This window comes from Sorghum bicolor, chromosome 10 (genome assembly GCF_000003195.3).
Source record: "Sorghum bicolor cultivar BTx623 chromosome 10, Sorghum_bicolor_NCBIv3, whole genome shotgun sequence".
NCBI classification, from domain to species: Eukaryota; Viridiplantae; Streptophyta; class Magnoliopsida; order Poales; family Poaceae; genus Sorghum; species Sorghum bicolor.
In genome coordinates this window covers 55,268,064-55,399,652 of record NC_012879.2, presented here as the reverse complement: position 1 = coordinate 55,399,652, position 131,589 = coordinate 55,268,064, and the positions used below count along the sequence as shown (strand labels likewise).

At 42.6% G+C, this 131,589-nt stretch overlaps 11 protein-coding genes and 1 long non-coding RNA gene across 34 annotated transcripts; 4 read left to right on the top strand and 8 right to left on the bottom strand.

Moving 5' to 3' along the window:
* On the bottom strand, positions 1,132–4,448 carry LOC8058427 (transmembrane 9 superfamily member 8). Its single transcript, XM_002437324.2, has 7 exons — positions 4,196–4,448; positions 3,910–4,074; positions 3,685–3,794; positions 3,493–3,601; positions 3,280–3,392; positions 2,913–3,066; positions 1,132–2,752 (listed from the first exon to the last, which is right to left on the bottom strand). The coding sequence occupies exons 1-7, from the start codon at positions 4,298–4,300 to the stop codon at positions 1,601–1,603; spliced, it is 1,908 nt and encodes a 635-aa protein (XP_002437369.1). The 5' UTR covers positions 4,301–4,448; the 3' UTR covers positions 1,132–1,600.
* On the top strand, positions 26,840–29,127 carry LOC8058426 (probable N-acetyltransferase HLS1). Its single transcript, XM_002438715.2, has 3 exons — positions 26,840–27,236; positions 27,520–27,710; positions 28,002–29,127. The coding sequence occupies exons 1-3, from the start codon at positions 26,940–26,942 to the stop codon at positions 28,840–28,842; spliced, it is 1,329 nt and encodes a 442-aa protein (XP_002438760.1). The 5' UTR covers positions 26,840–26,939; the 3' UTR covers positions 28,843–29,127.
* LOC8069343 (ubiquitin-NEDD8-like protein RUB2) lies at positions 32,541–34,794 on the bottom strand. Its single transcript, XM_002437322.2, has 3 exons — positions 34,492–34,794; positions 32,997–33,256; positions 32,541–32,880 (listed from the first exon to the last, which is right to left on the bottom strand). The coding sequence occupies exons 1-3, from the start codon at positions 34,582–34,584 to the stop codon at positions 32,772–32,774; spliced, it is 462 nt and encodes a 153-aa protein (XP_002437367.1). The 5' UTR covers positions 34,585–34,794; the 3' UTR covers positions 32,541–32,771.
* LOC8069342 (phospholipase D Z) lies at positions 36,027–39,789 on the top strand. Its single transcript, XM_002438714.2, has 7 exons — positions 36,027–36,370; positions 37,250–37,454; positions 37,637–37,838; positions 37,937–38,130; positions 38,429–38,582; positions 38,840–39,004; positions 39,127–39,789. Exons 1-7 carry the CDS (start codon positions 36,190–36,192, stop codon positions 39,574–39,576), a joined length of 1,551 nt encoding a protein of 516 aa, XP_002438759.1. The 5' UTR covers positions 36,027–36,189; the 3' UTR covers positions 39,577–39,789.
* On the top strand, positions 46,292–49,821 carry LOC8058425 (probable GMP synthase [glutamine-hydrolyzing]). The gene is made up of 5 exons (XM_002438713.2): positions 46,292–47,440; positions 48,520–48,577; positions 48,676–48,759; positions 48,948–49,089; positions 49,182–49,821. The coding sequence occupies exons 1-5, from the start codon at positions 46,882–46,884 to the stop codon at positions 49,575–49,577; spliced, it is 1,239 nt and encodes a 412-aa protein (XP_002438758.1). The 5' UTR covers positions 46,292–46,881; the 3' UTR covers positions 49,578–49,821.
* Positions 51,799–56,706, bottom strand: LOC8058424. 2 transcript variants are annotated; one of them, XR_002448031.1, is made up of 6 exons: positions 56,459–56,706; positions 56,038–56,370; positions 53,516–53,565; positions 53,341–53,393; positions 52,041–52,474; positions 51,799–51,984 (listed from the first exon to the last, which is right to left on the bottom strand). XR_002448031.1 is itself a non-coding variant. In XM_002437321.2 (5 exons), the coding sequence occupies exons 2-5, from the start codon at positions 56,310–56,312 to the stop codon at positions 52,103–52,105; spliced, it is 750 nt and encodes a 249-aa protein (XP_002437366.1). In that variant the 5' UTR covers positions 56,313–56,370; positions 56,459–56,706; the 3' UTR covers positions 51,820–52,102. The 2 variants fall into 2 exon arrangements, 1 of the variants encoding a protein (XP_002437366.1); XM_002437321.2 differs by having other exon boundaries at positions 51,820–52,474.
* Positions 65,353–68,615, bottom strand: LOC8058422 (cytochrome b561, DM13 and DOMON domain-containing protein At5g54830). The gene has a single exon (XM_002437319.2). The coding sequence runs from the start codon at positions 68,427–68,429 to the stop codon at positions 65,739–65,741; it is 2,691 nt and encodes an 896-aa protein (XP_002437364.1). The 5' UTR covers positions 68,430–68,615; the 3' UTR covers positions 65,353–65,738.
* Positions 71,120–73,180, bottom strand: LOC110430735. The gene is made up of 2 exons (XR_002448103.1): positions 73,140–73,180; positions 71,120–71,282 (listed from the first exon to the last, which is right to left on the bottom strand). It is a non-coding gene; the product is annotated as an uncharacterized LOC110430735 (long non-coding RNA).
* LOC110430960 lies at positions 74,766–86,234 on the bottom strand. 20 transcript variants are annotated; one of them, XR_002448393.1, is made up of 9 exons: positions 85,159–86,202; positions 84,989–85,074; positions 84,675–84,830; positions 84,430–84,504; positions 84,270–84,325; positions 83,419–83,487; positions 77,785–77,913; positions 76,382–76,477; positions 75,938–76,182 (listed from the first exon to the last, which is right to left on the bottom strand). XR_002448393.1 is itself a non-coding variant. In XM_021449251.1 (6 exons), the coding sequence occupies exons 2-6, from the start codon at positions 84,452–84,454 to the stop codon at positions 76,083–76,085; spliced, it is 342 nt and encodes a 113-aa protein (XP_021304926.1). In that variant the 5' UTR covers positions 84,455–84,504; positions 84,675–86,216; the 3' UTR covers positions 75,938–76,082. The 20 variants fall into 20 exon arrangements, 2 of the variants coding, with proteins under 2 accessions (XP_021304926.1, XP_021304927.1); XR_002448395.1 differs by having other exon boundaries at positions 83,419–83,442; positions 85,159–86,199; XR_002448391.1 differs by having other exon boundaries at positions 83,419–83,442; positions 84,989–86,194.
* Positions 94,748–106,438, bottom strand: LOC110431215 (transcription initiation factor TFIID subunit 5). Of its 3 annotated transcripts, none has more exons than XR_002448595.1 (19): positions 106,034–106,438; positions 104,670–104,751; positions 104,216–104,294; positions 104,016–104,113; positions 103,843–103,899; positions 100,530–100,617; positions 100,308–100,417; positions 100,054–100,152; positions 99,621–99,772; positions 98,956–99,066; positions 98,803–98,872; positions 98,680–98,719; positions 97,679–97,843; positions 97,503–97,579; positions 97,281–97,397; positions 96,825–96,977; positions 95,401–95,496; positions 95,232–95,307; positions 94,748–95,139 (listed from the first exon to the last, which is right to left on the bottom strand). XR_002448595.1 is itself a non-coding variant. In XM_021449971.1 (19 exons), the coding sequence occupies exons 1-19, from the start codon at positions 106,165–106,167 to the stop codon at positions 95,083–95,085; spliced, it is 1,974 nt and encodes a 657-aa protein (XP_021305646.1). In that variant the 5' UTR covers positions 106,168–106,435; the 3' UTR covers positions 94,752–95,082. The 3 variants fall into 3 exon arrangements, 1 of the variants encoding a protein (XP_021305646.1); XM_021449971.1 differs by having other exon boundaries at positions 94,752–95,139; positions 96,825–97,090; positions 106,034–106,435; XR_002448594.1 differs by having other exon boundaries at positions 94,996–95,139; positions 95,232–95,302; positions 96,825–97,090; positions 106,034–106,436.
* LOC8069341 (glutathione S-transferase T2) lies at positions 107,115–110,187 on the bottom strand. The gene is made up of 5 exons (XM_021449972.1): positions 109,958–110,187; positions 109,187–109,388; positions 108,351–109,113; positions 107,636–107,684; positions 107,115–107,424 (listed from the first exon to the last, which is right to left on the bottom strand). The coding sequence occupies exons 1-3, from the start codon at positions 110,095–110,097 to the stop codon at positions 108,352–108,354; spliced, it is 1,104 nt and encodes a 367-aa protein (XP_021305647.1). The 5' UTR covers positions 110,098–110,187; the 3' UTR covers positions 107,115–107,424; positions 107,636–107,684; position 108,351.
* On the top strand, positions 128,868–130,740 carry LOC8058421 (WRKY transcription factor WRKY28). The gene is made up of 3 exons (XM_002438712.2): positions 128,868–129,165; positions 129,296–129,709; positions 129,823–130,740. Exons 1-3 carry the CDS (start codon positions 129,022–129,024, stop codon positions 130,291–130,293), a joined length of 1,029 nt encoding a protein of 342 aa, XP_002438757.1. The 5' UTR covers positions 128,868–129,021; the 3' UTR covers positions 130,294–130,740.

The following is a 131,589-nucleotide window of genomic DNA, read 5'->3' as shown; positions in this document are numbered from 1 at the left end:
GAGAACTGGAGATGGAGCACTACAATTTTTGTCTCTTTTCGTTTCGAGTGAGAGTGACCCACCGTCACTCCATCATGTGCTCTTTTTTTCCGTTTTATATGTTCGGAACGTGTTAGCGGTGCTGTGGAGCCTCGTGGTTCAGGGAAATCTTCGAATTTGTAACGCGATTGTCCTTGTCATGGAGTGGTTTTTTTTTACAAGGATCAAGTTGCTAGTAGTGTCAAAACTCATATTCACTTAGCTGAAAAGTCATAGCTGAAAATATTGTTCGCTAATTTGTTGTGGGAGAAAAACAAAGCTCAAGCGAACAGGTTCCGGGTCACAGTTCCTGCAGTTTCAATTTTTCAAGAGGTTTTGAAAAGTGCGCCTAGCTCACTGGTTGAGTGGGATGTGTGATCATGCATCCAATCGTCCATATTTAAGTTTCGAACAAAAACTTGTCCATGCACGCCAGATCCATCTGATCCAAAATAGAAGCTGTTTTAAGATTTCACCATCAACATCCACGTCTCCTAAACTTCACCTGAGCTCTCAGGCAACGAGTTCAGAGCACAGTCTTTTGCTTTGGTGCTGAGCTGACGAAACGAAGTAGAAAGTGGATGACCACTGGCCAGCAAATGTTGCCTGATTTTTTGTTTTTTTAAGAAAACGCCTGTGCAATAGCAATTCCCTTAGTTACTCGATACATAGAATACATAGGAAGAGGGCATTAGCTTGGAGGGGTACTCAACAAAGAAAAGTTATAATTGTTTTCCTATAGGGGGTGTGCCCTCTCCACCTGTATATAAACTTTTATTTCCTCTCTGGCATAGAAAACATAGAGGCCTTGTTTATTTTCCAGAAAATTTTGCAAAATTTTTCACATTCTCCGTCACATCGAATCTTTAGACGCATGCATGGAGTATTAAATATAGACGAAAATAAAAACTAATTGCACAGTTTGGTCGGAATTGATGAGACGAATCTTTTGAGCCTAGTTAGTTTATAATTGGATAATATTTTTCAAATACAAACAAAAGTGCTATAGTGTCGATTTCTCAAAAATTTTCGGAACTAAACAAGGCCAGAATGGCTGAGTATTACTGTACTGTACATAATGCATAGAATGGCTGAGTATTACTGTACTGTACATGCACCATAAATCATTTTTACTAGATTTATGACAAAGAAAGATTACAATAGCAGTCTTTTAATTGAAATATTATTTTCTCATACAAAACATAGTCAAAAGTATTATCTTTTACACTGAGGCAATGGCTGACTGCTCTATATTTTGTATCAAAGAGAGGGAGTACAACACTAGATGCTCGTTACTCAGCATGGATACTGAGACTTCAGCATTTCAGCTAAAGAAACATATGTTCAGTTCTTCGAGCTGAAGTACCATCTCAATTCTGTAAGCTGTGTGATAATACAAGCACATACCTCAAGTCACTGACATCCAATGCTTTTAATGTAACTGAATTATCAGATCATAATAGATATATCCTATAGACAACTTACTTCTGTGTATAAGCCATGCTAAGTTTTCATGTATCTTTTCACAACTTTGACCTCTGATTTCTCATGAAACCATATGAAGTGATGCCATTCTAGCTTCCTAGTCAATCTTCACCGAAGAGTATATAAGCCTGGTGAACCAGAAGCAGGCATAAAAGCCAATGGTGCCGGTGAGCACAAAGAAGGCGTAGGAGGCAATGAGCATGTAGCCGAAGTAGAGCACACCGGAGACTGCCTTCGTGATCTGCAGCTTCGTGAAGAAATAGAATGTTGCATACAGGAAGAGGTACAGAGCTGATGAGCCAGGCGTCAGGTAGGATCTCCACCACCACTTGTAGTCCTCGTTACACAGTTGGAAATAGCAAAGCACAATGGTGATCTCAGCGCAGGTCACTATTAGGATCACGAAGACGAGGAACAGAAACCCAAAGATGTAGTAGAACTGGTGCAGCCAGATTGTTGTCAGGATGAAGAAGAGCTCCATGAACACTGCACCAAAGGGTAGGATACCTCCGATCAACATCGAGACGGCTGGGTTCATATACCATGGCTGCTGCGGTATCAGCCGTGGTATCTTGTTTGTCCTTACTGGGTCCTCTATGGCAGGCTTCTTAAACCCAAGGTAGCTGCCGATGAAGATCAGTGGCATAGAGATTCCGAGCCACAGAAAAACCAGTGCGAACATGGTGGTGAATGGTACAGCACCCGATGATTTCACGCCCCAGAGAAGCATGTTCAGGGCAAAGAATATTACGAAGACAACTCCAGGGAATACCAAGACCGTCTTGATGGCAACCTTCTTCCATTCCAGGCCCCCAAACATCTTGTAAAGACGTGCAGTGGAGTACCCTGCAAACAGGCCCATGAAGACCCAGAGCAGGAGCATGGCCGTCATAAACCCTCCACGATTTGAAGGTGATAGGAGCCCCAGAATGGCGATCAGCAAGGTGACAAGAAACATTCCAAAGAACTGTACACCTGTACCCACATACACGCACAGCAGGTCAGCATTGACAGGAGGCCTGAACACATCACCGTGGAGAAGCTTCCACCCAGACTCCTCTTGGGCTTCCTCCTGGCTCTCTAGCTGGTTGTACTTGGAAATATCACGGTACAGAGTCCGGAGCATGATCATGGCAACCATCACAGAGAGGAAGAGGACCGTGGTCAGAGAATTCACAATGATAAACCAATGATCATCACGTGTTCGAAGGTAGGTGTCCCAGCGTGATGCCCACTTGATATCACTTTCCTGCATGAATGTAATAAAAAAAGGAAAAGGTCAGGAAATTTGAAGCTTTGCAATGTAAAACTAGACCATTTATCTGAAGTTTGCATATGAGTGCTACATGACTACATCTCAATAACAAGGTTGGTTGTATAGAAACAACTCGCAGAACAATCGAAATTACCTCAAAGTTAACATCATAGGTGAAAATTATCTCTTTGTTTGCCTCTATTTGTTGAGGCCCATCAGAGTTCCGTACTAGATGCCCCGAGTGTGGATTACAAGTTTTAAGGCGAGTTGCATTACCCTTCCAATCACCATCAGGTTCATGTTTAACACTACAACAGCCAACAGATACAATAAATGATTAAATGTACACGCTGTGAGCATAAAAAAATTGTAAAATGACATGGCATATATATCATGAATCATGTGAGAACTCCACAAAGAAACTCCACCCACGCTGAGAGCATAAAAAATCATAAAATGACATCGTATATCATGTGAGAACACCACAAAGTAACTCCACTCTGTGAGATGAAATGGTTAACCTGTATGGTTTAACCTCAAAGGCCACAATCCTAGCAAGATCTGTTTGTGCTTCCTTGTTATACTTCACCAGAAATGAGTAGTGGTTGTAGATGAAATACATGACATCTTTACTCTGCATCAGTACATTTAGATCAGAACACATTTGTCACTGGCTGAAAAATTAAGTTACATGTATTCCCAGGTAGCTAGTATAATTAAGCAGATGAACCCACCCCAGCATACATGCCCTTGACACCGACATGCACACCTTGCTGATAGTATGGAGGCGCATTTCTATCAAGCATCGTAATTGGGACGACCATAGGAAGGTTATCAAGGATCCTGCAAGGCAAGCAAACAGGGCTCATCCTCCCATTCCAATTATCTGAATTTCTTTGCAGCTAGCAAGCAGCATCTCATCTCACATGTTTACACGGTACTCGTCCTCGATTTTCTCCTTGATGTCATTTGCTTCCTGTTCGGTCAGAACAATCTTGCATGTGATCTGACACAGCTTAGGCTCCATCATCTCGAACTGCATCGCGAACACAAATGAAACTCGATCCAAACACATTTTGCAGCAAAAGCAGCTCGCAGGAGGCGAATAGAAAATATAATGGTACAAACTGCCGCAGTCCCACAAGAATTACCAAGTAGGGTGAGTTCCAGATTCGGTCGCCACGGAGGACCTGGCCGAGGTTCTCGGCGCTGCTGCTGATGGTGTCCGGCCTGCAGAAGGGGAGGGAGTAATAGGAGTAGGGCAGCTGTGTCTTGACGGAGCTCAGCTGGTTCACCTTCACGGCGAGCAAGTCGTTCTGCAACCATCCACCACGACACACACACACACAGCACAGAGACCCAGCGCGTTATGACTAATAAGGACCAAGAAATGAGTGAGACTGTGTGAAAGAAGAGTGGCGGAAATAAAGCCAAGACCTTGCGGAAGTCGGCGGGGGCGACGCCGGGGAGATAGAACCCGCTGGCGGCGCCGGTGCATGCTAGGACGAGGAGGAAGAGGAGCGCCGGGTGGGTCGTCGCCATGGTTGTGACTTGTGAGAGGAGATGGGAGCGCGCCGAGAAGGAGAAAGGGGAAGTGCCGAATAGCCGAAGTGGAAGACGGGGGGAAGGGAGAAGTCATCGGCGACGGCGGCGACAGAGGCGGCGGATTACGCGGAAGGTCAAAGTTCGGTCCACGGTTAGCTGGCAAACAAATGAAAAATGAGGTATTTGGCTTCTGTCAGTGTCACTTCCTAGCAGAAAACTTGTACTCCTCCGCTCATTTTTGCAAGACGTATTTGAGCTTGGAAAATACTGTAATTTTTCATTAATTTTGACTGACAACTAATTCGATTATATGTAAATTAAATGTACTCTCTCTGTTCTGAAAGCTACAACTTCTAGAGTTGTCCTAAGTCAAATTTTTAAAACTTTAACCAAATTTATAGAGAAAAACATTAAGATTTATAGTATCAAATTAATACCATTAGATTTATCATTGAATATATTTTCATAAGATACTCATTTTATGTCATACATATTGATGCTCTTTTCTATAAGGTTGGTCAAAGTTAAACAAGTTTGACTGACACGGATTCTAGGAGTTGAAGCTTTCAGGGACAGAGGGAGTACAAAAAGTTACACACAGATGACCAGTAATATGATGTAACCTCTTGTCCATAAGAAGATAACACTTTGGTGGCTTTGGAATTTAAGAAACGGTCCTTGCTTTCAGGGACCTCTTTGAAAAGATATCAAGTCTCTTGTTCTAACAAGGCGATCAGACCCCTAAGGCTACATCTACATGGTTAAATCAAGTAGAGGAGAAATTTCTTTACCAGAGTGCGTTTGATTGGAAGCTGACAGAAGTTCCGGCTGAAGCTAAACGTCAACTGGTGGACTTCTTGCCTTTGTGGGATGTGTTTTAAGAGGGGAAATGGGTTATTAATTTTCTGAAGTTGGGTTCTGAGTGGGGGCATGTAATTGGTTTTTGAGTTCACTGTGGTGTTTCCTCACACAGTGGTCACAACCTCAAATGTTTACTCACACAGTGGTCACAACCTCAAATGTTTACTCACAAATACCACTTTACAATCTCACAATCCCATCTAACCACTTTGCTATGAACTGCCAACAGTCAACTCCGCTATTTACGCAAGACACACTCTGAACATTTGAACAGCCTGGAACACACTCTGAATATTTCAACAGCCTGACGAGTAGAACCGCAGAGTCAAGACTGCCCTTCCCTTGGAATCAGAAGCACCTGGAAGAGGATGGTGAGGCATGCGAGCGAGGCACCCAGCAACCACAGATGCTTACGATTCCAAGCCTCAGATGACTTGCTTCGCCCATCATTCGAGCATCAGCTGGTTGGTCGTAGCCGAAGCATGGCATGAACCAATGGGATCACTTAGGGGCGAAGCACGGCGCGGCACACGGCGACGCGACACTAGATATGGTTGCACCAAATAACTTATATGTTCATTGGATTAAAAAAGTGCAAACTAGTTTTTTTCTTTACTACAAACATCATAAATTAGTGTACACCATAACTTTCTATGATTTTGGGAACATATATAGGGGAGTAGGTGAACCTTGGGAAATCTAAATCATAAATTTTGTAACTAAATAAGAGAACAGTTTTTTGACATTGGAATGTAGGATAGGAGAGAAAGGAAGTGAATGGATCATAACTTATGTACATATCATTGAAATGCAGGGTATTGTGGCCACAAGCTAGTCTTGCCTGGTCCCTTAAGATTTGGTGCATAAACAAGGGAGGCCCGCTCTTCGTTGCCACTGCAGACTTTCATGGTAGTCATTTTGGCAGCAATTTTCCTTGATAATCAACTCTATACTGGAGGGTAAAGAATTTTGCACTCGGAACTTCAAATTGGATTGCTGAGCAATTGAATCTATTATTGGTAATTAACAGTAATCGTTTTCGTAATCTCAGTGTTCTAGGCGCGGCGATCATAGTGATTGGCGTGTATTGTGTGCTCGTAACTTTTTGCTACAGTATTTTATGCCTGGCTGCTGCTGCTGCAGCCACAGCTGGTAAAATAGCAGCCTATGGCGATTGATTTGAAGTTCAATATCAGATGAATAGGGCATGAATGAAGGCCCTACGGATGTAATTGTGTTTATTGCAAGAACATATATGTAAACTCAAAAAATTGGCAAAGCAACAAGTCAACAATCATAGAAAGTACTTGTAATTTGTGTTGGAAACAATCAGCTCAATTAACCTTTTTTTTAAGCAACGCTCAACTAGCCGTATTTGTGTACAGAAGAAAGCTTCAGGTAGCATCACTCAGATCCAGCCCACCTATGAGGCCCATATGTCATTTAGGCCCAAGACGTCATCTATTTGTGCTGGATAGGTATGTATGTCATATTAATGGGCTTTTTGTTGGGCCACTCTTCACAAGTTCGAGTTAGCTCAAAACCGAAAACAAAAACATAGTAAAATTTTCAATATTTTACATGCGGGCTTGTGCGTTAAGCAGTATGCGCCGGGCTGCTCATGTGAAAATGAACTAAGGGCACTACTATTTACGTAACGGTTATGCCGATGATATGAGACATTTGTAAAGGTAGTTTGTAACTGCCTCTAAAAAAAATCTAAGAATCAGATTTCAGGTACAGTTCAAAAATTAATTTTAGGGATGATTAAATTATTTAATTATCCCTAAAAATACTTTTGAAATCACAAAAAAAAAATTAAACTTGGTCAAAAAGTTAAATGATAATATTTTTGCTTCCTCGAGGGGCTTTCATATGGTTGTAGGGACACAAACTTCAACCTTTCATTTTTTTTCTTCTCTTGAGCCCTACAACTTTCATATATGGTGCGTCTCTAATTACTTAACATGTAATTTTGGGCCCATAAACAATCACAACTAAAACAATCAAGTTTTAGATCTCATCAAACTCTAGTATTTTCGACAAATTTTGTCTTATCTATTTTTTTGAGAAAAGTTATTTATTCGACAACTATTTTCAGTGGTAGTTGACCTTAAAAAATATTTTTAAGAGCAGTTGACTTGTGCCCCTTAAAATACACCCATTTTTAGGAGTTGTTGCATTTTTAGGGGTGGTTGCTTTATGTCCCTAAAAACATGCAAGTTTTTGGGATGGTTTTATTGAGACAACCTCTCTTGAAATTGATTTCTAGGGCCATTCATTTGGTGAGACAACTTATTATATTAAGTGTCTCTAAAAAATGAAAGGCGATTGTAAAATTCATCTATATATGTGTATACGTTGAATTCTGTTCTTAGAAAAAAAATTAAGTGCCATGTTTGTTGATTTGAATGTAAAATTGAATTACGTAAGCAAGCTAAAGCAGAGCAAGAATAGTGTGTGCCATCATCTCTACCTCAATATCTTCTAGAAAAAAGGGTATTTTTATGTTTTATCGTTTATTCCCTCCATTCCAAATTATCATGAGTCAGTTTTGATTTTTTAGATACATAATGTATATCTTATTACATATATAGAAAAAACTACTTATCTAAAAAAGTCAAAATGTCTTTTAGGTTAGAATGAAAAGAGTATATATATTGTTACCTACCAGGTGCATATACAAAAATTTCTCCCAAGAAAAACAAAACGATGTTCCAATGAGCATAACAGCACTCATCCACTCCGTATAGTATCGACTAACTGCCAATAGCATTTTTTCATGTACGGATGCTATATATCAACCGTTGGCAACATGGCAAAGCAAGCATGAGACTTATCCAGTAGTAGCTAGGATCCCTTTTCTTCTGTGCCATGTGTACAAAGACTGGCGCCGCAGGTGCCTTCAGAGGAAAAGAATGTGACTGGCATGCATCAATCCTTCCTCCTATATTATTTTAACGCATCATGCGCTAAGCATGTCATCAGAGTAATAATCACAAGAAGATCAGCTAATCATTGCTTGTCTCTGTGGCTAACAAACCCTTGCTAGCGAGTCCTTATCCAGCTGCTTCCATGCATGTGGGTTCATCATTCAATTGAGCATCAGAAATCACGCATGCTAGCAAAGGAGAGCTAGCTAGGTATGTAGCCAGTGCCTACTCATCAACATTTAGTCACCTTTTTATACACGCACACAAGGTTCTCTTATGTACGTATATATACTCTCTCCATCTAGGAACAATGCAATTCTAGAATAATGCTAGATCAAACAATATAAATATTGACTGAATGTATATAAAAAATATAAATATTTATTATACTAAATAAGTATCATGTGATTTGCCATGAAATTAATTTTAAGGGTGTATCTATTTGAAGTCGATATTACTTTCTATAAATTTAGTCAAATATAAGATAGTATGACCTTTACAAATATGGAATTGCATCTTCTAGACTCCCGTGAACATATTCTATCCGAAAAAGAGTGCCATTTTGTAGCTTTCAAAATTTGTCCCATAAGAGCATATTCAATGGCTAGCTCTAAGCTAGTATTGGATGCCATGTGGAAGAGAAGGACGGTAAAAAATCCAATAAGCTAGCTGGAAGAGAAGAGCTAAGCTCTTTGTGCGTCCCAATGCAAAAGAGATATAAATTATCTATTTCTCTCTTGATATGAGAGAGAATATATTTGAACAACGAACAACTTACATGCACGACATACAAATGAGATGACATCTAAGAGTACATATCTAACTTTTATTATTGGAGAGGTGCTCTAAAATTTATCATTTTTGCTAGGTGGCCCTATCTAAATTAAAGCCATCCATGACATTGGTGGTGATTTCCTTAATTTACTCCATGCAACAACTAATGCAGGCGAAGATGAGTCAATAGGATCTCAATCATTGTTGGTCCTAGGCTTATGACCCGAGAGTGAAGCCGGGTCATTGTCGGTTCCAACACATCCGATAGTAATGTTTTGTGGTATATCAAAGAGTTGGTGCCTGCTTATTATTGATGAAGGTGCTCTAAGAGCTATCAGTTTAGCTAGGTGGCCATGTCTAAATTAAAACCATCTTTTGTGGTGCTTTTCTTTTATTTACTGCATCTAGCAACTAATAATGCGAGTGCATGTCTAATTAGTTAGAGCACAACGGTAGGTCTAGAAATTTATAGAAGAAAGGGGTTTGAGTCATTATTAACCTCTAAAGCCTTTTCTTTCTTTCTTTCTTCTATGTCTACTGAAATTAGGAGGGGCTCCATTATCATAGAAGAGGTAGGGGGATTTGAGCCCCGTCTGTCGCACCGCTAGATCCACCCCCTAGTTATAGGTGAGTATCATAAATTGAAATTATATTACCTAATAAAAATGGGACACCTAGGTCATTTCGCCAAACACTAAACAACACTTTATAATTATGTTTTTTTGGAGGGGGGAGGTATAGTATTTAAGAAAGGAGGGAGAGTAAAACATTTATGGTCCTGTTTGGCAGAATTCCTAGGAGATTTGTAAATTTTCTAGAGTTGATCATCTATAGCCCTAGAAAATTTTGGATCTAGAGTTGCAAACATATTAAATGTAGTTACATGACTAATTTTTTTATATTTTAGATTAAATAAAAATATTTAAACCACTTTAATTAGTCTACAAACTACATACCCAACATATAGATCTCGGAGCTAGAGGGCCCTATATACCAAGTGGTAAGCAAATCCGATCCGGCTAGCATCCGATTAACTTTTCACCAAATTCTTTGCAAGCTAAGCTAGGCATGCAACCGTAGCCTTTCGATATGATTTCATCTTTCTTATTCTTCCATGCATATATGCATCATCTCTAAATCACATTTTGTCAATGCTTTTTTTGGCATCAATATCTTTGACTAATTAAACCCGAGGCAATTAAGCCGCTATTCCAACTAGACAATGCATGCATGTGAATGATTCCCCTCTCCTTAGCCGTTAAACGTACCCCACCACTAGCTAATCTTAAGGCCACCAAAGAAGATACTCCAAACTCCAAAGTGAGGAGATACCCCTAGCACGCCCAATGGCCCTGGGTACGTGATTCCTTTTTGGCCCTTTTGAGAGAGGTGCCCGTACGTTCTTACGTGCTCCCATATCCATCTTTATCTCTGCTAGTCATCCAAGCGGCGCTAATTAAGCTTGCTTGCTCTAGCTCGCGTTACTCGGTGATGTGAGAGCTCTCTCCGTGCATGCATGATAGTGATGCGGATATATATATATATATATAATACTATATGTATGTGCATTCATATGCAAATCAGCTAAAGATGCACTTCAGTGTTGGACACGTTTCTAAACACAAGAGGCTGAGAGGTAATGGCGAGCTAAAGATTTGGTAGACAGTACATGGCTGACATGAGACTGTGGTGTTGTTTTTGTACTAGTTAGCATTGTTTGACAAATCTAAAGGTGGGCGCCTTTTTTGAGCGTCAGTAAAATATATATTAACACACCAAGATCTGTACTAGTTGGCATTGTTTTTAATTTTGACAATTGTAAAGGCAGGCATGCGTGGAGGGGCATTTCAGTACCTTTCGAGATATTATCCCTTAGCAAAGCCAAAGCATGTAGATCAAGCTGATCAGGGGAAAGGGAGATTAGCTACAGTGCTGATTACGACAAGGCACTAAAAAAATTAGGGCTTTGATTGTTGGACAGCGAAGGACCATGCATGGAAGCCTTTGGTTAAATTAAAGAGTAATGCGGACATTAGTGTTTTGATCTTTAAAAAATGCATGGAAACACAAGGAATGAACGTCGTGCGCCCTTACTTGTGCACCCCCTCCAGCCTATACTATACCCGATCTTCAGGCGATCGATGTTTCATGATGTGATAGGCTGCAAAGCATATGAGTCCACTCAGTCCACCATGACCAGCTCATAGTTACCAGATTCTTGTCCAATTGTTGCTAATTAATTCATCAGCTCCACTGATGCGGATGTGTGTGTGTGTATGTATTCGCAGATTCTTCCACTAATGTTTCATGAGCAATGATTTGGTGGGCATGCCCGAATCCGCCCACTGTATTAGAACACGCAATGGTTGTCCAGGAGCCTGCAGTGATCACTCCCTGATTGTAAGCCTAAGATCCAAAGAATTGGCGGGAAACTATTTACCCGATAATAATGGTATCTATATATCATTATTACAAAAAAAATCTTTTGCGAGACGTTTTAGAAATGACCTTGCAGGCGGGCAGACTTCTAAACCGCCTCGGTTAATGCCAGTCATTAACCGAGGCGGTCGCTTTTTATTAACCGAGGCGGTTATAGAAAACCGCCTCGTAAAATCCATTAACAGAGGCGATCATTATAAATGAGCCAGCCTCCAAAGATAGCCCTATTAACCGAGGCGGGCCACTTATAAGGTTCACCTCGGTTAATATTGCCAAGGCCCAGGAAGCCCAAACGAGGCCCGATAACTACTCACGGTATATAAATGCAAAACCCTAGCTCACTCCCTCTCATTCCCATCAGACAGCCTCACTCTCCTTTCCTTCTCTCCTCTGAAGCACCGCGCCCTCCCTCTGAAGTGCCGCACCCCCACCCGACAGCTCCCTCCCCGCTCCCCCACATAGCGAGGAGGAGCCCTAGCGGCGAGTAGGAGCAGCGCCCCGACGTGTTCCTTTCCCCCGCGTGACGGCCTCTCCCTCTTGGTGGCGGAGCTGCCCGACGGCAGCGCGGGCCCCAACTGTGACGCCCCCTTCCTCTTCCTCAAGCTTCTCCGGTGGATTTGGGTGAGGAGGTCCTCCCTTTCCCTCAAACACCTCCGATGATGTGGATCTAGGCAAGTAGCTCCTCCTTCTCCCTCTAGCTCCTCTGGCGACGTCGATCCGGACATGGAGCTCCTCCTTCTCCCTTCGGCTCCTTCGGTGGCGTGGATCTGGGGGCAAGAAGCATGCAGGTCCCAATTCGACAGTCGGAGGTCGCATCCCGACTGCCTCATGAGGCAGTGGGGCTCCCGATAGCTGCGGCGTGCAGGGGTGGCGATGCGAGGCCCATATCCAGGCCTGGTTGGGTCTAGTTTATGGTCTTTCTTTTTTTATTAACCGAGGCGGGCATTCAAAACGCCTCGTTTAAGGATCCGATTTATCGTGACCTTTGGTCCGAGGCGTTTTGGATGCCCGCCTCGGTTAATCCAAAACACCCGTCTTGGTTGAGATTATTGTAGTAGTGTATTAAACCAACATCCGACAGTGACATATCAATGCCGGTTTAAGCTAGAAGCCGACAATAATAATTAACTACAATATCACTGTCAGCTCACGCTATATATACCCCCATCGGGTCAAAACACTATCAAACAGTGACATTTTGCGTATCAACGCTTGTTTTTTTATTGACTTGTCTGTATACTTTTCGACTGTTGGATCCACCTAACTATCACATCATTGATTCTTCACCATTGATCCCAACTACTATCATTGCATCTAGTTATAACAGTGGCATCAGTATGCCTCCACGGCCTCCATCGACCAAAGTATCCACATCTATGGACTCTTTTGTGGGAGAAAGTCCTCCACATACACAATTCATTATAAAGGTAATGCACATGAGATCGAGGTACTATCCGGTGTAAGTTTTGGTTGTTTGGATCATGTCTAGCTAGACAATTAGTCGTCAATGCTGGCTCTAGCGATGCATGGTATAAATGTCGTCGTCGAGCCTTCACGCACCGCGGGAATTGAACAAGTGGAGTTCATTTCTTGCGCGAGCCTGGCCATGGCCAGCGCGCACAAGGATTATTTTGTACGTGAGCCGCGCGCGCGAGGGAGAGACGTACGCCGGCCCTCTGTCCATGTGGGGCACATGAAGGCGTGGACGTGCGTGGTGTGCAGTGCAGTCCCTACTCACCTCTGTACGTAGCCATGCAATATGCCGCCATTGTCGGTCCCACACATGAAGCAGCTTAAGCAATCCTGACATGCATGACCCACCAGCACAGTGCTTGAGCTGGACATGTACGTACGTACGTGCTCCGCGTTGTTTAGTCCAAAAACTTCGTAACGCTCTAGCACTTTCGTTTATTTATGGTAATTATTGTATAACTATAGACTAACTAGACTCAAAAGATTCGTCTCGTCAATTTTGATCAAACTGTGTGATTAGTTTTTATTTTCGTTTATATTTAATACTCTATGTATGTGTCTAAAAACTCGATGTGACTGAGAAACTTGAAAAATTTTAGGTTTTTAGGTGCAAAAGTAAACAAGGCCGTGCATGTGTGCCTGTGTGGTGACAAAGTGGTCAAACACGGAAGCCTTTGCGTCCAGCTCGGCGTCTTCCCTGTGCATGCATGCACTGGTACACACCCACCTGGGCGTCTGAGCTTTGCCGCTGTCTATCACGTCGGCCGGTCACTGTTTGCCCCTGGAAGGACGCGGTGAGTAGGGACAGTACGTACCACAAAAGGTGTGTGTTCAAGACAAGATAGTACCACCAGCGCAGTGTTCATCGGTCACACTGGAGGCTTGGATCCTGTACATCCACGTACTGTGACTGTGAGATTATGCATGCATGCATGCATGGGTCAAGTGTTGTACGGCCCGCATGCAGATGGATTCCAGGCAAACGTTTTGATCGATCCCCATAAACGTTTTAGTTAGCTCCAATCCAACACGTAAAAAACGATCGAGATCCCCACAGGCCACACAAATGTGCTCCTGATTGATCACTACTCCATCGGAGCACTGTTCATCCCTGCATATATATATATAGCAGCATAGGAGTCGATCGTACAAGCAAGAGTAATGCATGGCATGGGAACACAAAAAAGGGAGAGTACTCGTGTGTGTGTGCGCGCATGGGGCAAACGAATCTGGCTTTTCCACGGCACCAAAGATCTCTTGTCGGGCCCAAATGGCCAAAACAAAAACATTCGTGGATGCCGCAGCCGCCACACGATGGATTGGAGTTGGATTGGATGCTGATGCTCGTCGTATAAATAGGACGAATCTCTGTCGGTCTAATCTTCGTGATAACCTCATACTATAATAACTGATAGTAGTAGTAACATTTTGGTGGCACGGGTGCAAATAAAGGATGCGATCCCCTATCGCGGCTGGATGGATGGATATGTTGTACGTGTACCATTCTCAACGCCTATTGCTTCTTCTTCTTCTTCTTGTTATGGCTCATGAAAGTACCTCCTAAAAAAATAGAATTCTAACTTTTTTAAGTGAATCAAGTTTGATAAAAAAATACTAATGTTTATATATATTAATTAGATTAGTCTCATGGTAATATACTTTTATAGTAAACTTATTTGGAGACATATATAAATGTTGACATTATTGTTTTCTATAAATATAATCAAACTTTTAAAAAACATCTTACTTCATAATTAGAATTACATTTTTTTTTGAACAACAGAAGTATATTCTTAGTCGTAAAGTCATGTAATAAGGCCCGTTTGGTTTCCTCTGTAAAGTTTAACTTATGTTATATCGAATGTTTCGACACATGTATAAAGTATTAAATATAGATTATTTATATTTATGAAACAAAAACACAGCTAAAGAGTAATTTACAGGACGGATCTTTTTTTAAGCCGAGTTAGTCTATGATTAAACACTTATTGGTAAATAAAATAAAAAATCTAACACCCCGTGAGCAACTAAGCATAGCACTTAGCAAGTATATTGCGTGTTGTGGAACCTTTGCATCTGGATTAAAGTGCTCGGCATGTTTTCATGGATTTAACGAAGTTATTCTTTTATTGGTAGGCATCGTGCCCAATCAACAACTACACGTTTATGGTAACTTTGTCAACTTCAAGATCTAGTGGGTTTGTAGTTTTTCAAAGGTGCTCAAAGAGGTGATAATCTTTGTATGTGTACGCGCGTATGTTTATGGGCGACTGCATCTGCCCTGTGTAATTCACAAAAAAAAAGAAAATGTAATACCTAAGTAAAAATATATATAACTCTACAATATTAATCAATTTTCTTAAAAAAACTTCTTAAATCTGACTACTAATATTTAACATGCTGAATATGTGTCACAAAACTATTATAGAATCTATATATTTATAGTACACTCATTCAAAATCATGAATGTTATTAATACCATTTTTTATAAAACTAACTAAAATTAAATCTTAATACTTTTTAGCAAAGAAACAATATTTTTCTTAGATAACAAATCAACATGAGCCCACCCGAATTTCAGCGAGCCGAGAACGACTCGGCTGACCGTGATTGATTAGTGCTGGTCTATCTTCTCTCTCGCCGCAGGGAGAGCGAAGGATACACGCGCACGGGCGCATCGATCAGGAGCAGACGGCAAGAGCACGTGAAGATGAATTCGTACTACGTGCAGCTAGTGTCCGGCCGGCGAGCGACGACGCGCGCGGCGGTGGCGGTCGGCCCCGCGCTCAGGCTCAGGCAAGTGGTGGGTCTGCCGCTGCGGCGCGCGGGTGTCAGCAGCAGGGATCCGGCCGGCCGGGCCACGAGAAAAGTTGCCGCGCGCGGGCCGGGGTCGACGGCGACGACGGCGACGGCCGACGGGGATGGATCGATGCATGCATGGCAGAGCCGGGAGCTGACCGGTGAGCTAGCCGCCAAGCGCCATGGACGACGCCATGACATCGACCATCACCGTGCATGCCGCCATGCGGCCGGTACAGTCACTTTCCTTAAAACAACGCCATTTTTCTACTCGTCGTCGTCTACTATCGATCTCTGCACCCGTCGGCCGGTCTATCAATCCATCCATCCGCCACAGTGATCTTTGTCTTCCGTCCGTGAGCTGCATGCACTGCACTGCACAGACCACATGCATCCATCCATGGTCGTCGTCGTGTGTGCGTGGTTCTCGAGGCAGTGGTAGAGAGAGATACATGTGTGTACAGTAAAAAGAGTAGAAGATCGACGGAGGAGGATGTACTGTACTGTACATGTGGCCGAGCACTGTAATTGGTTGGGAACAAGGAGAGTGTCAGCACGGGTTCACACAACAGTGAGCATGCATCTCCTTGTCCGTTCTTGTGCTGCTGCCTGGCTGGTCTCGCTACAGAGTTCTTTGCTTTGATGCTTTCTCTTTTAGGCACCTCTAGGCTGATGATGCCATTTTGCGTAGGCCATGGTTTTGACCGTGATTACCCTCATTAGCAACACTGATATTGTGGCACAGTGTCTACTGACAGACATGCCTCTGCCATGTTTGCAATTTTGATTACTAGTCCATCAACTCGTACAAATATTCTTACGGGACATGTGTATTACAGTATTAGAAGTTTTTGTAGCAGCTACAACTAATCAATATTTGCCTATCTTTGGGTCATTTATTCTATGACACAATAACCATGTATTTATACTCCCTCAATATTTTTTTACAAGACATGCATACGTATCAAGATTTAAACTTTATAAATCTATATTTCCTATCTTTGGGGTCCCTCCATTTTGTGTCTATAAACTTTTCGTAATTGGATGATAAAGTGTGTAGACATAAACAATATAAAAGAAATGGTAGAGTGTAATTTAAGAGATTGCGTCTTAAAGTGCGCCTTATAAAATAAAATGGAGATAGTGGACAATATGTTAATTATCTCTCTCTATATATAGTTGTGATAGATTTACGATTACTCTATATGTATATGTCTTTTATTCTATATTTACAGTTTCCCCTTTGTACCACACCTCTCTATGTCGTTAATACATGTTTAAGTGAAACTTAGCTTATGTTATATGTGTCGTAAGATCATGAATCTAGATTCCGCTTTAAAATTTTGAACCTATTAACTGCTACAATTATTTCAAATCCATATTTTACTTTTTTTTTATGAAACTGGAGGGGCCACAGCCCCTACAGTGATTTTAATTACTAAAGGATAAACAATCTTGTGCTTATTATACATTGTTTTCCAAGACTCTTCGTTCCTTAAAGAGAGGATTCTAGGTCATAGTTACTACACTGTGTTGTGGTGCTTTAAATGGTGATTTTTCCTCCATTCATGTATTATGTTTTTATGAGTAATTTTCTAAAAGAAAAATGTTGTGATAATGTATAAATTTATCTAAACTAACAACTTACATAATTTACTGTCATCGACTATTAACAAAATCCAAAATATATTGCTGATGCTATTGGTACGCAATTGCTTAAGAGAGAACACTTAATTTTCATAATGCTGAAGCGCTATAAGCTTCCTCCTAAATCCTTAAAGAGGACCAGAGCGTTAGGAGGACGCGAGTCCTTCACACATAGATGCAAGGGTACAAAGGATGGCAAAGATGAGATGGAAAAATAATGTTAGCATCACTTGCCACTCAACAGTTATAGATTGTGTAAACAACCATCTTCAAGATTACAAATTGCCCTGGATCGATCTACCTAGCATATTTGGGGGCAAATGATATATTTTTTTTCAAACCCGTCGGCTCTATGGTCCTTACTCACATGTTCCCCGCGTTAGAGCATTGACGGTACCTGAAGGTTACCCTTCAACAACCTTAAAGAGTGTGTTTGGTTTAAAGAATGAGGTGATCCATCATCTCTCTTCTCACTCCTCACCTTTTTATTCGGTTTGTAGAATAGAGTGAGATAATCCATGACCACCTCATTCCCCATAATAAGTTAATACTTAGTATATATATATATGCATGAAGAATGAGTTCATTTCATTAAAATTCATAGGATATATAAACTCATGATGCACTATCTCGTAACTCCGCAAACCGAACACACCAGAAGGGATATTCTCCAACTTCTCCCTTCTGGAGCCATCCTTTATTTGCTTTGCTCACCTATATATATCCTCTCTGTCTCCAGACTGGTGTTTACTAAGGGCAGTCCCAATGGGGGGTTTCTAGTTGTAGTTTCCAAGAGAAAAAATGAACAATTAATATCCAGTAGAAACTATATCTCCCAACCCATGGTTTCTACAGTAGAGTTAATACACAGGATAAATTAAATGCAACACAAAAGAAGAGTTGATCAACTGCGGCAACCAGCCATGTAGCCTCCAGAACACATTTTCAATCGAATCAGGTTGTGTAGCACTACAGAACAAAATAACATGATCTCTATTCTCCACAAGTCATCAGGTCGCACAATGCTAGAAGCAAAAAAGCACAAATTCTAGTCTTCAGAAACCACTAGGTCTAAAAAGGAGACACCAGGTGCACTCCAGAAGACATATAGTTGATAACAAAAGAAGTCTTGTCTCTGAAGCCATCAGGTTCACTCCTGAAGCCAGTTCACACAGGTACTCGCAACCTGTTTGCAAAAAAAAAGCCTGACAAAGAAATTTGCTGCATTCCAACACCATTTCCAGAACCATATCTAATCAAATAGCAACCAAATCGCAACCTGTTTGCATACATCTTTTCTGCCATTTCCATCAATTGGTCATCACTATTACCACTTCTGTAGACCTTGGTGGTACTCACCCAGCAACCATGGAATTCCATTGTAGGTTTCTTAAGACGGTCCCAACGGATCTTCAGTTGGTTCCGGTTTCTCCTGCGGTTAACCTCAGTGCCTTTGTTGTATTCTTCAGTGACATCAGCCCAAAATTGATCTCCACTCCTGTCAGTTCCATCTACTGGGTCCTTTGACTTCCGTAGCCAAGCAGAAGCCTACATTCACACAAAAAAAGAGCAAAGTTTATAAACCAAACCGATTTATGCACATATAGTCCAAGCTCAAACTTCACAAAAATAAGAAAATGTGCTTACCAATCTAATGTCCTCATCTTTCGTATAGTTCAATCGCCTCTCAGTTCTCTCATCTTCATTTGTTTCATCTGCTTCAACAACAACTGGAGCATTTGGTCGGGTCCTTTTCAAACTTGGAGCATTTGGAGAAATTGTATTACTGCCTCTTGTATTGCCAACTAAGTGAAAATTTTCTTCAGTAATATTTGAGTTCAGAATATCAGTAAACCCTCGTGGTGGGTATATCCTAAAAAATAGAGAGATGTTCAATGCATAAGACACAGCCTAAAGATAGTAACAGAGAGATGTTCACTACTATCAAGTTTTGTTGCTGTCGGTTACAATCAAACTTACTGACTTCACTACTACAAACAATGACTTCACTCCTCAAAGCAATACAGTGACTACACTCCTATCAAGTTATCAAGTTTATAGCACATTAGACTTTGATGTGGACAAAACTCTAACAAGATGACCTGATAGGTACCCAAAATATCCTCCCAGTTGAGTATTTCAACACTTCAAACCTGTATTATTGTGACTTTAACAACAATAAAGAGCCACTTTGCCACTGAACTTTCATTTACATTGTTCATAATCATGCACTCATGAAAAGACCACAGGAAAGTGTCTTAGATAGTGAGAAACAGCTCTATGTTAACACAGTTCACTAGTGGCCGAGTTCAGTCCTCAGTTTACCATTTGTTTGATTAAGGGGAATAAATACATGTCATGAAAACAGAGAACTCAATATTATAGAAGGTTAAACATTTGTAAGACAGATAAATGGGATTTTCGACCTGAAAACAGAGAACTCAATAATCATATACTCTTTTTTTAGATTCTCATATGTTCTTTTTTCTATTGTCTTGCCTATAGTGCGCCAGCTATATCAAGATCACACAAATCGTGAAATAATCGAAGAATATTAACAGCTACGAAATGCAGTGATTGAAATTGAACACTATAACTGTTAATTTAACATACCCTTCACTTGAGCCCATAGGAGAGGAACTTGTCCACCATGCAGGAAAATTGGAAGCTTGAAGACTAGGAAGAGTTGGAGATGTTGCTGCTGCCACAACGGCGGGTTCACCGGCAGCCTGAGATCCAACATCACCACCGGCGGCCTGAGATCCATCATCACTACGAGCTGCAGCAGCGCCTGTGACCGAACCAAATCGGCCAGCGAGGGCGGCGGCGGGAGCACCCCGGCCTTGCCATGTCGTTCCCATCACAGACTTGCCTTGTCCTGCCGTAACTTGCCTAGACTTTGTGGATGGCGGCCGAAGTGGGTTCATGGTCGTGAGATTGGGGATGGATTGGGGCAGCACAAAGCATCGATTTAGAATTTAGGTTTGGACTTCACGTATTTCAGGCGAGCACCGCGGGAGCGCGCGGGAAGATGGCGGGCGCAGGCGCGAGAGTGGGAAGGGGCGATGGCGGGCGCGCGCGCGAGGGAAGGAGGGAAGGTGGGCGCGCTCGGTACCAGCTGCGTCGCGGCGGCGGGGAGGGAGGCCGCGCGAGGGAGATGAGCGGGAAGAGGCAGAGCGCGGGCGCGGGAAGAGCGAGGGCGCGGGCGCGGGAAGAGGCCGAGCATGCGCGCGGGCGCGGGATGAGCGGGCCGCCGCCGCCGGCGCACGGGATCGCCATCAATCACCATAGACACGGGTGATTTCTCCCCAATGGCGTTTTTGCCGTTTCCACCCGCCTCGTTGCGAGCGTGGACGTGGTTTCGCAGAGAAGAAACGATTTCTCCAGTTTGCACTCTCTCTCTCTCTTCATTAACTCTACTGCCACATCAGCAAATTGGTGAGGTGACAATATAATTAATAGAGATAGAAACTGCTCATTAATTGTCATTGGGACTGCCCTAAGTTTGAACACAGTGGTGGTGCCGCAGTTTAATTACCGGGTTAGTTAGGCCCAAATAAAGACGCATGCATGTGCAAATCCAAAGGCGTCGTGTGTGGAAAGCGCCAAAAAGCTCCCGCGCTTTCTGCTGCACTAGCTCTCCTCGGCGTCTCCCCGGCCGGCCTCGCTCGCCTCTCTCGGTCCCGGTAAACAACGCAAAAAAGGACGTCGGCGGCCGAACGAGGCGACTGACGGACGGGCAAGCTATAGCGACGGGACCGACGGACGGACGACCCGTGGGAATCCTGGTGCCCCCGGGCGTGCGTGTGTGTGTGTGTGTGGCCAACAAAGCTAGCCGCGCGCGACGGATTAGACGGGCGTACGTCCCATCGGCCGGCCGGGGCCGTCCGCGCGTGCACCGCTGGCCTGGTGAGAAAATTAAGCACGGGGACGGGGCGTCCGGCCGGCCGGTACGTTGTAGTACGTGCGGCCGGGCTCCATGGATCAGTCCATCAGTTCATGGGGCTAGCTCCATTACCATGAAAAGGAGGAGCCAAATTAGCTAGCTAGTAGGTAAAGTATAAAGCCGTCCGGCCGGCGGGGGGTGCGTGCGCGCGCGCGTGGATCACACTGTGCTGTGCATGCATATGCCCTGATCGATGCCTGCTCTACCCGTGCGTCGTCGTCACGCAGGGCGAGGAGGAACTGAACGAAGAGACACGGCAAGGAGGCCAAGGCGTCCGTCCGGTGGTTATATATTAGCTTACCTAAAGCTCCGTGTGTGTGACCGCGTGCACGCATGCGCTAAGAAGCTAAGGCCTTGTTTAACATTTTCGTCTTTATTTGACAAACATTGTCTATATTCGTCTCGTGATTTACGGGTAAACTGTGTAATTAGTTATTTCTTTTTAACTATATTTAATACTTCATACATGTGCCGCAAGATTCGATGTGACGGAGAATCTTATAAAATTTTGGGTTTTTTTATATATCTAAACAAGGCCTAATAGTCGTCGTCGTCGATCGACGGCGTCCCCGCGTCCATATACGAATCTCGCTCGCTGTGCCCGGCCACACGTACGGAGCGTGCGCCGCGTAGTACGTAACTACTCCACTCTAGTACATAGCTAGTTAGCTGCCTAACAAAAAAGTGTTAGGGAGTAGAGTACGACACAGTGGCCGGCCTGTAGCTAATATATACTAATCACTAGCTAGGCTAGGAGTAGCTAGTTACACTAGGCATGCAGTATCATATGCCTGTTTTACATACTAAATGCTGTAGTCACATGGATGACGGCGATTAATTGGTGTACAGTCGCAGGTCAGGCATGGACGACTGCAACAAGTACGTACGCTCGACGCCATCTGCATGCATGCCCTGCCACGGCAGCCCTGCGGCCAGAGAGTCTCTCTCTTGGCGTCGTCGTCGTCGGCGGCGGCTTTCCTCTGTCAATTCCACGAATGCATTGCATTGCATTTACGGCCGGCCAGGGGGGCGGGGGTACGGTGAAGGCCAGTCATGAAGTATGGTCAATCCAGAATGGACAGGGACGTACGCCACGTCATGCACAGCCGACATGTGGCAGGGCCCGAGTGGCCAGGTGCGGCTACCTTGCTGCTGCAGCTGTACTGGTTGGTCTGGCGGTACTGACTCGACTGTTTGGATCGGTGCTGCTTGGCGTCTCTCTCACTGCACATGCTGGAGTGCATGCTGGTCAAGTTCATGCACGCACGCACTGTACGTACTACGTAACCACACAGCCATGCCCATGCATGTGCATGTGGTGTGTCCATGTCCGTCACGTACTCGATCAATTCTCAAGTCATGTCGGCCAAAACACCTGGCGTTGATGGGATGCTTGCTTGCATTGAGAGGGCACGTGAAGCTCAGCTTTGGGCGGGCGCCGCTAGCTAGGGCCGCCTGCATACAAAAAAAGCCTCGTCGCTCAGCTGGTTTCATGAACATGCATGATGGAACGACACCGAACCCTTGAGTCAAACTAGCTTAAAGGGACAAGCTAGCTCGAGTCAAAACATAGACATGTGTGTGCTTGGATATATATGAAGCATTGATGGTTATACGGTCGCATCGCATGCATGTGCCACTGTATACTCCCTCCCTCTCCCTCTCTCTCACACACTAAATATAGATTTTAATCAAATTTATAAAGGAATAGTATTAACCATTTATATTGGTAGGGTTAAAAAAAAACTGCTTCTTCCCCCCTGCGGCTTCGTCTCTTGCAGAGCGTTTCATGAGCTACTGTCTGGGAACAAGGTTGCACATGAAAAGATAGAAGAAGTCCAAAACACCTCGCCAAAGAGGACCTAATATCTTCAGATAGATTTACTATTAAAATATGTTCTATAAATACTTATTTTGTATCACTGTATCACATATGTTAGTATAATTTTTTTATGGTTAAAATTTAAAATGTTTGACCCCTCAGAAATTGTATTCTTTTGTGCACCAGGGTTGTACATAAATGTAACCTCCATTCTAAAAATAATAATGGACAAAATCATGCTTCTTGAGGAGTCTAACAATTTCAAGTTTGATCTAATATATAAGAAAGGGTAAAATACATTTTTGAACATTCAATTTAGACGTTGGTCATTCTATTGTCAACGAAGAACGAACTACAAAATCAGATAACGAACACCCTCCAACTATTGAAACCCCACACAAAAAAAAGTTCGGAAAAGTTATTTATTAGGGCGTATGATCCAAAGTTTCAAACTGTTCGAACATCGACGATGGAGTACCTAGCTAGCTATGTTTGCATGCCAATACTTATAATGTTAAGTATGCAACGAACTAGCTAGTATAATTAGAGACACAAGACCGACTCCTAGCTACCCCTAGCTTGTTCATACATACCTTGTCTGAGTCTCCTATGTTTGACGAGTGCAACTACATTGACTTTGCTCATGCATCTGCACGGAATATTCTCGCGTCAAGACTAGCACTTGCACAGAAAAACACTTCACTCATATTTTACGCTTACGCGGACTGGTCCAGCATGTGTGTATATATATATATATATATATATATATATATATATATATATATATATATATATATATATATATATAGTCGTGCATGACTCGCGATAGACGCTAGTAAACCACAACTTGGACTCCAAGTAAAAGAGGTTTGGACAACGAAACATGCACCACACTAGCTAGAAGAAGCCATCCCAACTGTAAACTATCCAAGCTAAGTTTGGCATACCTTCACAATCTCACAGACAGTGATCGAGCAAAGATTTGACTATTCAGTCTCTTGAGGGCATGCAACGGCGGTGGCTTCATTAAACAAATCAAACACCAATAATCAACGCGTATATTTCTGCCAATCAAGCAACTGCTTTTGACCCCCTCCTCTCCCAGTCCTCCGTCCCTAACCCCTCTTCCTCCTCTCGCTCCTTTCCACATGTCTTTGCATGCTTCCATTAATCTATGCCCCCATGAGGCCATGAACACAATCTTTTTTTTGCAAAAGCTAGCTAGGGTTAGGGAAAGGCACAAGCAACCAAGGGCCAAGGGGCCACCTGTCACCAGTTGGAAAGGGAGCCAGAGCCTGCTGCAAGGAAATTGAGCCAACGCGCGCCCGTGATGAGGTCAAAAAGGGATGGTGATGCATGCAAATTGGCATGCAAACTGCCAAGAAGCTCTGTGCTCTTGACGCGCCAATTAGGCCAAATGCAAGTTAATTCCGCTGCAGTACCGTACTACAGACACATGTCCTGTCGTTAAACCCCTAGTCACTTGACAAAACATGGCCTATACTCCACACTTTGCTACAGCTTTTGTGCTCATCTCCCCCTCTGATCTGCTTGGATTGCTGCCTAGATGCCATCACTTTGTTAAACAATCTGTGCTGCTCTCGTGCTCTCTGGTCTGGTGGCTGTTCAAAGCTCTTGTTGACCGTTGAATGGGCTATTAGCTAGCTATAGGCGACGCATAACATAATGCAGTGTTAGCTTAGCTAGCTCGGCTTTATATCCCAACCAGACGACGACGACGACGACGACGCAAAGCACACGCAGCAGGCAAGCAAATTCCACGTAGAAGGCATATATATAAACAAAGCGGGCATGGTATAGACACCATTTGTCCAAGAAACATCCTGTGTCGATATATGGACGAGACATGGGTGTTTATACAAATCCAAGCCTGTTTCTCCTCTCTGTACGCTGTTCTGTTCAGGTGGCCAATTTTATTTGTATATGAGAGAGCGACGACATGGACGTAGACAAAAGAACAGCTCCCACTGGACGACATGGAGGTGCCAGTGACAGACAAAACCATGAAGCATTTAACAACTCTCAGGTCTTGCTTTAGTCAGTATGAGAAACTATAAACTTTTGTGTCCCTCTCATTTGGAATGGAGAAACTACTTCAGGGTTGTTGTGCTTGTGATGTGTGCATGTTGCTTCTTCTGCAGAAATTTCTGTGGAATTCATGCGAAACTATATATGCGTGTCGATCTCTTGTGCGCCCCTAAACATTTAACAACTCTATGGACTCGCGAAAAAGAAGGAAGGTACAGTTCCAAATATACAGTACTAATCAGTCGCACGGCTCCATTTCCAGGACCCCTTAATTCGGAAAGGTGCCTACTTATTTTTGCCATGCTGCCAGAATGCATTATTCTAGAGCTTTCATTCACATGCTTACTACCCGAAGGAATCTCCTCGAGAATGGTCTGGAACGAAGCCGAAGATCCACTTCTCGATCGGCACACAGTGTAATGACAGTGTTCGAGCTGTAAGCATTGTGTGGATTATTACTTGGAAGAACACACTTAATTACTGTGAGTTTTTGGTAATTTCCAAGTGCTTGAAACGGCGGCTATTGCAGCCACCTGCTGCTGAGGGGACTTGCAGCAGCTGCAGGCACATGCCAATGCTGCTGTAGTGCCTACTGAGGTTCTACTTTATAGTTGCAGTGGATAGAGCCAAAATTTCACTTGAATAACAGCAAAATATGATAATATATACTCCCTCTATATCTCAAATTATAAGGTATTCAAAGAATCTTGGAGAGTCAAAATATTTTAAGTTTAATTAAATTTATATGATAAGATAATAATATTTATGATATTAACTAAGTATCATTAGGTTCTTATTAACTATATTTTTATAGTATATCTATTTGATGTCATAATTTTTTATAATATTTTCTATAACTTTAATCAAATTTAAAGTGCTTTGACTCTCCAAGATTCTTATAATGCATTATAATTTGAGACGGAGGGAGTATAAACCTATGGGCAATATGTGCACATGTTTTGACATCTGCATGAGTAGTAGTGTTAATGCAAATGAACTAACTATATATCTGCCACAGTATTTTTCGATTTTTTCCTTTCAAGGCCAGAATGTCCTTTATTCATTTGGATCGTAGCTGCAAAATGTATTTTTTTTTATTTTCGTCTAGAAACTTTAAATAAAAAAAGTCCATCAAAATCCACTTTTATATATATGCGCGTGCCAACAAGAATGATCCTCTAGCTATGAATCATATCTCTAGAACTGGCTCTCTTGGAATATATGTTTGGATGCCCTACAATCGGTAGGTTCCGGCCTACAAATCCTAATTCCTACCGCCATATATACTATAACCTTTGTTGAACTGGGAAGAATCTCACTTGTTTAAAGGGTGGTGTGCTTTAGAGTAATAGGATTACATATATATAGCATAGCTAGGTTGATTTGGCGCCTTTAATCAACTGTGTGCAACCTCCATGCCATGCCCCTCTTGCATTATTTTTTTCTGGTGTGAATGAATGAACAGCTACTGAACTATAGCCACCAATAAATTAATTGTGCCACATTTGAGTTCAGTTGGATTAGGCTTTATCTGAAAAAATTAAGCCAGGCAGTTAAATCAGCTCTATTTTTGCTATTAGTCAAATATCCAAGAGGGATGGTTGCTACGATGCCGTTGTTCTTTGTTCTCCGTCACTCGTCAGTCCTTGCGTTGGGCTTCTCTTTGCATCACTGGTAGTGGTAGTGGTTTAGATTACTATTTTGCCCTCACTCTCCCTCGTCTCTCCCTGTCAACCTACTAGCTACCTGTATAAATTTGCCGCCCCTGCACGCCCTCCTCGTCGTAGAGGAGCAGCAGCAAGCTAAGCTCTCGTTGGTAAGCTAAGCTAGTTGCGACAGCGACGAACAAGCTAAGCTAGATACTGTCGTTTGAGTTTGAGGTCCGTCAGCGTCATGGATGGAGAGAAGAAGGTGTCGTTTAGGGTGAGGGAGTTCGACATGGAGAGGGACCTGGCGGCTGTCGAGGAGCTCGAGCGCCGGTGCCAGGTCGGCCTGGGCGGCGACGACGACCCCGACGACGACGACGACGACGACGACGACAGTGGCCGTGGCGGCGGCAGCAAGCGGAGGAAGACGACGAAGAGAAAGAAGAAGAAGAAGAAGAAGAAGAAGAAGGGCATGTCGCTCTCCGTCGAGCTGGTCGGCGACCCGCTGGCGAGGGTCCGCCACGCGCCGGAGCACGTCATGCTGGTAAGTGGCGGCGGCCTAACTAATCTACGCGCAGCAGCAAGCTACCAAATTAACAAAACACAAAACTAATGATAAACAAAACAAGAGCAGTTTGTTTTGTTTGTTTGGCACACCAATCCGATCGTTGTGTTGTGGTATAGTGTTTGGAGTCCAAACACTGAGGGAGAGGGACTGATCAATTTGTTACTGATACTTGATGTGCACGAATGAAAGATGCGCGCGTTTGACAGTGACAATTTATCAGATTATTCTGTACTTTCGCTGATGCATTTGCAATGCTCAGGTTGCCGAGTATGGCGAGGAGGCGGAGATGGTCGGGCTCATTAAAGCCTGCGTTAGGGTGGTGAGCAGAGGCAGCGGCGGCAAGACACAGAAACCATCGTCGTCCTCCCCGAAGCAGCAGCAGCCGCCGTCGCCGCCGGCGTACGTGAAGGTGGCCTGCCTCCTCGGCCTCAGGGTCTCTCCGTCTCACAGGTACGGTGACACTCCATCCACTACTTCCTTTTGTTTCTTCAATTTTCACCACATGCGGGTTGGATGCATGCACACAACACATTGCGTCCATTTCTTTGCTCCACACCAACGTACTTTCTCTGCTTGCCTAATCGCGCGCCGCCGAGTGGGCCCACCGGTCCGGCCGGTTGGCCGGAGTCCACTGCGCACGGTTCTCGAGGCTCAGCCGCCGCCGCCGCCGCCGCCGTCGTCACATGGTTTGAAGAACGACTGTGTGTGTGTGCTCACGTTAATTGCGCTTTTCCTTTGCAGGCGGCTGGGGATCGCGACGGCGCTGGTGGAGCGCGCGGAGGAGTGGTGCCGCGAGCGCGGGGCGTCGCACGCGACGATGGCGACGACGACGTCCAACGCGGCGTCGCTGGCGCTGTTCACGGGCCGGTTCGGGTACGCGCCGTTCCGGCGGCCGGAGTTCCTGGGCCGGCCGGTGCACGCGCACCGCCTGCCCATCCCGAGCACGCACCGCGTGTACCAGCTGCCGCCGCCGCTGGCGGCGGCCGCCTACGCGCGCCTGTCCCCACCGCACGCCACGGAGTTCCTCCCCGCCGACATGCCGGCGCTGCTCGCCCACAAGCTCACGCTGGGCACGTTCGTGGCCATCGAGAGCGGGCCGGAGCGGGACCCGTCCGCGCCGCCGTCCTTCGCCGTGCTCAGCGTCTGGGACTCCACCCGCTCCATGCGCCTCCGCGTGCGCGGCGCGCCCGCGCTGCTCCGCGCGTCGCTCGCCGCGCTCCGGGCGCTCGACCGCGGCGCGCCGTGGATGCGCGTCCCGTCCATCCCGGACATCTTCCGCCCCTTCGGCGCCTACCTCCTCTACGGCCTCCGCATGTCCGGCCCCGCGGGCCCTGACCTGCTCCGCTCCCTCTGCCACCACGCCCACAACGTGGCACGCAAGAACCCGGACTGCGCCGTCGTCGCCGCCGACGTCGCGCCCGACGACCCGGCCGCCGCCGCCGTCCCGAGGTGGCGCCGCTTCTCCTGCGACGAGGACGTCTGGTGCATCAAGAACCTCAGCAAGAATGCCGACGACGACGACGGCTGGGCGGCGCCGGCGCCGTCCGGGACGGTCCTGTTCGTCGATCCCCGCGAGTTTTGACGTAGCCATGGCCACCGATCGAGCCATGCATGGCAGGTGTAGGCAGAGGGCTAACCACCTCGCCTCTGCCAAGTTTTGACAACTACTGCACACGTGTACATACGCTTGGTACCGCAATGGCAATCACCTGCCTTGCCATTTGTGGTATCAAACCACCCAAGCTAAAGTGATGATGTCTGTAACGGTAGCATTTGCTTCTGGATTTAGGATAGCGACGAGGTTTGTCTTAGTTTCTTTCTAATCAATGTCCAAGGAAGAAGAACCGGTTGACGTGTGTTTCCTCAACTGTGCATGGCAAATTGGTGCAAGGCTGAAAGCGCTCCAAACGCTGGGCAATTGCATCTGCAAGTATCCACAGACGAAAACGACGTGCACTGACAGTGAGACAACGACGGCGACATCTTCAGTAAATGAAGTAAACTTTGGGGTCTTGTTTTTACAGTTTAACTAATGTCATCATAAGCAACAACTAATAAGAAGAATTCAACTGAGGTTAGTTTTAAAATCTAGCAGTCCTAATCAAATTGACCGTTGGCAGAAATATTCAGTGTGGGCAAAAAAGAAAAGGAGATGAAAAGGGCATTTCTGTCAGCTGCTCATCCTTCCAATCACGCAGAAACCAGAATTCACCGTGCTACTAATATCCATCCGATCTATTGACTGACGAAACCAATCAATCCGAAAAGATATCGATAGGTACTTTGGTTACTGAACCCCAGCAGTTCAGCTTCAACGGCCTGATCTATATTCCAGCACAAGAAGTAAGCAACCAAATCTTCTTTATTCATCATCAAAATTCCATGCACAAAATCAGCCAAATATTATTCCGAGATCACCTAAACCCCTGTGCCCCACCAAGAACAAGGAGCTTTCAGTTGGTGCAGATCTGATACTTCCATGATGTTGGTCTGATGCATGGTCCATGTCACCAACGCCGCATGACAGGTCTACAACACAAGGAGGAAGTACAATCACAACCCTGCTTCAGAGTTTAGAGCCAGATCTTCACATAGTACCAGGCAAACATGGCATGTCAAGGAACTGATCATCACGAGCGCTAGACGGCGATGGTCCAGGCTCCTATCCTATATATATACTCTGAACAAAGAAAGCCATGGATGGAGATGGACCTCTGCAAAAGAGCCGCTTCATCAGAAATGGCTCAGGAAACTGCAGAAGCAGCTAGGTTAGCGTGGTCCCTGAAAACCTGCCCGGCCGGCCAATCGATGAACCACTGCGAAACTAAAGCTCGAGAAGTGACAGCACTGGCTTATATAGATTAGCCAAAGCATTTCGCAAGTTGTGGCCTTTCATGCAGGGTTGTCATTGGCCATTAGGGTTCTTTTTTGCTTTTTTGAATGAAATTAGGGTTCTTTGGTCCCCTACACAATCCTAGGAGGGGGTGTACATGGCCATGGCTGCAGTCACGCTCACTGCTCACTTTGTTCGGCGTCGGCGCCGCGCGCAGAAAGGTGCAACAAGAGGAAACCAGAGGGAAAGAGACGGCTGAGAGGAATTTGCAGCGACAGATTCAGCACCAGCATAACAGCACAACAAAAGGCATGAAACAATGGACAGAAGATTGTGTAAGGGAGCAAAGCGAATTTTAAATCCTTATTATTTTGCTCTGGTGCAGAACATAGGTATACATCCGAAATCTGATTATGCTACGCATATGAATTATGAAATGATTATTGAGCCTATGATTACATTAAATGCCTGGACAAAAACCTAACAAACAATTTCTCATCTCAAAAAACCTAACGAACAGCATAACCAGATACAGGCAAATAAAACAGAAAGATGGCCTTATCAGAAAGGAACAATAGAAGAACAGTCTTTTTCAAAGGAAAAAGGAACTCAAGCGATGAGATACATGACAGAAATTGCCTTTGAAATCAGCGCAACAGATGCCCGCAGAGAATATACCAATAGAAAAAGAAGGGCAGTGCCAAGTGCCAACTAAAAAATCCAAGATATGCTGGAGAGGAATATGGAAAGGCGAAACAAAAGGAATATTTGAAACCTTTTATGCTGGTGAATAAGTATGTCACAGCAAGTTTATTTTATTTCAAGAAAAAGAAGGAGCTCCTTTTGTGACCCGACAGGGACGTTAAGCTCCATTTGTTTAGTTTCAGAAGATACCCTCATTGCATCAGAAATGCACTAACGAGATAAGCTGGAACATCCGTATCTGAACAAAGACAAGATAACAGATCGATGTCTGCATTCTAATGGGTTATTTCTTCAGTAGCGTTGAACAAGAATCTACAGGTGTTGATGTCTCCTCATCATTTTCAGGAGCATTGAACTAGAATCTAAAGCATTCAGGATCACTGACCAATGTCTCAATCATCCTGATGCATCAGTGTGTGTTTTGGCAACGTGCTTTCTGGTCTTCAGAAAGAAACTTCCCTGGACGAGTCTAGTCTGCACAGTAGCGACTTGGCTTCTTTATCCAGCTTTTACGGGATGCTAAGTGGAAGATAGCTGCCCCACACGACAAATATTATATACATCCAACAAGGAATTAGATTTCATTTCAAAGAACTGTTTAAACTTTATAAAGTTTTTCTTTCCACTCACTTCTTTATAGCTCCTCCTTACGTTGTAAACTCCCACCATGAGATAAGATTTAGGGTGCATTTGGCAGGAATCTAAATTCTCATAGAAATATTTGGAATCTAAATTCTCTCAAGAGATGTTCAGCTAATGAATTAGACTCACTCCATGAGATCATTTGGTTGCTAGGCTGGATTCTGGTTAAAAGATTGTTTTTTAAAAAGAAGTCCAAAAATATATCCTTTAAAATATCAGAACCATTTGTTGTCGAAGAACATTTTAAATAAATTCATTTTTAACTTGTTTCACTTAAAATGCTGGTACCGATTGGTGGGGGATCAAAATCAAGTGAAACCAGATAACTGTTGTTTCTCTTTGCAAGCAAGGCACAAAAACGAAAAACTGTTTTAGTGATTCTCAAGTGAAACATTTCTCGCCTGACCAAAACAGTTCTAGTGATTCTCAAGTGAAAAATTTCTCGCCTGACCTGTTTGGCAACGATTCTACTAACTGTCCAAGAATAAAAAATCTTCATGGTTGCCCAAAAAATAAAAGTTATGTTCTAATCTTGTAGACTTTGATTCGCCAAATTGTGTGAATCGCAACCTGTGTGAAGAAGACAATTCATGTACTGAACATGTCTTCAATCCATAGTGCAAACTGCCGAAACCAGCATGTAAATGCCAACTTGACTTAGAAGTTTCACTCTCAATCTCACCTTAACACTGTTTTACCCGGACACCCTAGTTCTGAACTTTGTTGCCAATTTGTTCCAGTTCAACGTGATAATTGGTGTGTTTAAAAAGTTTTTGTGTAGCTAAATTAAAAATAGCTTCAGATTAGTTTGTTTAACAGATGTAAAGCTCCGGCTCTGTAAATCAGGTGGTAAACCGTGGAAGAACCATAACGCAAGTTCTTGCCTAGGTTAACCATAACAGCAAAAGGTAACATCCCTTTTCAACCAACATGACCCAAATCAAAGAGCATGCAAGACAAAAATATGAGCAAATCTTACTCTGCGAGTGATGAGGATTCAAGAAAAACAAGATATTAGATGACAACCCGATTGATTTAGCCAACAATCTTACTCTGCAAGTGACGAGGAAACCAGAAAACAGACGACAACACGATTGATATAGCCATTTAGGTGAAAGGACAGATCAGATGGCAATTGAATGAACTCAGGGCAATAAGAATGAGATGGCAACTGAATGACCTTAGTTCAAGCATTTCTCAAACAGTACAGATGACACCTGACTCTAGTAGTCTGCTAATTGCATGGCACAATCAACCACCCAATACAAGGCTTCAATTCTGAAACAACCGTATGTAACGGATAGCATAAGCAGAAACTATAACTTTTTAATCTATTGGCCACCCCTCAGAGCAAGCACAAGATGGAGCACTGAACCACCTTCAATGTTGTAATCCTTGGCAGTTTTGTCATCAGCAAGTTGCTTCCCAGCATAAATGAGCCTGTGCGTGCAACAGTTTTTATTAGGACCACACAATGCTAAAAGAAGATTAAAAGAATTTGGAGCTTATAGAAAGGTTTCAGATTCATATAATTATTGTGGGGGCAAGTAGAGTACCTCTGCTGAACAGGTGGAATGCCTTCTTTCTCCTCAACACGCTCCTTGATCCTATCGATCGTGTCAGTGGGCTCGATGTCAATCTCGATTTCCTTCCCAGTGAGTGTCTTCACCTTGATCATAGTTCCACCCCTGAGCCTCAGGACCAAATGGAGAGTCGACTCCTTTTGAATGTTGTAATCAGCTAATGTTCGCCCATCCTCCAATTGCTTACCAGCAAAAATCAGCCTCTGCTGGTCAGGCGGAATGCCCTCCTTGTCCTGAAATATATAAGGCAGTATGTCAGAGAACCTGCCGAGTTAGAATGGTATTCCTTAACCCATCTTTCAATCAGTGTTACTTAGAATTTATGATCACAAGTTTTGGAATGTGAGTCAGCTTTAAGTGCACTTGGCCAAAAAAAATGGTAGAGAGGAAAAATGATTAAACATGGACAAAGGCATGGAATAAAAATATTGAACATGGCAGGTATTAGAAAACAAGTATTACTTGAATATGGACAGTGGTGTTCATAGTTAACTCAGAAAGGTGTTTGACTAGGAAATTCTTTTGTGCACCAAAAATGACTCAAGATAAGCTTTTATTTCCTAAAATGTGACTGAGAATCTGAGTAACACCATTAAAATGCATAAGCACCATAAGTAACCTTTTCTACTTGAAATCTAATCATGCAAAGTGTAACTTGGGAAAATAAACCTGCCATCCAGCACTGGGGTTACTGGTAAGATCATAAAGTCATATTTGACATTGTCATTGCCAGCAAAAAAAAACCATATATCAAATGAAGTATTTATTACGATAATAGACGCTTTCGCCTATATTCAGGTACCAACCATGATGCAATTATTTGGCATTATAACTAGAGGATGAGGCCATTGCCAACATGTCAAAGCCATATAGTGATAATCTGTATTAGTAATGATGTCAACTCTTTACATCCCTTGTTATGAAAAGAATTCCTAGGACAGGTGCTTGCGGGAAATTTGCATCTTCCCTAACCACATAACAGAGGGGCTGTCACAATTGATGGTAGGCACTAAATTTCCTAGATTTACTTGTTCATTCATCACAGCAAAAAAGACTTAGGCGACAGGCGAAGATAGTAAGACACGACACCAAAACCACGGTAATTAGTAGCGGAAACCATCATAAGCGCCCGTTATGGAGAGAATCTCCATACTGCAGCCAGCAGTCCACTATCCCAGATGTTTTTTTTTATTTTTTTAGTAGCGGAAACCATCATAAGAGCCCGTTCTAGAGAGAATCTCCATACTGAAGCCAGCAGTCCACTATCCCAGATTTTTTTTTTTTAAAAAAAAAAACCAAGATCCTTTCCCCCCAGCGGGCAAGAACCGCACTAAAAACCCTACCAAATCGGCACATAGAGCAGTCAACACCGCTACTCCGGTGATACTACCAATCACGAAGGACACAATTCCGCTACGAATCGGGAGTCATGGGGGTGGAGGGAGTGGGGGGAGACGAGAAGGCGGACCTGGATCTTGGCCTTGACATTGTCGATGGTGTCGCTGCTCTCGACCTCGAGCGTGATGGTCTTCCCCGTGAGCGTCTTGACGAAGATCTGCATCTCGCCGGCTACGACCCGCGATCTGGAGCTAGGGTTTTACCTCGCCAAGTCGCAGCAAGCCCCGATCCGAACGAGGGCTCTTGCGGTGTTGATTGAGGAATCAAGCCGATGGATGATGATGATGATGATTGAGGAGGCAAAGGGAGTCGTGGCTGTTTTGCATATATGCACCCGGGGGTGCTCGTATTCGTGTCGAGGTCCGCCGCGTGCGCGTGGGGCGCGGGCCCAATAGCATGTCCGATTCGGTGGAGGGGCCCTTTCAGCTGTGCAGGGCGCGTTGCTGCGACTGCGACTGCGAGACGTAGTGGACCGTGAAATAAGGCTCTTTTGGGCCTCATATGGGCTGGACTGTCTGGAATCCCTGGCTATGCTAACGCCCACGGGATCCGAAAATTGTTTAGAATGTTTTTTTTTACAAGACGCAGCATATACGGACGTACATTCGTCCGAATACACGTACGTACATCCTACTTTTATGAAAATAAAATAGAATTACTAGCACTGGGGTTAGACGGACAAAATTGAATTGAATGCTTGAATGCTATAATTCCACAGTTCTAGGGTTTGATTGGTCCCCTTACTAAATTTTAGCTAACTAAAATTATTTTAGTTAAATTAAACTATTTTAGCTCTTTTTAATCAACGTGTTTGAAACTTTAGCTACTAAAGTGACTAGTTTAGCTAGCTAAAATTTAGCAAGGAGAACCAAACAAGACCCTACTTAGGCCTTGTTTAGATACACCCAAAAACCCAAAACTTTACAAGATTCTCCGTCAAATCGAATCTTACGGCACATGCATGAAGTATTAAATATAGATAAAAAGAATAACTAGTTGCACAGTTTACTTATAAATCACGAGATGAATCTTTTAAGCCTAGTTACTCCACAATTAGACAATATTTGTTAAATAAAAACGAAAATGCTACAATATCAAAATCCCAAAACTTTTTGGATAAACAAGGCCCTACTCATATCCAGTTCATACGAGGAAGAGATGATGAAGTAGCAGACTAGCAGTCGAGATGCTCAAGGAATAGCGTGAAGACGCGAACTCTGGAGTCTCCGTACAGTGGACACCTCGTCACGTTTGAACGGAGAGAAAGAGAGAACAAAAAAATTCGGAGGAGCAAACGAGGCGGCGTCTTCTTCCACTCACGGCGGATCCACCCATGGCCAATTGAAAGTCAACCAATCAAATGCAGGCCTTGTTTAGTTCACTCTGAAAACCAAAAAGTTTTCAAGATTTCCCGTCACATCGAATCTTGTGGCACATGCATGAAACATTAAATATAGACGAAAACAAAAACTAATTACACAGTTTAGCTGAAAATCAAAAGACGAATCTTTTTATCCTAGTTAGTCTATAATTAGATAATATTTGTCACAAACAAACGAAAGTGCTAAACAAGTCCGCAGCCGCCGCCGCGCGTTCACCCGTTCCCACCTGCTGGATCTTTCCCTGCGTCTCATCTGATGCAGTTCTCATCTCATTTTTAAAATATACTATTATGCTCATGTAGTCTTGGCAGATGCATACCAAAGCGTCAGTTCGACAGTTGACGGCTTCACACTCCAAACTTCAGAGCTGAGAACAGACACGGGCCATGGCTCCTTCCCCGCACCGCCGGCGGCTCCTCCTCATCCTCCCCGTACTCGTCGCTGCCGCCGTGCTATGGGGGGCGCTGGCAGCGGACGCCGGCGCGGACACCTGCAAGGCGTGGTTGGTGCAGTCCATCCCCACCGACATGCCGCACCTGCGCCGCGTCCCCGGGGTCCTCTCCACCGGTATATATCCCCTACTTTCTCTCGCTCTCTGCATCACCTCACTTGCGCGTGTCTATGGTAGTTTGCCGGTTTGGGGGATTAGGTGTAGGCGCCACCACATATGCTGAAGGGTATGTGTCGAGAATGCCACCACTTTGATACTCTCGTTTTGGTTAGCTCCATTTCTCGGAGCCGGTCTGGGCACCAGGACTAATTGCTACCTAGTTAAAAATTAGCTAAAATTTACTCTAGTGCATCCAAACAGGAAGGCTAATAGGTGGGCTAATTTTTAGCTCCAACTAATAACTAGCCATGTGTATCAAACAAGCCCTAAGTGAGGTAACCCATTTCAATACGCTAGGTGATGTGGACTGCTTAGGCCTTGTTTGGATGTAGTCGGATTCGCATCAATCCACATGTGTTGGGGTGGATTGAAGTGGAACTTAAACTAAATTTCACTCCGATCCACTCCAACAAATGTGGATTGAGGTAAATCCGATAACATCCAAACAAGGCCTTAAGAATCTATGGATGGAAGATTTGCATTCGGATATTGGTCTGTATCAGCCTCACTGTGCGCAATTCGGATATTGCTCCGCTGATGGAGTAATTGGGGGTATATATGGCGTGTCCGCGTTACTAGTTAGGAAAATATGTACATTCTTGGAAAGATGGCAACTCCTTTTGATTTTATATATGAAGGCTTTTGTTGTGCATTCTGTAATTCGGCTGAGGTTTCAGTAATAATGCTATGATTAGATTTGGAATACACACACGATTAAGAATTTTATTGGTGATAGTTGGTGATACCGGTATGTGGGTTTCTGAAATTACCAATACTTCTTGCAGTCACTACATATGCATAGGGTTGATGACTTGGTTCTTTCTGTGAGTCCACAGGAGATGTACTTCAGTGGCTCTCGGGGAATGCAACGAATAGTCTGGACATCCTTGCACAGTACTGGCAGTTCTTAGCTCAGCCAAACAATCCGAAATCTGGGGATTATGGATTCTCCGAGAGTGACATGAAGAGATTTGGGGCTGACGAGGGCCGCCTGGTTTACAAGGCATTGGAAAATGCTGCAGATCGTAAGATCAAAATCAGGCAAGTTTTGAGTATGATACTGGAACTGTCAGTTTATGTAATGTCGATTACTTAAGCATAGGATGATTGGAGTAGAGTTTGTGGGCCTAAAAAAAATGGAATATTGACATAGCTATCTGCCAACAGCAGTGTGTGCACGGAGAGATTTAATTTCTCTATTAACAACTGTACTATCGTTTCAGGATTGTCCAACACTCTGGATTCGCTCCTGATTTTGACAAAGAGAGCGCCGATCTGGCTGCAGGAAGACCAAATATTGAGAATGCAACCGTTCTTTTTGAGGATTGGTGGGGATCTGGTGTTGTGCATGCAAAGGTCTGGATATCAGATAAAAAGGATGTGTACATAGGGTCAGCAAACAACGATTGGAAATCCCTTACTCAGGTATATCCGACAAAAAACAAGTTCTGTTACATTTGCAGTGTAGTGCTGAGAGAACAATTTGGTTAACCTGTGTGGCACTACTTTTACATGCATTGCAGGTCAAGGAGCTTGGGATTTATTTTGCTAATTGCCCACAGATAGCAAAAACTGTGGAAGTATATTTTCAAAATCTATGGACGCTTTCAACCCTCAACTCAACTTCTTACACCAAACAAGCCTGGGATAAGGAGTGGCAAGTTTCTAGAAAGGTTCCATGCTGGTCTCATTTCCTACAGCCAAAAGAAAGATGCAGGTTTGCAACTCCCTCTGCAGTTCGCACCGATTTACTACTTAGCACACAAATTTGAAGTAAATTGTGTACAATCTATCCGTTAGCCTATCTTGTCTGCATTTGTCTTAATTTTGATCCATCTTCAATTCTGAAAATGCGTACATACCTTATACCTTTGTCATTCTTCTTTTATAATGATTCAGTGGCTGCTAATTACTTATTAAATCCTGTCTTGCAGTTTCATCAAGTGCTCTAAAAATATTCAGGATAGTATTTTGTTAGATCAAATAATAGAGATTTATTCTTAATCTGCAAACAGGTCACCCATACCACTTTCAGTTGACATCCCATATGTAGATGGATATCCAGCTCTTGCAAATCCTGAAATGATTGATGTTTCATTTGAAACCCCTGGGTACAAGAAATCTACTCAAGAGCACTACTTGAGCTACCTTTCCTTTGCACCACCTGAGGTAACTTTGTAGCACATTATAGACATCTAGGTATTGCGAGTCCATAGTTTTCAGTGAATAGATGCTTTAGTAAACTAACTTTTAGTATAAACTCATCATTGATATTCATGTTTCATTACCTTAACCTATCTGACATAATTTATTTCGTGAACTTAGGATTAAGACATCCAATTTAAATAAAATATAAATGGTCCAAGGACTAATCTAGTAAGTAAGTACGTTTCAGGACGTTGGTTTCATCTTTTCTTGTTTCACAGGTGACATTTGGCAAATTCCAAGCAGATGAGCAGGGTTGGGTTGACACCATTAATTCTGTTAAGTTAGGGGGAATTGTACGAATGAATACCATGGATTGGCTTGGGCAGTCACAGTATGCTACTCAAACAGTCTACTGGTCTTCTCTGTCATCTGCAATCTCAGAGGTATTTACAATTGGATCCAACATGTTGATTCTGGCAAAAACCAGACTCATTTTTTTTAAGGTATGACCTCTAATTAGCAACAAGGCAGTGATCTCACCAAGGGTAAATTGATTCTCTGGCAGGTAGTATTCTCAAAGAATGCAACCGTGAGGCTAATTGTTGCCTACTGGGCACATTTCATCCCAAACACTGAAAAGTACCTGAAGAGCCTTCTATACTCCAACATCCTCTGCGCATCTTCGACATATAACCATTGCGGTGGCAAGGTCGAGATCAAATACTACATGGTTCCTGGGTACAACGAGACCGGACCTGCATTGTCCCAAGGTGGCACTATGACGGGGAACCGTTATCCTGGCTTCACCAGGGTGAACCATGGCAAGTACGCTGTCAGCGACGTGAGGGCGAACATCGGCACCAGCAACCTCATCTGGGATTACTTCTACACCACGGCTGGAGTCAGCTTCGGAACATACAACCCCAACATTGTTACACAGCTGCAGGATATCTTTGATGCAGATTGGTATTCTCCTTATACCGTGCTTGTTGAACCGCTGGATGAGTCTGTGTAGGATCACAGCTTAGTCCAATCCTTTTTTGCCCCCCACCACACACACACACACAGCCAAGCATCATTGTGTTGTGAAATTGTTTTCTTCTGAGACTAAGCCATCTCACTGGCAATTGATTCCCAAATCTATAACTGTAAATACTTTCCACTGAAATTTAAAACTATAGTCACTTTTGAGGATTACTTGTTGGTCAGGTCAAGCCGCATTCAACAATCTGAAAACAAAATTGTGAACAAGTATATATATAATTTTTTTATATAAAAAAGGTATATATATAGAAAACTTCCCTGGGCCCAATTTGAATGTCAACAGGTTTTTACAACAGTTTACATATTACATAGAGAGCTTAGGGTGCTCAAGGCACAGAGAAAGAGATGAAAAAAAATATAACTAGAAACAAGAGCTACGAGAGGGTTTGTATCTATATGATTGAAGAGCTGGTAAGAACTTTCTTTTGGCTCTGAGGAACAAGTTTAGCTCATCGATGAAGACTCTTCCGCAATTATTAAAGATGGTCGTTTTCCTCTGAAAATCACGCCGTTTCTCACTGCCCAGATACTCCAATACAGCTAAGATGAAAATCTCAAGAAAGAAGTGGGCAAAGAAGTGTTGTTTGAAGCCTTCAATTAACACTTCTTTTTGGTGCAAATGGACAGTCTTGGAAATTAAGTTCAGAATACCCCCAACATTTTTTTTGTGTGTGCAAATGGACAGTCTTGGAAAAGATGTTGAACTGTTTCTTCTACATTGCCTGTGCAGAGGACGCAATTAAAACTTTCCAAGTTCAAGTTCTTGCTTCTCAAGATGTTCCCGGTGCTTAATCTAACCTTGAATAGCAGCCAAAAGAACACTTTGTGCCTGCACTGGCAAGAGGTTTTCTGGGAGCCATTTGGCAGGGTGGATAGTGGTGTGTCTCGTCAAAGTCCAAGAATCACACCCTCTTGAGATAATTGGATATCATTAAAGAGTTTCTGCGGTCTAGCTGCTGCGTCCGGAGAAAAACAACTTTTGAAACTGGAATGCTCAAGAATTCAGAAGAAGAAGAGGCTGAATCCTTAGCCCTTGCAACTGACAAGTCTGTACGTTTTGCAAATGAATGGAGTTCTGGGTATTCTAACCATGGAAAAAAAATAGCCCGCTATTTTTGTCGCTATAGCTTGAAATAGCTTGAAAAAAATTACACTACTATTTGCATTCATGTATAATTTTACCGCTAAAGTACGTTAATTATGATTTATAAAACACTAAACACCTTGGTCTTAGCTCGCTATTTAAAACATGGATTCTAACCAATGACCACCGCGCTCTCCAAAAGGTGGTTAGTTCATCGCATGCTATCGCGCCGCCCCTGACCAATGCTTTCCCTTATCTGTTGGCTGCTCGCTTCGGCCGGCGGCGTCGATTCACCGGGATTCTTCCCGTCCGAACGTTCGGACGGGAGTCTCGGTCCGATGATTCCCGCGCGATGTTTCCGCGTGTGGACGCGAGCAGCTGCTACTCACATGTACGGGCGACGGTTTTCATCCAGGTGCGTATGTTTTCTTTTTTGTTTCCTATTTTTTCTTTTTTCCTTATTTTATCTTCTTTTCTTTTTCTTTATTATTTTTTCCCTCTCATTCGCTGTTGTCTAGTTTTCTTTTTTTTCTTTTTCTTTATGTTTCTTTTCCTTTTTTCTTGGTATTTTTATTTTCTTTATTTTTTTGTTTCTGTTCTTTTTTTTCTTATTTTCTTTTTATAGCTTCAATTTGATTTTACTTTTACTTTTTTTGTTTATCTTATTTTTATTTTACTATGTTTATTTTATCTTTATTTTTTACTTTTTTATTTTCTTTATTTATTTTTCTATTCCTTTTTCTGCTTCAATTTATTTATTTTATTTTATTTTCTTATTACTTTCTATTTCCTTTCTTCATTATTATTTTTTTGTTTTATTTACCAACACATTAATATAGCGTTAGTTATGAAGGTATTTATTGGATCGTTTTTTGCGGTATGCATGCGGTGGAAGCACAACAAATGCCTCTGGATGATCCTGTTGGGTAGTAGTTGTTCAATCCTTTTAGTAGACTGATATTAGTTACATATAGAAAAAAACTAAAAAATCTACATACAAGCGCGTGGATCAATATTATTTTTTGTATTTATTTCATTCAATTTATTATTATTATTCTTTATTTATACTATATTTAGCCCTTGTGTCTCCACAAACTGTTGTTGCCGTCTCGCGACCGTCGTCCACGGGCGATGGGCTAACCTATGTTTTTCGGCGTATGGGCGAAGTGCCATTTTCTTTTTTTGGTTTTTCTTTTCTTTTGGTGCTTCATTTATTTTTTCTTTTTATTTCCTTTTTGTGCTTAATTTATTTTTTATTTTTTTTGTTTTATGTGTTTTTATTATTCTTTTCATTTTTTAAATTGTTTATCTTTATTTTTTTCTTTTGCTTTTTATTTTCTTTCCTTTCCTTTTCTTATTATTTTTCTTTCCTTGCTTCAATTTATTATTTTTGTTTCATGTGATTTTTTTATGTTTTCATATTTCTTTTTTTGTTTACTTCATTTAATTTTGTTTTTATGTTTATTCTTTTTTTTTCTCTTTTTACTTAATGTTTTCTATAGTTTTTCCTTTTCATTTATTTTATATTTTCATGCTTCACTATTTTTTTGTTTTATGTTTTTTAATACTCTTTTAACTTTTTATATTTTATGTTTCTTTTATTTTTTTATTTTCTTATTATTTTGATGCTCGCATGTTGTGCATGTAATGTTCTTTGTTTCTTTACTAATAATTATAAACGAGATGTTCTATGGTGTTTTTTATGTTCACATACTAAACATATAATACTGTGGTATGTATTTAGTGATATTCACGTAATATATATGCGATGTTCTATATTGTATTTAGTAATGTTCTATGATATATCTAGTGATGTTCACTTAATATATATGCGATGTTCTTATTGTATTTAGTAATGTTCTATGATATATCTAGTGATGTTCACTTAATATACATTTTATTTTCTATGATGTATTTAGTAATGTTCACATAATATATGTGATGTTCTATATTTTATTTAGTAATGTTCTATGATATATTTAGTGATGTTCACTTACTACACATATGTTGTTATGTGATGTATTTTATTAGTGTTCACATAATATATATGTGATGTTCTATAATGCATTAAATGATGTTCTATGGTATTTCTAACAATGTTCGTTTAGTATACATGTGGTGTTCTATAGCATATTTTTAGGATGTTTAAAAAGCATCTATGTGATATTCTTTTAATTTTTTTCTATAACATGTTTTATTTTTTTGTCTTATGTTTTTGCTCTACATTTTATTATTTTTATTTATGTTATTATATATTTATTTTTATGTATATTATAATACCAGTTTTATGAACGAACACTCTTCTTACAAAGATAGAACATTATTTTTTTGAACTTAGAACATCATTTCTGATAAATAAATAAAAATGTTCTATCTTTATAAAATAAATGTTCGTTAAAAAAAGTTATCTAAATATATTCATGTGAGATCTTGTTTTGAAGGATTTATTGTAAGGAACTCGATGGTCAAATCGAAATTTAATTTTAATATTTGGTTTAGTAGTTATGACTTTTTTTTTGTTTCGTTAAAAATCACGTGCATGAGCTGAAGGCTGAATTGATTGTGGTGGGCCAGCTAGATATGACAACTTTAGCTTTATGCATACTACCTCTGTCTAACGTAGGCTACCTCTGCCAGCTGCTAATTAAATTTGCATGTGATACAAGCGGCGGGAAAAATAGGCGGGAAGCTGCCGGACGGTGGCCCCGGTCCGAATGGGCGGACTGTAGCAGCCCCCTCGATTCACCGTGACGAACCGACGAGGAGGAGACCTCTTCATCCATGGAGGAAACAGGAAACAGACATCGGTCTGGCTGGCCCAGGACTGCCCCCAGAGCAGTCGCGATCTCAGGTGACGCGACACTACTGACAGCTGAAGCATCCACCCCGGCCTGATTAATGCCCCTAACCACCTCCAAGTCTCCAACCACCTGTAGTAGTTTATAGGTCGCAACTCGCAACGACGAGGATCGTGAAGCTACCTGTACAGTACAGTAGCTGTACACTGGACGAGCTCGCCGGCCTTGCTGCTGCAAATTGCAATAGCTGTGACTGTGAGCTGCAAGCGGCGACCTGCTCACGTGACCATGACCTGATGACCAGAGAGCTGAGAACCCTTAGTCCTAGTCCTAGACTCGCTTAAGGCCTTGTTCAGTTCAACCAAAAATTTAAAACTTTTCAAGATTTCTCGTCCATTAAATCTTGCGGCATATGTATAGAGCATTAAATATAAATATAAATAAAAATTAATTATACAGTTTTTTCTGTAAATCATAAGATATATCTTTTGAGTCTAGTTAGTCCATAATTAGACAATAATTACCAAATAAAAATGAAACTGCTACAGTACTTTGAACAAAAAAAAGAACTAAACAAAACGTAAGTTTATCAGCCGAATCTACTATTCATTTAGCAGTATTTTTTTTATAATAAATTAATCAATAGTATTGGCTTATCAACCAAACCAACGAGGCGCGGCGCAGTGAGAGGCAAGTTTCAGCTTGCAATCTGCATCAGTCCGGTTCTGTACGTGCGCGTGGTCCACCGCACGGAGAACGAAGAGGCAGACGCCGTGCAGGTGCAGCAGAGTGCGGAACGGAACCGGCGGAAGGCTCCAGAAACGGTGTTCCGTTCTGGGCCCCGTCCGCAGGTCACGGGAAAGGGAAACGGGACGGCCCAGCGGCAGAGCACTAGCGCCGTACTCCCGCGCGGGACCCTGGCTTCCTCCCTCCCAGCATGCCGGCTCACTCGCGCGTCGCGCAGGGGTGCCAGGGTCGGCAGCGGCACGACGCGTGGGATAGGCCCACGGGCAACGGGCAACTGCACGAGGCTTCGGCCTGGACCACCGCCCGTCACTGTCGACAGCAAAAGCTCACCACCACTCTTTACGTTGCTATAAAATCATGGTGCATACTCTATCCGTCTAAAAATATATCGTTTTTTATTTTTAGACATCTTATTTGACCATTTATTTTATTCAAACATTTTATCTAAATATTATATTGTTTGTTACGATTTATTTTAACACTAAATGTACTTTAATAATTATTTATTTATTTATTTTATAATTTATAGAATTTTTTAATAAGACGAACGATGAAAGTCAAAAACTTTTTTACAGAGAGAATATATACTTTTTACGGTTGGCCCTTTTGCATTTTTCTCCCTGTAAATAGTAATGCTAAAAAAAACCATCATATCATCCGGAACCTTGCACAGCTTGGCGAGCCTCCTGCTAGCCTCCTACGGAGTACCAATCTACTCACTCCATTCTAAATTACAAAAAATATAAGATGTTTTTTTTTAATTTCAAATTTGATCACTTGTCTTATTTAAAAAAAATTATGCAAAAATAGTTAAACTTAAGTCATTCTTAAAAATCTTTAATTAATAAACTAAGCCACGACAAAAGAAGTGATATATTTCATAAATTTTTGAATAAGACGAGTGGTCAAAGTTAATATAAAAAAGTCAAATGTCTTATAATTTGAAATGGATCGAGTACCATTGCGAATTTTTTTTGATGCGAATAAAAAAGGCCTTGTTTAGATGCGAATTTTTTTTAAATTTCGCTACTGTAGCACTTTCGTTTGTTTGTGACAAATATTGTCCAATCATAGACTAACTAGGATCAAAAGATTTCGTTTTGTGATTTACAGGCAAACTGTGTAATTAGTTTTTATTTTTGTTTATATTTAATGTTTCATGCAAGTGTCGCAAGATTCGATGTGACTGGGAATTTTGAAATTTTTTTGGTTTTTGGGTGAACTAACAAAGCCTAAGTTGGTAGCTTTTGAATTCATCTCGTTGTCAAAGGTGCATCACCTATCACTGAAACAACAAACATTACTAAATTTTATATAGTTTTTTGGAAAATGCAAGCACATCAAATTGAAGGCATAATCTCGGATGGACAATTTTCACCACAGAGATGCTAAAAAGGAGTTAACCTACTCTTAGTTCACGGTAATTTCATTATTCAAATGGTGACATGAAACTTTGATTGATGACATGTTTGTTGTTCACTTGTTCCTATCTCGTCATCTTATGAACAAAATTTGCTGACAGTACTCTCTTCCAGGTTATGTTCATTAATTTTGGTATAAGAATATTTAAAAGACAACCTATAATAAAAGTGTGAGGCCTTATTAGATGCATAAATATCTTTCTCAATCTATGTGTATTGAAGTAAATTGTGATGTAACTTAAATCAAAATTTATCCTAATTCTGTAATTCATTTCAACCAAATATGGATTAAGCTGGTAGATGCATGCCAAACAAGCCCTCACGATGGTGCATGATACATGTGCGAAACCATTTCCCTCGTGTAACCCATTAACCACCGAGAATCTAATCAGCCAGCCGTTATACAGTATTTTGACAAATGTATAAAACAGGTGGGCCATGTTGGAAAAGTACACCATCAGACAGCAAGAAGCTACCGGGCCCACGCGCAGTGGTCCAGGGTACAGATACAACCAAAACTCTTCTCTCCCACAAAAGTTAAAAACTTTTGCAACACACCCCCTCCCGAAAATAAAAACAGGTGTAAAATAAACAGAACAGGCCAGTGTCCCCCGCTAGCCGCTAGCGAGCTACTAGTGCAGTGTCCCCCTCAACCTCTCCGCCAACCGCTTCGGCCCCCTCCTCTCCTCTCTCCTTGGATTCCACCTCCTCCCTCGTCCTCGGAACAGTTGCTGCAGCAGCTCCAGTCCCCCCCTGCGCCTCTCCCCTCCCCGCGGCTGCCTCGCCCCGTCCCTCCGCCGCCTAGGGCTTCCAAATCCCCTCAGCTTCCCCTGATTTCACTTTTCCCCGGCGTTGTGCAGGCTCCGGGCACTGGCCGTCCGCCGGGGCCGTGTCTTGGTGTTTATCGGGTTCCTGGGCTCCTCCGTGCAATGCCGGGCCTAAGCACGGCTGGGGTTGGGGTTCTTGGCCCGGAGCTCGCTCCACTTTGATTTTTTTTGGAGGTTTTTTTTAGGGAGGGAAAAGAGTCCGGATTTCGAGGAGTTCTTGGTTGCGTGCTTGTCTAAGCGGAGGCGGATCTTAAGTTCGTGGACGTGGGGGGTTTAGCTCGACGAGGCGGGTAATTTTCTACGGGCGTTTGGAATTCTTTGCTCGGTTCTTGAGGAGCGCCGAGTGGAAAACCCGGTAAAATTTGAATTTTTGGGCGGTAAAAACTTTTGGTGGTTTCCATGGCCGGGGCACCGAGGGTCCGGTCCCTGAACATCGCGGTTCCGGAGGCAGAGGCGAGGCCGGTGCTGGTGCCGGGGGGCAACAAGGCCAGGTCGGGCCCGGCGAACGCCCGGAAACCGTCGCCGAAGCCCCTGAGGAAGGCGGTGGGGACGCCAGAGAAGCCTGCGGCTGCCGCACCCAAGGCGGAGGAGGGCGCAAAGAGGAATGCAGTCGGCGGGGGCGGAGGTGGCGCGCCCAAGGGTGCGTCCCCTATGCCGTCGCCGCGGCGCACACCCCCTGGGCCGCCGTTGAGGAGGAGCGACGCGCCGCTGTTGCATCCGGGCTTGCCGCTCAGCGCGTCGTCTTGCTCCTCGGATGCCTCCGCGGAGTCGGTCCGCGTCCGGGCTTTCACTGGGAAAGTGGAGAAGGGCCGGTCGGGGCCGATGGCTGCGTCGAAGCAAGGCAAAACTATGGGTAAGACGGCAGAGAGCAAGCCCGTCGTGGTGGAGTTTGTTGCTCCGGTGACACCAGAGGTTGTGGAAGGGAAGAGGAGGTGCGCTTGGGCGACTCCAACTACTGGTGAGCTTCTTCTGTTCTGGAACTTGTTCTTTGTCAAAATCTTAGTTTGCTGTAAGAATTATTCTTCTTTCCTTTCTTCAGAAGAAGAATACAATTCTTGTTTCTTGATGTTTTGGTTACTGACTATATTTTAGAGTGCGTAATTTATGCTTGTTCGAATTATTGGATAATCAGTCCATTCATGTGTCACAATTCATTATGATGTATACATGTGTCACAATCCTTAACCAGGCACTTTTTATCACACTTGTTCATATGATGTAGACATGTAGTAAAGCTATGCGAAACCCCACAGGTTAATAAAGAATATATTCCCTTCTAGCCTTTCCTCAAGAGCAGCATGCTACTGAGTTGCTAACCGGAATGATGATATATCGTCTACTGCGTTAATAGCTTGTTAAACTCTAGCTGTTCTTGTTTGTCATGGGGTTGGATATTGGAACCATTTGAGATGGTGATTCTGCCTACATTAGATAAAGTTAGCATTCCTCCTTTAGGTTGCCTATAAAGTGTAAAGAGCATATTCTCCTTTCTTTTTTGTTTCCCTTTTGTTTTTATTTCCTTCATTCAATGGATTGGTTAATCTCTTGCAATTTCACATCAACATCTGTAATTGACTATAGTTGCATATATAATTAACAGTACATATGCAATTTCATCTAAAGGATTGCCTTGTCATTGACAGTTTGACACTTCCACAGAGTTACATATGTAATTAGCTATAATATCTAGTTTTGACTCATCAACTAAATACCAGCCCGTTAGATCAATCTATGGTAATGTACCATGTGCCCTTTGATTTTGATCCCGCTGTAGCAACCCACTGTAATTGCTTGAAACCATAAATTTGGTAAAAGGAATGGTTACGTTACAACCTGAAAATAACACACTAGTAGTTTTAATAGCTCCATCTATAGCACCAATAAGACCAAACACCCAAAGCTTGAGGTACAGCTTTATTTGACGGCATCACATGCTATGGTTATCCTGTGCCTTTTTCTAGGCCTTGCTGATGAAGTGTTTCTTAAGTTACGGATTTTTACGAACAAAGCTGATTTATCATGTTTTCTACTGACCAGATCCTTGCTATGTCACTTTCCATGATGAGGAGTGGGGGGTTCCTGTGCACAATGACAGGTATACAAACTGAAAATTGCAAAATTCATCTTTGCTATTTATCTTCTGTGAATAGGACTCAGACTGCCCAAGGATATTTGACCATGGTCGTTCTACAGGAGATTGTTTGAGCTACTTGTACTATCTGGTGCATTGGCTGAGCTTACATGGCCTGAAATTCTCAAGAGGAGGCAACTTTTCAGGTACAGGTCTTGCAATATTGAAAATAAGGCCCCTCTGGAATGCGGGATTGTTACATGTTTTCTGTGTTTTTCCTGTGAAAATAAACTGAATCCTGTGAAGTTCCTACATGATTCTTGTGTTCCAAAGGGGCCCTAAATAAAATTACTCTGCATGGTTTATTTTGTAAGATCCATGCTGAATCTTCTAGGGAAATTTTCATGGAGTTTGACCCTGCTGCTATCTCTAAAATAAATGAGAAGAAGCTTGTGGCACCTGGAAGCACTGCCCATTCTCTTTTGTCAGAGCAAAAGCTCCGAGTGGTCCTTGAGAATGCTCGCCAGATACTAAAGGTTGGTAGTGCCTGCTTGATATACTGCCAATTTGGTACTTCCCTTGGTGTGGTCTTTTGCCTGGAACTATAAGTTTGTGAAAACTGATGCAGATTGTTGATGAATTTGGATCCTTTGATCGGTACTGCTGGGGTTTTCTGAACCACAAGCCTATAGTGAGCAAGTTCCGATATCCAAGACAAGTTCCTGTCAAGAGCCCAAAGGCAGATATAATCAGCAAAGACATGATGAGAAGGGGATTCCGAGGTGTGGGCCCAACGGTCATATATTCCTTCATGCAGGCTGCAGGTCTAACAAATGATCACCTGGTCAGTTGCTTCCGGTTCGAACAATGCAATGCCATTCCAACTCTTTGCACAAGTGACATTGACAGGGTAAACATGAAGGCAGATCCAAAAAAAGATGAGATGACAACGAAGATTTATTGTGAAGAGATTACCACAAACCCAGAGATGCCAAGGACGATTGATGCTCTTATTGTTTCGTAGCACCATGTGGATATTGGTATAGCAACATGGCTACTGAACTTGTGTTATCTCTATGTAGACAATGTGTTAGGTTATCCTTGAATTGAGGTCAGGAATCAAAATGCTTTTGTAAAAATCATTTCTGTTGCTAACGCTTACTCTATTGTAAATTGAATGGTTAGGGAAGCCAAGGATGATGACCTTTTCTTACTGATCAAGAAACTATGAAATTATTATTGCTGTCAATCATCCAGCAGTTTTCTCCTGATCACTGCTGTTTATCAGAAAGATTTCCTTGGCATATTATGATTTGAGGTCGCATTCATCATAACTGGATTCCCAGCGGCTGCTTGCTGCAGGGCTCATTTAAGCAGGTGACCAGAGATTACTGCTATGGGATTAATTTCTTGGGGGCTCAGGAACCTAACCATGGAGTCAGTTATGCCTTCTTGTGAGGAGTGAGGACAACAGTCTCACTCTCACAAGGCTCAGAGGTCGAACTGCTTCGTGCCAAAGATCTAGGCTATTTATTCATTTTTAAAACAAGAAAGATTCACTTCTGCATAAATTCAGAAGTAAACAAGCTGAGATTCTGGACTCTGGAGCAATTTTTTTAATAGATATAGAACATACTAGGTCAAGCTGAGATTCTGGACTCTGGAGCATAGGTTTTCTTTTCAATTTTTTTTTTCTGGAATAGATCACAAGTGGCCTACAATGAAAACTGCCAGTTCAGCCTGTACATTGCTCTGTGCTGTCGTTTGCATGATGTGTAGTTATCCTGCCAATGTCGAGGCAGACAAATCGAGGCAACACGAATTAGGCCTTGTTTAGTTCACCTCAAAAACCAAAAAGTTTTTAAGATTATCTGTCACATCGAAGCTTGTGGCACATGCATGAAATATTAAATATAGATAAAAATAAAAACTAATTACACAGTTTACCTGTAAATCGCGAGACGAATCTTTTGATCCTAGTTAGTCCACACAAACAAACGAAAGTGCTACGAAATTCAAAAAAATTTCACATCTAAACAATGCCTTACTATTATAACACTGTTGTATTTCAGTTTGCAATAGCATGCTCGTGACTAATACTAGTCTTCATTTAATCTTTAGTTTTTTTATGATTGGACAATCGTAATATTGTTGAGATGTTGTCATGGACATGTATTAATTAATTATCTATCTTGTGGGTTAATGTTGAGTGCTCTTGGATATTTGTGTCAAGATATTTTATTTGTGTTATATATATATATAGGCTTTGTTTAGTTTACTCAAAAACCAAAAACTTTTTAAGATTCTCCGTCACATCAAATCTTGCGGCACATGCATGAAACATCAAATATAGTTGAAACTAAAAACTAATTACACAGTTTGTCTGTAAATCACGAGATGAATATTTTGAGCCTAGTTAGTCCATAATTGGATAATAATTACTAAATAAAAACGAAAGTACTACAGTACCCAAACCAAAAAAATTGGCAACTAAACAAGGCCTTAACAAATATAAACAAAACACGTGTTCTGTATTAAAAAAAACTATATTAGACAACCTCAAGGGCAAAACAGGCCGTTCCAACCAAAACCTTGGTTTTATGGATCTGGAGTTGCAGTTACCCAAACAGTTCTTTGGTAGATCTATAATGGATCCAAAATTCATTGATGAGCTGCTCTATGATGAATCTCAGATGCAGATTCACTTTTATGAGCTGTCCCAAACATGTCCCTAGAAGATAACAATAGTATAATGTATTATAATTTATAAACATCTTCAAAAGCTCCTTAAAATACATGAAAAATAGCTTTTGGCGTGGACAGAAGAAACACTTCCAGTAGTTTCCGATATGGACTTCCAATTCCTGGGGCGCATTATAAGTGTCAAACTTAGTGTTCTTTTATATAAATTTGAGTTGAATAAACTTAGAAAGTTTGTTTAGCCTAGAAGTTGATTTATTGGAGGCAGATTAAGTACTATTCAAATTTCATGACATGACAGGATTTGACATAACACAGGGATACAGTGGAATGCACCCAACCTTTGGACATTAAAAATTACTCAAACTTATAACCTTTGCCGATTCATCTTCCAAATTTGGTAGAGAAAGAAAGAGGAAGAGGATGAATATTTGCTTTCCCGCAAACACACACACACACACACACACACACTGGAAGGAGATGTATTTTCTTTAGTCTGATATGGAGTCTCTGGTGTCACGAGTTGCACAACCAGACAAGTGCACTTACCACACAATACCCCAGCCTAGTAAGCAGAAGGATTTGCCATATTCATTATCCAAAATCACAGCCCCAACTATCAAAGGTGCTAGGTAGCACAAAACGTTAGCTCGCTATTTTTTTTCTAAGACCCATCATATCACAGTTGTGGAAACTCCAAAGTGGAAATTACATCTATTCATTCACTTACCATTGAGGACGAGACTACATGGCTAAACACCCATCTTGTGTTGAAAGAGGGTGGGTGGGCACCTCAAACGAAGAACAGTAATGGCTCTAAGAAACACAAAAAGAAAATTGAACGATTTATCAACTCTCGGACTCAACAGGAAAAGCCTTATCACAAATCCCCTTAATGTTTGGTTTTGCAGTATTTGCTGGAGCATTTGCAGCACAACTGATGTCCTTACTCTTGACTGTCACTGGCTGACTATCGTTTTTCGAATCAGAAGCCTTGCCCAGAGATGCTTTATCTTTCTTCGCAACCTCCTCTTTGGTTGGTAAATCAGGGGAAGAGAGTTTCCTTTTGTCATCCACAATTTCCTTAACGACAGCCTCTAGTGTATCTACCCTGTCTAAAACCTTCGAAAGCTTTGAATCAGCATCCTCCTTGGCAGATTCTTCCTCAAGCTGTTTTTGTTTCTCAAGTTCCTCATCTTTTTTCCTTTTCTCTTCTGCTTCCTGAAATATGACATCAACTTTCAGTAAAATTATGTTTAGTGGACATGCCTTCTATATTATCATAAGAAACTTCTTTCTTAGTGGATGCATTTTTTATGTTTGGGCATTGGCACATCTGAAAATTGGATACTTCATTTGAACTTGCTGTGGGTACAAAGTAATAATAGACCATTATCTTTGATAATTAGAGCCATTGGGTTGCAAAGCCACTTGAAGTCAAAAGCAAACATGAAAAGTAAAGTTTGGTTTATCAAGAATTTTAAGATCATCATTGAGTACATTTTGAGAAACAAGAAAATATGGCATTCTACATGGAGATGATCCATAATTGGTCGAGCAAGTGAAAAACTGCAAAACAACAATGTCATTCTGCATTTATACAATTATAACACAGTGAAAGAGAAATCCAATATATAATATATGGTTGCAGGTTCCCCCAAGTAAATATAAGATGCAAATGCAAACAGTCTAAAATGCATCAACTAACCATTTAACTGTCCTCATAAGCAGCATGGTTGATGCATATAGGATAGACTCCATGACAGCTCTATCCAAACAGACACGACAACCAACTCAAGTATGCTTTTCAAGTGAATGACAATGGTTAAACTCAATTAAATTAGCATTATTACCAAACAAATAACAAATAACCTCTTTCAGTTTCAATTACTGTGGTTGCATATAATGCATCAGTTAAGTAGCATTTGATCTACGGAAACAATTCGCACCACCATATTTTGGTAAGTACAGCTGAACATGCTTTAAGTAATTCATAGTTCAGCCCTTTGTTGTCAAATATCATATTTGTTCCAAAATAGATAATTTATTCCATTAAAAATTGTTCATAAGAGGTCACAGTATATTACCCCCTCCATCCTTTTGATCTCCCTCCGTGCATATTGGGCCACTAAATAGACAGCTGCACAACAAAACAAAAGAACACAACATAAGATTCTCAAAAGGAAGAACCAAGATTCACAGTTGGCTTTCCAAAGCACGGCCAAGCATCAGAAAGGAATAGATTTTTCTCATGAAACAAACCTAGTGAGGGCATGCAGACAAAGAAGAGCTGCACAAGGTGGAAATCAAGCCTGAAATGGAACGAGAAAGACAGAAACCGGTGAAGCTTGTCACTGGAATTTGTTTCTTAATGGAAATCGACTTCAAAACCTACAATCCACGCAAATTCAACAGATTGAGTGGTACTCAGTTTGGAATGGCAGTCCAAGTTTCAGATATATTTGATAGTAGTATCAATGTATCACAGTAGATAACTAATACATACATCCCAAAGAGAATAATCAACAGAAACTGGAAACAAGTGGGATCAAGGCTTCTTTGGAGAGGAGCAAGTGACAATTTAAATACCATGAGATGATATGAGATGCTAGCCTTAGGTATGCTAAATAGAAGGTTCTGAATGAATGTCTTCTTATTAAATGGATCTGGAGAATTGAAAGTAATTTTCAACACCCATGGTATCAGTTACTTTTTTTCTCTAATACACAAGAGAGTAGATATCATTGCATTATGAAGAATAAATCAGAGAATACAATGCACCCAAGACTCACACCTCCACACCCCTCGTACAAAAAAAAACTGACCCTAGGGGGAAAGATCTCCCACGAGGCATTATAGTTAAGGTAGAAATTTCCTTGAACTGCAGGGTTGAGAAAAGCCCTGAAAGCTAGCTGCCCAGGACACGCCTACAGCACACGCCTGCAGAATGTGTATATCTGAAGACAGTTACACAGCAAGGGGCCTTTTCTTCGTGCAAGCCAGGACTCAAACCCTGACCAGCAGCCTACTGACTAGAGGTCCTACCGCTGCGCTATCACTGAGTTTGCCACACCCCTCATACAGAAAAATCACATTTGTTCCTTTGATGAACTAAAAGGCCCAACCAAACAGAACTGCCAGCCTCCTATCTAGCAATAACCTCTAGGTGAGCCAGATCCCAGGCACCTGCTAGGCACAAGTTGTACACCGGGACTGGGAACAACTCCATTAAAGACAGCATCATTACAATGCTTCCACAAGGCCAAGCAGCCAAAGTGATCAATGAATTTAGGCCTCCATTGATGTTGCCAGGGCCAAAACAAGTATTCTCAACCACCATTCACATAAGATTTTTTTCATCAAGGAATGGTGATAAATCAGATAGTCCATATAAACAGAAGAGGAGGAACCACATTTGTCTTGCAAATACACAGACACAAAGGATGTGTTGGATTGACTTGTTCTCCTGGCCACAGGGGGCAATGAGCAGGGTGAGGCAAACCCCTACTGGCAAAAGTCCATCAGACGCCCAACATCTGTTATGCATTGCAAGCTAATCTTATGGAGGGACAGTGAGCAGGGTATCAGTTGCTGAGGAACAAATATATGCCAAATCGGGGCTCATTTTAGACACTGATCCTTATGGAGGACCCATTTCTCGGTGGGGCTGTATCGCATATCGTGTTTGAAAAAGGGGTATCATATACTATTCACAATAGCAGGTAGACAAGATCTTTGACTGATATTTGCACACATGATCTCTCTATTACGACCTTATTCTCCTTTGTCTTTTCAACTCGAAGGGATCAATTCACAAAACTAGTTCACTTTTACAAGGAGGGGGAGTGAGAGATTGGGTTCTGGAGACATTTTGTCCAAAATAAATCTTCAGACAGTGGGAACTAGTTAATATGTTGAACTAAGTACCATATTATTAGCTGAAGATGGAAACAAGGGTTGAACGCGTTCAAGCAAAGTACTGACAGTATACAAACAGGGGCCAATCTATGTATAGATACTGTGAGGAATGTTTCAAGCTACAATGCACAGAAAATTTGGAACTGCAAAATGCCCTTGGAGGTAATATTTTCCTATGGCAAGCATTGCATGATAAGATCCAATCAGCTGCAGAAGAGAAGGGGAAAAATAACTGGCAGTGGGGTGAATTCTGTGCTCTATGTGGCAAGCTTGAAAGTGTAAATCACATATGTTTCATTGCTTCACGACATTCCAGAAGTCTTGCATAAAAGAAGAGTGCAACTTGGATTCAAACCATAGGTCTCTGGAGGCTATTATTCCTGACTGGATTTTCCATAGATTGGGAGTTACTTCTCTTTGGGGACAATTCAGTTTTGCAGAGGTTTTCTGGGCTATTTTGCACATCAGAAATAAAACAGGGTTAACAAATTCCCTAACAAATCTATACATGCATTTTTACTCATTCCTAGCTAATTTGGAGCGGTGGAAACTGCTTCTAGAAGGCTATTCAAAAGAGATTCCTAAATAAACTCATAATACATGCAAAACTAAATGACATACTTGTGACAACTGACAACTCCTCAGCCAATGCTACAAGCCTACAATTGTCAGTATCATGAAGCAAAAGCAAAAAAGCTAAACCATTCCCAGAGAAATGAGACAGTCAACTTACATCTCATCTCGTTGCCCCTATCCTACTCCCATTCCATATTTCCATCTAACCTCGCCTCGGGATGTAATGGCTACCGACACTACGAAACCCATAAACCTTACGAGAGGAAAGATGGCTGTCTATTGATACTCACCCGAACTCCTTGCGCTTGGGGGGGACCGTGAAGAGGATGTTAGCGGCGGTCTTCCAGTCGGCGCCACTGCTCCAATCGAAGTTTTGGACTTGTTTGTACGCCTCCGCCCGAGCCCGCGCTGCCGCCTCCGCCCGGGCCTTTGCTGTGGCCGCAGCCACCGCTGCTGCGTCGACGGGGAGATCGCTCTTGCCAGTACCAGAGGAGGAGGGGGTGCAGAGGCGGCGGCGGAGGGATGCCACCGGGAGCCGGCGGCGAGGCCGCAACGCCGGAAGCATCGGGTTGAACCGTGTAGTGGAGTCAGTGGCGGACCCAGGATTCGAAACCAAGATAGTTCTAGTAAAAAAAAAAGTCCCTTGCTTATTGCCAAAATTATTTAATACAATATGGTAAAAACTAAAAAAAAGTTTCGTTAAAAACTCACCAGGGACTGCAATTGGACAGCGCGGGGCCAGAGCGCACGGCGGACTGGGGCACTGGGCGGCCGCCGGCTATCCCGATCAGCTCCTTGGCGCGCCCGCCACCGCCGGACAACCGCTTGGCGAGGTGGCAGGCGGCGGCAGGGGGCGAGCAGCCGGTGGGCGGCGGCCGACGGGGGATCCTCGAGCCGCTCGACCGGCTTGGCCGGGGGGCGGGGGCGGCCGGCGGCGGTCGCCGGTATGGAGTATGGAGTCGCGGACTCATGTCTCGCGTAGGAGTGTAGACGATATTGCCTGTTTGGGCCTATTTTTTATGGGCTGCGAAGTAGTAAACTTTTGTTGGGCCAGATTTCAAGATAGTTCTGGGCCTATCTAGACTACCCGCTGGGCCTATTTATGAGTGGAGTAGATCCCAGTCAATAGCTTCGAGGGCTCGAAGTGACCACGCTAGATTTTTCCCATGCGTATGATGAAACGCCTAGCTGTTCAGGTCGATGATTCCGGATGAAAATTGCATAATATTAAGGATCTACATGAAGCAGGTCCAAAATCTACTCCTGGTGAAATCTGCAATCGTATGTTGTGGCCATCCGATAGAAGATCGGACGGACAGTAAAAATTAGGGCGATGTGGGTAGTGATCCTGGGCGGAAGCTCTCCTTTGTCTTCTCAACTTGCTGGGATGAATTCACAAAACTAGTTTACTCTTACACAGAGGGGACTGAGAGATTTGGTATGTCCAAGATAAATCTTCAAACAGTGAGACTATTTAGAGGGGTGTTTAGTTCTTCTTTTATTCTTTTTTTTTTGAGTTTTCGTCCATCATTTTGTATAAATATAATGGAACTAAATATTATGCAATTTTTTTGGCAAAAAGTTAGTTATTTTTCATTTTGGATTTTGGTCTCAAGAGGACACAAAAAACCTAAAAAAGCTCAAAGAGGCCCTTATGAGGATAATAAATTCTGCATTTTGAATAAAACTAAACACAACTATGAGAATTTTAGCATTTTGTATTTCATTATTTTAAAGTAGTTGGCATTTTGCATTTTTTATTTTATGGGGAACTAAACATACCCTTAATATGTTGAATTAAGTACCATGGCAATCCGTGGGGGTCAATGAAACACTTGTGCGGTCTAGATGGTAAATAATGCTAGCATTACAGCCAAGGTTAAAATCATAATTCTGAATCGGATCGGAACTCTAACGGTAGGATTGCAAATCGTAGGATCATAAAATCAACTACTGATCTGTGTGTTTGGCTGATTCGGCGGTGGCGGTTGATCTGTCTCTGACCTGCTCTTTGCCGCTGTAATTGCTGTTGGCGAACACGTTGGTAGCTAGGCAGCGTGTACAGCTAGCCGCTCATGTTGCCCATCAGGAACTCAAGGTCGACCTCGTCGTCGTGGACATCCATGGCGGCTCCAAAAAAATAAATAAACTGCATCATCATAAAAAACCTGCCGTTAGGATCTAGAGGTGATACTCCATCGTGCATGCATCACTTTCGAAAGGTGTGATCAATAAAGGAACGGAGTGGGTGATGACGGTGCCGGCGGAGTTGTTGGTGAGGAGCTGCACGTCGGCGCATGACCGTGTCACCGTGCCGGCCGGCGGAGTTGTTGCCTGGAGCCTTGAATGTTTTTTGAGCGGGTAAGGAGTCCACGGGCACCGAGTCGAGCGCGTGGCGCGTGTGCAGAGTGACCGGTGCCGTGGTGGTCGATTCACGCATGTAGGCGCGGAGCTGCGGCGTACAGTGGTGGAGCTGCTGTTTATTTGCCGCTGTTGCTGTCGGCGGTGGCGGAGCTGCGGCGTACCATGCCGATGCGCAGTGCCGCGAGCGTCGATCGAGTTGGCGGGGACCTTTGGGAGTTGGGACCAGGCGTTCGGAATGCAGCAATTCAGTACACTGGAATAGGTGGAGGCCGGAGAGGATATTGGGTTTGGAAAGAATTAATTTGGAGTGAGAAGAGTAGTTAGTTAGATTGGATAATAAGCGGTAAAATGATGGAGAGCTATAATGCCGTTAGCTTAAAATGGATGGGAATGGCGATGTGTAAAAATTAGGGTTAACGAGGTTACCCCTAGAGATCCTAGGTTGCGTGTTATATAGATGAGAATAGCCCCCATCGTGGCAGGTTACACAAAATATGAAATTACATCTTGATATTCCTAATATATCTCAACCAACACATATTCCATATACACGGTACAACTCTACAACCGTAACCCCTACAAACGTGTTGAACCAATCCTTCTAACATCCCTCCTCAATCTCAGCCACTTCTTAGGTTGAGATTGTTCTTGAACTGCTGAAGTTTCACAACTGGTAAAGCATTGGTGAATCCGTCGGCCACTTGGTCTCCTGTATGTATGAAACGAATATCCAACAGTTTCTGTCCAACTCGTTCCCGTATAAAATGAAAATCAATTTCTATATGTTTTGTTCTACCATGAAAAATAGGATTTGCAGCCAAGTATTTTGCTCCTATATTATCACACCACAGCAGAGCTCAGGGTGGATGTGTGATACTGAGTTCAGTGAGTAACTTTTAGACCCAAATCATTTCTGCAGTGGCATTCGCTAGCGCCTTGTATTCTGCCTCGGTGCTAGACCTTGACACAGTTGGTTGTTTTCTGGCTGTCCAGGACACCAAGTTATCACCAAGAAACACTGCAAAATCACCCGTTGATCTTCTATCATCAATGCAACCAACTCAATCTGCATCTGAGAAGGAGCTGACAAGCATAGTCCTAGACCTTCGAATCTGCAGTCCAAGATTTTTAGTCCCTTTCACATACCTCAGAATTCTCTTGACAGCACTCCAGTGCACAGTGGTGGGAGCATGTAGAAACTCACACACTTTGTTAACTGCAAATGCTATGTCAGGCTGCGTCAAGGTCAGATATTGGAGAGCACCAACCAAGCTGCGATACTTAGTAGAATCATCAGCCCCTAGTTTGTTACCGCTCTCAATGCTTAATCTTTCTGATGGTGATAGCGGTGTGTCAACCGGCTTACATAGCTGCATACCTGACCGCTTCAAGATGTCCACAGCATACCTTTCTTGGGTGAGAATCAAACCATCACGTCCTCTCTTGACTTCGATGCCCAAGAAGAAGTGCAGATCTCCCAAGTCTTTGAGAGCAAACTCGGCCTGCAAGTCAGCTAATAGTGCATCTGTGGCTTGAGAGGATGAACTCGCAACAATAATATCATCAACGTAGACAAGAACAAATATAATGTGCCCATTCTTGTTGTAGTAGAAAAGAGAGGTGCCAGCTTTGGAAGGCACAAAACCAAGTCGCTGCAACTTACTGCACAACCGGGCATACCAAGCCCGTGGAGCCTACCATACAGGGCCTTGTCAAATTTGCAAACATAGTTAGGGCGAGCAGGATCCTCATACCCAGGAGGTTGATGCATGTACACCTCTTCCTCAAGAAAGCCATGGAGAAAAGCATTCTGAACATCAAGTTGCCGCAGTGACCATCCCCTGGAAACAGCAATAGACAAAACAATATAGATAGTTGCAGCTTTCACAACAGGATTAAAGGTGTCCTCATAATCTATCCCGTACTGTTGTTTATATCCTTTCGCGCACCAGTCGTGCTTTGTATCGATCAACAGTGCCATCAGCTTTCCGTTTTACTTTATACACCCATTTGCACCCAACTATATTTTTACTTTTCGGTGGTGGAACAAGGTGCCAAGTCTTATTCCTCAGAAGAGCTTGATGCTCGAGATTCATGGCTGCTACCCACTTTGGATCACCTTGTGCTTCTGCAATTGAGCTAGGTTCATCAGAAGAAGTGGGTGCAAGTTGACACCATCTTACCGTGCCATCGGTGCGAACTTTGGGCTTGCTGATCCCGTGTTGCAGCCGAGTTGTAGGACGGGCTGGCAACTCTGAGGTCACTGGGGAGGCCACAGGCGCAAACGAGACATCGGATCCAGCTGGGAAAGCTGCTGCGCCAGCGCCCGTCGGATCAGGCTGTGACAGCATTGGTTGTGTGGCTGGGACATGAGCACCAGGTTCAGCCGCAGAAGATCCATGGCCAGTGGGAGACGGTGTGGGTGAGGCGACAAGGCCAGATCCCGAGGCTGATGCACCACCAGGACCTGATCCTGCGCCATGAGAATCCACCTCGAGTGTCGTGCTGTCTCCGACCGGGGGGGCACATGAAATGACCCCGGTTTGTGCTGCATGAGGGCACCAGTTCTCCATTGTTTTGTCCTGCAAAAACTTCATCTCCAGCAGACACAGTAGAGCTGTTAGCAGGTAATGAAAACAGCCCAAGGTCAGACATTTGTGCATCCCCATTACTATTTGAATTAAGAAGAATATCTGGTAGGAGAGCAAGGTCGGCACGAAGGCGTGCATCGGCGTTGGGATGGAGCGATGCAAAAGGAAACATATGTTCATCAAATGTAACATCCCTGGAAATGTAGACACGTCCTTCTTTGGGATCAAGGCACTTAAAACCTTTGTGTTGATTACTATATCCTAAAAACACACATTGTTTGGAGCGGAAAGATAGTTTAGTGGTGTTGTAGGGACGAAGATGTGGCCAGCAGGCGCACCCGAAGATGCGAAGAGACAAGTACTCTGGATCTTTGTCGTAAAGACGATAGAAGGGTGTCTCATTGTTGATTACCCTTGATGGTAGCCGATTAATCAAAAAGACAGCAGTTAGGAAAGCTTCATCCCAAAATTTGAGAGGCATAGTGGCGTGTGCAAGAAGGGTGAGACCGACCTGTACAATGTGTCTATGTTTTCTTTCAGCGGCGCCATTTTGCTGGTGAGTGTGAGGGCAAGACACATGGTGCGTGATTCCAGCATGTTGAAAGAAAGAGGTAAGAGCTTGGTATTCACCACCCCAGTCGGTTTGTATTGATCTAATCTTTTTATCAAATTGCCTTTCAACAAGAGTTTGGAAATCTTTAAAACACTGAAAAACTTCAGATTTTCTCTTCAACAAATAGATCCAGACAAATTTGGTGTGATCATCAATAAAAGACACATAGTAATTGTTTCGGCCAACAGAGGTGGGAGCTGGACCCCATACATCACTAAAAACAAGATCAAAAGCACTAGCGGAGATTGTGGGCGATCTTGAGTAAGGTAGCTGGTGGCTTTTGCCTTGCTAAGAGGCGTCACACACACTTTTATTTGGAGACTCTTGAGCAACTGGAAGCTGATGACGATGGACAACTTGTTGAACTATGGCGGCAGCAGGGTGACCTAGGCGGTGGTGCCATAGGGACACGGGGGGCTTGACGACTCCAAGAGCTTCTTTATTTGGCGACCGCACGGGATAAAGACCGTTTTCACATCGGCCTTCGAGGATCGGTTTCCTCGTTGACTGTTCCTTAACAACAAAATAATTTGGATGAAACTCAAGGAAGACTTCATTGTCACGGGTAAACCGATTTACAGAAAGAAGGTTTTTGTTGGCACTAGAAACATGTAGAATATTCTTAAGCGAAAGATTTGTACTTGGGGAGTGCAAGATGCCATGACCAACATGGCTGATTCTCATACCTGAACCATTAGCTGTGTGCACTTGATCACCACCATGGTATTTGTCGCGAACAATGAGCTTGTCCAGGTCACTGGTGATGTGGTTCGTCGCCCCGTTGTCCATGTACCAGTTGGAGTCTACACCGTAGTGGGACGAGGTAGCTGCGGACGTCGACTTCTGCGGTGGCGTGTAGGAGGCATCGTGCCTCTTGAAGCAGTCGAAGGCAGAGTGGCCTTCCTTGGTGCAGATCTGATAGAACATGCCCGGTTGAAACGGGACACGTCTGCCTCCACCGCCGCGGCCTCCACCGCCACGGTTGTTGTTGTAGTTGTTGTTGCGGTTGTTGTATCCATCACGAGCGCCATTGTTCCTTCCTCCGCCACCATGGTATCCACCATTGTTGTGACGCCCTCCTTTGGATGCCAGATTGGCAGAAGATTGATGCCCGCCGCCGCCGCCATGTATCTCCATGCGTTGTTCGTGGCTGACAAGCTGAGCGTAAAGCTCTGCGACGGAGATCGGCTCGACATGGGCGGTGACCGCGGTCACCACTGGATCATAGTCTGCGTCGAGTCCAGTGAGGATGAAAGACACAAGTTTCTCGTCTTCCAGCTTCCGGCCTGCGGATGCCATCTGGTCCGCAAGGCCCTTCATCTTGCCATAGTACTCGGCAATAGAGGACGCACCCTTGCTAGCAATGGCAAGGGCCATCCTTGTGGAAATCACACGCGCACGCGATTGTGAGGCGAACAGCTTCTCGATGGCTGCCCACGCGCCCGCCGCGGTGACTTCGTTGTTCATCTGTCCAAGAATTTCCTTGGACATGTTGGAGAACAGATAGTTCAAGACCATCAGATCCTTCGCCATCCACGCCTTAAACTCAGGATTCGGCTTTGGTGGCTCCTTCGAATATTCTTTCTCTTTCTCCGATGGAAGAGACTGAGACGGTGCCTCGGTCGTCGGGTGAATGAAGCTTGCAAGCTGCGATCCGTGCAGCGCAGAGAGGACCTGCGCACGCCATGAAGGGAAGTTTGCTCCGCTGAGCTTTTCGTTGGTGGGCAGGAAGGTGATGGGAAGAAGGCGGCTGGCGGCGCAGGAGAGGAAGAGGTAGACATCACGATAGTCCGGTAGGATTATGGCTCTGGCACCATGTAAAAATTAGGGTTAACGAGGTTACCCCTAGGGATCCTCGGTTGCGTGTTATATAGATGGGAACAACCCCCATCGTGGCAGGTTACACAAAACATGGAATTACATCTTGATATTCCTAATATATCTCAACTAACACATATTCCATATACACTGTACAACTCTACAACCGTAACCCCTACAAACGTGCTGGACCAATCCTTCTAACACAATGGAGGGAGGAAAAGATCTATATGAATGGCAATGAAGTGAATACTCCCTTCATCCCAAATTGTAAGTCATTCCAAGAATCTTGGAGAGTCAAACTTTTCTAAGTTTGACCAAATTTATATTATAAAATAATAATTATTATGGTACTAACTAAGTGATACATTAGATTCTTTCTTAATTGTATTTTTATAGTATACTCACTTTACGTTACAAATATTAGTATTTTTTTTCTATAATTTTGGTCAAACGTGAAAATGTTTTGATTCTCCAAGATTGTTGGAATGACTTACAATTTGGGATGAAGAGAGTACATAATTTTGAATGGCAATGAAGGGATACTTTCCAATGACAATGAAAGACTTTTCTCCATCAAATTAGGCAGTAGGCCGGAGTGGACTTAGGCACTCAGCAATCATGGTAGACGACGAGATGATGATTCCACTATGAGACAAACTGAAATGCAGGTCCCTTTCGTCACCAAAACCCAGGATCAGTAGAAAGCGTGGCTAGGTCAAAAGTGCTAGGAATGGGTCCCGTCTAATAACAAGATCTGGGGCAGGTTAACTATTTTGCCACAGTCCAGGATGCAGAGGCAAAACTAAGAGCCTGTTTAGATCACCAAGAACTAATTTTTTTGGTGGAGTATACTTGGACTAAAGTTTTTTTTTGTGTTTGTTTTTTTTTGGAAAACATAGGTGACTCAAGTTTAGTGCAGTGCTATTTATTAGATACATAGACTAAAAGTGAACTAAAAGCAAATAATTTTCCTAGACAAAGATCATATGCACCTTTTAGTTCATATATCAGTTCACATTTACCAATTAATGAAGTATATCCTAAGATTCAGAGTCGCCTTACCCCAACCCTGATTGCCTTTTATAATGACTAAAAATACCGTCTGTCTTTTTGTTTAGGACCATTTTACTAGCTCCAAGGACATACATGTACAGTTTCCCTGGCTACAGGTGATTTCAGATTGAACTGTATTGTTGCTACTGATTCCAGGCTCTGACATACACAGTATTGTTCAAGCACTGGAAGCCCATCAGAGGATAGTCTCTACATGGTCCAGTCCTTCCAGGGCTAAGCTTGGGCTTTAATTTGTTTCTCTAATGCAATCGACAGTCCAGAGAGTAGAGACCCAAACACCACCACCACGGCAGGTCAATGCCTAACATACTACATGTTGGCCACTAGGCTTCACGGCAAAGACAAGGCCAGAGATTCTTAAGAACAAAGGAACTCATGTAGTGTAGCAAGCTGCTGATTTTGCACCTTCACCAGACATCACCTAACCTAGTTTCTTAACATGGTGGCAAGCCAACCAACAAGTGATCCACATCTGACTGAGTGGCAACACCTAACAGAAACAATATACACCTAACATGCAGGTTGAGGTCGATATCATCGAATCCAATATAATAGGAACATAACAGCAAAAGGGGTATTTAATAAAAAAACAGAAAAAGGGGAATAGTAAGTACTAAGTAGCGTACCTGCTCTTTTTTGCTTGGAGCAGATGAGAGCCAACTCAATGGTTGTTGTGGATGATTTCCAGGGTCAACAAACTGCAGCACGTTAGTAGAAGACAAGTGGGCAACTACTTTCGCCTGCGTGTCACAACAGCGTCACAACAGCGAAAAAGAAATCTGTTTTTTTTGCCGATAAAAGGTGGGTACGAATATGTGGTTAAGAAGTAAATGTATTTCTGGTAATTTGGCAAGACATATCATGGAATCAGTACATAGGTATACCAAGATGCAGATCAACCCAACATTGGACCCCTTTCAATTGGTACCAAACATGCCCCATTGCATCAGATGGCCACTGGTTTTAATATTAAGAAGGCAAAAAATTAGCACAATGGATAACAGTAGCCTACAGATAAAATGTGGATAGCTGATTTTACAAAATGAAGGAGCACTGTGATTTCGTTGGGCGGTTGTTTCTAGTTCCAAGCCATATAATGTATATATATATATATATACACACAACATATCACAAACAAATAATGCCAGATAGTAGCATATGTGAAAATGCTTCAGAGTCACTTGATATTTAAAGAAAAAATTGTATCCTCTTTTCAGTTATAATAACTATTACCAAAATTGTACAGATATACATACATTGTTGCTATAAGAAGTTAGGAGATTAAAGATGAGGACCTAAGCTCCAAAAGACAAAAGAAAAACCTATATTCTCCTATACCATGTGGCATGATAATACCTCTCGAGCAAGTCAAAGATGGGATTCTCAGCAATCCTCCTTTTATATTATCAACAAAAAAAAAATGTGAAACTGAAACTTCTTTTATCCTGAGATGTATATGCCGCTCGTTCTATCTATAAAGAATTTTAGTTAAAATACTTTTATGTCCATATGTATGCTGAAAATTGTCTCATCTGTTAAGTGGCTCAAGCTGTACTTCCAGTGGTTCAGGTGACGAATTAAACTCCATTTTACTGACTACCCTGTCAGATTGCAATAGATCGACTGTATCATCTTCCTCAGTGCTGCCAAGCACCCATTTTCCTGAAGGACCATCAGCACCTGCCGTTCTTCGCTTAATCGCCATATACTCAAGGTAAGCGGTTACCAAAATAACGCTTACAACCCATAAGATTAGCCCACATGTAAGTCCCTTGATGGTCTTACTGCCATATCTGTGCCCAAGATGCTGCAAGCCAGTAAAGAGCGCCACGATACCAGCGAGCGCAGCAGATCTCCCGGTCAGAACATGCAGATATTCCCAAGCCACTCTGTTTCCAGGCAGAGATTCTCCATTCTCTGTTCTATGCGGTCGAAGATAGGCATTTATTGGCTGCATAGATGCAAATGTCAATGCTACTGCGCCCATTCGAGCATGTCTGGATTTAAAAGAAAATCCTCGGAGCTCAGCGACTGCGAACAGAACACCCAAGAACATGACAGCTATGCTTGAGTACTGCAGATAGGTGTGAGCCTGGAACCAGAGCTCGCCTTTCAGATGTCTCAGGTATCTCGCAGCCATGATTCCCCCTGGCAGCAGAATAGCCCATGCCACAAACATCATAAACCCATGAACAGCAAGCACCGGGCGGAGATCCTCCACTGCTTCAGCCAAGCCGCTCAGCAGAAGAATCCTGATAGGACGATTGCTTGTGTCCGAGTGCATGTTCTTCAAACTTAAGGGGCCCGGTGACCACTGAGCACCCATGGCCCAGATGACCTTCAGAGGAGTCGTCGGATCGATTATGTTCTTGCACTCCACCTTTCCACTGCATGAAGGTGCCAATGGACGGGTGAACTCAAATACGACCGCACCATTTTCCGATCGGCATCGCTTGTGCGTAACATTTTCATGTGTTTCATGCACACTCATCCCGTCCTTCCCGTCGATCCAGTAAGATTTGACATGCCCCTTGCCATTGCCATCGACCCACCCGACATAAGCATAGCTATTGACCATTGCGCTACCGAATCCAATTGCAAGGTATCCACTCTTCTTCTCACCCCGCGCAGCAATGTTAATGGAGTCACCAGAGAGAGTCCAGAAGAATGTCACCTGCTGATCATCCAGTAGCACGCTGTTGTTGTACATGTCGCTGAGGCCTCCATCGACGACCTGAATTTTCCAGCCCATCTTGGGATCGTACAAGGATTGGTAGTACACTAGGTCCGGCGTGTTCCGATCAGGCAGCCAGACGAGCTCTGTTGGTGTAGCCGGCACGCCCTCTGCCTTGGGTCCACCGGCGTAGATGATCTCTGACGCGTTCCTGAAAGTGGCATTGCCTCCGACGGGGTCAGACGTGATGTAGAGTGGCGCGTCGTGCCCGGCCTCGATGGAGAAGGTGACCGGCACGCCGCGCTCCACCTTGAGCAGAGGCGCCTCCTTCTTGTTGATGTAGAGCACCTTGTCGGGGTTGGGCGGATTGGGGTAATGCAGCGCCGGTCCAATCGTCACAGCCAGCGGCGTGTTGCGCTCCGTCGTGATCCTCGCCTGATCCTCCTTGTCCTCAGCGTCCAGCGGCCCGACGCACCCGTTGCTCGCGTGGTCCGACAAGTTGAGCTTGGCGAAGGTGAACGGCGTCCCCGGAGACCCGCTGCGGCGACTCATCAGCGGCAGGTAGTACGGCCGGAGCGAGTCCGGCGGCCGCAGCAGCCCGATCGCCCAGACCACCGTCATGTTCCTGGTGCCGTCCACGGAGACGTCGTACCTCTTGTCCTCGGACACCAGCGGGCGCGAGAAGCGCACGAAGGAGACGCCGTCGCGGCGGTGGCCGTAGACCAGCCGCGTGTTGTTGACGAGCCCCGTGGTGTTGTCGCGGTCGTAGATCGTGTCCGGGCAGACGCCCTCGACGAGGCCGTCCTTGCGCAGCAGGCACTCGCTGTACTTGGTGACGTAGTAGTCCTCGGCGAAGGGGAGGCCGTCCTCGGTGAAGCCGGCGACGGCGAGGTCGGCGCCGATCACGGACGGCTTGGCCGCGCCGGGCTTCGCCCACCCGAACGCCATGTAGTACTCTGATCCGACCGCCGCTTCGAGGGCGATGTCGATGGAATTGTTCGCCTCGTGGAGCGTCCACCGCACGCGGAAGCGCCGGGAGAGCTGGGCGCAGGAGTCGAGCATGGTGGGTGCCGCCGCCGCCGCCGCCGCGGACGAGGAGGATGAATCGGAGGCGTTGCCGCCGCCGGAGAGGCGCACGAAGCCGAAGAGGGAGGAAGTGACGGGGTCGAAAGCCGCGAGGACGGGGACGTGCGGCCAGGAGAGGCCCGGGAGGAGGCGGAACACGAGGGACTCGGACCGGAAGGTGCGGTCCAGCGGCTCGGCGGCCGCGGGCTCGCCGCGCGACAGGGCGTCGAGGTCGGTCCCGTCCGCGCGCCACCACCGCGCGGAGGTGGAGCCCGGGAGGAGGTCGAGCGCGGCGACGCGGAACGAGCAGCCGTCGAGCACCTCCACGCGGCCGCGGAGCTGGTGCTGCGACATGCGCAGGTCCGCCTTGTACCCCGCTAGGCTCGTGTTCGATCCGCACCCCGCCGCAGCCGCCCTGGCGGCGAGACGCGAGGCGAGGCAGAGGATGGCGAGGAGGAGGCGGAGGGCCGCGGGCGCCATGGCCGCGCGGCGCGGTCGGCGTGGGCGCGCGGTCAGGGAAATAGGGTGGCGAGGTGGGGCCGGGGCATCGGCGGGGACGATCACGCGGCGCGCAGGCGGCGGCGAGATCGTCGGGGTCGGGGTCGGGGTCGGGGTGAGGGAGGACAGGGAAGGAAAGCAAGCGCCTCCGTCCTTCCGAGCGGGTTCGATTTTGTTCCGTGCGCGGTTGTTTTCTGTTGGTGCATGGTGGGACCCATCATCTTTTTTTGTGGGTGATGACTGATGAGTGGTGACTTGTGTCACGGAGCATGTGCCGTGGTTGACACCATTCTTTTCTCGGAACAAAAATGGTCCGGCCTAGGCCCAAGGGGTGCGATTTTACAACTCCCAACTAGGTTCTAAAGTGAAGGGTTGTGTAACCTACTCACAAATTAAAAATTATACTCCCTCTATCTTAAAATAAATCAATTTTTAAAGTCACTTAAAGTCAAACTATATTAAGTTCAATTAATTTTATAAGAGAAAAACTAAACTTGTAACACCAAATAAATATATTATGAAATTGCATTTCATGATACATCTAGCTATACTAACTTAGTGCTATAAATATTAGTATTTTTATTTTATCTATTTTAAATTATAAGATATTTTGATATTTTACGCACTCTATTCAAAATTATAAGATGTTTGGCTCTTCTTGATACAAATAGGAAGGAGTACATAGCTTTTACTATGTATTTCGATATACATCTAATTAAAAAAAATGTCTTATAATTTAGAATGAAGGAAGTATAAATTTAGTCAAACTTAAATTGGTTTGATTTAAGACAACTTTTAAAATTAATTTATTTTTAGACAGATGGAGTTCGACCCAAGATTAAATGGCTTAGTATGGTAGGTTACTAAAATTAGTCTATAAACCCATACTCCCGCATATGGGCTACAATGTAATAAAAGTTATTTGTACTGCACATTTTTTTCCGCTCTGATCATATTCTAGCATAATACGCACATATATATTTTATGATCTCTATCCGCTTAAATTATCAGTCATTGATTTATATGTTTTTTCATCCCGTATCCAGTGGCGGAGCTGGAGAACTTTCACGACTAGGGCCAATACTGTGAATCACCAACATCGGATCACATGCTAATGAACAAAAGTAATAGTAATATATAGATTTAGCTAGAAAAAACAAAAGAAATACTTTAGTATTTTTCCCTATGCCTAGGGCCATGGCCATATTGGCTCTAGGCTGCCCGTATCAATAGTTTTTCCTCATATAGATCCAACAAATGAGTTTTTTTATATCATATTTGTGCTTTACGGATAGTGATGAGTATATCCTCAGTACGTTTACTACACCGGTGCTAACAGTACAAGTGTAGATCGAACTAGCGTTCTCTAGTTTTTTTTTTTTTTTTTTTTTTGGTTTGGGTTTTGACAACAATGTTCTCTAGGCATTAGATTGTTGGATTGGACCTGACGGAAACTGCGCAGCACTCTCCAGGACTTGGATGTGACGTATCTCCAAAAAGGCTGGAAATAGCTAGTCGCAACTGATCTTATAACGACATTTCATGGTTCAGTCGGTAACCATCCTGAAAGTGACTCCGTAATAGTCAATCTAGGACAGGGATGAAGCAAAATTGTGTGACTTTGGACTCTTGGTTGGGCGGATCCAGAGAACACCAAACTCCTTTGGCCCCCCTGCGCTGCTTTGCTCCGGCGCTTTTTCAGGTTACCTGAAGGGCCGGTAGAGGACGCACGGTCAGTGAGGTGCTGTTCTCAACATAAGATGGGTTAGGGATATCTTTGGTGCAACAACAGTGCAAGTGCTGTGTGACTAACTTAGAACTTGGGCGCTTGCCTGCGACATCGTTCTGGACCCCCTACAAGCGGTCCGTTTCGTCTGGAAGTGGCCGCCGGATGAAAAGTTCTCAGTGTCATCCACTTACCGAGCTTTCTTCGTGGGCTCGACGGAGCTGTATGGCGCTAAAGAGCTTTGGCGTGTCAGGGCGCCACCTAAGGTGAAGTTCTTCTTTTGGTTGGGTTTGCACAACAGGCTTTGGACGAGTGATCGCCGCAAGCGCCACGGTCTGCAAGACGATGATGGTTGCGCCCTCTGCAGCCAGGCATCCGAAACGGTTTCACATCTGTTGGCGGGGTGTGTGGTCACCAGGGAGGTTTGGTTTAGGGTTCTAGTACCAGTTGGCCTACACCAGCTTATGGATACCCTCGGCGATGAAGACGTCGCTGCTTGGTGGCTGCAGAAGAGGCTGTTGCTTGATTCGGAAAAGAGGCAAGGTTTTGACGCCTTGGTCCTGCTTGTCTCATGGAAGTTTGGAAAGAACGGAACGCGAGGATCTTCCAAAATGAAGCGTCCACGGTGATGACCATCGCAAAGCGCATCCACGATGAAGGAAGCCATTGGATTGAGGCCGGCTTCATCCCCTTAGCTACGGTCTGGGCGTTCTTTGACAACGCCAGTGTCGCGCAAACAAGTGCCGTATAGTACTTTTCTGTTTCTCTAGGTTGTTGATTATGCTAATTTGATCGCTTGCCACTCGTAAACGAGTGAAGCTAGTGGACCTAACAGCTTTTGTAATTTCAAAACTCCTTTCGTCTTAATGAAACACGGGGGCAGCCCTATTCGCGAAAAAAACACCAAACTCCTTTGGCTGAAACAAAAGATTAATGGCAAAGCTCATGCTAGCAAATTTCACCACCAGAATGTGCCAAATCAGCTTGAGAAACAAGAATCGAGACCAAGGTTTCCGATAACCAAGTTCAGCACCATTTGTTGATTTCCTTTTTTTCCGAAGAGCAATCCATGCCTCCAAAATACAAAGCCACCAGACTCATTTGGCAACCTGACGGAGTAAGAAAGGAGAGATCATCAACGCATTACAGAGTTTTGTGGTTATGACACAACTACACCATAATCATTGGTGCGAGAGGATCCATCTGACTTAACATGCATTTCTTGTCTAACAATTAACGATCGGCCGATCGTTCCATTTTTGCCAAAGACCGAACAAATTTGATTCTGTTTTTTTAGCGGAAAAGACGGAACAAAGGTCTTGTTTAGTTGCTTTTTTTTTGCAAAATAGACACTGTACCACTTTCGTTTGTATTTGACAAATATTGTCTGATCATTGACTAACTAGGCTTAAAAGATTCATCTCATAAATTATAGGTAAATTATGCAATTAGTTATTTTTAATATATATTTAATGCTCCATACATATGCTGCAAGATTCGATGTGATCTAAAAAAATTTACAAAATTTATAAGGAACTAAACAAGGCCAAAGATGACCAGCACGGATTCCAAACAAGGGCCGCAGCCCAAACAGCTAGCAGGCCATCTGCGGTATGCTCCAAAGACGCAATCCTAAAAAAGTGACCTGACCAGGGGCCAAACCAATGTATCAAAATTGGGCAGTTCTCAAGATACTAACCAAACAAGCTCCAAATATTATTAGGGCCTGTTTAGATCTATTTTTTTATTAGACAATGTAGCGTTTTTGTTTGTATTTGGTAAATATTATTCAATCATAATCTAACTAGGCTCAAAAGATTCATCTCGCGAATTACAGACAAACTGTGTAATTAGTTATTTTTATCTATATTTAATGCTTTATGCATGCACCACAAGATTTGATGTGACGGAGAATCTTGTAAACTTTTAGAATTTTAAAAACATCTAAACAGGATATTGTTTACACGTCAAGTAGGAATGCTAGTTTGGCTTGTCCGCAGACCGGTAAACCCACAAGGCTAAGCCTATTTGTAGGAGTTTAGACTTTATTAGAGACAAACAAGGGCTTGCATCTCACCTCGGACCTATGTCTCACCAGATCTCTAATTTGACAAAAATCGCTTTCAGTAAATCGCACAGCTCTCACTACCACAGGGGCATTTTTTTTAGTAGAGTCCGCTATATTTGAATACTGGCTTCGCCCCTATTATAGAGTCGTCTATAAAAATAGATACAATATAGTAATTTTTTTTTTCAAACAAAATCGGACGAAGACAAATTTTGATGAAAAAATCTATAGTTTTATAGTTAAAAACTTTTTCATTTGAAATCAGTTTAAATCCCCCAAATTCTGATTGAAGTTCTAACATTCTTCAATTCATTTAACTAGAAAGTCATAGATCTCAAAAATATCTAGAAAATTGCAGTTGAAAATTTTTCATTTGAAAAAAAATCTATGGTCCAAAAATTTAGTTTGAATTCCTCACATATCAAAATTCAAATTTTTTGAATAACCCGAATGGAGAAATAACAAAACTTAAAGTTATAGTCTTGAAGAGCTATACAAAATTTTAGTTTACACCCTTTTTGTTTGAAATATTTATCCATGGAAATTTAGGTTTGAGTTTCTCATATTTAAAATTTTGAAATTTAAAATTTTTAAACGACGTCAGATTAAAAAATGACCAAAACCGAAGTTCCAGTACTTGACAATAATGTCTACAACTTCCCAGTTGAAACCATTATTGCAAGTTCAGAATGCTAGCTTCAACCTATGCTTGCAGGGCTTCGCAAGAAGTTCTATTTTTCTCCTCTTGTTATTTTGTAATACCCGATTTTAAGGACAAAACCAGATATACACCATATGTGAGTCTTAGGAATCAAATCTCACATATAGCTACAAATGAGGGGTAATATCAAAAGACAATGCATAAATTATATAACGTACATAATAAATCAGAGATAACCTTAGGCAGCAAACAATGGAAGATACTCCAAACTTCGGGTATTAACTTCACTCTATAGGATCCAACTGACTGGTTGATCACAAGCCTAACACCCCTCCTGATGTTTGGGGGAAATTGCAAGAGTGAGTCCATGTCGAACTCCACAAGTATAGCAACTAGATTGTATAGCTCCCACAATCTCATGATCAATGTGACATAAATAATGTAGAGCATTAAACAATAAACAATGAGCATATTTAACACACAAGAATCATCACCCTTAATGTAGATGTCCCCAAGGCCGCTCCTGACCGTGAGCTCGGCTAGTATACTAGCTTTTAACCCTCTGCAGAGGTTGCACATCTTTACACATGAGTCATGATTTACCCTTTCGCCCGAGGTAGCTAATCTCTTAACCCACTTCCAAGGAAGGTCGGCAGAGATCACTATGAAGTCTTTCAAAGGTTCGTCTAACAAGTTAGGGCCGCTTGGTTTCATTAGTCAGTCCGTGTGATTCACCCGTAGGAATCCACGGTCTGCTATTCCCCAATCGCGCCACAACGGGTAACCGCTAAAGAGCTAGAAAAGTTACTCATACTTAACTAAAGCCAGAGCCATTATAGCCCTCATGGTTGCACTGTTGTCCCGGGTGATCACGTACAGATAAATCATCAAGTTGCTAAAAAGTCATTTTTATCGTTTATTACTTAACATTAATCTAGCCACACGATCATGGTCACAGAAATAAAACCAAATGCTATACTTGCCTTGATCCAAATGCTCTTGCTAATCCTTTTGGTTCTGCTGGTCTTTACTTATTGTCCAAAGCTTTGATCTTGATCACCAAAAACCGCTCACCGTCTAATCACGATCATCGATTACACAAACAATTGAAGAAAACATACACGAAACAAACAAACTACAATTAGAACAGTACACCAATCATAGAAAAACAGTATGAAAAGTTTATAAAATGATTCTACGCATCGCTACGAGTTCATAGACGTAAAGATCGCGAAAATCGGAGTTGAAACGGAGAAGTTATGAATTTTCTAAGATTTTATATAGAAAAGTAATTAATTAATTAGGGTCACGAAAATAAAAAGTTTCAAACTGAGAAAACCATTTTACTAACATGTAGAGTTCATTAAAACGAATCCAACGTGATTTGAATGGGTCAAAACGGAATTAACATAAATATTTTATGGCTAAAACAAATTCAGTGGCAGTTTTGTAAATACAAGAAAACATATTCTGAGCTAAGCCGTGATGGTTTACGCTTTCAAAACAAGAAAACGCATTCCACGTATACGCTTTGGACCGCGGGTTCAAATAGCAAAAACAGGGAGGGCTCTTTAACAAAATAGCCAGCCGAAGAGGTATCAGCCGCTGTGATCCATAGGATTAGAAATTGATGGCACAGATTAGATGAACGAGAGAGGGAGGAGGGAGTCGGCCGCCGGCGGTGCTCCTCACGGCGGCGCGCCATGGCCAGGAGCTCGGAGGTCGCCGGAGTTCGGCGTTTGAGCGATTCCGGGCACGGTTCGAGAAACTAAAAGCATGGGAGGCAAGAGGGAAGCAAGGGCAACTCACCCTGGGGGAAACGAGGGGCGCGCAAGGCTCGAGGACGGCCGGCGTCGTGATTCGGCGGACAGGAAGCTCCTGCATGAGTTCGGTAAGACCGTGAACATCCAGGAGAGCGTTAGGGGGCATGGAGAAAAGCTTGGCGACTTCTTTACCTAGTGGCGATGCTCGGCGTGTGGTTTCGAAAGGCCCTGGGGCACCACCGAGCGAGGACCTCGGCAGCGGATGAAGTCCGGCTTGCCGGCGAGATCCAAACTGGAGCCGAGCAACTATGGAGTCGATTAGATGGAAAAAGAAAGGAATAGGGAGATTCACGGGGCTTAAAAAGGGCGAAGTAAATCTCCCACACGGAAAATCCCGCAAAGATCGGAGAAGAGGGGGTGCGGACTCTCCTTCTGGATGTCCAACTCGCATACGGCTTGGGGAGGAAGAAGGAAAGGGGAGATGGGACACTGTCGTGTGGGTCCGGGTGTCAGTGAAAGAAAAGACAGGGTCAGGTTGCCAGGGAGAGAAGGGAAAGGCGCGGGGCTGGGCCGCGGCTTTCCCGAGGCCGGCTGCGCTTGAAGGCCGAGGAGCTGGGCTGGCTGCTGCAGCTGCTGGCTTGGGCCGAGGGGGAGGGGGAAAGAAGAGGAGCTGGGCTTCGAGCCAGATCCAGGGAGCTGTCTCCCCCTTTTTTTTTTTTCTTTTTTTTATATACATTCTAATTTCCTTTCCTTTATTCCAAAGTTATTTTCCAAACCATTTTAAAATCACTTTTGAAATATTTTTTTTTGAGCTTTAGACAAATCACTCATGTCAACAAAAATTAATGTAAAAGCATGAATGCACAACAAGTTGCTAAGTCCTATAATTAATTTTATTTAAATGAAAATATTATTTTCCTATGTTTCATGAGCACAGAAATTCATAATTAAACCATTTTTCACCTATTTTAAAATGAGCAAATTTTTAGGTGTTTCATTATTGCTGTTGCATCGACGTCCATGTTATTTACTATGACATGGATTAACTTAATTGAGCGGTTCACAAGGTCGCTGAATCGCTGCTACTCTTTAGTAGTGAATTAGTTGGAAGGATCCTGTGCAGAAGATAATATCAAAGAAGCACCAAATTAGTAGACCAAAATTGTAACACCCCAGTTATTTGCTAAACTGGAGGCTACCATGCAACTCCAAACAATCTACAAAGATAGGTATTTACTGAAATCTGACAGAGTTTCCTTTGTAAATTAGACGTCCAAAACAAGAAATGCATAAGATGAACATAGTAATATCAAATGAACTAGAATGTAAGCATCACTGCTCATCCCAAGAACCAGAATATATCGACAAAACCCTTTGCAAGATCGTCTTTACCAAAGGATAGTTAAAGCAACAAAATTTAAATCATTACAATGTAAAAACTGGATTTTAGCAACCTAAGAACATGATTGCGTGTGCTCAAGATGAATGTTGTACTCCCACGCCCCATGCATAGGTACCTAAAAACCAAATAAACACAAAGCACCTCAGCAAGTACAATCGGAACCAGAAGAGAAAATACATGTGAATCGTAACAAAGGTCGAATAAAATCATCAATGGAGCAGTAATTTTCGTCTGAAATGGATAACACCTAAATACATCCTTAGCAAGTTAGCATTTATTAACGATAAAGCCTAGCAAGTAGGGTTAACACTTACTCACAGCAACATGAATAAGAACCAAATTGCACATCTAGATCCACCGGAACATGAATGGAATGTAAAGGAACAACTTGGAACTTCAATCCTGTTATCCTGATACATGAATATACCAAGAACATCAATATTGAATAACATATTCTGAGAGCTTTAATAAACACAGTCAAGGAAACCTGCCATTGCACAAGTTCATCATGCACAGCACTTGCCTTAATTACAAAGAGAATCCGGTACTTCCCAAACTCGTGAAGCAACAGTATCTTAAACTACCACAATGATCAGAACTCTATTTAATAAATACCAGAATAAATCCTTCATTAAAACCCTAAATAGCAATCCTCATGGTTTCTGAAAATTTGGCTTGTTTCTGCCATATATTTTAATCTACTTAACCAATCACATCACATAAATACTTCTCGGACATCTACATAGAACTTCTGACATCTTTCATTTAGGTTGCTGTTGTGACTTGGGACATCTACATAGAACTCTGCTAGTTAGGGCTGTTGTGATTCACTAACGATGGCTCCTCGCCACCGCCGTGGATTGCTTGTGTAACTTGGGCACTTAGCCTACTTCCTCTTAATGAAAAACGGGTTAAACACCCGATCGAAAAAAAACATCTTTCATTTAGGTTGCTATGTCGAACTATGGATCTGACTTGGTAAAAAATAACTGAAAATATTTCTCTGCACTGAAAATTCTTCCTAACCGAACAGCAGCACTGTTTTAACTATTACTCATAGACTGAGTCGAATTCGAGTGAAACCAGCACCGTGGGAAAGATAAAAATGAGACCTACAATTTTTGTTTCAGCACTGTTGAAATTCAGCACCAACAATTATTTACAGACTACCAGTAACAAAATTTGACAACCAATCGAAACAACCAAACCAATCTATAACTGTTTAATTAGGACTTGGTAACTACTCCCTCCGCCTTCAAATAGAAGGTATCCTAGATTTTAAGACATTATGGGGGAAAACAAATTATGCACATGGAACAGAGGCACAGAGGGGCACTATGCACAGAATCGGGAGGCGGCGTGAATAGGTGTGGCGGACAGAAGTGGCGAACAGGAAACAGCAGGCTTAGTCTTTTACTGTAGCGTGAACAGTACCCCTTTAATGGCCCAGATTTGGTTGGCACCATCCAAACCATACATGTTGGTAGTTAAACTGATTCATTTCAGCGCGCTCTACACAACCATCATCACTGATCATCCATACGACTTATGGTTCAAAAGGTGAAAATTTGGTCCGCACATCAATTTTAACTTTTAAAAGGTCAGGATGTTACAAAAATAATGTGTTGCCAATTGATGATGAGTTTAAGCTTTAGCATAGAATTTCAAAAGAGGACAGAGCAACTTCACAGAGATGTAACTAGATTTTATCACATACCTTTTCGAATCACTACATATCTTTGAAAGTGAACTTCTCTTGTGGCCCAACAAACTTTTTAGGAAAAAAAATCCAGGTTTTCTCACTGAATAAATCTGCTTATGTATTTGCTTTGATAAAGCCCCCCACCTGTCATTTTTTCAGAGGTTATCAGAGTGGGGAACAGATCAGAGCATTTCTTACGCTAAAATCCAATAACAGTATTTTGTTACTGAAGCCCACATAATAATAGGCGTTTTGATGGGCCTACAGGATGAAGAGGATAACTGTTCATATTGCCAAACCAAATTCTTAGTCTCTAATGCCAGTGACAACAATGCAAGGATAATTGTATGTTCCTATTTTTGTTCATGTAGAAGATAATGTAAAGCTTAGACCTAATTGTCCTTACTTTACATGCACCTGATTTCTCTAGAGAACAAAATTCAACTGTTACGAAGAAAATACATAGGACTAACAGATCTTCTGTTTGTTTCACTCTATTTGAATGGTGACATAATATTGATGGATGGATTTCCCTATCTCGTTTCCATTTCCAGCAAACTGGCAACTGGGGATATTCTTTTGCATAATAATACATAAACAAAAATAATGCAATTGCCTCAATGCTCAAGTTAAAACTTAAGATGCACATCAGTGGATGTTTGGATACTCCCTTCGCTTTGCAAAGATTATTCACGTTAGTGAGGACGTTGGGAATGACAGAGTCACATACAAGGAATCTACAAAATTAATGTAATTTCCCCAGGAAAAGCTGAGGAGGTATGGACATTGATAAAGATGATGGTACACTGTGTAAAACATACCAGATCATAAATATGGATATGCTATCTGACCTTGCCAAGCAAACAGAGGATACAGACTACAGAGCTCCCTCTTTTGAGTGTGGCACAGAAAATAGCAATGTATACTGTCTGGTATATTCACCTCAAATAACTACATGAAATCGATATCTATTGAATTTAACAATTTCCACAACTTTCCAGTATGCAGGAAATCTTTTGCTAATCATCATATGCAAGAGAAAATTCAAACCTCAAACAACCAAACCAGATAACTAACAAAATTTATATTTGTAACAACATGCATGAAATGAACCAGCTGGTAGCTGCTGCACCAGAACCAAAACAACAGCACAAAATGATTAAGGAAAGACGAAACTCATGGGGGCACAAAGTTGTGGGACATAGCTGTCATGCATGCTGCCTGTTGGTGGTGCCTAGTGGTGAAGCTAAAGCAAATTAAAAGGGGGTGCACTTGCCTTGTGAATGCATAGACAAGTTTCATAGGGTATGCATATATGGTGAAATTTTAATCGAACTCCCTGTTTTCCATCCCCCCCCCCCCCCCTAAGCAGTGTACCTTCGCCCCTCGTGGTGTCATTGACATGAATTATATAGTTCGAGTAGATCTTTGCTATGCAATGAGCTTTTAGCCTAGGGGACTGATTTTATCCTTGGTAGAAACTCTAGATTATTCTCACCCTACATTTGTGTCCCTTCCTTTTCACTCATACTAGGAAAAAACATATAGCTCGCCCAAAGCTTTTACCAATAGTAAAACCTAGGACCTAGAAAATAGATGTTCTTATCAATATAAACTTAGGAATACTCTTAGGGAAAGCTAAAAGTGGAATGTGTGCTCGGTTAATTATATTCATCTAATTCATTTGCATAGAGGTTACAATTCAAACATATTCGCTAACCAATGATGATCAACCAACACAAAAGCAGTGACTAGCTATCCGCCTCTATGACATCATCCTTCGACTTACTAGCACACTAGCCGATTAACCACCTTAGCAATCAACACAAAGAGAAGATCTGTAGTGTCCACACTCATCTCCAACTGCCCTAAATCCATGAGCAACTGTCCACCTAACAAGTATTGGTTAGTGCCATACTTGTCCAGCTAGCTAGAGGCATCACAGGTTAGCTTACAAACGGACTAGCTAGGTATCACCTTAACCCCCAATAAAAGGAGCACCATTTCACCATTTAGGGGAGAAGAAGAGAAGAGAAGAAGAACCACATTGTCCACATAAAAAGTAGTTTAGGGTGTGAGTGGAGAAAGAAGTCTCAAGGAGAGGAGCCAGAGATGTCGTCCATCTTATAAGTTGGGCGACGGGGATAAAGCTTCACTAGAGTGGACCTCCTTTGGCTTCCATAGGGATGATTGGATTATGTCGTGACAGGCACCAATCCTAAGCCTAGCTAGGTATTGCTGCCTAGGAGCACACAAACAATTCCCTAATATGTAGATTTGACTATCTTTATTTAATTTGTTAAACTTTTTTTTTAAAAAAAACAAATTGCATTCGATAAAGCTATGCACCTTGTTTAATTTTTGTTCCTCTTGCTTATCACATGCAAGTTAGAGCAGTAATTTGAGTACATATCTGGTGTATAAAATCAAAGTTATGACTAATATTCATCATTGTGAGATGTCAATTTTGCTTTCATCCCCTTTTCATCCGTCAATAGGAGAATTGGTTATGCCCCGAAATGGGTAGAAATAAATGCCCACACAAGTAATCTAAGTCAGGAATAAGTGTCATGAAGCCTACGCTAGAGGATCCTCGCAACCCATAGATATCTTCTCTCCCATTTATCACCCTTGTGAAATCATTCAACTGCCAATACTTTGGGATACCATGAAACACTCTTGGGTAAAGGCTACAACATATATGTCTACTTGTGGATATTCTTTGTTAGGCATAAGATGGTAGAAATTGAAGCCAACTGCTACGGCTATTGCTCCCGCAATGCTGAGACACAAAGCACTGTAGCAAACATTATATATCAGCCGTAATAGCGTTGTGTACCAGCCAGCCGAACATGTAAGTTTTGATGGGACCTAGTGATCAAATTTGTGACCATTGAAAAGGATGCCACCCATTTTCTGATGAGACAACGGATGATATGGTGTGTTCAAAATTTATTACTCCAATGACGACTGATCTTTTTGAGACTATATATATATATGCTTAGATCCGACCAATTTAAAGATTGATAGGGCCAATGCGAGTGTTGCTATATATATATTTGAGCTCTTGTCACTTAGTAATTGATTAGTGCTACTCTAGGAATAATTCTCATTATTCTGAATCTTTCTATTCTGAATTCAATTAACGACTAGATTTAGTATCCTTTCTTGTACTTTCATAACTCGTGAAATGCCGAGTAGGCACGAATTCCCCCAATTTGCGACCTAACAGATTGATACCAAAATAGCAGATCCAAATTATAAGAAATCCTATCGAAGCTACAAGTGCGGAATTTGTACCCTTCCAATTTGGATGCAAGGTGATGATCTTAGATTGATTAGTGAGTGATCCACATATGTTACTCTTGGTGTTTGCCAACACCTTGATACCCTTGTAGTGGTTATGGTGTGACCACAATTTGTGAGCAATGCTTGGCAGATTTATACTAGAGAAGTTGGCAATGGTAGATATTTAGGACTACACGTAATAAAACTACTCCCTCCGTCCACAAAAGAATACAATTATGGAGAACATGCTGATCAAACTAGCTCAAGTTTGACCAAGTTTATAGTAAATAGTATCAGTACTTATGTCTCTAATAAATTTATTATAAAAATATATTCTATAACTAATCTCATGGTACTTATTTTGTTTCACGAATGATAGTACATTTTTATATAATTTTACTCAAAGTTTAGATTGTTTGACTCCTCAAAATGCGAAAATTACATTCTTTTGTGGACAGAGGGAGTACAGGGTCGTGCACAGGCTGTACAATGGTATAGGGCCCCAAATTTTTAGGGGCCTCAAAACTATAGCTCATCATAATTAATATTAAATATTTTGTGCTGACTTTTCTACGTAGAGTTCATAATAAATGCTTGCCAACAATAAAAATTGCTACATTATTTCTTCATATTTGGCACCATATAGTTTCATCTAAGCCGTTGTCAGTCTGACTACTCCGTGTCCTGATCTAACTTAGCTTGCCGAGTCACATCTTGGTAAGGTAGCTAAGGAATCTCGAGTCCAGTACTCAATTGCTAATATTAAAGTGCAAAATATAAAGCGTTAAAGTGCAAAATATAAAGCGTTGATGGACACTGGAAGGTGTGTTAGCAAGTGCCAAACTATATATTATAGTGTCATGAATCCATAAAAAATTGAGATAATTAGTACTTGGAGGCTAGAAACCAACAAGTAGCCTAATTCTTTATTAAGATAGGTCTATAATTTATGCCTTATATAGAAAATATTCTTAATTACTCAGTGCTATAAGTTGGTGTTATATAATATTATATATGATTATTGTTTTATTTTTTCTAGACGAATTGAGCCTATTTTAGTTTAGAACAGCACCTTAATTTTTGCCGGCACGGCCCTGAGGGAGTACTACAGTTGGCTCCATAGCTTATAGCAACTCTAATGGTGGTCGAACCAAGAAATGATGCAGTAGTGGCCTACCACAATCAGTTTGTAGGATGGAACAGCTCAGCTACATTAATTATAGTCATCAGTTTTGCTACAAAGTGAATTTTAAATTGGACTCATGCAATAAAGCTATAGAAGACCGACTGTGCCACAACACAGCCATGCATCAACTAACTTAATAATTGGTCTAATAAAATTGGGTCAAGTTAAGAAATAATCGGGTGAAGCACCAAGTCTTCTGTAGCAGCAGCTAGTTTGTCACCACTAGTCTGATCTACTCCTCACCTAAATTACCCTTTCCAAATCATGACAATCCTTGTATGTATCGCTGGGGTTCCTTGCTCATGATCTACTGCTCTGCACAACTAGGATACATCCTTAATCCCTCCTTTTGTGCAAGGAACATATATTTTATTTACATTATAGTATATCAAATGAATACAAATATAGCCAGCACATGAATGCGAGGAATGAACTTGCTTATGGCAGATTAAAACCAAGGTTCAGGTTCATATTCAATCATGCATGCATGAGTCATTATGAAGCAACAATGTAAATAGTTTTTTTTAGAAAAAAAAACAAACAGTTCTTCCTTTGAGACTGCACACACAACCAATTCTTTCAAAGTTTTCAGCTTATTGAGCGTTAATCAATAAATGATGGGAAAGAGTACACAAGAGGAAGCAAAAACTCATGGTAAAATCCACTATTGCTTCTTCAACCATTCTTGACACAAAGACATCAGAGTAATTAGTATGACGATGTTCTAGATAATTTTATGAATAACTAATATAATATAAATGTATATTAGAGTTGAGCATTACTCAAGTTGGTGATTCAAGTAATAGAACACATGCCTTATTACCACTCATATAAAGGTATTGTGAGTCATGTTTGTATGATGCTACTCACAGTTAGGCTAAGCTACATTCGGACCCTTCTGTTTTGACATTTTAGCAGGCGTGTGCTCTCATCTTACATATTCATGGTCAATTCAAGACATAATTGGTGCCATACCACATCACAAATTTAATCTTTTGAGTTATGATTCTTTTCCAACATGTATATGTATATATTTGGATTAGCGCACTTCAGTCAGTAGGCTAAACTACAGCAATAGAAGCAAGATGAACAAGTTTCTATTCGTGCAATCATAAAAGGCAAATTTTAGACACAAAAATATATCAGTATATGCAACTGCATGCTATTTTACTTACAGTTCTATTGGTCATCATATGTTCCTGGTTTGCGGATACATGCATGTGAAACAAGCAGCATCTTATATACTACCATGGACAAAAATAAGAAAAAATGTAAATCATAAAGTGATTTAAGAGTACATTTATAAAAAAATAATGAAGTGTAAGAGTGCATGTATGGATACAATAGTACTTTTTCGTTTCTAATCTTTCTTTCCTACTTCTCTTTTTAATAAATTATAATGGACGAAAAACTAGCATCCCATGGAGAAAAAATAGAACTATTCGATACGAAATTAGCTTGCATGGTCTAAAATCCAGTTCTTAATATTCTAAGACAACCAGTTCCATACACTTTAGTGGAGAAAGACAGCACCTCATTTTATTAACAAAAGAAGCCTCAGATGAGAGTAGGTTGTCGTTGTAAATCTTTGTTACATGCTAGAATTACCTCAATTTCATAAGACACGGTGGTTAGCGAAAATAAGACCAACCAAACTGTATATTCATTCTACAGCTCATTTTATTAACGAAAGAGGAAGCCTCAGATGACAGTACTTGAAAAGCAGGCACTCCATTCTGTGTACTCAGACAGATGCTAACAAATTTTCTTATCTCATGAAATGGTCTTTTTCCAGTCAAATAACTTAACTTCGAGCCATTTTTTGGGTAACATGTGAACTTTAAAGCGAAATATTGCAACAAATCAACATCCAAATCTCCAATATAACTTCGTCCATCCAAATTCATAACAAGCTACAATAATCTATTGATTTATATTGAACCGGGAACTTTATATATCCTCAGATATAGCATCAGATCTCAGTTAATTAACTAGTAGAAAGAAAAAGGTCTGTGTGCATGCATACCTTGGTCAAGTAAACTTTGCAAATGATGTTCCCCATTAATTCATGACGCCCAAATCCTGGGAAAGAAGAAGACGGATTGAAGATGAAAGCAGCAACATCACAAGAGTCACTCACGATTGAATCCATGAAACCAATGAAACAAAAGGGCAGTGGCTCTTACCAACAACAACAACAACCCTCTTCATCAGTAACGAGCAGTAACGTACGGTGTTCTCTCTACCCCTTTGTACGTGTACTGAGAGAGGTCGAGGAAGAGAGACGAGGATACGATATGAGTAGTAGAGAGAGGAGATGAAAATTCATGCAGAAGGGGGGGCAGCCAAAACCATGAATGAGAAGAGCAAATTAAATGTGTGGACTGTGTGTAGAGAGAGACAAGAAGAAGAAGAAGGTACTCAGTCCTACCTTAGATGCAAACCAGATCTGGCAAGTGCAGGGTCTTTGCCAAATTTGGGTCATCACATGGTGCCCTCCCCGCTCCATTTTTGAGCCAACAGGAGCTTATCAGCACCGGCGGCTCAACCACCACCTGGATCGCCATGGCCGCCGCCGCAGGAGGACCTAGCAAGCAAGAACTCAAGACCAAGAACAGGCCGAGCAAGCAAGAGCAGAAACAGTGTCCAAAGATGAGCTGCTGCGCACCATGCGAAAGAAAAAGGAGAGAGAGAGAGAGGGAGGGAGAGAGAAATGATGCGGTGTTTGTTCTGTTAAATCCTTACAGTGCCGCAGTGTACTGTCGGCATGTCCTGATTCAGCTCCCAAGGTGAGGTGAGGTGAGGCAGGAAGACCGGAGAGCGAAGAAAATCTTGCATCGGGAGCATGCAAGCAGAAAATAAACGGCAAATAAAACTCTAGTACCAATCATTTTTCAGTGTACCACAAAACCTACCACAGCAAGCTCTTGCTCCTTGCTGAGAAGTGGTTTTTTCGGCCGTGTACTGCTAAACCTACCACAGCAAGTACTTGTACTACTACTACTACTCTTGGCTCATCCTCTCCATGGTCGACCTCATCCTCTTCCTCGGTAATAGCCCCCCGACAGCCTGACTGAAAGGAATCAATTTGAGAGCAAAAAAATATGGGAAATCTATAGAAGATAATGAAGTGACATGTCCTTGGTGCCTGCAAAAGCCGTCGTCCCCTCGCAGCATGCGTGTCGTGCATCTCTCTGCGCGCGACGACTGCGTGGCACAGTTTCCACCGCGCTAGGGGAGCCCGTGGCTTGCTTCCAGCCTCGGTGGTGGCGTCTGCCGCCCCACTAGCACCAGTAGCCACTAGCAGGAAGACAGCAGCTGCTGCTGCAGCAGCTCCAGATCAGAGCAAGCTAGGTGGCTAGCCTAGAGTCACCCAGCAGCACACACACGGCCCCGGCCGGCCTCGGCGGCGTCGGCCCAGGACGAGAGAGAGGCTGACAGAAAGAGAAGCGAGCACGCGGCGGGGACGGCATGCGCTCCATGCCGGCCGCCGCGCCGGGTGCTCGCTCTCTTCTGTCAATCTCTTCAGGGCCTAATCGAATCGGCCGCTGCAACTTAATACAGTATACAGTACGTACGAGCAATAAACACACACAATCAAAACATGGAGCATGCAGTTCGTCACCGAATCCTCCATCCATCGGCCGTTCTTCTTGGATCCGGTGACCGGCCGGCGGCGGCCGTACTTGGAGCAGGAGGAGGAAGCTAGAAACGGAGAGAGTGGGTGTGGGTGTGGGGTGATGGCCTGCCTGCCTGCCAGCCTGATGGGACGGGGGTTGTGTATTGTACCTGGGCTTAATACTACGCTGATGAGCTTCAAGTGGGGGTGAGGCCGCTCCGACGCCGAGATTATTATTTATTAAGCACGCTGTCGCTGACTGGGATCAATCTGAGCAGTGCTTTGGGGCATGCAGTGGACGGCGTGCTAATCAATCTGAGCTGCCAGAGGAGCAGTAACAGCATCCATCCATCCCCCCGAGCACAGAAAGCCGGCCGCCAGCCAGTGCTCCAATTCAAGGACGGCGAGGGGGGCAGGGGCATCGTCCTCTCGACCTGAGCCGGTGACGTTTCGGCCGTTGGTTTGCTTGCACGGCGGCCACGGTCATGTCGTTGTTCTCGATCAGTGGCTCGGTGCTGTAAGCCGACTGTAACTCGTCAACATCGGACTTTTCAAAAACTCATCACCATTGGTCCAAGAGAGCATTTTAAGGCCCGATCTAAAAAGTTTTTGGATTTTAACACTGTAGCACTTTTATTTTTATTTGACAAATATTGTCCAATCATGTAGTAATTAGGTTTAAAAGATTCGTTGATGACCTATACGAAAGACCCATTTTGAATTTGAATTGTCTCATAGGTCTCCTGTTCGAGACAGCCTAATGACTTTATCACCGCGGACTTTACTCCTTGATGACAAAAAAAAAAGTAAACGGTGAAAATAATGTTCATCATCGTCATCGTTGGTTTATAATCTGATGATGATAAAAAGCTAATTTTTCTTTTAAAAAAAAACTCTATCCTAGACACGGTTGTCGTCTTCGTCCTCACCCTCGCTGTCTAGAGGAGGGGTGGCCCCTCGCCATCATCATGCCAGGAGAGGGTATATCCGAGCTATCGTGCCGCATCGTTTGTCTCGTTAAGAACAGATTCAAGAGGCTGCTAAAGGAGTGGACAAGAGAGAGGGTGAGAATTGGCCTGGGAGTGCACATGGGTAGGGGAGAGTGTGTGTGTGAAGGGGTGAGAATTGGCTGGGTTTGTGATTACTTAAGGTCTTGTTTAGTTCTTTATAAATTTTGCAAAAAATTTTAAATTCTCCATCACATCGAATCTTGCGTAAAAAATAACTAATTGAATACTGTAATTTACGAGACGAATATTTTGAGTCTAGTTAATCCATAATTAGACAATATTTGTCAAATACAAACGAAAATACTATAGTGTCTTAAACCAACGATAAAAACCTATCTGGCAAATTAGTGGCCAAAATTGTTTTCACAAACTCTATTATAAACCGATGTACATGATGATTTTTATTGTGGATTTGTAACGAACCAGCGGTGATAATGTATCATTGTTCATTTTAATACAACTGTTGGTCAAAATAGCATTGTAAAAATGGTTTATATAGTAGTGACATGTCTAAGTTCATTATTTTTTGGCACTTATAAATGTTTGCACATGCTGTTCTCTCTCCGTGCACTAATGTACGGATTTCTAGGATTCATATGACAAGTTTTTTTTGACAACAAACACATATACATTATATTATCACAACAACCGTTTTACATAAAGATTCTCAAAAGAAGACCAAATTGTAACTAAGTTCTGCTTGAGGACAACAACTACTGCAATAGCGATGGTGAAGACAGAACCGTCGGCGAGGGGTCGCAGGTGCGTCGAGGACGCATGCACCTAGGTGGATGACCTCGCAAAGCACAGGTTGAAGATGGGATGGAAGAGTTTGCGTTGAATAAGCACGTCGACAGCCGAAAGATTTGGTTGATGAACTCACGGGGATTGAAGAAACTCAGATCGTACCACCACCACCAGACGCAGCGATGCATAAGTAGGGAGCACTAGAACCGATGGCTGTTGTGGAGAGATGGATACGGTCGACAAAGGTAGTGGAGTGAAGAGGAGCAGTTCTCATCGGCAGAGGTGGAATCGGGGGAGATGGTGGGAAGATCTGTAGAGAGAAAAGAGGGGATTGATTTTATTTTATTACCACTAACCTTGGCTGCACCGGCGATGGGGACAATCATGGCGGGAATACCACAACGGAAAGACTCTCAAACAAACTGTAGCTACTCTCTCCATCCCAAATTATAAGTCATTTCAAGAATCATAGAGAGTCAAAGCTTCTCAAGTTTGACTAAAATTATAGAAAAAATTACAAAGATTTATGACATCATATAGATATGCTATGAAAATATAATTAATGAAGAACCTAATAACACTTAGCTGATATTATAAATATTATTATCTTATCATATAAATTTGGTCAAATTTGAGATAGTTTGACTCTCTAAGATTCTTGGAATGACTAATAATTTGGGATAAAGAGAGTACTAAATACTCCATCCGTCCCTACATGTATGTCGTTTTTGCTTTCCAAGAAACAAGTTTAACTAATATATATTAAAAATAATAATATTTATGATACACAATTAATATCATTAGATAAATATTTGAATTTAAATTTTTAATAAATTTATTTGGAAATAAAATATTACACGTATTTTTTTATAAATCGAGTCAAAATTATGGACACGCAAATCATGGTGACAAACATTCAAGGACAGAGACGGTACAAACTGCTAAATCGGGATCCCTCACCTAGCCGTCTCTGGCGAGTTCGCTGGAGATGGAAGAGAGGGGGCCGATGGGGCTGCGCTCGGTGCGCTCTGGAAGAGGAAGTCAAGTGGGAGTTCACCCTCCCTCTGTTTTTTTGTACTAGCTTGCTTTGGACGATTCATAGGCATGACAAGTTAAACAGGATACAAAAGGACTCAACTACCTTTTGTTAAAGCTAGGTGCTAGAGATTCTGATTGATCCACTAAATGGAAATTAGCTTAGCATATCAGTGCAACTGAAAGGCTTGCAAAGATTAACACGGTTAACGCATGCAAATGCAGAGGCGCAAACAAGCCAAACCACGGCTTTCGAGGTTCTCGGCTGGAGGCCGGGAGCTAAGCAGAGATTCTTTTACATGGAAAATAGCCACCTGCCGAACTGCGTCGCTTACTCCATGCCTCCACTGCGTCCTGCATGAATAGTGCCTGACAAAAGAAGGCCAGAGATTGCAGAATTGTTTGCATCTTTCAGCCAATCAATCCGCACTCAAAATAAAACAACTCTAAATATATTCTATGTTAAATTTAAAATTGGATAAAATATACAAATAAAATATTAACGTTTATGACAGTATACTATGAAAATGTACCTTATAACAACAAATCTAATGTCACTAATAAAACTCAAGAATTTTTTGAACCGGGTATTGTGCTAGAATTGTATTTAAGATTATTTATTAAAATTTGATACTGTGCCAGAATTGTCACTGAGAGTAGAATATGAGTGAGGTACAATAGGAACTTCAAGAGACTCTTTACATTCTTCCATACAGATATAAATAAAGATTTTGGTAAAAAAAACACGAACAATTTTTTTTTAACTAGATCTCTAAATATCGTCATCTTCTATTAATTTCTAGTTTCTTGCTAGCTAAACTTGATGAGCAAGGTTGCTCTCCAAAGTATACACTATATAGAAGTTTTTGGGGGGTGAAGAGATATAAATAGCCTTTTTATTAGATGACTCTCTAAATAATAATTTAGAGAGTGTATTTAAGAAAGATCAGACATATTCTAACAGCATGTCTACTAACTTTTCCTATAACTAGTAAAGAAGAGGATTGAAGTCGAAAAAACAAAGAGCTTCGCCAAAAGCCCTTTCCAATCTCCTCTCTAAAAAATCCTCAATCTCTCACGTCCTTCCCTCAATCTCTATAAGAAAAGAGAAGAATAACATATTTTCTTAAACCCCTTTCTTCCATCAACTCACGCGACCACCATCAAAATCTCCATATACATAGTCAACGCTCGTTCCCTGGCAAAGGACCAACACTGAGGTCATCAACGTTGGGAAGTGGTAGTGGCGCTGCATGGCGGGGCTCCGCACCAGCGAGCATAGGCAGGTGCCTAGGTGCTGGGGCTCCACACAGTCGGGAAAGGGAGGAAGAGAAAAGAGAGATGAGAGGAAAGAGATTTTGATCGATGGACAGGTAGACCCTACTTAACAAAGGGGATGAGGTTTTCTTAACCATTTACAATAGCACTCCTTTATAACCTAGAACTCTATTTTAGCAATTCTCTACAGTGAATTTGAAGATAAAAAAGGATCTGGTGGAGATGCTCCAAGATTTTGTTTAAAAGAGCTCTACCTATGCAAAAAAAACTCTAGAGCACCAACTTCACAATAGAAAAATAGTACTTTGAAGTTGGTCTCCCACCATTGAGAAAGTAGAGTCTAAACATCATGGGATAGAGATAGTTGTATGTATAGATGCTGCTACAAATAGATCTCATCAACAATAGGACGACATCATAAAGAGATCTAAGGCTAAGACATGTCAAGGGAACAAGATGGCATAACTAAAGATCGAGTGCAGATATATCAATAAGGTGGAGATAAGGTACGGTGAGATAGATGTTGAAAATTGATGGACGATGGTCTAAACCCTAAGACAGAATGACTAGAATAGTTTTAAACATCAATTAGTGCACTATTCCCTCACACCTCTTATCCCTCAAATGCCTTCAATCTCCAGCGAATTTAGGTCATGAGAAAAATACCAGAATGTCACCAACAAAGGTGATGATATTAGAGAGGTAGAGATCATAGAGGTGCTAAGATTAGAGTTTTGAGATTAAAGCTCTAAGATTACTAAGGTAAAATTGGAGTCTCCGGACTTAATAGCGGCTATTGGGTAAGCAGAACTAGTGATTGTGGTGGATCACGGAGAGGTGATGCAAGCCAGTGATCATAGACAACGGTCGACAACTAGATAGAAAGGGTGGGTAGGGAGGGGCTTAGCATAATAGGTAGTAATGTAGTGAACATATTGACTTGGAGCCAGCTAAGGACAGAGGTGTACCTAAAGGAGATAAGATAAGTGTAATAAAAGAATAGATGTGTGCCATTGTATAGATGGAGGAAGAAGAAATGTTGCCTATAGTTCTACACATAAGACATAGAAAAGTGTGGTACTTAAACGTCTGTGATTTTGGGAAGTTGGCAGGATAAGTACTTTTTTAGAAAAAATGAATAGTAAAATGTGGTTTCATTCTTATAAAGAGAATTTAGATAATTTCTTGTTATAAACTTATATCAGATGACAGAACGAGTGATGTGTGTAACTTACAAAAAGACTGATCGACTCTATGTGAATTACTATAACTCAATTATACGGACAAAAGAAGCTCGGCGGCACAACTGTTGCCGTCGTCGCCTAGGGTAGAGCCGCACCATAGGCTCCTCACTCCACCACCGCGCGCCTAAGTGTAAATAAATTTTTAGTGAAATCAGATGATTTTCGGTTGGGATTATGTGTCATGCGATGACTTCGGTAATTGCCACGACAAGATTATTATTGCAGGTGTCGATTTCATCGGAGACGGCCAATTTGTGACCTTTATCTGCAAGGGGATGGGTGCTTCTGGGAGCCCTCTATGAGGACAGCGACTGCGGGTCATTGATCTCATTGTCGATGGTCGCGGAAAGTAAAATCAAATTCTCAAGGTGACGAATCTGCATTCTATGTCGTACCAGACAATGCAACTGCTGTTATTTTTTCAACGATTTAGACATGTTTTGAATTGGTTCCGAAGCGTTGGATCTTGCGGCATATCTAATGTTTTATGGTTGGTTGTTAGATTCGATATAAGGACTGCACTTTGACTACGGCATAAACCATTAAAAAAATAATAAATAATAGAGTAATCTAGATAGAATATTATATATTTTTATTTAGAATTTTTTTTCATGTATAATGTGGAGATACTATGCCAATATTTAATATAAGGCTCTTCCTTTAGGGGAAAAAAAAAGAAAGTCTAGCAATTGGAATCGAATGATTCCGTGCATGCACGCGCGGATGTACTGTAGCTGTAGCTGGCGGGCGCAGAGTTCCGTGCGCGACCGCAGGCCTGACCGTCGGTGCGTGCGCCAGGCCGTCCGGTCCGGACTCCCGACTCCGGAGGACGACGACGTACCTCGTACTAGTACGCGCGAGCGCGACGTTATCCCATGGCTCCGGTTCGGTCGGTCGCGCGATATGCCGCTGTGTGGCCTGTGGGGGCAGATGGAGACGGGCAGGCAAAGGAGCGCTTGCCAGCCAACGGGTGTCACCGCGTGTCGGGAGTCCCGTGCGCCCGCGCTCTCCGCTCTGTCGACCCGTGGTTGGTTGATTTTTGGACGAGGGGCCGCTCGGCTCAGCTAGCCAGCTCCTGCCGTGCCACCACCTCCGATCCATGCATCATGATCCATCCATCCCCCCCCCCCCCCCCCCCCCCCCCCCACACAGCTAGCTAGCGGCCAGCGATCCTGTGGAGCGCGTAGTACGGTACGGTCGGGTTGGCATGCATGTTTGCCGCCGACCGATGGTCAGGTGAGCCCGGTGCGCCTCTCATAGCTGCCACCTAGTACGTGTATATCTCCGGCGGCTCTAGGTGGGTTGGCCCTAAGCCTAGAAGGAACACACTATATTTTGTAGGTAAATAAATAAATAAAATGTTTTGGACCTAGTTGATGAATTTTTTTGGGCAGCAGTATCTTCCTTCGAGCCCTGTCACTAGAGGGTCGGGCCATGCCAAATTTACTAAGGTCTAGGCGAAGAAAACATAGATGCACGCTAACCAAAAGGAGGGGAATACACCAACAACTTTTCCAAGCAGCTCTGGTTCTAGAGGTGCCATGGATGCTTGGAGCTTGGATGCACCGACCTTATTATTGAGTGATCATCTGAGTGGATGAGGAAGTTGTCGATGACCTTATCTCCGTTGAACCAAAGTTAAGGTGATGCTGTCGATGGAGGATACGAAAGCAACTTCCATAGAGATGGGAAAACACAAACTGCAGGGCGAGAAGCAACGTGATCGAAGATGGCCATATGACGCAAGGCACGGAGTCACAACTCACAAAGAGCGCGAAGAGGAGAGGCAAAGAGGTTTCGGGTGGCAACTGGAGTGGGGTCGACCAAAGGGCTGCACTATAGACCCGGTCCACATGGTGGGTAGTTGTACCAACAATGCATGAAAGTCCTATTTGGGTTTTGAACTAATGATTTCATGTAAGATGAAAGGTTACGTCCACAAGCAAGACTTGAGCTACATGAAGGCCACGGTGGAGATGGAATGACCACCATGTGATGTAAAAGCTCAACAAGGTGAAGAGATAAATGCAAAGACGAAAAGCAAGGAAGATGAAAGAAAAGTGAAGGCAAAGGTATACACACAGGTCTTGTCTTTCACATGCCATGAGGTGATTAAGAAATGCAAATCTCCTGATTGATAGGATAGATAGTCGTGTTATTAAAAGTGACAAGTCATATTGCAAATACGGGTATCTAGTGCTACTTGGTGAGATCTAACTTTGCATATGCATTAGGATCGAGCTGTGTGATTAGATCAAGTGAAAACCTTTGAAAAATGCTAACTTGGATTTAAATGTGGTGATCATCCTACGAGAAACCTTGTCTCTAACATTTAAATATGATTCGGAGGTCCAGCCTTAGTGGCTTGCGTCATTTGTCTTGGTTGTGCAAACCTTTGTAGTGAGATCAACATCATGACCTGGAGAAGGATTAGTGACCGAGAGCCTACCTAGATGAGCTCTAACGTGGACTAGGGGTTGAGTTCTAGCAACCGTTACCACAACAAAAACCACTTTGTATTTGGGAGTTCGCCATCTCTTACACTTTATTTACCGCATTTAAGTTTCTACATTGTGCTTGTTGTATCTTGTGTGGCCTTACCATTCCCAGATTAATGTAGGCTAGCTAATAGAATTGACTTTTTGCTGCAAAATTGCTTGTCAATTCCGTAGGTAGGGCACAGTAGAAAACTTAAGGTGCACATGATACTAGTTACTTTATGTTTTTTTATAGATCAAGGAAATCCTAGATTTAAGTTTTTAGAGATTCAAATCACCCTTCTCTTTTCGGTGTTATTCGGTCTAGGACCACGAGTTCCCTACAGTTCTCTAATATATATGGTGATTGTGGTCTTGAAAAGTTTTTCATAATTTACTTCTTTGATTATTAATGTGTTACATAGGTGTTAATATTTTTTTATGAATTTAGCTAAACTCAGGATAATTCCAATAGAAATAGGTCGAAGAGAACATATATCTGAGTTTAGAACGTTAGGACGACGACGATGCAGCACCTATATCTGAGTGTCGACGGCACTTGATGTCTCTTGCTCATGGAAAGACATGGAGTATCATCTTAGAGGAAGATGGCATCCAGTATTCTATTCCGGTGGGTTTTTTTTTTTTTTTGGTTGAATCTCTTCGTCTTCACGCTGACATCCGTATTGGTCTGATGTAGGAAAAGATGACTGCTCCTTTAAGCCAACACTCGAGTTTCCATTTGTAAGACAGAGTTAAGAAAATGGCAGGGCCCCTACCATGTCCGGAACAGACGGAAATATGAAGACGACGCCCCACCAATTGGCCAGGCGAAAGCGTGACTGATGTCATCAAGAAACCAAGCCAGGAGCGTCTGATTTTGGACCACCGGCGCAGGGCGCTAGGGCAGGGAAAGGACAGTCACCACCAGGCACCACCGCACCAGGAACCAGCCAATCGAATGGACAAAATCTCGTACTAAAAATTTTGGATTTTATCCCTAATCAAGCATGATGTCACGAAACATTCACGGGTCCATTATTACCCTGACGATTCACTTTCAGGCCCAAGGCTCTATTTTGGACGCAGGATGCTACAAGCACATCATATAAGCTTAATGATAGACCACCCCATGACAGACCATTGAACACAAGATATCAGGCTTTTACATTTACAGTGGCATTCATAATGTCACAACCTAAGCAATAATTTTACACAACGTAATTACCTAATAATAATGTTACAATATTACAACACGCTACAAAGGATCTGCGGTGCTCAATTCAGCAGTACATGCTGTGGGTTCGTTGGGATTGCTGATGAAAAGATTAGCTCTACAATAGGATCCACAGCGGAGTCTCCGAAATGCCAGCTTCAGTACTCAATGTCAAAACCGGAACAGTTCTAGTTGTATTCTACAAAACACAGCTTACGACGAGCTTAGCGAGAGAGCACCAGAGGCAAATAGAAGGTTCCTCCGAGAAAACTGCAACAGCCAGAAATCCGCAAATTCTTCAGTTTTCACCACATAGTACCACCATAAAAACAATGATGCTAAATAAAAGAGAAATTTCTCACCCGCAGGCTATAAACAGGAGTTGCTTTTGTCGGGAGAGCTTTAAGCAGTCTCAGTCGGTTAGCTGAGCTGCCTTTGCTATTTCAGAAAAAGCCAAGGGTGTTTTGCAGTCAGAGCAAGAGAATTAAGTGTATGCTCGAACGGATGAGAATCTTAACATGTCAAACTTACGTGTCCTCTGTCTTCAGGGTTTTTGTGCTGGAAGCGACATCCCAGAGCTTTACGGTACAGTCAGCCGATCCCGATGCAAGCAATGCTCCTTCACAACTAAAACAACAGCAGGATATATTAACCAAGAGCATATTTCACATAATCATATAACTAAGCAAATCCCTCAAATTACAAGTAAATGCAGTTCAACCTTGCGTCACAGGACAGCATACATCATGAACGGTCACAGAAAGAAATAATACCCCTCTCCATCGCAAAAAGAGTACAATTTTAGCATTGAATCTGGATGGAGGGAGCACATTTGAGGCCTTACATTGCAACTTAAATGAAGTGGAAACCGGCACAAAAGGAAAAGGTGCAACCTACAACAGGATTTAATCTTTACATGCTATATATCCCACTGGTATGGGTTGCTAACTTGCAGTAAACCAATGAGTGCATTGCCATTTGCAAAGGTTCACCCCCAAAAGAAGGTGCATTGCTGCTAGTGTTTTAAGGACTTGCTGCTTTTAGTTGACGTTAGTAACATTCGTCTTCATCTTCCACACCAGCAGCAATGCACCTTCTTAGTACAACAGTAATATCATGTGTCAGTATGTTGGAGAAGATGAAATTTTGTGCTGCTTCTCAAAATATAGGGATCCATGGTATATTGAAGTTGTAAATCGAGAAATTATCAAACACTCCCCCGCTCTGGCTTTTCTAGGTACACATTGTTTTTGCTATGCACCTAGATATAGATCATGTCTACATACATAACAAAAGCTATTTATCTAGAAAATCTGGAACGACTTATAATTTGGAATGGAGGGAGTACATGAGAGTGATTAAGGACCTCCGGGGTACATCCAAAAGGCAATGAGAGAATAACAAAACAAAGGGCGCTAAACCCAAAACAGTACTATGCTTTGAGGCCTAGACGCTAAGTTTGGCTAAAGATATCTGAATCAGATTGCAAACCTGGGTGAGCAAAAAAAAAAAATCAAATGTTCTGTTTAAAGGCTCCTAGAACAAGTATCAACTTTGCTTAACTAAAAAACTAAAGCAAGCAGGAACAGAGCAACTTTTCCCTTTTAGCTGATGCCCATAGACTAATGTATTCTGACACACATCAGAATCTGTGAGACCACCAGTTTCAAGACATCATTTCATGAGATCAAATTACATGATCTTCAAATTAAATACTACCAACAAGGATTAAGAAATGTTTAGCAGAGATTCCTTGATACAGCACTATTGTAAAATTACATGGCCCTGCTGATTAAACTGGTTATGAGTGGCTGCTGAACTTGCCAGCTTATCAAGCCATGTTTTCCTTTAACTACAATGAACACTTGTTCTTTAGGCAAGCTCACACAAGAGGTATTCAGATAAAAAGCGACTTGGCGTGAACCAAAGAAGTTACAACAGCATATAATGATTACCTGAAAGCAAGTGTCCACACACAAGAGCTGTGTCCTAGTAGTGGTGAAACACAACGGCCAGTTGAGAGATCCCATATCATGATTGTTCCATCTTCATCTCCAGAGGCCATATATCGTCCATCAGGTGACATTGCCAGTGATAAAACCATACTCCTATGACCAATAAACATCCTTATACATTCACCCGTCTGAACATCCCAGAGTCTTACAGTTTTATCACTTGAGCCGGTGGCAATGTAGTTACAGTTTACATGCCACTGGACACACTGTTATGCAAAATATTTCCAGGCAGAAGGAAAAAAAAATCAGCCAAGGCATGCTGGCATCAATACAGGGCATTGATAAAAACAAGTAGATATCCAAACATAGAAAAGAATTAAAAACACCAATAATTCAATTTAACCAAACCATTATTCTCGAATTATATTAACGTATTGGACCAACAAGTTCACTTACATCGACATCAGAAAGATGCCCAGCCATTATTCGCAAAGGCTGGATTTTATCCATTGACCAAATTCTAGCAGTCCTGTCATGTGAAGCACTAGCAAAGTAATGGCCAACTGGACTGAACTGTCATAAAAATATAAACAAAGGTATCAACAAATAGTATAATGCATATAGAACTTTACAGATACAGGGTCAACATCATAAATGGCTATTCATAAATTCACATACTTGGACATCCCAAACTGGGTAGTTGTGTCCTTTGTAACAGACAAGATTCGCATTCAGCTTGGTGCTCCATAGTCTTACTGTAGCAAATAAAATAACAGTGATAAATTTAAAATACAGCTAAAAAGAAAAGGATTGCCACAAAACTTGAACACTGTCTACGATGTCAGATGTCTTACTTGTCGAGTCTGAAGATGATGACAAGAGGAAATCCCCAAACGGGCTAAAGGCCGCAGAATAAACTGGTCCAGAATGGCCTTGAAATAGTGTATAAGTTCTTTTCCCCTCATCTAATGTTGATATGCGCTCACCCTGGGAAGATCCATTCTCACTCTGTGAACTTGCTGAAATTCAAAGTTTACCGAATTAGCAAACACCATCAGTATTCAACTAGAATATTTGAATGCTAGAATTATTCTCATGTCCTTATTCCTTAACAGGCTTTTGAGGCATAATGCAATTGCAAGCTACTCCCTCTGTTCTAAATTATAGTTCACTCTAGCTTTGTCCTAAGTCAAACTACCCTAACTCTGACCAAGTTTATAGAAAAATGTATCAACATCTATGATATCAAATTCTCCATGAGATATGTCTTGATAGTACATTCATTTGAACTTGTGTCAAAAAAAAATTTCCTAAAAGCTTGGTCAAAGCTAGCAGAGTTTGACTTGGACAAAGCTAAAGTGAACTACTCCCTCCAGACAGCTTTACACGCAAAACAAGATTCAAACTTCATAATTTTTTATCAATAATTTGGTGAACAATTTTTAACTATTGTAATATAAACTTGATATGATTAGATTCATGATAAAAAATACTATCCAATGATCATAATTTTATAAACATAAAAATTATAATATAGAATAAATGAATGGTCAATTTTTAATTTGGGTGACCGTACCATGTTTCACTACGCCTTATAAACCGGACCGGAAGTAGTATAATTTGAAACAGAGGGTGTAATTGAGAATTTAAAAACACAATCAACTTTGATTTTAAGATGATATATTGCACTTTGTGTTTTGAACATAAGCTGATTAAATTTTCAAAACATTATGTCAAACATGACCTTGGCCTAAACTAGATGCAAAGTTATGCATGTAGTTCAGCATAGCAAACATTAAGAATATGAAGATACAAAGTGAAAGAATTGGTAAGGAATAAAAAGTGTCTAACTTACACATTTTTGTTGGTTGGCCAATCTTTGACATATCCCAGACCTGTTAGAAACCAAGGAAATTTTACCAACTAAAAATACAAATAGCATGAAAGAATATATGGAATTTGACCTGAATCGACTGACCTTCACTGACGAATCAGAAAACCCACCAACAACCAGCGATCCGTCGTGTGATATTGATGAGCAGTTTAATCTGTGCTCCACATGATGATAATCAAACCACAGTATTAACAATTAACAATGAGGTCATAAGTATTTAATAACAGTTATATTTACCCATTATGTGTATTAACGAATGTGTAGAAGCTGACAGATGGCAATGCCACGCTATTCAGTTGTGCACGGTTTCGCAGGTCCTCAAGAATCGATTGTTCAACTTCAACAGGCCTGAAACATAAAGACTTCTCATACTCGTACATCTCAAGGTCGATTAATTTGACAGAAAAAGTGTGAACCAATTAAACCAGCACAAAGCTCCAAACTAAACAATTAAACGTATTAAACGTTATAGACAGAACTATTTGTCGTATGAGTTCAAACTGCATATAAGAATGTATTGCGGCTATCACCATAAATGGGAAAAGGCTTAAGTATGTGAGCCCCAAGCATTGAGCACAAAAAAGGGTCAACAAACAAAGCAAAAGGCATCATTTGGTCTGTTGTGAATTACTCAGGGCCTTAATTTTTTATGTTGTCCTATAAAACGAGCTTCACTTTCAGTTGTATTACAAAATAAGCTTCCTGATCACAAAATCAAAACTTCTAGCAAGTAGATGACATTCACATGTGACTATGTGAGACCTGGAGGTACCTTTCAGTGACGAAGCCTAAAGTAAGGTATTATTTGGTACTTTGAAAAGATTAGGCACATTAACAGACAACACATGAAAAATTGGAAGAACAATTTACCATAGATAACCAGATATGAATTACAAACATACGTTGCTGGGAGAGTTAGCTCCGGTTTCACTCGAGGTGCCACAGAAACCATGCTTGTTTCAGTTCTGACGTTTTTTCCAGTCGCACCTACAAGTTTGTCCTTTTTGGCCTTCTTAAGAGAAGCACCTTGCTTTCCACCTTCTGCGTTTCTTTTCTGTAGCAAAATGTAATGAGAAAACTTATGACAAGGAATAGTAAATGAATTATGGGTTGCAAAGACACCAAAATTCCTATGAAAAGGAACACAGGTATGCACAGTCGAACCAAGCAACAAGCGTTTGCTATTAGCTACAGCCTACAGATAATGCAGTTGGGCTGTTGGGGGCACATTCTCAGACACACGAGTAAAACAAAGGTCGGTATTTCAATGGCAACAGTACAGATTAGAGAACAAATAATGTGAGAAGATTCTGATATTACAAAAGAGTTCCTTGCCTTGTTATCTTCTGCATCAGCATCCTTGCTTTCAGCTTCTATTTTATCAGATTCTGCTAGTGCCTTCTCCATTCGCTCTTCAACAGAATCTTCAAGCAACTGCAAAACATGATTTTAATTGAAGTGCACGAGAGCATATTGAAAAGAATATATTAACCTGGCTGGCAATACATCAAATACAAACTATTTAATCCGCAATGTTGGCTATTTGACACAACTTAAGTGGAAAACAGACCAACAGATGCTTAACATACCCCCCAATGTACTTCCTTCTGATTTATCTGTTTTGCCAAGTCCTTACTTGTCCCAATCAGAGCAACAACATCAGCATCATCAGAGATTAATGAGGGCTGCCCAGGAGATACTGCCGATGTAGCGTACATAGAAGTGGTAGAGAAGATTGTCAGAAGTGAAAATGCAGAAGTATAATACAAAATTACAAATAGGAGACATTTCAACAGAAAATGGAATTGTACCTTCAAAAGTTATGTGCTCATTGATTACTCCAAGCACAACAAGAGCTTGTGTTTTCTGGAGATACTGGAGAAGCAATTCATACGAATACTGCAAATGAAATAAGGTAAAAAAAATAGTTGGGGGAGCTGATGTTTTTATTCCAAATAGCAACACCAAAGCTTCCAAGAAATCAAATCATAATAGCTGTCAAGGAATGCAGCAAAAAGATAAAGAATAATGGTGTGCTACGACACAAAAACACTGAGCTTGTTCTTGTCCGTAACACAGAGCTGCTATAACTCCCAAAATATAACAATTGAGACCTGTTATGGCAAGTGGAGCCGGCCCAGGGGCCCACATGGTACTGCATCGTGTGAACAGTACCATGAATTGCATTAGATTAGATTGGTTTGGTTTATTAGGAAAGAGATAAGTTAGATTGATTCTGTAAGATATTTGCTTATGAGTCAAGTCAGATCATCTCTATAAAAGAGACAGTTAGGTACCAATTAGAGGCAAGCAGAAATAGATCCAAGAAGCAGCTCAGAGCCTCCAGAGAGTTAGCAGATCTATAGTATCCCGTTCCCAATCAATCTACCACAACATCTTAGGTATCAAAGACTTCAATCCTCTGTCCTGTGCGCCAACAACCATGGGTGATCACTCTGTTCGGCTGGCTGGAAAAACGGCTGATGCTGATGCTGATTTGTCGTGACTCGTGAGAGGACTTCGGCCGCATCTCTATGGGGTATGATCGCATCTCCGCGGTGATCAATCGGATCTACAAGATGGTCCTCGAGCATACTGATCAGACGAAGGTGTTGACGACGATTTGGGTCACACACGCCGGTAGGGGCTAGATCGCCTAGAGGCCGCACACGTCCTAGCACGTAGCGGAGGGAGATTCCAACGGTGAGGCCGACCAGAAGGTCAACGAGGCCGATTAGCCACTCGTTCTTCGCCCCATAAACCCATGAACGCCTCTAGGGAAGACCCGCCGGGGAGACGCACAGTGGGGGTGTCCAAGGATCGGCAAGGCCACCTAGAACGCCCACAAATCCCATCGAGAGACATGTAGGGCAGCAAGGGGTTCGGAGAGATAAGGGTAAAAAGTGGGTAGATTGATAAAAGATCGATTGCATAGTTGGATCCCTCAATTGGCCGTCACCCTTCGCATTTATAGGGCAGCTGGTCTTTCCTACAGCCCCTTGTTAGGAAACTTAATTTACTACATGCAACTAATCTATCTGTACATGGCCGCATATGTTAATCGACCGTGCATGAGTATATCACTAATAGTCGGACATGTACTCCAATCATCTCTGGTCATGACGTGTGCACTTTCCTTTAATCTTCTAGCTTCTCTTGCCTCATGTATCCATTCGAGGAGCACCTGGACTTCATGTATCTCTTATCCAAATCCAAATACATTAAACAATCTTTCCTAATCGGCAATGGAGACCGATTTGACTCTTAGCTCGTATAGCAGTTGGACTCAACAAAACAATCCTTTTACTGTTTGCTTCAGCAGCTGCCCAAAATACCACATGCATACATGCAAGGAAGAAAACATTACACACATCAGCTCTAGCATGTATGTTTGACGCTAGCTGATTCTCTGTTGCCAGCTCGCTTCCTTTCCTATTCCTTTCCAGCATCAACAAGCAAATTCCATATGTCCTCTAATGCTGGAAAACCTAGACAAACTTGAGTGTCAACAGAAGACTCAGGACTCTAATACTGGAAAGCCTCTTCATGAATATTGCTAATACATGAGTCCAAGCCAAATTTGAGTGTCAACAGAAGACTCAGGACTCCTCACTACCAGCTCCTCCACAATCTAGACGCAGCAGCATCACCGCCTTCTTCCCCACCAGCTGCCCAGTCCGCTGTACCAGCAGCCGCCATGTCTTCCCCGCCGGCAACCTCGCCAACAGCTTCACCTCCACCAACAGTTGCAGCTACACCGACAACTTCCGCACCCCCTCCACCATCAGCACCATCCCCACCTGTGATTACTCCTCAAGTCACATTTGTGCCAGCCATGGTGAAGGAGAAGCAACAGGCGGTTGCATCTCCAGCATTGATGTCCACTCCACCAATGCGGGCGTCCTGCTTGGTCCTGGCTGCCTCATCGGCAAGGCCTCCACACCTGCAGCCCTCGCAACACCACCAGCAGTGAGGCCATCCGCGCTGCCAGGCCTCAAGCCGTCGGACAGAGTTGGCGGAATCCGCAGGCCTCCAAACCCCTCCACTCACCACCTGGATGTACACGTGCTCCACGAAGTTGCTTCCTCCAGGGGCTTCCAGGCTCACGCCCCAGCTGACGGCATCTCTGTGGTTGTGGCCATCTCCGCGTACCACCCACATGCACGCATCTCTGGCGAGCTCTCTAGAGCCACGTTGTCCGCTCCACCAAAGTGGGCATTCTCCTCAGTCCTGGCCCACAACATGTACCACACCGCTACTGTCTTCTACACATCTTCCGTAATCACCACAATTGTCGCCATGGTTGTCTTCTTCCAGAAGCTGAATGCTCGAATGTGCTTCATCACCTTCAGTATTGCACAGCCCCAATTCCGAGCAGGTCTACAGCACGAGGACGAGCTGTCATGGAGGGGTGGAGTAGTGTTATGGCAAGTGGAGCCGGCCCTTGGGCCCACGTGGTACTGCATCGTGTGAGCAGTACCACGAATTGCATTAGATTAGATTAGATTGGTTTGGTTTGTTAGGAAAGAGTTGAGCTAGATTGATTCTTTAGATATTTGCTTAGGAGTCAAGTCCTCATCTCTATAAAAGACAATCAGGTACCAATTAGAGGCAAAGCAGAAATAGATCTAAGAAGCAGCTCAGAGTCTCCAGAGGGAGGGTGAGTTAGCAGATCTATCTTCTGTTCTTGTATCACGTTCCCCAATCAATCGACCACAACATCTTTGGTATCAGAGCTGGCCCAGAGGGGCACTCAATACAGTATCCCGTGGGCCCACTGGACCGGCTCCATTTGCCATAACAGACCCGTTAACTATCTTACTGTCCAAAAAATGCAATCGAAATAACACTTCCACCTTCAACAAAACATCCTTTGGATTAAGCAACGGAAGGAAGAACAGAAACAGAACATAAGGTGCCCATCCCCTGTGACTACACTTAGCAATATGTAGGTGTGAACTTAAAAAATTCAGGAACACCATGATAAAAGCATTACATGACTTTTTTTACGAGACAAACATTTTATCTCCATAAAGTGATCAATCTAAGCAAAGAACATGGGTGAGCTAAGAAACACGATTCAAAAGGATAGTTTACAAAAGGAGGGATTAGTAATGAAATTACCTCGCATAATTTAATTTTAAATTTATTTTTCCTAAAAGATCGGGCCAGTTCCATTTCCTGAAAAGTATGGCATGCAGAAGTTAACTGCACAATTCTATAATGCTAAAAAAGGTAAGATCAATTATATAAAACATGGGCCTATTCGCAACATAATGTGTGCAGAGCTAAATAACCTCCAAGTGTGAAGGAGAGAGGACGCCTTCTAGCTTCTGAAGATCCCTTGAATGCATCACCTCATGATCTTCCCGAAATGTATGGAAAAATGACCGAGCTGTGCGAGATAGTAACAAAAAAAAAGTTCTGAATAAACTAAGGTAAATAACAAAAACACAGAAAGCCTATCAAATCAATATATATTCAAAATAACAAATACCTTCTTGCATATGTCCCTCCGCCACTAGATCCATGAAGCTATGGATAAAAACTGGGTAAAGGACGCGAAGTAATTCGTGCTACAAAAAATATCTGAATTCAGAAACATGAATTATATTGCCAGGTTTAAGAATGGAATGGTCGATCACAAGTAAAAAAGATCAGATCATGGCATTAAATAGTTCGCCTGCCATAACCAAACGTCCTTTTGAAAAACTAGAATTATGTAAGCTGTCAAGTGCAAAATCATGCTTATATGGTAGATTTGAGATTCATAAAAGGAGGTCTGCCATGTAAATTTGTGCCATAGAGCACAGAAGGTTCAATTAAATGCGTCACTTGAAGGTACAAGTAAGAAATAATTTGAAGTTGCATATGCTTTGATTGGAAAAAAAACATTTACAGGATATGTGAATATTTAATATTAAGTACAGTTTATCTACAAGCAGTCACACCTTATATTGATCAAGAGAACTATATGCCCATGTTCTTAATCTGCTATATCCATCATGGTACCTTGCTGGATCATTGTCAGACCTGTTATTGGAAAATATAATCAATCAAACAATCAAAGGATGTATACGGTAAGATTACAAGTGAAAATATAACCACTTCAGAATCTTTGTATACTAAGGCATTCGGAAAATATTTGTAGGAAGAGTGAAAGACAATGACAAAACAACTGAACTTTGATTATTATATATATCAATAAAGCACCACTAAATCAACAAAGCAGATTGCTTCACCAATCCTCAGATGCAAGCAGTCCAGAAAACACTGTTTTCCAAATGGCCACACACAGCAGGCTCTAACAACTTGATGTCATGGAAATTTCAGGCAGCTATTTAAACATTGAATTTGCTGTAACTTATCCCTTCCCTTCCCTTCCCAAGCGATAGTCCTAACATCTAAGCAACATGTAGCCCATTTCTTCCTCTCCACAGAACAGATGTCTGATTCATGAGTGGAAACAAACTGAGAAAACAAACTATGGCACTTGCTACCAAAAGAAAAGTAACAGTATTGTTGTCTTCCTCGAACATGCAGGAGAACTATGTGACGTTGTATCAGGATTCAGGAGATAGAATGAAACAATACAATTGCAACACAGCCCACACACTCTTCGTCAAAATAACAGTGTACCAAAAGTTATGCATTTTTTACAACAAACTTATTGCAATTTTCGATTAGTGATAAAATTTCAATCAGGGTTGCTACCATGATGGGCCTGAACAATGCATGTAATCTGCAGGTGGCAGCCACAGAGCCACTTAAAACATGGATCTTCATGAAAACTGACTTGCCACAAATTTATACCCTTCAATCCACAACATGAGTGTCGATTCACCCTACTCGACTATCTAAGCCATCAGTTCACATCCAAGCAACCAAACTAGTCAAATCAACAGTCAAGCGAGAGCACCGAGACAGAGGTTCACACACCGAGCAGCCAAATAAAATGCAGAATTCAACTTTACACGAGTCCACTAGATATTAGATTTCTTCATACAGAAGCTACCGCCACTGGCCAAAACGACTAGGGCCTTGTTTAGTTCGCGAAAATTTTTGGTTTTGGCTATTGTAGCACTTTTGTTTTTATTTGATAATTACTATACAACCATGGACTAACTAGGCTTAAAAGATTTGTCTTGCAAATTACAGGTAAACTGTGTAATTAGTTATTTTTTATCTATATTTAATGTCCCATGCATGGCAAGATTCGATGTGACAGAGAATTTTGAAATTTTTTGGGAACTAAACAAGGCCTAGGTCAGAGCTACGGCCCAATCTAGCCAGCCAGGGAAGCGGGCGAACCTACCGTGCAAGCGCAACGTCAGAGATGGCGGAGGTGGAGAGGCGGTTGCGCTCCTCCTGCAGCGCAAGCTCGGTGAGGCGGAACCCCTTGCGCTGCAGGTACTGCTGCACCTTCTTCTCCATCTCCTCGTCCTCCATTGCCGCCGCCAGCGCGGAGCGAGCGAGCCGAAACGGCGAGCTCTAGGGTTTAGGGGCCTGGATCTCAAGCGAGAGGAGAGGACGATGATCCAAAGCGCGCAGAAGATGGCGGAAGCGAAAGGGCGGAAGGCGGCTCGCCGGCGAGGCGTAGGAGTGAGGGGCGAGCTGCGAGTGTGGCCGCCGAGGCCGTGGCGTGCGGACCTGATAGCGAGCGGTGCAGGTCGACGGCGCGACGAGGGAACGGCCTCGAACGCGGCGGCGAGCAACTCCCTCCAGCCGTAATGGGCCGGTCAATGCGTCGGGTCGAGTACTGGGCCCAACTGGGCCATGTGCTCTACAAGGCACTAACCAGAGAACGGACGTCGGATTTGTGTTGGGTTAATTCGTTAAAATTTCAGTCCACCGTAACCTCGTGGCATGGTCTGAGCATGTTACCACGTTTGTAACGTTTGTAACTACAGTAATTAGTATTCAATTGTAGATTAATTAAATTTTAAAAAATCATATCACAAATTATTCTTTAATATTATTTTTAGTTTTATAAATAATCTGTATTTAGTACTTTATACGTATCTCTAAACATTTGATAGGATAAATAAATAAAACGGCTTGAACCAAACAAGGCGTTCCAAACTCCATGTTTTCTTCCACCTCTTTCTTTTTTCCTCTCTATATACTTTCTATTGCCCGACCGGCGACACCACCTCCTGCCTGCATCCTACCCACTGCCGCCTCCGCACCCGCCACCATGGCCGGTCCACCCATCGCCCCAAGATCCCCTCCTAAGCCCGCCAGGATGTATGAACTCTAACTTGTCAGAGACAAAAACACAAGGACGAAGAAATGAGTGTTGGTGGGTCAAAACGAAACAAAACAAAGGCCCCAAGAAACAGAAACAGTCAATTGCGGCCCACATATCATTGCAGTGGGAAAAATTATTGGCGCGTGACGCACTCAGACCACAAGATTGACAATAGTGTTTTGGTGGGTCCAAATGATATGTGACTTTCCCATATCGGCCCACCACAATAGAGGCTCTATGCATAGGTTCCAGAAGAGGCGCCAAAATCAAACTAGTTCATCACTAACCATGTTATCTCTCGAAAAAAAAGTATTGCTGCCATGTTAACACCTTTACATCCTTTACATCGGTATCACAGGAGGGTCCGAACATGTTGACAACAAAAGAGATTACACTGGCGTTTCTTGAGACTGGAAATCATGTCCATGCAGCACCTCCAAAAGCAGTTTCCATAGCTGTATATAGAGGAGGGGATTATATAAATTTCATCTACATACAGTATTGACCATCTCTAACAGCTACCTCGGTACATTATAGTTTCCTGAACAAATACAAGTATTTCACAAAGGGAAGCCACCAATATTACGTGCATATAAGTTATTTCTCAAAATTCTATTTTTTCTTTTAATAATAAAAAGATGTTTCATAGAAGAAAGAGAACTTTACCTTCGGTAGGCATAAATTCACCACATTAGCATGATTATTTAGCATTCACCTGATATGAAAAGGCATGATTATTAATATTCACAAGTATAACGATACTTTACTAAATAAAGTTACCTATAAATTATGACACCGAAGTCCAAACAAGTAAATTAGAGAGGTTACCAAAGAAAAAACAAGATCAACTACTCATTGTTTTGCCAAATTCCGAATATGCTCAACTAAGTCTCTTTTCGCTTGTGTATATGTTCGACAAACATGGAAATCAACATTATACATATATCAGTGAAGTATTAATGTTATTGCATTTTTGCACTTCAGATGGAAGAACAATCGATGTCCTGGGCTGTCAAATCAAAGAATACTCTCGTGTATCTCCCTCATCTTTAATTATATCACGTTACAAAGAAAAATAGAGGTTTTGCATTATTCTTCCAATAACCTTATGGCTCCAGAGTTGCGCTACATTAGCACATAATTGAAGCGAGATTGCAGCACCCAGATAACAGGATTACTTGGGAGTAACTATGCTTTCAGACTGCATGCTTATTCCTTACTTGGACTTCATTATATTTGCCATGCATAGTGGTCACATAGATACTTCTAATGGATGATTAGATTAGTAATGAAAAATGCAACCAGATAGACCCAAACTACCTAAATAGCTATCACCTATCAGATCAAACCCAAACTAAAGAAGCGCAGACATTGCAAGTACCTCAATTATTGTTGCCAAACAATTTTTCCCGCAGAAGCTTCAGGCCTATTACATGCTCAGCTCTCAACTCATCAGTCATCACCCTAGTATCCATGCTCATGAAAGAGTTGTATGTTTTCAGCATAGCAGCCTCCCTCTTGAGCCTTGCCGCCTCAACCTTTGCATCAGAAACCCGCAGCTGGATCTCTATGAATTGATCATGACGTTTTTTAGCAGCATCTTGAATATCCATATACTTCTTCATAGTTTCACTCAAATCAGTGTCACTATCTCTGACCTTGCCTTTGTCATTGCATTGTTTCTTGAATTCTTTCACTACTATTGGAAGTTCCTTTTCTTGGGTATCTTCAGGTGTGGGTGTGTTGTTCCCCACCTCCCCCTCATCACCCAATTTCCTTTTATTTGATTTCTCAAGTTCCTCCAATATTGCATGCCACTTTGGTTCGTCACGAAGAACCTTCCAGCAATGCATAACTATGAATGGGCCTTCTTTGTAGTCGTCTAAATAAAATTGCAGAGCCTTTTCTATCAATTGGTCATCTGATTGTTCGCTGACATCACTTGATGCAGCCTTCTTCAAAGACCAGCAGAAAAAACCTACCCATCTCTTAATCTTTTGAAACCTGTCTTTAAGATGCTTCACTTTCCTTGTCCGTTTTGTCGATGTAGTGCTGTTGTAGAATGCAAGTACATCTCCCCAATATTGCTCTTTCTTGCCACTACCGCTGGAAGGGTCATTGGAATACTTTAACCAGGCACGCACCTACAATTTAGCTTACAAGGTCAGAGATAGCTTGATTCTTGGTCAAGGCCAATTTAAGGATTTTATTACTTACCAATCTCAAGTCTTCATCTGGTTTCCAAGACAGGCGCCTCTCAGTCCTAACATCATCCCCGTCATCAACGTTGATGGCAGGTTTGCCTTGTGAACCCAATGCAACATGTTGAGTCATTGAACCAGGTTGTGGTTGTGGAGGCCATGGTGGCGCAAAATAAGCATGACCATTTGGGGGAAAACTTAGAAACCCACCAGGCATACTGCAATCAGTAGCATAGTAAAATAAGGAAATCCATGCCATGCATCGTCAAATGATACAGCTGGTACATACATTCAGAATGTGATTCACTCGAATAGGAGAAGCAATGAACAATTCTAACTGTCAACCAAAAATGGGCATTAAACAAAAAGCAAGTTTGTCAAATGTTTTTTTCCTGTGCTTATATAGACTATAATTGGTTAGTCCTTAGCAAGTTACCAATCATTTAAGCATGCATAACCTCTGGTATAAGTCGGTGCCGGAAACAAAAGAACGGGAGGATATGAAGACATGAACAGTTCAGCATTTTAGGATACACAATTTCAAAGGATCATTAACACTACTGAACACTAGCATCTAATTACTTCAAAGCAAAGATCAGGCTGCAGCATATATCAACTGGATGTCACAGGACTTCCAGATGAAGATCTGAGTAAAAAATCACAGCTGGTTTATCGATTCATTCCTCCACAAAACTATAATCATAAAGTGTAGCCCATTTCTCCGTCCCCAAACAACTAGAGATGTGACTGGACCCCACGACAAGTTGGGGAAAGCGATCAAGACTACCTGGTCAGCAAGTGCGGGGGCGCGGAGGTAGGGACGTGGTTACGGTCTCCTTGCACCGCGACCTCGGCGAGCCGCAACCCCTTGCGCTGCAGGTACTCCTGCACCTTCTTCTCCATCTCCTCGTCCTCCATTGCCGCCATGGGAAGCCCAACCGACAAGCTCTAGGGTTTAGGGCTCAGATTCGCCGAGCGAGGGAGACGGAGCCAGGGGAGGAAGACGGCGAAACCTGAGACGACGAAACGGAGAAAGAGAGAGAGAGAGAGAGAGGAAGAAAGAAGTGGTTTGGGCTTCATGTTACTGTATGGGCCGTTACATGTTCCCTTGATTGATGGGCTTCGGAATGACAGGCCTGTTAGAAACCTAAACGGGCCAGACTTGGTTTGGGTTGTTTTGCGGTAGAAATGATTGGGCCAGGAGGCAATGGGGGAAAAAGTCTCCGTTGAGCATAAGGCCACTGAATCTGAATCTAGATTGTGAAGAGAATTATAATAATTTAGATTATGTATGGACTAAAATAATCTATATGTTATTTGATCTCTGGATTAAAGATGCTCTTGTCTTTTGAGCACATATAATCTTTCATCACCAAGTTTGATATGGATTATAGGATCACGATAACATGTTAGTTGTATACTTGTATCATCTTCTTACTACGATTCTCTCAATAAAAGAGGTCCAGCCAGCATGGCCATGTCACCTATATTTCTCGACCGTCGGATCGGACTCATGAACACTTCAGATCGTGCTCTCTCTGTTTTTTTTTCAAAGGCGTTCAAACTTTAGTGGAATCAACCCACGGTCCATGTCTTCTCTCAGTTTTCTAAAACGAACCTTCAAACTTTATCGAAATCAACCCGCAATCAAAGGCCTTATAAATGGGCCGGCTTGACTCCTGCTCGGCCGTATATCACAGACTTGGGCCTTACTAGGCCGAAATTGGCCCGACAACGTCTTCCTATTTTTGTTCGAATTTATTCTTTATCTAAAACGGTTAGAATTTTGTAAAGGACATAATAAAATAAATAAAAAAAATACCAAACCAAGTTTGTTGAACTCTACACAACTACCACTACACTACAAACATATAAGAGCATCTCTAAGAGACTTATCCGTGAAATCAGATTTGCCGAGCAAAACGAAAAAATACGTCCAACAGGCTCGCTAGATCGTTTTCTTTTTTAGCCTTCACGCTATCCCGGTTATCTCGCTCTTCAACTTCAGCGAGCCGCGACTACTCGCCATCCGGAGCGCCCAGAACTCCCGCGCGTATCGCTACCTTCTCCCCCGCACGATTTACCTCTCTTGCATGCCTGCCCCATTCCCGGCACTCCAATTCCATGTGGCATGGCAGCTGGGAGACAAAGGCAGTGGCCGGTCTCCAGGTATGCGAGCGGCGGAGCTGGGACGAGGCCGCTCGCTCATCTAGTGGAATGGATGGATCCTGGGCAGCCGACACAGAAGCTTGTGTCGTATCCAGACGACGGATTCCTGTGTAACAGTGGCTGCCTCTTGCACCAGCGGCGGCGGACTGCACGCACGAAGTGAGATGTGCAATGAAAACGAATAGTATTGATTTTTTGTCATGACAAAGAGTGGGCCCATCTTGATTGATTAGGTAATTATACCGAGGCTGTTGGATTAGTCTTGTTTTATTGAGAGGTTTCTATTTTAGAAAAGGATTAAATCATCAAATTTAGAATATACTTTTAGCTAATCTGTTGGAGATGCTCTAACATCACATATTTTAATGTTTTTTGTTATCAATGGTAGCTTAACCATACCATGAATAAAAAAAAATGAAGATTTTACCAGCTTAGTCATAAAAAAACATGTAAATATACTTTCTTCAACAAAATACCATTATGTTTATGTATTATAAATTTCACGATTTGAGATCAAATTCTCCTCGTATCGCAGTTACATTTAGCTTTCGGCTACTCATGATCTTCCCTCCTTAATAAATACTTTTAATATTTTTTCCTCCACAATAAATATAGCCAAAAAAGTGGTACCCCAGTTTTGATAACCAATAAAATATGTTAAATAATACGAGTTTGCAAAATATATACTAAGTACAACAACGAGGTGCAGACCATGACACCTATACAAAAATAATGTAGCGACAAATTTTTCTTACCTATGTTGCTTAAAAAATTTGCATCTACCGACACACGATTATTATTACTCTACGCGTGAAATAAAGTCCGCATAAACTATACTACTACAATGAAGCAATACATGCTCTACACTCTAGGAACAAACATGTATTACTGAAATAAATATTTTTGTAAATATACTGAAATAAATACTTATCCTACTACACTCAACAAACAACTCCTACAGAAAAAGGGTCCATCAAGTATTGCAAATGGTACACACACTGGCTATATGCGACAACGCCGCGAGCATTTCTAGTCATACTCTAAAACATAAACTAGGCTGTCTAGTGTTTATTTTTGCTATTGTAATCTAAAATATAAATTAAGCTATTTTAGATTCTCTAGTGATTATTTTGCGTGATTGCAATAATCCACTGATATAGTTAAATGGTACCGTGACTTTCATGTGGATAATCTCTTGATTTGGATACAAGAGCTAATCACTAGCTAGCTAAATTAACTCAAATTTGTTGTAGTTATCCAAATGGGTGGGCCTAATAGGTGGGTTAATTGCTCTGTCCGCCTTTGACCCCTAAAAAAACCCCGCAGGAGAGGACCAACCATTTTTCCAAAAAGAAAAAAGAAAAAAAAAGGAGAGGACCGACCAGGTCGGGCGTCGGAGCTGCCAGCGTTGACCGCCACAGGTGGTAAATTCGTTCGTCGCCTGCCGGTGCCGGTGTGCTGCATCATCGGTCTGACTGAGACTGACCGGGGAAATTAAAAAGCAAGGAACCCGGTGTTTGACCTCCAAAAAAAAGTCGAGCCCCGACCCCGTAAGATGTCCGGTCGCCGGCGACCGATCTGCACGCTGCTGGCATCGGCAGGCGGCAGCCAGGCACCACCAGGCCAGACCTTTCCATGAGTGCGCTGGGCGTTGACCTGCATACATACATGCAGTCAGGAGAGGCTAGGGCCTTGTTTACTTCCAAAAAAATTTGCAAAATATAAATAGTAGCATTTTCGTTTGTATTTGACAAATATTGTCCAATTATAGACTAACTAGACTCAAAAGATTCGTCTCATCAATTTCGACCAAACCGTGTAATTAGTTTTTATTTTCATCTATATTTAATACTTCATGCATATGTCTAAATATTCGATGTGACGGAGAATCTGAAAAATTTTGCAAAATTTTTAGGGAACTAAACAGGCCTAGCTAGCTGCTTGCCTGATTAGGCCTTGTTTAGATGTCTGATTTCGAAGGGACTAGCTAGAGCGAGAGTGGAACCAGGAGTTTGCAGAGACTGACAGCACCTTTGAGAGGTGGGCCTTGTTTAATTCACCCTGAAATTTAAAAACTTTTCAAGATTCTACGTCACATCAAATCTTATGTTATTATATGTATGAAGCACTAAATATAGACGAAAACATAAACTAATTGCACCGTTTGTCTGTAATTTACGAGACGAATCTTTTAAACTTAGTTAGTCTATAGTTGGACAATAATTTGCAAATACAAACGAAAATGCTACAGTATCAAAATCCAAAAATCTTTTCGCAACTAAACAAGGCCGTGGTTGACCTTGTGCGTGTACGTACATGTCAATATGTGGATATATGAAATGCCTCGATCAGAATTCAGAAGCAGTCGAGGGGGCACGGCGGTCGCCACCGCTCAACTCGGCAAGGTCAACCCGGAACCAAATACCACGTCGATCTACTCCCGGTTTGTTCCGTTGGTCTGCTCAGTTCTTGGTTTGCAAGGTCAACCTTCGCCAGGCCAGGTCGATACGGCGTAGGCGTATGGGAGGGACATGATAATACTACTACTTTTTTGATGCACGAACGCAAATGAAAGGGAACTTCAAGTACGTACTACGTAGTACTGTAAGAAAACTTCAACTCATGTTCTCGGTTGACGTTTCGCTGCAGGATTCAGAGAGACGAAAATCCTTGTAGAGAATTGAAATCAGCACGGATTTGACCTTGGGCTTTGTTTAGTTCACCCAAAAAAGCAAAAAGTTTTCAAGGTTCACCGTCACATCGAATCTCGTGGCACATGCATGAAGTATTAAATATAGACGAAAGCAAAAACCAATTACACAGTTTAGCTGGAAATCGCGAGACGAATCTTTTGATCCTAGTTAGTCCATAATTGAATAATATTTGTCACAAACAAACGAAAGTGCTACAGTACCGAAATCTTTTCGGAACTAAACAAGGCCCAATATTTTGTTGCACAGTCGTATAGAAGGAATAATAGTAGCCCCGATGGATGCGAGGAAGATACGATAACGATACGACGACCAGCTCCCTGTCAAACAGCAGGGTCAGCTTTTGAATAATCAGCTGCATGCCTTCCTGATCCGCTTCTAGTACTACCATTCTATGATTCTATCGCCCATTTCAAATTTCAAATTATTATAACCCAATGTCCGCGCACCACGATCATGAAGAATCTATGGCCTTGTTTAGTTTCCAAAAAAAATTACAATTTTTTTTTCAGATTTCTCGTCACATCGAATTTTATGGAACATGCATAGAGCACTAAATATAAATAAAAAATAATTAATTACACAGTTTAACTATAATTTACGAAACGAATCTTTTGAGCCTAGTATTTATCAAAAACAAACGGAAATGCTAAAATACTCATTTTGTCAAAATTTTTGGCCTTGTTTAGTTCCCAAAAATTTTGCAAAATATGAATAGTACCACTTTCGTTTGTATTTGATAAATATTATCCAATCATATAATAACTAGACTTAAAAGATTCGTCTTGTCAATTCCGACCAAACTATGCAATAAGTTTTTATTTTTGTCTATATTTAATACTTCATGCATACGTCTAAAGATTTGATGTGACGGAAAATCTGAAAAATTTTGTAAAATTTTTTGAGAACTAAACAAGACCTAAAGAAGACCTATAATTCATTCACATCCTTCTTTTTTTTTGTCCCCCGCATGTACGGCACTACTACTCAATGCGCAAATACGACGATGTTAATTAATCTAAACAGTACTATGCAGTTGTTCAGGTAGCATTAGCACGCGGTGCGCGTTTCTGAAAGATGCAGTGCACAGGTTTCACGTGCTCGCCGTCGGTGAGGAGCTCGGCCGGGGAAAAAAATGGCACTCAAGAACTGAATTTTTTATGCCTTGCCACCAACACCGTTATTGATCCTGCTGCTGTTTTTTTTTTAAGGATCGATGGATCCTGCTGGTTGTTGGAGCACATTCGACGTGCGAGTGGCCAAACTGAAGGCCGCCACCACCACCACCAGCCGCCGTATTATTGTATATGATTCTATATGATTCGCTGGTCATGATCAGTGTCCGCTTGCACTGCAACAGCAAGTGTGTCTTGCATGCATGCACTTGTTTTTGTTTATCGCCCGACACCATGCAACTAACCAGCCGGGAGATCGAGGTAAGGGATGACGTTTGCTCGCACATATAATAAAGTTGAGCAACACGTGATGATGTTTCTTTGACATTGGTAACTCTGTTTTTTTTTTTCCGTATATATACTAGTAACGGCATACGTGCTCAGCTCGGCTTTAGGGAGTATGGTATACTTCCTTCATCACAAATTGTAAGACTACTGACTTTTTTTTATGTTAAGTTTACTTTTTTATTTTATTTAAAAATTTTATATAAATAAATTTAAAAATTTATGTAAACATATTTAAATTTAAGTCATTTTTAGAGAAATTTTATTAATAAATTAAGTCACGATAACAAAGTAATATTTTATATAAATCTTTGAATAAAACAAGTGGTGACTTAGGGCCTGTTTAGATACATCTGAAAATTCAAAAAAATTACAATATTTTTCAAAAAAAATGCATGGTTCGGGGTGACTTCCAGTTGCATGCAGTCAACGTAGATCACAATCTTATACTAGTACTACTACGTAGAAGAAGAAAAGGAACTGGATCTGACTGGGAATCAAAACGCAAGTGTCAAGATCCCTAATCCTGAATCTCACACACCAGTGGCTTTTCTCGCTGTACACGTCTGCTCTAATTTGTAGTTTCGCCTTCTATGTACTCTACGTGAGCCCAATTCTATTCTCACGGTTGTTCGCTAGTTTTTAATCTAGCGAACCATCCGATAGCTAATGTACGTCGGTTGTCCATCCTTCTCCCTCCACTTCCCTTTCCCTCTGCTCTTGACGTCACCATGAAAAAAAAGCAAAACATTTATTTCAAATTGCTATAACTTTTGAATGGTGTATCTATTTTTAATTCCGTCTATACCAGTGTGTTCAACGTGACGAGACAAAACTAGACCTCACTTCTATATATTTTGAAGATTTTTATTTTTTAGTAGCAATTTATGTATATTAACTTATAACATATAAGTTATATTGCTAACTTATTCTGCTAAGTTATGGTGTTAACCTATTCTGCTAAGTTGTATTGTATAACTTCTGTTTGTGTATAATAACTGCATAACTTTCTATATACACTAGTGTATTAGTTGTGTAACTTATGTACATTAAGTTGTATTGTGTAATTTATGTCTCCCTCTATTCCAAATTATAAAATATTTTGAATTTTCTACATATATTGATTTTGCTATATGTATAGATATACAATTGTGTTTAGATATATAGTAAATTCAATTTAAAAAAGTCAATTACATTTTCCATGGCTATGCAGCGCAACTTAGTTCATTAGGTTTATTGTACTGAGTTTATCTAAATTCTCTTTTTATGTATAGGCTACTAACTCACGAGATTAAGTTAGTGTACAAAGTTATATAAGTAATTTGTGTTTTTCATGTGCTGCATGCTAGCTAACTTATTTGTCTAAGTTACTATTAACAGTAATGCATCTAACTTGTATTTTGTACTTGTTATTTTAAATTTTATAATTTAATTATTTTACAGATCTACGAATTGAAGAAACAAATTCTGAAATTATCGTTGCACAAGTTTAAAAAGCAATTATTTTATCTTGGTTTTCCAAGGGTGCATCATCATTCTATGGAATGTATTATGTAGTATAAGTTGTAAAAGTTACTTTTATTTCATCCCCCACCTTTTTATAAACTCTCTTCCCATTTCCTAAATGTTTAGTTTTCCAAAAAGAGAGAAAAAACAACTCTTCAAACCTAAAAGAGAATGCAGGAGAACGACTAAGTTAGCAATGTTGAGCTATTTCTCAAACTTATGTTGCTAGAAGCACTTCTAAGTTAGTACTGTTAAGTTTATCGTTAAAGTTATGCTTTTTAATTTCGTTTTATAAGTTATGAGCATATGCTTCTTAAAAAAAAATAAAAACATATTTAAGGACGGGTGATCCAGCAAAAGAAAGTGAAAAAAGAATCGAATGCCTTAAAAGAGAAAGAGAAATGGTTCTCTGTTTTGTCCAGAAATAGAAAGTAATATATGCACTGCCCAAATAAAGAAAGAGAATGGCTGTCCGAAATTGACCGTTGCTTTTATTTCCATTGAACGTTCGTAGAATAGTGGCGTGGCGTCGTTAATTTACTCAAGTATATGTGCATTGGACTGCACAAATCCATTCCCGCGAGCGTTCACTCCTTTTCGTTTGAGCGAACGATCCCGAGACGGACGTGTGCTGTTGTAGGTGTGTCATATTTATTCCTCCACCGAACATGCGCTACCACAAGTGCATTCATCTATATCTTTTTTATATATTTTCTTATTTTTTTCTTTATATTTTATTCTTTTATATGTTAACTAATTTAATTTTATTTGCACTATTTTGATCCCTTCTTTCACCTTTTCTTCTTCCTATTTTACTTAATCTTATGACCATAAATTGTATAAAGTTATGTATATAACATGTTTTTTCATATGTATGGTACCTAATTTAGTTAATTAACTTATTATATAAAGTTATATATCTAACTTGTGTTTTCATGTGTATGCTATCAAATTATTTGATTAACTTATTGTACAAAGTTACATGTATCTAACTTTTGTTTTGTGTGTATGCTATATAACTTAGTTGATTAACTTATATTATACAGAGTTATGTATGTAATATGTCTTTTTCATGTGTATGCTATCTAAGTTATTTGATTAACTTATTATACAGAGTTATGTATCTAACTTGTGTTTCTATTTGTATACTGTCTACTTATTTGATTAACTTATTGTATATAGTTATGTATGTAACCTATTTTTTCATGTGTATGTTATGTAACTTATTTGGTTAACTTATTGTTCGAGTTATATGTACTTTTATATGTATGTATCCTAACTTATTTGATTAATTTACTGTTTAGAGTTATGAATGATTAACTTAGTTGATTAACATAATGTATAGAGTTACGAATGATTAGTTTCTCAAAGAAAAAGAAAATGTTGATGAAACCTAAAGAGAATGTTCTATAACTTAGCACGCTTAACTTATTCTTTTGAAGTTATGTTGTGTAACATAGTTTGTGTAAGTTATGTGCGAGAGAAAACATAATGATAGGTTCGTGTACACGCGCGTGAAAAGAAAATAAGATCAACGCGTTTGCACGCGCAACAAATAAAAAAAATACCTGCTTACCAAATAAGGAAAGTGGTGGGATTTGTTTATTCCTAAAATAGAAATTGCAGCCGCTGTCGGATCGTTCGCTTGATTCGAACTGGATGAACGTTCGCGATTTAGTCAGGTCGATTGGACTGAACTTCTAGTACTAACGGATAGACAAAATATATGTTACATACAAAACAAGCTGAAAAATCGAACACGGGTCGACAGTTCTAGAGTAACAGCTTGTTGGTTCGAGATTATTTGCTAAATCTATCTATTATTTAATAGTATTTTTCTCTTATAACAAATTAGTAAATAATACTTTTAATCGTAACATAGTCAAGCGAAAAGGCCAGAGTCCAAGAGTCGAGACAGCGCTGCATACTCCCACGGTCCGCCGTCTCAACCGGACAAGAGGCTCCAGCCTTCGTTTTTTTTCCCAGCCACTGTCCATCCCCGGCCGGTCACGGTCCGTCAGGCGTCAGCCACTGCTCGATCCTTCCTTGCGAGTTGCCAGACCAGACGAGAATTAGAAGCACGTACGTCTCACGTCAACGACGACGAGCGGACGCACGAGCACGAGTGCGAGAGCCAAACCAAACCGCCGCAGGAAAAGTAGGGGGCGAAATTGACATGGGTTGAAGCTCAACTCCACGCTGGCGCTGGCGCGCGGAGAAAAGAAAACCGAGCCGTCCCCGCCGTGTGAACAGTGCAGCCGTTGGAGGCGTGCGTTCACACGGCAGCGACGACTCGGTTATCTTTCCCTAACGTCGTATATTCAATCTAATTCTGGCATTTCTTGCTCTCTGCTTGTTATATAGAGTTGTTTGGGAAAGCTGCTTTGGAAAGCTCTCTACAGCTCTAACACACTCTTGCTATAGTGTTACAAGGAGCTGCACCGATGGAGCCCAAACTAGTAGCTTTATTGGCTCTAAGTTCATTTAGATAATAGATAGAAAATATGTTCTTGCAATAGTGACACTGAACAATTTATGAAAAGTATATTTCCAGGGGAATTAGAGCATCTCCAGTACTCTACTCTATTTTTAAGTAGTGGAAAAAAACTCACCTCCAACGTGCTACCTACTTGCCCAGTTGGCCCTCCCCAACCCCTTAATTTTGTGGGCTATCCAAATACTCCATCTTATCATTTGTTTCCTCCTCGCCACATCTGACTCCACTGCCTCCACGGCCGACCTTGGCTTCCTCCACACACCCGACGCCACTGCCTTCGAACCCCACCCTGGATCCTCCCCTTCTCTCGGTGGGCGACATTGGATGAATTGTTCCCTTATCTGTGCCAGTGTTGTGCGTATTTGAAGGAAGTTGGGTGGGGCAAAATAAAAAGAAACATGGTTATAGATTGAAAGAGCAAGAGAGGACAATTTTATTTGGAAGGGATGAGATGATTTAGGAATAACCTAGGGTTGTAATTAAAAGGTAGATATCATGTTTTAGGCAGTAGTATTGGAGAGAGAGCAAGAATGAAAATTCTAGAAAAGTAGAGAGCATGTTTTAGGTAGTCATGCTGAAAATGAGTAAAACAGAGTTGTGTCCTAAAGTGGTGGTTTACCTTCCGTAATAGAGCATAAATAAGTAATTTACTATATGAGCTACTAGACACAAATAGTCGGTCTTAGTCATGCCACCGATTTTTAAACACATATTCGTTGTCTTGCTAAACTCTCATCTCTCTTTTTTTCCATAGCCACGCTAAGTTTTGTCGAAAATATGATGATCATTTGTCCATCTTCTTTACTTAAAAAAGTCAGGCGTGGTAAAGTTTTATATATATATATATATATATATATAGGGGTGTTAGGAATCCCCCGCCTGATTCAAATTATATTGTGGCTCCAAAAGCCAAATGTTTGGAAAAAACATTTCAATGTTTTACTAATCTTTTACATTGCGTTAACTAATACTGAACACTTTATCAGCAACTTCTCTATCTTTGTAATTTGGTAAACGCACTCTCCAGAGATGAGCCTCAGTCTTGCAAGCCATCATCAGTGCTCCTTAAATTGTAGTACGATCGTCATTGACCAAATTTTACATGTCTGCGGAAGTGCGGAGTGATCGGGGTTAGGTTACATGGTCAAGAGCATGCATGCATGTTCCGTTCATTGTGCTCCAACCTGCTTGACGACAAAACAGAATTATTAGGCAACCAAGTGTGTGTTTCCATTTCCAACTGTCTCAGCTTTTCCCAGTAGTGCTATCTTTTGCCCACAAGAAGAGTGTCAAACTACCCCCTTCCAGAACGTGGGGTAAAGGTAATTAAGTGAAAAAGATAGTCCAGGGACTTGAGAGCCACCGCTGCCTGCCGGCAGCGTGAGGATGAGGAAAATGGAAAGCAGCTTGGTCTCTTTCTCGTTCGTTCTTCTTCTCGCTTCTTTCCACTCCACTTTCTTCTCGCTAATAATTCGCTGGCCTGCCGGCCGGTCATGGAGCTGTTAAAACTTCATTAGCGCGCCCGCCATGCCACATGCAATGCATGCATTATTCTCGTATACGCACTACTACGACACTAACCATCGAGTGTCTGTCTATCTGTCATCTGCTGCATGCTGGGTCGTAGATATAGGAGCTTTGGTTTGCAAGGTTCGTTATCGATCTTTGGGCCATCTCTCTGAGTCTGACCTTGTTGCCACATAACAGTCAAGCTGGTTGATTGACCAACCTCACGATGAATCAGGACTACTACCAAACTATCCATACGTACGTATGGTTCAGTAACATGTAGGGTGTGTATTTGGTTAAAATTGTTAAAGTTAACAGGTATTAAAGTTTTTTTTTGTTTTATTTAACAATTAATGTCTGATTATGGGTTAATTAGACTTAAAAGATTCGTCTAGCAAATTACTCTCTAACTATGTTTTTTATTTTAAAAATAGTCTATATTTATTAATACTCTATACATATATGTAAACATTTCATGTGATAAGTGTTAAGGAAAACACTCGGAACCAAACACGCCCTAAATAAACCGTGCTAGTCTTGATCAGGTAGTAGTTGGTGCTGATTCGATTCCATACGTATATATGTAGGGACAAGAGTATGTATGTAGCAAAACCTCATTAGTCCAACAAAGTTATTCTTTTTTTAATGACTTGTCCGCATCTTTTTAAGAAATTAACCAGAAAATGCATCACATTGATAGCACCGATATTGACAAAGTAGTAACCATGAGAAGCTAGAAGCTCTGACTTAAAACTGTGCTCCAAACTCCCACGTACATCCATGTCAACGATACATGTGTGTTTTGAGAAAGCTAGAGAACAAGCCCCAAAACGTCTTTATTCAGGGACAGAGTATAGTAATCCAATTACGTTGGATATATCGGAGCATACACTGTATATATATGTAAATATATATATATATATATATATATATATATATATATATCTATATCATGTGGGTAGTAGTAGCAATGGCGTAGCTAGAGTAAGAGTGATCCATTTTAGATGTAAATCTAAATTATAGAATGATCTATGTGTATGATTGTAGAGAGTTCATGTACTATAGTTTAACCTTAAACTTAATTTAAGATGATCAACGGACCACTTTTCTATCTAGCTTGCTCCGCCTATGGGTAGTAGTACAATGAAGAACATGCATTTGTATTACTGTAGTTAGCAGCAAGAGTGCGTAGAAGAAGAAAAGGCTCCTTTTGGTCAAGGCTTGACTTTGGCACGCAGCCCACCACCAACAAGTTTCCATCATCCAATCCGTGCCGCACAGTTGCGCACGTGACTGGGAGCAGCCGAGCAGTCAGACAAAGTCGCCAGTCACTGGTGGTAGTGGCAGGCAGTAGAAATTTTCAGTATCCAAGTCCGCGTCCGCATGACCCCACTGCATGCACGCGCGGGCCCTGCGACTGGGACCCGGAGCGGAGCGAGCCGAGCCGGTCAAGGTCCAGGACCGACAGGTCGCTCGCTGGCCGCCCACAGCCCACTTGCTGCCGGCGGCGGGGGCCTGGCCTCCGACGAAGTCCCACCTGCCGACCGGCGGCTGGGGTGCCGGGGCTCCAGCGTCTCGACGCCACGTGCGGCGGGCACGCGGCGACTCTGCTGTCCGCATCTTGGACGGGGTCCACCTCCACGCGACGGCGACCGCATCCAGATCCGGGGCGAGTGCCGAGCCGAGCGAGCGGGGACGGCAACGGCATCCGCCCGCCTGCGCGAATGGGGCCCGCGGCCCGGCGACTCCGTCTCGCGCGTGTTTCCGCCTTCTTCTGCGTTTCCCTGCAGGAGGAATCATATGTTGTCGCGGTCACATGTTCCACGTGCCCTTTTTTTCTTCTTCTCACAATCGCGACAAACAAACCAGGGGCGCGGGCGCGGGCGCGGGCGCGGCGCACCGCGCTCTGCTGTCCTAGTACCATGCTCTTTACTGTACACTCAAACTAGAAGCGCTTTTTCATGGAACATGTGGCCCATTCGTGTGCTTAATTCACAACATGATAATCATGTTCTCGAATTCACTGGTGTACTGTATATATGGACACTGAAATACCACTCGCTTCGTTTCTTTTCGTCAGCCACGAGCACAACGCAACCAAAAGGTTTCAAACGTTAGCCAACAGGTAGCTTGACAGTTTGTAGACCGTGCCCGGCCGTACGTGTATATTTGGTGCCGCTGGATTCAAACATCAAAGTAACACAAAAGCCTCAAACAGTTGTTAGTTTACAGCCTGGGCTTCCTGGGTGTCATTTGGCGCTATTCCCACCGACTCCGACTCCATGTACATGTGCACTGAACAACATTATACAATACTATATATACACTGTAGCATGGGACAAGATGGCTAGCTCTAGCTCTATCAAAATACAACTACGAAAAGGGAGAAGCTCTATCAAAATACAACTAAGAATACCACCATTTTGGACAAGATGTGTTCTTAGTATTGTATTTTTAGTGTTGTTGTCACTCAAGTCCTCAAGTTATGTTGTATTCCAACACAGAGTCAGAGCTACATAAAGCCCCTCCAAATAGGCCTCAAGTCATGTTGTATTCTTAGTGTTGTTGACACTCAAGTCCTCATGAGATTGTCTTGATGTGTGTTTAAGTGTTTAGAACCGTTCCCTAACCGCGTTTTTAATAAGCATTGAAGGAAATATTGTTACTTGAAATTTACAAGGCCTTTCGTATATGACAAGAGCTTCAAAGCCCTTTGTTTCCTATGGCCTACCTCCTAAATTATAAGTTATTTTATTTTTTTTATAGATACATATCTTTTGCTTTTTTTATTACTATAAAATAACTACCGCAATGACTAGACTAAGTTTTTTTTGAAACAATTCAGCCTTCTTTATTCATTGAGGATAGTTATATCACTTGCTAGGCAATCAAGTATGAAACTAGGTGGCTTATCATCCCAAGTACAATTTTGCTTACATTGCATCACTCTTTTTGCTAGATTATGCGCAGCTTGATTTGCCTCTCTATTACAATGCTCAATCATAATATCCTGAAAATCGCTCCATATGATATTACACTCGTCATATAAGGCGGTTGTCGAATTCGCCGTGAAACCTCCATCTTTCATTTTATCTACGACCCCCATACAATATGATTGGAAAATTAACCTGTTGCACCCGATATGTTGCGCCAGCATCAATCCTTCTTTCAATGCATAGGCTTCTACCATCGGTGCATCTACCAAGTGTGGCACAAAGTTGTGGGCAGCAGCTAAGACTCCTCCCGTGCTATCTCTTACAACTATACCCACACTACCACACCCCTCATCCTCATCAAAGGCCGCATCAACATTCACCATTACTTTCCCCACTGGTGGCTTTAACCGTCCCTGATGTATTTGTAACCCTTTCTTCCTTACTGCTTTATAATTTTTCGTTAGCGCTACAATAGACATAGCTGATCTAAAGGGACGTTGGATCGATTCTCCATGTACGTATTGCCGACGCTCCCACTAAATATACCAGCCAGCAGTAAGCACAGCACAAACTCCACCGGATGCCAAGCGATTGCCAGACTTTCCTTGCACGATCACATGTGAACATTATATGCTTAATATCTTCTCCTCCATACTGACAAACTAGACATCCGTCCCATTCCCCTACATGCCTATTTGCTTGGATGGCACGGCAGGGCATCAACCCCTTTAACGCCCGCCACCATTTCCGTGATGTGGGCGTGAAGTTGAACAAGTGTGTCACAGAATAATCCATGCAGTTTTGGACTCTGCAGTGCCGCTCGTGGAATCGTGGAACAGAGTACAGACTACGGAGACCCGGATCTAGAAACTTTGAAAGTCTATTATCAGGTAGCATGCATCGTGCCAAAAACACTCATACAGATTCATCACTAGATTCCTTCTGACTTTGCATTGCGGCGGCGTACCAAATGTGGGAAATGTGAAGACGGTGGTGCCGGAGAGTTTTCATTCGGTTCATGCACCACCTCTCGGTAAAGATTCAGATTCCAGAAATCAGAACAGGGGCGTCGCAAAATGTGGCGGCTGCGGTCCAGTTCACAAGTACGTATACGTGAGGAAAAGGGCAGCAGCAGCAGCAGTAGTGTACTAGTCCGATACAGCTTCTCTTGCAGTAAAACTGCGGCGATTAACTAGAACCGAATCCTGTTGACTTAGGGCCTGTGAGTAGCTAGTCTGGTCAAGTTAGGAGAAACATGGATTACTACTCTACTAGCACGAACCATAACTTGTCTTAAAACCATTTTTTTTACATTTATATGATCGCTAGGCATGATGTGAGGTGAATTTCTTTACGGTTTCTTCTACGCCACCGATGATGATGACGAGCGAAAAGAACATCACAGTCACAGCAAGCCAGTTGTGCTGCCTATGCCTTCCTTCCTTTTACGTGCCTTTGAACTCTGATGGATGCCGTCCTGCTTCTTGTCAAAAAGCGGAACTTCCTCCGGCTAATAATCCAGTCCTCTGTTTTCAACATCATGGGGATCCCGTACTCGGATACTCCTACCTTTTTCTTGTGGATAATTTCAAGACCTACTTTCCCTGACCACATATATGTATGTGACATTTGGTAATCTGGCCTGCATGCATTGAAATATGATCTTGAACTTGAAGAAACGTGGCCCTTTTTTCATGAAAAGATCAACACGTCCGACCTAGTCTCTGTGTGGTTTCCCCAAACTTTACCCATTCCGTCGTGTCCTCCTACTCGACCTCCGGCCGTCTAGTCGTTTGGCTGCCTTGGCGCGAAGAGATCAAGCCAACTTGTTCTTGGTAACCACCAGCAGGCGCGCCGGCCGGCCAGGTCCAAGTCCTGCCTGCAGCAGCCTGCTGCCTGCTGCGAGTGTGTCGTGTCGTCCTCTTCTCGTCAATACGCAGTCTCCGACTGTCCCCTGTTCGTGCCGGGTCCAGGTCCAATGAATATATTTCGTGCCAACATCACACCGCGAGGCCGCCTCTTCTTTTCCTAACCCAAAACAAGAACCGGTCCGGCTAATCACGTACTCCTTCCGTTCTAAATTGTAAATTACTCTAAGAATCTTGTAGATTTAAAGCATTTCAGGTTTATAGAAAAGACTTACAAAGTTTTGTGGCATCAAATAGATATAGTATGAAAATATCTAATAATACTTAGTTGATATTATAAATATTATTATTTTACCATATAAATTTGGACAAACTTTAGACAATTTAATTTTTCAAGATTCTTGGGATTTTAGGATGGAGTGATTGTTCGTCAGCGACCTCCTGGGAGGTGGCAGGACGTCGCGACCAACTGAATACCCGATGATATCACTCCTGGGTTTTAATTAGTTTGGGGAGATCGTGTGTTGGGAAATGCAGATTTGGGCAGGCAGCAGGCATGATGGGAACGAGATCATCTGACTTCACGTGAAATGACTGCAGCTGCAGTCAACAAATCTGAGCCGTTCTTTTGAAGATCCACGTACACGCCATGCACTCTAACTATTAGCCGCCATGCTCCTATGCTACATGGGCCTTGGCCCAAGAATAACACTGTCACGCCCCTTTTGCCGCCGTATTTTTCTTTTTGGCGCGAATACCATGTGTTTTTCCCGCTAGCGAAGGTGAATCGGCGGCGTCGGCCATCTGCCATCGGGTTTATTCCAAGCCCGAGCGTCAGGCGTCTGACGATCGGTTGCTGCTTGTGTTGTGCGCCGGCCATTCATCATCTGTTTTCTTGCAAGCTCGAGCGTGCGTTGACGATCGGCCGCTACTTGGGCCAAGGCCACGGCGTTTGCAGGTCTGCACTCCTCCTCTCCATGTGTGTTTGATTTTTTTATTCTGAAATATGTTTGCAGATCTCCACTCCTCTCCATGTGTGTTTGATTGCATCAATATTCTTCTAATCTATTTGCTATCCTCTACTCCGTCAGCTTGTGTTGGAATTGATTAAAGAAGAAACGTCAACTTACTTTCAGAATATATGAGATGGAAGAAAAGAGGTGTGTACATAACCCATGTCTGTTTCTTTCTCCTCATGCGCTCAGGCACATTTTAGTTGCTTATTAAATATTCCATGTGCTGTAGAGATGGGTTTTCTTCTAATTTCTTACCTCAAGTTGGCATGGAATTCAACAGTACACATGAGGCTTGGTTGTTTTGGGTCAGCTATGGTGGTCAAAAAGGTTTTGAGGTTAGAAAAAGGTACTCAAACAAAAGAAAATCAGATGGAAAGATTAGGTCATGCAGATTTGTTTTTGTGCGAATGAGGGACACAGAGTGAAAGATAAAAGAGACCATTTAATAAAGTATCCAAGAGCTGAAACTAGACCTAATTGTGAAGTTCGCATGGGTCTCGTACTAGACTGGGAGAAGGAAAATTATAAAGTCACTGAGGTGATTTTGGAACACAATCACACCCTCCAGTTGCCACAAACCTCACATTTATTGGTGTCTCAAAGGAAAATTTCAGAGCTACAAGGTTTTGAAATTGAGACGGCTGACGATGCAGGAATTGGGTCCAAAGCTGCACATGAATTGGCTTCTATCCAAGTTGGTGGCTCAGCACATCTCAGTTACACTCTTCGAGACCACAAAAATTATTTAAGGGTCAAACGCCAACGTGAGATGGCATATGGTCAAGCTGGAAGCATGCTTATGTATTTTCAAGAGAAAATTGCTGAGAATCCATCATTTCAATATGCATTGCAAATGGATCGAGAAGAACAAATAGCTAACATTTTCTAGGTTGATGCTAAAATGCTCACTGACTATGCATATTTTGGTGATGTTGTCAGTTTTGATACTACTTTTGGAACAAATAGAGAGAGTAGGCCTTTTGGAGTATTTGTTGGGTTCAATCATTTTAGAGAAACTGTGATTTTTGGTGCTGTTCTCATGTATGATGTGTGTGTCTGTTTCTATATACCCTACATATATACGTGTTCCCATGACGAATTGACCGGGTTTTAGTGCGTATTTGCTGACGCCCTAGACCCTTTTGGAGTGAATCGATTAGAGCTGTTTCCCAGCTAATGAACACATCTGCATACAGCATACGGTTGGACAGAGAGCACCAGCCAACAAAGAGAGAGAAGAAGGGTGTGAGTGGGAGTCAACACTAATCCTCCCAAAATGCAAGCTAAACCCGGGAATCGTGATGGCCACATCGCAAGCCTCCCACATGTATGTATTCTTCTGGTGTTTTTATCCGTTCGACCCCGGCGACCCTTTCCCTCCATCGCCTTTCCAAGCGCCGCCGGCCGGCGCCTGGCCTGGCATGATGATCCAGTCCGGTGATGGGCCCCGGCCACCCCAGCCCCCGCCCGCCACCACACTGCAGTCGGCCAGAAGAGATTAGTTTAATCTCAGCGACTAATTAAAACTCGCGGCACGCCTAGATCACATCGACACCGGAATGAACCTTTAATTTATTAGGCGTTAACCATCATGTATTATAATCCGCATGCAGTGCAGTGCCCGTTCGTCCCAGCTTTGATATATTCTGTCACGACCAAGACGACGACGACGACCGACAGTCAGGCCTTGTTTAGTTTCAAAATATTTTACAAAATCGACACTGTAGCTCTTTCGTTTGTATTTGACAAATATTATCCAATCATAGACTAACTAGGCTTAAAAGATTCGTCTCGTCAATTTCGACCAAACTGTACAATTAGTTTTTATTTTTGTCTATATTTAATACTTCATACATGTGTCTAAAGATTCGATGTTACGGAGAATCTGAAAATTTTTGCAAAATTTTTTTGAACTAAACAACGCCTCAGACAGCACGCACTGACGCACATGCCTTCCTCCACGGCTCCACCTCCGCTGCCTATATATTCGCCTTCCTGGAGCCATAGCCATGGCCCCTTCATCCATGTCCATGCACAAGCGCAGCAACTCCTCAGCTCCTCCTTCTTCCAGCGGCGCGCGCGCCTCTGATCCGTTTGCTGTACCAGTAGCTAGCTATTCTTGACGTACTACGCGATTGAGGTGCTAACGATTCTTGTGGGAACGACGGCGGCGGCGGACATGGACCCGTGGGTCGGGCACCAGCCTTCCCTGAGCCTGGACCTCAACGTCGGCCTGCTTCCTACGGCGAGGCCGGCGGTTCCGGCCAAGACGACCAAGGTCTTGGTCGAGGAGAACTTCATGGCCGTCAAGAAAGACCCAGAGGTATGTAGTGGGCGCACCGCAGGAGCGAGCATATGCCCTCTGCAGCTCATTCGATCCATCGCCGGCTGGATTACAAACGAGAGCAATTTGCTGATTTGGGATCGATCGGAACTTGCTGGTCATATTACAGGTCGAGAAGCTCGAGGCGGAGCTCCGGCGCGTCGGCGACGAGAACAAGCGGCTGAGCGAGATGCTGCGGGCGGTGGTGGCCAAGTACACGGAGCTGAAGGGCCAGGTCAACGACATGGTGGCCGCCGCCAACCACACTGGGTCCTCCACATCGGAGGGCGGCTCCGCGGCCTCGCCATCCAGGAAGCGGATCCGGAGCGCCGGCGACAACAGCCTCGACACCGCCGCCCAACACCACCACAGCCGCAAGCCATCGCCGCCGTTGACGGCCAGCGCTCAGGCCCACGATCAGGCGGAGTGCACATCGGCCGCCGTCAGCGTCACCGCCGCCGCCTTCCGGCGCGCCGTGCGGGAGGAGTGCCGGCCCAAGGTGTCCCGGCGATACGTCCACGCCGACCCCGCTGACCTCAGCCTCGTAAGTAACGGGATCGGCCGGGATGCCGTAATTAACCATCGCTTTTTTTTTTGCGCGCCGAATTTACGGTCAATTAACTCTCGTGCTGCTTTTTTAAACAAAAACAAACACAGGTGGTGAAGGACGGGTACCAATGGCGGAAGTACGGGCAGAAGGTGACCAAGGACAACCCGTGCCCGCGCGCCTACTACCGGTGCTCCTTCGCGCCGTCGTGCCCGGTGAAGAAGAAGGTGCAGCGCAGCGCGGACGACAGCACCGTCCTGGTGGCCACGTACGAGGGCGAGCACAACCACGGCCAGCCGCCGCAGCACGACGGAGGCAGGGCCGCGAGGTCGACGGCGACGGCGCAGGCGCAGGTGGCGAGCGAGGCCGCCGTGCGACCGGTGGCGGCACCACTGCCGCTGCAGCACCCGCACCAGCAGCAGAAGCAAGAGGCGGCGACGACGGTGCCGTCGTCGGAGGTGGCGAGGAAGAACCTCGCGGAGCACATGGCGGTGACCCTGACCAGGGATCCCGGGTTCAAGGCGGCGCTAGTCAGCGCGCTCTCCGGCCGGATCCTCGAGCTCTCCCCGACCAGGGATTAATTAACTAATTAATAGACAAAAAAGAATCGGTGGTTTAGAACAAGGAGAAGAGCCCATGATCATCATACGGCGAATGCGCACGGGGAAAGCCGGAATACACGAACGTGATCGCGCGCATCAGATGGTGGGGCCAAAGACAAACAAGATCGGTAGATCATGTCAGGGCCGACATCACGCGAGCGCCGGCGCCACGGCACACAGACAAGACAGACGTGCGTGTGGCACACATGTGTCCGGAGTCGGACCGAGCCTTGCGTTTCTGGCGCCTGCCCTGTCCACCATTGGGCGTCGGAGGCTCGGCGCGTTGACAGTCACAAGAGTGTTTGGATTCGCTGACTAAAGTTTAGTTCATGATTTGACCATGTATAATACTATAGTAAACATGTACTAATTTATTGATCCCGCGCCCTCATAGAACTACGGAACGTGCTACTACTTCTGCAGGAATGGTGAAGCCCTAATAACGTTATATCAAATGTTTTGACACATACATTAAATATTAAATATAGATTGCTTATAAAACTAAAAATATAGTTAAAGAGTAATTTACAAGACGAATCTTTTAAACTTAATTAGTCTATAATTGAATAATAATTTTTAAATAAAACAAAAATGTTAGAGTATCTGCTAAACATTAACAATTTCAACCAAACTACCCTTAACATGGGTCAAGCTTCCGCGCCTCCACCCGGAGACCTGGGCACGTGACCTTCTAGATAATGTCTGCTGCCCCGGAGCTGATAGTGGAGTAATTCTATGCGGTATGTGATCACTTTGGTGCATCAGAAATAACAAACATTTTTCGCTTGGCTGATAAGTCATGACTGAAAATATTGTTCGCTAATTTCTGCTAAATAACTAAGCTAATAAGCTCAAATGAAGAGGCCAGCACCATGAACAACAAGATGATGCCCCATGGCTCAGAGTGTGCTGAAGATCGACTCCGATGGTGCTTACCTGCAGGATCGAAGTATAGGCTAATTAAGCCGGTGCTGTGATCCGAGACAACAACAGGATCTTGCGTGCGGGGGTCAGCTCGGTGGTTGGGTCCTCCACAGAGCAGGCAGTCGTCGAGACCGCCGACCGATGAGGGTTGGGGAGGAGGGCTGGGTGGTGGGAGGGAGGGGAGAGGGGGGAGGGCGAGCAGAGTTAAGGATGGGGACGGTGCTCCAAACGAATACCCCCGCGGTTCTTCTCTAGTGTAACTAAATGAACTAAATAAAAAAATAAGGAAAAGAATTATTGATTTAGTTCATTAACTTATACTAGAGAAAACCGTAGGTATCTATTTAGAAG

Coding starts and splice junctions, on each gene's coding strand:
- LOC8058427 (XM_002437324.2), bottom strand. CDS start 4,300: ATGGCGACGACCCACCCGGCGCTCCTCTTCCTCCTCGTCCTAGCATGC. Junction 4,075..4,195: donor CCCCCGCCGACTTCCGCAAG/GTCTTGGCTTTA, acceptor GGATGGTTGCAG/AACGACTTGCTCGCCGTGAA. Junction 2,753..2,912: donor CCTATGATGTTAACTTTGAG/GTAATTTCGATT, acceptor ACATTCATGCAG/GAAAGTGATATCAAGTGGGC.
- LOC8069343 (XM_002437322.2), bottom strand. CDS start 34,584: ATGCAGATCTTCGTCAAGACGCTCACGGGGAAGACCATCACGCTCGAG. Junction 33,257..34,491: donor ATGTCAAGGCCAAGATCCAG/GTCCGCCTTCTC, acceptor TATATATTTCAG/GACAAGGAGGGCATTCCGCC. Junction 32,881..32,996: donor ATTCCACCTGTTCAGCAGAG/GTACTCTACTTG, acceptor TTGCACGCACAG/GCTCATTTATGCTGGGAAGC.
- LOC8069341 (XM_021449972.1), bottom strand. CDS start 110,097: ATGGCGGCAATGGAGGACGAGGAGATGGAGAAGAAGGTGCAGGAGTAC. Junction 109,389..109,957: donor CCCCCGCACTTGCTGACCAG/GTAGTCTTGATC, acceptor TACTGATTGCAG/TATGCCTGGTGGGTTTCTAA. Junction 109,114..109,186: donor CAGATGAAGACTTGAGATTG/GTAAGTAATAAA, acceptor GCTAAATTGTAG/GTGCGTGCCTGGTTAAAGTA.
- LOC110430960 (XM_021449251.1), bottom strand. CDS start 84,454: ATGAAGAGGGTTGTTGTTGTTGTTG. Junction 83,488..84,269: donor GCAAAGTTTACTTGACCAAG/GTATGCATGCAC, acceptor TGTCCATGGTAG/TATATAAGATGCTGCTTGTT. Junction 76,183..76,385: donor TGGTTCTTATTCATGTTGCT/GTGAGTAAGTGT, acceptor TTTGGTTTTTAG/GTACCTATGCATGGGGCGTG.
- LOC8058424 (XM_002437321.2), bottom strand. CDS start 56,312: ATGCTTCCGGCGTTGCGGCCTCGCCGCCGGCTCCCGGTGGCATCCCTC. Junction 53,566..56,037: donor CCCAAGCGCAAGGAGTTCGG/GTGAGTATCAAT, acceptor GTTCCATTTCAG/GCTTGATTTCCACCTTGTGC. Junction 52,475..53,340: donor AGATCAAAAGGATGGAGGGG/GTAATATACTGT, acceptor GTCATATTTCAG/GAAGCAGAAGAGAAAAGGAA.
- LOC8058422 (XM_002437319.2), bottom strand. CDS start 68,429: ATGGCGCCCGCGGCCCTCCGCCTCCTCCTCGCCATCCTCTGCCTCGCC.
- LOC110431215 (XM_021449971.1), bottom strand. CDS start 106,167: ATGGAGGACGAGGAGATGGAGAAGAAGGTGCAGCAGTACCTGCAGCGC. Junction 98,720..98,802: donor TTTCTGATTCGTCAGTGAAG/GTCAGTCGATTC, acceptor GGTTTCTAACAG/GTCTGGGATATGTCAAAGAT. Junction 97,091..97,280: donor GGCATCTTTCTGATGTCGAT/GTAAGTGAACTT, acceptor TTTGCATAACAG/TGTGTCCAGTGGCATGTAAA.
- LOC8058425 (XM_002438713.2), top strand. CDS start 46,882: ATGGCCGGGGCACCGAGGGTCCGGTCCCTGAACATCGCGGTTCCGGAG. Junction 48,578..48,675: donor GTTCCTGTGCACAATGACAG/GTATACAAACTG, acceptor GTCGTTCTACAG/GAGATTGTTTGAGCTACTTG. Junction 48,760..48,947: donor AAGAGGAGGCAACTTTTCAG/GTACAGGTCTTG, acceptor TGAATCTTCTAG/GGAAATTTTCATGGAGTTTG.
- LOC8069342 (XM_002438714.2), top strand. CDS start 36,190: ATGGCTCCTTCCCCGCACCGCCGGCGGCTCCTCCTCATCCTCCCCGTA. Junction 37,455..37,636: donor GATCGTAAGATCAAAATCAG/GCAAGTTTTGAG, acceptor CTATCGTTTCAG/GATTGTCCAACACTCTGGAT. Junction 39,005..39,126: donor TGTCATCTGCAATCTCAGAG/GTATTTACAATT, acceptor ATTCTCTGGCAG/GTAGTATTCTCAAAGAATGC.
- LOC8058426 (XM_002438715.2), top strand. CDS start 26,940: ATGGATGGAGAGAAGAAGGTGTCGTTTAGGGTGAGGGAGTTCGACATG. Junction 27,237..27,519: donor CGCCGGAGCACGTCATGCTG/GTAAGTGGCGGC, acceptor TGCAATGCTCAG/GTTGCCGAGTATGGCGAGGA. Junction 27,711..28,001: donor AGGGTCTCTCCGTCTCACAG/GTACGGTGACAC, acceptor TTTCCTTTGCAG/GCGGCTGGGGATCGCGACGG.
- LOC8058421 (XM_002438712.2), top strand. CDS start 129,022: ATGGACCCGTGGGTCGGGCACCAGCCTTCCCTGAGCCTGGACCTCAAC. Junction 129,166..129,295: donor CCGTCAAGAAAGACCCAGAG/GTATGTAGTGGG, acceptor GTCATATTACAG/GTCGAGAAGCTCGAGGCGGA. Junction 129,710..129,822: donor ACCCCGCTGACCTCAGCCTC/GTAAGTAACGGG, acceptor AAACAAACACAG/GTGGTGAAGGACGGGTACCA.